Source organism: Punica granatum, chromosome 6 (genome assembly GCF_007655135.1).
Source record: "Punica granatum isolate Tunisia-2019 chromosome 6, ASM765513v2, whole genome shotgun sequence".
NCBI lineage: Eukaryota > Viridiplantae > Streptophyta > Magnoliopsida > Myrtales > Lythraceae > Punica > Punica granatum.
The window spans coordinates 20,721,073-20,841,136 of NC_045132.1; the positions used below are offsets into that span (position 1 = coordinate 20,721,073).

Consider the following 120,064-nt stretch of genomic DNA (forward strand, 5'->3'; position numbering starts at 1 on the left):
GATAGCACCCAACTGTAGAAAGCCATAAGCCCATCATGTGCATATTTCTCTATTGTCTACCATTTACACTAATAAGCGATTTAAACAAACACACGCGATCGACATCAAACATAGACAATCGGGAAAAGCTATCGTCCTCACACGACGAATGTCTGGTGTCTCATATAAAATAGTTTTTTCGGCCTTGCTCACTCTTCATGAGACGAGCAAATTTAGGTATTGCTATAGATATATCCGATGAACGATGGGTATATTATTGAATGTGACCAATGGGTATAGAGTGTTTGCCAAGAAGTGCAATATACCCACTCCATGTCAAGAGAATCATGGGATGATCCTTAAACCGTAGACCTTTTGCTACACGATCACCAATTTCGAAGAATTGAAATCGTGATTTTCTCACGTGTAACAAAAGGGTCCATACAATGTGAATCATGATAATATTTTGAGCCAAACTTTTTCTCGTGCATCGACGTTTGTCTTCAAGATACTCACTTCGCCCTTTTGTTTTGTTTTGTTTTTAAGGTACCTTGCTGAGAGGAAGGAGCAGAACCAAGATCAATTGCCGACACAAATCTTGGGCGAAAGAATTGCTCGGATGGAGCACACCATGTCTAAGGTGAAGGAAAGGATCGCCCGATTGGAGCATATCGAGGAGGAAGCAAAGATATATGTGAACCGGATTTTAACCCTACTAGAAGCAAAGGCCATTTCCCCGACTACACCACGCATGCGCCTCAATCAGTTCAGATTGTTCCAACAATACTCCCAAGAGGCTCTACGCCTGAGTCAGCCATCTCAGCGAAACCCCTGGTCATAACTGTCCCAGCTTCAACTCCTCCCATGGCGTCCTTGGGTTCTGCAGTGCTCCCCCAACCAATTCTCAATTCGGCTTGACTCAAATACCGAAGAAGCCCACTTCAAAATGGAGGAAGCCCCGAGAACCAATTACGCCGCTTCTCGTGTTAGTCTCTCGACTTTATCATATCCTCATCAAAAAGGACGAAAAAATTACTTACGCAAACAAAAGGATAGACCAGGTCAGGATATTAAGCGGAATTAGCTGAAAAACAAAGAAACGAACCCGGACTCGAAAGGAACTTCAGACACTAATAACAGAGATTATTTCCTGATCAACTCCTCAACACGAATGACAAACTCAACAATTCCGGCAAACATTCATATATAACAAAACCAAAGCCAAACCGAAATGCACCAACTCGATCGACCTTCAATCGCACCCGAAACTCAAAGTAACTCATGAGGATGATGATGACACGAAGCAGAGAAAACAGATTCGAACGAGTTCGATCAATCGAACGATGTATAGTTATCTCATTCCGAATCAAGATTATTCGGGGATTTCGAAGTCCTCATCATACTCCGAATTTTGACAGCACCATTCGAGGGTCGAGCATGAGATTATCTCAAAGGAATTCATTGAGCAAAAACTCAGCTCGGCATCTCTTTAATGTTGGAGACAATTTCTGATCAAACTCCGCAACGTTCGGCGAATTCAACTATTCCAGTAAACATTCATATATAACAATACAAAATTCAAACGGAAATGTGTCAAAAACTAGATTGAACTCAATCAACCTTAAATCATACCCGAAAATCAAAGTAACTCATCATTCAACTATTAACTTAAAAACAAAAAACACAAACAAACGAACGAACCCAAACCCGGACCCAAAAGGAACTTCAGACACTGACAACAGAGATTTCCCCTCTTATGTTTCCTAGATTTTTCAAAGAATCTAACACTAGACCTGCCCCCCATGCGCCTGCCCATTTCATGGCAAACTCCTTGACCGTTGAGCTACGATCATTTTGCCTGTCCATCGCTTTATTAATATCTAACCAAAGTTAATTTAAAAAAAAATTGGGATTTTATACAAAATTTAACTAATAAATTTCGAAAATACATAAATGTAAATAAAATATATAAATAAATAAAATACTCTCACGATATATACCTGAGCTGCTATCACCAAAGCTCGGAAGAAGGGCAGCTGCGGATCGAAGAGGGAGAGCTCGGGAGACGGAAGACAGAGGGCTCGGGCTAGCCAAGGGAGCTCAGCAGGGGACAGTCGTAGATCTTCATTCGGAACGGTGGAGATCGGAAAATAAGAGCTGTAGCATGTTTTGAGCCACGACAGTTTGCTCCTCTGTGTTTGGTGAAATCTCTTCAACTCAAGTTCTAGTGTTGTGATTTAGTTGTGGTTGCCAAGAAGTTGATACTTTATGAGATTTAAGCTGATTGAGTTGTATATGCCCCTAGTTGTTAATTGCTAGGGAAGAACTCCATGGATACTCCCGGTTATTGTTGATAGTGGAGTTTTGTGGGTGCCCTTGTCGGGCTGTGGTTTTACTCCTCACATCGAGGAGGTTTCCACGCTAAAATCTTGGTGTACATTTCTTATTTTGCTGCTGTTATTGGTTATATTTGTTTATTGCTCAACTTGGTTGAGTTCTCACAAGCAGGGATTTCGGGTGATTTTGGATTCCCCGCCCAACACCACCCATAGAGATGTAGAGATCATCAATATGATGATGGTGTATATATATGTCCCGAATGTACGTGTATGATGCACCTAATTAAACCCCCACTCCCTCGGGCGGTTATATATAGATGTTCATCTTGCCGCGATTGAAGAGTGTAATAGACACTTTTCTGATATTGATAGTGTCATGGCATTTATATTTTCGCCACCCCCAATTTCGCACATCGATACATACCGTGAGTCTTAGCAAGTCACATCATCGTATATGCTCAATTAATTGTGACACATCGTCACAAATATGGAACGAAAATGGTCAAGGATCAGTATATTCCAAGGGGATCCAACAAGGTGATAGCCCAGTGGAACGGATTTCGTCTTCCAAAGGGGAGGTTAAGGAGTCGAAACTCGACTTAAACACGAAAGCGTTTGTTAGGGTCATGGTGACTTAGGTGGTGTAATGTCTCACCGAGCCCTTTACCCATTCAGGCGAATGAAACATTCCATGACGTCCAATGAGCTCCTCTGGTCTCCAGAGAGGGGTTGCTACGCTAGTCTCCCCCTCCTAGCCTTTTACTTAGCAAAAAAGGTGGGATCCAACACTCGGGCCGTTTGCAGTGATAGTTGTGGATGGATTCCAGAACTTCGGTCTGTTGGTGCTCAGACGACTCGGCCTGGTGACATTTGACCAGCTAACACTCGACCTGGTGATAGTCGACGCGGTGACTGTTGTGGATGCATGCGACAATGGGCCGCTTGCGTTGACAGTCTTTGAATCGTATGTGAACTTAGTTGTCGAAGTTGGCGACGGTGCCATCAAGATTGTCCCATTGGGCGAGGTGTTCCCAGTCCAAGAACCATCGGTCGAGTTTGGCTTCCTGCTGCTCCGAGTTTCTTGTGACCGTTGTCTAGAACAAATGAATCATATATGCTCCATCTTTAGTGTCCTTGAAGGAAAAATTTTGAAGATGAAAAGCACAAGCTGGATCAAGCTCGACTTTAGTAAGCATTGCTCTATCCACACAATAATTATGCGACAAAGGAAGAAATGTATGTGTACCTACTGGAGGATCCTCATAGAGCAGTCGGGCTGCTAAAGACGGAGAGACTAACTGACAGTTCAATGCCAAGAAGACGGGTGATAGGGAGAGTGACAAGCTTAATGTTGAACATGGTTTGTGCTCTGGCTCCCTGATCTGTTTCTCGAGGTTATAGCATGTATATATCAAGACATAAAGAAGGCATATCTTTTTTGAATTCATCCCAAAGACTTCCACTTATTCTCCTTGTTAAATGTGTTGAGAGTAGCAGAAACCAAAGAGAGAGTGAAAGTACAAGGACATTAATTGATGATTTACAGGCAGCTCTACTCTCTTACCACATCTCAGGCCTTCTCGTTGCTGTGACCTCTGATTTATTCTGATTGCATTTCGTCACATTAATTGATGATCCAATCGCTGAATATAATCGCCATCCGAGTATAAGTCCCTTTCCCTTACATTAGTGACTAAGTCCACAAGTTTAAACATACCGAAGACGGAGCCCACCTAGCATGCATTCTGCTTGAGTTTAATAATATAAATTTTTGTCATTCGTCTACGTGAATGAAGAAGATCAAGTATACACCACCAAAGGGTTCAACCGAGGCATCTGAGGGGATTGATATCCTTGTAAGCAAAATAAATGTAAATAAAAAACAACAATGTAAGTACGTAATAAATGTGATACAACCTGTTTTCTGCTTGGTACGTTTTACCGGAGATTGCGCCACTACTAAAACCAAAACCAGTGAGATTCATGGAGGTTCTTCTCCTCGTCTCGCATCTCCATCTCCTCCTCCTCCAATTTCAGACACAATGCCCTACCGACCAAAGCAGCCTTCATACACAATTTGAAACCATTTCTAATGCTAAACATGTACAGCAGATGTGTAAATATCTTTATTCTATTATTGATAGATATTTTATTTTAATCGTATCTAATCAACAGTTATCTCAATCTGATAATTAGCAGTGCACTGTGTTTTCCATAGTAAGAAGGAAGAGTAAACTGACAATTTCATCCCTGACTTATGGACGCTACATCACTTGGGTCCCTGAGAAAAATGTTATACCAATTAGGTTCTTGGTCACATTAATTTTATCCATGCTCACATCAATTTAGTCTTGGGACGCATCAATTTCGTCCTCGGACACATCAATTTCATCATTGGTCACATCAATTTAGTCATTCGGCACATTAATTTTAGTCCTTAGTCACATCAATTTAGTCTATTTGCTTGGTCACATCAATTCAATTCTTCCTTGGTCACATCATTTTGGTCATTGTCAGCATCAATTCTTTACATAAAAAAAGGTTCATCTGGTCTCTCCATCATTTTTACTACTCTTATCTCCGAGCTGACTTTGGAACATTCGTTTCATTGCTCAGATCTCTTATTCTCGTGTTTTTAGTGGTTATAGAAAGCTTATACATAGCACCATTACTTAGGATCAAATTTCAAGCCAAAAAGCACACAAACAAGTTAGAAAAATGAGGTTGAACATCCTTTTTACTACTCTTGTCTCTGAGTCGACTTTGGAGCATTCGATTCATTGCTCGGATCTCTTATTCTCGTGTTCTTAGTGGTTATAGAAAGCTTATACATAACACTACTACTTAGGATCAAGTTTCAAGCCAAAAAGCACACAAACAAGTTAGAAAAATGAGGTTGAAATTCGGTTTTCATTCACAAAGCAGAAATTTGTGAGAGCAATATCTCTCAAACCATGCAATGAAATTATGATCCGTCAAGTGTTGTAGCTCCTTACGATATGAGGAAGCTGTCTATATAAATTTTTGGACCAATATTGACTGTATAAAAAATTTTCATTAATGACTCATAAAACTTTCTCTCTCTAAAACACGGGAATAAATTCTTATAGAATCAATATTGGTCCCAAAAATTTATATAGATGGATTCCTCATATTGTAAGGAAGCTATACCATTTGACAGATTGTAATTTCGTTGCACGGTTTAAGAGATATCGCTCTCCGAAATTTCTGCATTGTGAATGAAAACCAAATTTTAACTGCATTTCTCTAACTTGTTTCTTTGCTTTTGGCTCGAAACTTGATCCTACGTAGTAGTGCTATATATAAGCTTTCTATAGCCACTAAGAACACGAGAATAAAATATCTGAGCAATGAAATGAATGCTCCAAATTCGGCTCAGAGACAAGAGTAGTAAAAGAAGAGAGAGACTAGATGGATTTTTTGATGTAAAGAATTGATGTTAACAAGGACCAAAATGATGTGACCAAGGAAGGATTGAATTTATGTGACCAAGCAAATGGACTAAATTGATATGACTAAGGACCAAATTAATGTGCCCACGAACGAAATTGATGCTCAAGGATGAAATTGATGTAATATTCTTCTCAGGGACTCAAGTGATGCAACTTGCATAAGTTGGGATGAAATTGTCCATTTACTTTAAGAAGGAACATACATAATCACTGTTTTATGTAATTATTATATTCTTTTGTTGTAGATAATTAGGATCAAATTGCAGCTTTGGACCAGTTCTTGATGGCCTATCCTCTGTCAAAGATTCTGATCAATGTAAAATCTTAAACATATCCTTTATTGCCAATTGATCTAGGTACATAAAATTGGAACATGCTGAGGTTGTAGATGACTGACCACATGAAAAAGAAAATCATGCTAAAATCATTTTTTTTCTTCCTTCATATATGATAGGAGCTCTTCCGACACACAACAATCTTTGCCCAAGCTTCATGTAATATTACAAACATCCTGGGCATTTTATAGCCCTATTTCAACTGCCGCAGCTGCCAGTCCCGAACTCAACCTTGTTAGCCTGTATGTTGTATAGAATGTTGAGGTTCCTCTGCTGCGTGCTGCCAATTATGGTCAGGTCATCCTCCTTCTCCTTTGCTGCGAAAGCAAAGCAGACTTGAGAGTCGCTCTCCCTCCAAACAACTCCAGATGGGTCAACATTGACATCTGTACCATCAAAATTCAGAACCACCTTCGGTAAGGTCACGTTCTCATGACCCTCGAGGTTATAGCACGTGTCCAAGCCTAGAGAAGGCAGGTGCTGAGCAACAGGATACTCCGACATCTCTTTCTTGAATTCATCCCGAAGTGCTAAATAGACTGAGGAAGGAAGGCGACTGATAGTTGTCCCAGAATCTATTATCGTCCTAGAAGGAGAAGACAATGGTGCCAACTCTGAGAAATTTAGTGTTTGTTTCCCAGTGGTGATCCCAAGGAGTTTGATGAAGTACTGGAACGACCCAGTCTGGTCAGACAAGATACTAGTGTACTGATTGGTTTGACATTGTTGAAGAGCTCCGAAACCAAAGAGGAGGTAGCCCTGTCTATTGTACGTGGGAGGAATACAATAGCAGAAAATCTGTGCAAAAGTGTCTGTCGTTTGTGAAATCAAGGAATGATCACCCAGTGCAAGGCCTAAAATGCCGGTGCTGGTGCCGAAACCATCGCTATTGTTCTGTCCACAGCCAAAGATAAAGTTTGGAAATGTATAATCGGCGTTGAGCGTGAGGGTGTCCTGCACATAGAATCCATTGGAGAAGGACTTATCTGCATAGAAGACAGAGTAATTGCAATTCGGAGGGCATGGTGGGTTGGAGTAGGTGGAGGACTTGGAGGGTTCAAAACAGCGGTCATTCTGGGGACAGCAGCCCTGAGTAGGGCACGGCAGGCAGTGGGTCCACGTCAGGGGACTACCTGTGTCAAATATCACAGGAAGATCGCGTCTCGGAGTGCCGAGGCCAACTGTGACCACATACTCCCCTGCCCCTTCCAAGTGGCCAACGACCGGTATCCTGAGGCCAGTGCCAGGAAGGTCATTTCCAATACTGGAAGATGATGATGATGATGAAGCGAGAGAACGTCTGATGGAGTTAATTCGAGACTGGTCCCGCAGGTTTATCAAGGTTGAGTTGCAGCGTTGCAGCCTTTCCTTGAGGAGCGGTGAGCAGGGCCCCTGCCGGTGAACTAAAGGTAGCGATCCAACTCGTTCTGCAAGGTTTGCGATCCATTAGAAATATCCTGTTAACAGCCTTGTCATGTGTTCTTCTGCGATGCCTACTGGTCAGGTAGCATATAAATTCCTAATACCCAAATACTATGCGTTGCGACAATAGATGCCTGAAATACGAGATTAGTAAACCAAGAAAATCCTTGTTCTGGATCTTCGAGTTTCCAGAGCGTGATGCATCTCCACCATTATCCTGGATGTCTCATTGTTTGAAAAGGTTCTATAATGTAAACTACCATGTAATCTCAATTGTAATGCGGCCACCTAGTTCTAGACAAATGTATGAACTTTTTAACGGTAACAAAGATACTACTTATCCGAGTTTTCGCCAGGCTATTTCAAGAAACCTGATTATATTTGTGCATCGAATACCGGTAAAAAAGACTTGCGTAAGTACCTGTGGGAGGAGGGTTGCAGGTAGATGCTGGGACTAGGGACTTCATTTTGAGCACAGAGCGATGGCTGTTCAACCCCATGTCTGCCCCGTGAACACGTCTTTTCTCCAATTCGCGACCAGGAAAGAGCGGAGGAAGATGAAATAGAAGAACAAGAAGAAGAAGAAACAGAGCAGAGGTCCGGGAACGGAAAATGGCCATCAGAATGAGCTTTTCCCTTGAGACCAGAGGAGTACCGGTTGGAAAGATAGCTTACTACTGCCAGGGGAGATTGGGGAGTGGACTATATATTGAGCCGGGAACTGGAGAGTCATCCCACTGCCGTGAAGGTGAACGCTGACGGGTCAATGCTGCATGAGTTTTCTGGACGTAATCAGGAGGGGGGTGACACTTGTTTCTCTCGAGTAATATCTCATATTTGAGTCTTATGAACGAAAAAATTCATATTAGGAGAGCTTTACTTCTTAATGTGTCCACTCACTCGAACTGAAGTAGTCGAGACTCAGTACACTTTTGAATATTAAGGTGCACACTAAAAAAGGAAACATTAACTGGTTGTAAGTTATTATCCAAAGCTCTCATCATGCACGCCGAAACTCTCCTAAAGCAAAAAAGAGAAAATGCGGGCTCAAATATCATACATTAGCCTAATTTACATGATTGTATCATATTATTCAAAATATAATGTCATGCATTAATCCTTAAATTATCTAAATCTTCCTATAACACAGTCCAAGACTTGTAGGTGGAAAATGATAAAAGTGAGCTCTCGGTAATAGTTCGACTAACTGTCGCGCCAGTCAGTTTGCACAAATGTTCCCTTCCTAATAGGTTTGAATAACTTGTACATTCCAATCTCTCTCTCTCTCTCTCTCTCTCTCGCTTTTGGCTGAATAAGATGATGCATTCCAATCTCTCAACAACAACAACTCAAGTATTGAATCACCAACTCAAGTATTGAATCACCATTAATAGCAAAGCAGGTGCACAATGAGCACGATCAGTAATGAATCGCTAAACAATATCAGAGTCGACCAACAAAATAAGCCGTCTCAACATATACCAAAGTCCACCTGAACATGCCCGGTCTGTTTTTGTGTGAGAAAATATGAGGTGGCTGTCAACAATATCAATCAACCGCTGATAACAGATTATTTGCTTGTATGATCGAATGAATCACTCAGTTCTAATTTAATAACGGCACATTGATTTTTAATTTCTCATTTTCGCTATAAGATGATTTAGGTCAACATGTATATGTTCAGTACCATCTATCAATCTAAACTTTTATTAACATATAGTTATGAAAATTGAGAACATTTTTTCCTTTTCTGGTGAAATTGGAACTTTATTATTCACAAAAATCTTGAAAGCGATGGCACCGACTCTTTCAAAATTATCATTCTAGACGTTCGTGTGGTTGAAATTTTTTTGCCATCCCGGCCAGTAATGTGGTCATGATCAATATTTTCCTTTGCATGGTTTCAACGAGTCGAGAAAGTCTGAAAAGATTTTCCACATTATGTTCAATCAAAGAATCAGAATCCTCTCTCTCACTCACACGACACCACTCCGCAAAGCCAATCAAAACCCCTTCCCCTTCTCCATCCTCAATCCGCTATTCTCCATTTATTATTTAAATAAAATGTCATATCAACATTTTTAATTAAAAAACAATAATAGGATCGAAAGTGAATCAATTACGGAAAGCAGAGAAGAAAAATCACCCATGGCATTTTCCGGAGACCGAGACCCATGGAAAATTACCCTTGGCTTTCCCACGCTTCAGAGTTTTTGGGAATATTTTTCTACGCACTTTTCCCACGCTTAGGATAGGAAACTCAAAATACGTAGAAAAAAATATATATACATATGTGTGCGTGAATATATATATATATATATATATATATTATTTTACTGGCGGGTCCCACCACGGGTAAACCGTCCATAAGATTAAGGGGGGAAAAAAATTGACAGCACCGTGGGAAACTACTTACAGAAAAAGAAGATAAAAATTAAAAGTGATCATTTCAGTAAATGAAGAGCTTTTGCACTTGGAGCTCAATTGGTTGCTGAGGTTTCTCCAATTTTCTGCTCTCATATGTAAGTTGTGTTCATTTGATCGTTCTATATAAAAACATGGCAATTAGGTTTTATTTGTGAGTTTTTCTGGGCATATGTCCCTTTTCTTAGAGAAATAAACCCAAAACTTGTAGGACCTTTTCCGGCAAATGTAGGCCACATTTGTGGATGTTAGATGGAATTTTGGTGAATTAAACTGAAAAAAGGGTTAAATATGGAAATAAGAAATGAGGTTAGTCGAAGTTGGCTACGTTACTTTTTTCGGTAAGTCTAAAATTATGTAAAACATTGCTCAAGCAATTTTGAAAGATCAAACATCGTTAAAAGTTATTCTTCATCCCAAAATGTACACTTCTGAAACTCGAACTTGTGTTCATGGCCTTATGGGATTGAAGTTGCTTACCACTCAATCAACACTTTATTGATAATGAAATCTTAAACTTTAGCCTTGATGTTTTAAATCTTTCAATGACCTATGGGATAATCTATTTCACTTCCGAGATGCATCGATCTAGTTAGAAAGGAGAGACTACGCTTTTGTACTACTGTTACTGTTACTATTATTACTATTATTATAATCATCGTCGCCGTCATCCCCAGCATCACCACCACCATCACTGCCACTGTCATCATCATTCATCATTGGTCTCAATCTCCATGCCTTCTGTATTGGTAACGAACTAGAGGCGATCCCGCCCTCTGTCCCGATAGGAAAATTATTTATTTTTTTATTTTCTAATTCATCATAATAGTTTGTGTAATAATCAATATAGTATATAATTGAAACTAATAATAAATCTACTTATTTGTAAAAATTATGAACTCTCTATTAATATTAAATAATATAATATTTTTAAAAGATTTTATCATGTTATCATATATGATATCATTTCTTTTTTATTTCAAGGAGTGCATTTTGAATGTGTTAAATGGATTGATTCATGAATGTAAAGTTTATAGTTTTACTCTCAAAAAGATAAGTTCAAATAAGATTTGAAAATAATATTAAGTAAAGGAAGACATAATAGACTTTAAGAAAGTAAAAATGTTTGCATTTTGTAAATTTATGAAAATAAATTAATAACGAAATTAATTTTCGTCATTGGATCTTCTCATATGGATAAAGAGAGAAAAAGCATTAACTATAATTGAAAGTATGGTCTAATTAGTATAATTTATTAAGAAAGATGCAATATAGACGAAGAAAGTATGTGCTTGTGAATGAATATTTATAAAAAAAATTATAGGATATATGTCTAAGTCCTCATAAAAAGATAAAATAAATAGAAAGAATAGAGTAAAATGCATGGTGTCAAATCTTATAATGATCGAAAAAATGAGAAAAACTCATACACCATATTGATATAAAACATGACATTATTTTTTTTTTAGTAACTTGTCAGCCATAATGATGGGCCATTGGACCCAGTGAATCATTTAGGTTACACCACTACTTTGTTGGGTCAAAATTAAAAATATTGGACAAAAGAAGGAAAATAAAAAAAAAAGAGGGAAAAGATTTCGCACTCACAAACTAAAATTGGAAAAAGAATATTACATATATTGTAATTATATAATACCTCTAGTACGAAATTTCTTCTAATTATTCTAAATAAAAGTTGGGGTAAAACTATTTTTTGGAAATAGTTCGATTATAAAGATCAAATCATTTGACATAATGCGTCGTTGACCACATTACGTGGTATCTTATTTAGGTCAGATTTGAAAACACTAGAAAGGCTTAACTCTTTGACTTAACGATTGGATCATTTGGCGTAACATGTCGACCAAATTGCATGAAATATTATTGGGGTCGGATATTGAAATGCTAAAAAGGCATAAAGCGTCGATATTATGATCGAATCTTTTGGAATAAAGCGTTATCGAAATACATGGTACTTTATTCAAGTGGATTTGAAAATGCCAAAAGGGTGGAAATTTTAAAATAATGAAAAAAGGGGGTTTATGATTGATCATTCGGCATAATATGTCGATGGAATTACGTGGTACCTTATTTTGTTTAGATTTCAAAGCACTTAAAAGACGTAACGTTTCAACCTAACGATCGAATCATTTGGCATAACACAATGACTGAATTATGTAGAATTTTTTTATTGGTGTTGTATTGTATATGAAATCACTAAATGGGTATAATTTGTTGACCTTATAATAAGATCTTTTGGAATAGCGCATCAATAGAATTATGTGGCACATTTTTTGATCAAATTTAAAAATGCAAAAGAAAAGGGGGGAAATTTTAAAAAATAAAAATTACAAACAGAAAAAGGGACGGGGGCAGCTAATGCAGAAAACTCACCCACTCTCTCCCTCCAACAAGCGAACCTGTAATAGCATCCTTACTAGGGGAAACACGGCCGTGTCACATATCGAAATTATGCATTAGAAAGACTAAAAAAAATCATATAGGCAATAATAATGAAAAAAAATGCGTGCCTGATTTCCTTTTTTTTAACAATGTGAATCATGATACGCGAAATTAGTTAGACTCCGACTAATTCAGTTGAGTCAGGTCGGCCCGTTAAAGGGTAAACCTCTCTCATAGTAGATTTAGAAAGACTAAAGAAATTGATAGGTAATAATGAAAAAGAAAAATACGTGCCCCATTCCTTTTTACTCTTTGCTTTCACAGTTTCACTATCCTATTCTTTTCAAAATTATTACTCCTATTATTAGGGTGCTACAACTCTCTCTCTCTTTTTTTTTTTGGTATCTCATCTAGAAAAACGTGGGTAGTTGTAGGCTGTGGGGTTAGTTTTTTCCATGAGAATAGCTGGAGATTTTCCAAAACATTTTCCTTTTCAATATATATAGTGAAATGGCCCCGCACTTCATAGCGGGTCCATTTTGTGTATTTTATTTTTAAAAAATAAAATACAAATAATTGAATTATTAGTAAAATTGATAAATTAAAATTTATATATCATTATATATAAAAAATTGTACATTTTAGTTCTCCTAAATCATGAAAAGGAATTTTATCAAATTTTAAATGAACATCTAGTTTTTCATTTCCTAACATGATTGATATATACTTTTTAAATTGCATATAAATTTCTTTTCTAAAAAATTACTTACTTTTATGATAATGTAAGCCTTGTTGACTAATAGGTAAACTTAAGTTTTTTTCGCCTATCTTGTTTTCAATCAATCAATCGAATTACGTGGCACATTTTTTTAATCGAATTTAAAAACGTAAAAGAAAAGGGATAAAATTTTAAAAAATAAAAATTACAAAATGAAAAAGGGATGAGGGCAGCGAATGTAGAAAACTCGCCCACTCTCCCCCTCCAACAAGTGGACCTGTAATAGCTTCTTTACTAGAGGCAACACAGTCGTGCTAAATATCAAAATTACGCATTAGAAATTTTTTAAAAAAATCATACAGGCAATAATAATGAAAAAAATGCTTGTCTGATTTCTTTTTTTTTTTAATGTGAATCATGGTATTTGAAAATTTAATTGGACCCCGACTAATTCAGTTGAGTCAAGTCTGCTCGTTGAAAGGTAAACCTCTCCCAGAGTAAATTTAGAAAGACTAAAGAAATTGATAGGCAATAATGAGAAGAAAAAAAATGCGTGCTTGATTCCTTTTTACTCTTTACTTTCACTATCCTATTCTTTTCAAAATTATTACTCGTTCTATTAGGGTGCTACAACTCTTTTTTTCTTTTTTGGTATCTCATCTAGAAAAACGTGGGTCGTTGTAGGCTGTGGGGTTAATTTTTTCCATGAGAGTAGCTAGAGATTTTCCAAAAAAATTTCCTTTTCTTTATATACTAGTGAAATGGCCCCACACTTCGTTGCAGGTCCATTTTGTGTATTTTATTTTTGAAAAATAAAATACAAATAATTGAATTATTAGTAAAATTGATAAATTGAAATTTATATATCATTATATATAAAAATTGTACATTTTAGTTCTCCTAAATCATGAAAAGGAATTTTATCAAATTTTAAATGAATATCTAGTTTTTCATTTTCTAACATGATTGATATATACTTTTTAAATTGCATATAAATTTCCTTTTCAAAAAATGACTTGCTTTTATGATAATGTAAGACTTGTTGAGTATTAGGTAAACTTAAGTCGTTTCGCCTATCTTGTTTTCAACCATTAACAATACTATGGATGCTCATGCTCTATTAGATAATATGTTTTAACTGAACATCTAGTTTTTCATTGTTTAACATGATTGATATATACTTTTTAAAATTGCATATAAATTTCTTTTCTAAAAAAATTACTTGCTTTTATGGTAATGTAAGACTTGTCGAGTATTAGGTAAACTTAAGTTTTTTGGCCTATCTTGTTTTCAACCAATAACAACACTATCGATGTTCATGCTCTATTAGATAAATAAAATAAAATAAAATGCCAATAATTGAGTTATTAGAAATTTGATAAAAATTGAGATTTATATATCATTGTATAAGAAATTTTATATTTTTAGTTTTCCTAAATCATGAAAAGGAATTATATTAAATTTTAAACTGAACATCAAGTTTTTCATTATTTAACATGATTGATATACAATTTTTAAATTGCATATAAATTTATATAATTAATATAATAATTGAGGAAGTTTCTCTATGGTCTGGATGATGAGTTTAAGTTCCTTTTGCATTTTCTAGTGAATTCTTTGTTGTTGATTTTCCGTGGACTGTCCAATATTAGACTTTATTTGGTTGTTATATATAGCATCTAGCTGGCTTCTGTAGTACAATGTGGTGATCTTGTTTGAAGAATTGAATTTGGAATGAATAAGAGAAAATTGATTATGTTACTTGATTGAAAGCCCGATTTTGTTTATGTAATTGTTAATTAATTTCAATATGTCGCTCGAAACTAATTGTGTTACTCGAAAGTATACATACGTGTACTTAATTGTCAGATTTTATGAATGGTTAATTTCAATATAAAATGATAATATATGATTGACGTAATTTATCTCTTAATATTATAATTTGATTAATGCTAACAATATAAATTTCAAATAATAATAAGTATAATAATTGGATTAATCTGAGTAGTCATATTAATAAAATAGGTATGATTAATGGTATCCATTACTTCCGACGCCCTTATTTTCCACGCTTGGGAAATAGCGTGGGAAGTTGCCACGTCTCGAGCCAGTGGGAACATCCCACGCTCTCTGTTGAAAAACGCATGGTAAATTTCCCGCGAGTTTTCCCACGCATCGGAGGCGCGGTGAATGTTTTTCCATGGTCTTCGTTTGTTTTTCCACTCTGGGAAATCTCCCTCCCTTACGGTACGGGAACGATAAGACTATATGTCCTTTTTCAATATATGATTTCTTAATTAGTACGAGTTAATTCAAGTGGTTTCAATACTTATTTCTCTTTAATAAAGTTTCAAATTTAGGTTTTGTAATTAAAAAAATCATTATTGAAATAGTTTTATCTCCTTATTGGACCAACCCGATTGAATTGAGTTAGTCGGAGTCCATTAAACTTTTAAATATCTGGCGGCGTACCAAAAATAAAAATAAAAAGAATGTATAACTTCTTAGTTTTATACCGATAGCAAGTGCTACTAGTATTATGGTGAGGTTGGATGAAAAATAATTTATATATTTTTGCTGGAGAAAACTGGTTTTATATTATACAGTATGTTCGTATAAATTTACCAGCCGCGTGCATTTGGAAAGTATGGTTATTGCGAGAATCTTATATGAAATTATGTTATTGTTCTTTTTTTCGATGCGAATCCTGACATTCAAAAGTTCAATTGGGTCTCGACTAATTCAGTTTGATCAGGTCAACACATTAAGGCATAATGCACTCCCAGCGTGAATTTTTTACATTCACCAGAATTTGAACCCGATACATTATTTATGCAGAATGAGCGTCGAACCGCTTGAACCCTAATTCATGTCGGTAATAATTTACTTATTGTATGGTGCAATCCATAAAACTGACTCGAATTTAGTTAGTCTCGTAGGGTATTCAACTGGCTCTGGCAAGTTGAATAACGAGTTTTCCAATTAGTTTCCAAACATCGAGGTCGACTCGTGAGATATGGACTGTTCCGAGTCTTCCGACAGAAAGCAACCGGCTGGTCCTACTAAATTGACATTATTTTTTGGTCTATAATCAAGGAGCCAGAAAAGCCAAGACTTCGCTTGTATTCTCTGTTTGTCATTCTCCATTGAATGAGAAGGCTGACTAGTTCGATCAATTGTTAAGGTGATTGATCTGTCAGACCTGGTCGACTGCAATCCGGACGTCCCAAATTATCACTGAGAGTATGATCATTTATTTGCAAGAGATTCTATATGTCCATTACAAGAGAAACTCCAAATGAATGGTTCGGCGTGAATCCAGTCATTCGGTTTAATTCGAAACAATATATTTATGAAATCATATATAGGTCCAGTCAAAGCAAAATTATGTACACTATTTTCGAAAGTAAACTTGTCAAACTGTTGGTGACAGTTTTAGCTTAAATTCCTCACCAGCTGTGCAAATGTGAAGATCTGTAATTACGGGCAAGGTTCAAACGAACTCAGCTGGAAATAAATGACCTCAACCCATGATTTTCAAAAAAACATGTCATTGTTTTATTTTGTATAATTTATTTAATTAGAATTCATTTTGAATTGTTTTTATTTATAATTACTGTCGTTCAAATGTACATAATATTGATGCTTCATGTAAGTCAATTATTTGGCTAAGTAAATCAATGAATGTTCATTGATGGCCAAAATGAATACATGGTAAAATTTTCAAGAGAAGATTATAGGAACATAAAAATACACTAGATCCGTCGGGATTACTGCAAAGTAAAAAAATGCAATATAATAACACAGATACAATTAGAGAAATCTTTCTAGTTGTCGTATATATATTCACAACCTCTTACAACTAAACTCCATATAAATCCAGTCGATGTTCAGAAGCAGAACCAGATGCAATCCACATAAAAATACTGCTATGTGAAACAAAGAAGCAAAGGCAAAAGGGGTCTTGATTCGGTATTTGGTGCAGGAATCCTTCACAGATCACAATGAATAGCCCAATCCCTGGACAATCAAACCAAAGCGGCAAGGATTCCTAAATCTATTCAAACCAACGATAATTAAACCAATCAAATAAATTGTCAAATCAAAGAATCCAAAGCAAAGCATTAAGGATTCCTACATCGGTTCAAATCAGATACAATCAACCCAATCAGACAAACAGTCAAATCAAAGAATCGAAGCTTTTTTTATCAGTTCAAACCAGAGACTGGCATGGGGGAGCCGAAACCAACTGAAATGGCGATCATAATCGTGATGGGCCGGGATACTATTGTTGACACGCGGGGCGAAGATAGAGGCTGGGCTGGAGGGGCGTGGAGGAGAGCGCTTCCACTAAGTTGACACCATCAAGACAAGCATATATCTTCATAGCCGCTACACTGCCGCCGTCGAAGCATAATAAACCCGAGTACCATTCGAGCTGTCCGGAATCTGAGCTGCTAGAGAGGGATTGTGTGTGGTCCCGATAAATAGGGGAGGCCGCCACTACACACATCCTCCAAATACCAAGAGGAGGAGGGTGAAGGCCCTTATCACTATCGGGACACTGTAGTATAGCTCCAATATAAATAGACCTAGCTTCCTCTATCCCGATAGCCCGACACGACTCGAATGTCCCTCCTAACCCATACTCGCTGATCCGACCTGACTCTTTCCTACTAATCCAAACCGACCCAACTAACTGACAAGTCTAATCGGATTTGCCACGCTACTTTGGCTAGATCGTGTTCCATCTAGTCAGATCGAGCAAGAGCCGATTGTAAATGGTCATATCGTGCTCGATATGCTTAAATTTGGCTGATTTGAGCAAGATCCGACTATTTCTAGTCAGAATGAGTACTATCTAATTGGAGTCTTGCAGTGGAAAGGGGAGGAAGGAAGTCGCAGTAGCTTAGGACCATCGGTGGGAATGGCGGAATAGCAACAGATCACGGCAGGGAGGCATCGGGGGCTACAAACCGGAGCTTGCAGCGACATTAAGATGCTCGGTAGCATGGAAGTTCGACAGAGACAACAAGCGGAGACGGTTGGGGATGACCTACCAAGATGGAATCAGAGGTGGGAGGAGCACCGAAGTCACTCCTATCGGTCTTGGAGTAGGGGAGGAAGAAAGCTAACTACAAGGGAAGGGATGAGGAAAGGCCACCGAACGCTTCCAGTCGGGGCTGGATGGGTCATCGCAATGGCTTAAGCGAGGGTTTTTGTTTCTAGCGAAAGAGAAAATCCAAACCCTTGTCCAGCATGAGTTATACCAATATTATCATAACCGAATCAGACCAAACAGTTCGACCGGTCGGACCGAAAATCAAACCTATGTCCAATCCGGTTAACTAAAAAACCAAAAATGCACAAATAGACCGATAAATCCATAAAATCGGACGATTTTTAGATAAACCCATCGAACCCATTCTAACCGGTCAGTTTCATGGGTTCAAATTTTTAAAGGAAATCCCCCAACTCGAACCCGAAAATGAACTTCCCCTTCATCCAGATGAAACTCTAGTCAGATTGACGATTGACGATCGACGATTCTGAAGGTTGAAATGCTAAAATTGAAACCCTACTTCTTCATCTTTACTCTTCAGTTTTAGTCATCACTTATCAGTGACTTCTGCTGACTGGAGGCCGAGCTTCATCTTCTCCTTCGAGCATCGTAAAATTTTTTACGGATTGAGCTTCATCTTCTCCTTCTGTCTCTTCTCGGCTTCTCCTTGTCCAGACGCAGTACACCGATGACCCGGGAGCGAATTCCTCACTGGCAAGGGGACACCATCAGCAATTAGGGGGAAATGAGGTGCTGAACTAGAAACCATTCTCCTAACTAGTCAAATCTGAGCACCGAACAAACCTCCAAGAAGCAAAGTTTGCCAAAAAGGGTTGGCAATGACACGATCTAATTCCGGCACGCAAAGCTTCGAATTACAGTGGCGAGGGGAAGAATTACCTGAGAGGAGGTTGAAGAAGATGGAAGAAACAACTGTGAAAAAGAGGAAGGATTCCTCAAAATCCGACTTTGTTGGCTTCATCGCATATTCCATCGTTCTCCCAAGCTTGACAGCTCCGTTTCTCAAAGTCACAAGAAGGAGGTGACGAGTAAAAAGTAAGGCTAATATAAGATTTCATGTCACTACAGCCCCTAAACTTCTAGGGCAGCCACAAATTGCCCCTCTAGGCTCTTTCTCAAAAAGAAAAGGGGCAGAAAGTGGAAACATATTAATTATTATCTAATATTTATTACTTTTTTGTATTTTTATTTTATTTTCTTAAAATAATAAATATTTATTTATTTTATAATTAAACATGCGATCCGACCCATCGAACTCCCTGTTGAACCCCTAAACCCATGAACCCATACTTTGGCCGGATCGATGTCCGATCCGGTTCTGATAACACTGAGTTATACTCTTTATGTAAGTCAATTATGATCATAGTACTTTTCTTTATTAAAATATTGCATGAGTTATATTTAGAAAGAATGGTATCTCTGACCAAACTACTAGGCAACACCTCAAAACAAACTAATTTTGTACCGCTAACATAGGTTAGATCAAGCGGTTGAACGCAATTCCTCTTGAACAATATCTCGGGTTCGAGTCTTGTAATAAAGAAAATTTATGCTGAGAGAGCTTTACTCTTAGTATGCAACCTCTGCTCGAACTGAATTAGACGGGGTTCGATGGGCTTCCAAATACCATGATACACACCGAATAATTAATCTAGTACAGGTTTAATTAGGCCTTGTCGTACTTACTGAAAAAGCAAAATGATATTGTACTTATCTCGTTTACACCCGTTTTTCGCACCTACCGTAGGTTGCGGAGTCCGTGATCCACATGGTACTTTATTGATCTCAATTGATCAAATTTGTGCCTACTTATAGGTCCACGAGACATCATTTGCTGGACTTATGAAGGAGCTCAAGGGAGAAGCAGCCCATGATTGAATTCTGGAACTTGACCCGAGATACCACGGCATGATCCACTTGGACAGTTGTGGCGGGATGGCATTTCAAGAAGGAGATCAAAGAAATTTCTTAGCTAGGTTGATCATATGGCAATTACCTGAGGACACATGGTTGGCAGCTCTCACAAGGAAAGGATCTTGATCCTTTCGAAGACAAAACCAACACACGTACTTGGACCCATGTCCAACTCAAAAGTTTAAGTTAAACAGGTGGTGATATCCAATCCTCGCCCTTATGAATTCAGGGGTTATTAATGAGGCATTTGATTTCAGAGTTAAAGTAATTTTGATTTTGATTGTGGAAAAGGACAAATATTGTAAAGTTAAAATTGACTTGAGAAATGTGTATTTTTGTTGTGTAGTGGGTTGAGTTAAAGTTAAAGTTAAAGTTTTTGTGATTTTAACTCTGAAAACAAACGGGCTAAATAATTTTCTTCGTGGGATCCGTAACATTTTGCTAATTGTTGTAACAATTAATGAATGATATTATGTGAATCCATTTTAAGACGATGTTAAGTGTAATGCACGTGCATATTTACGAGTATAATTAATAACTTGAGGGTAGAATTAATATCGTATTCCCAGGCTGACATACATGAATGCATACAAATTTAAGAAAGCACTATTAGGTTGGAGGAGAGAGATCCCCCATATACATTCGATAATAAATCCAAACCAAATAACTACTTTTTCGACGTCCTTTCCTTGCTTGATAACAGATGACGAAGCCGGCCGTGGAGATGGCGAGGGATCAGTATATTCTAAGGGGATCCAGCACTCGGGCAGTTTACGGTTGCAGTTGAGCTTGTTGTGGCACTAGGCGGGCTGTTGACTTTCGACCTGGTGATAGTCGTCGCGGTAGAAGTCGCATGCGAGGATGGGCAGCTTGCAGTCGTGGAATTGTACGCGAACTTAGTCGTTGATGTTGGCGGCGGTGGCATTGTCCACCCAGAGGGCGAGGTGTTCCCTGTATGAGAACCGTCCTGTCGCGGTCTGCTTCCTACTGCTGGGACTTTGCTGTGACCGTCGTCTAGAACAACAGGAATCATTTATACACCATCTTTAGAGTCCATAAAGAGTTAAAGGAAAAATTTTGAAGATGAAAAGCACACGCTGGATTGAGCACGACTTTAGCAAGCATTTCTCTATCTGCACAATAATTATACGACAAAGGAAGAAATGTATGTGTACCCGCTGGAGGAACGGAATAGAGCAGTCGGGCCACTCGAAACGGTGAGACTAACTGATAGTTCGAAGCCAAGAAGAGACACACGATGGTGAGAGCGACAAGCTTGGTGTTGGACATTCTTTATGCTTTGGCTCTCTGATCTCTTTCTTGCTTGTTTATTCAACTGAAGCTCGAAGAGAAACCAAGGGATATATATATAGCAAAATTGAGACGTATATACGTTGCGAGGTCTTAGCCAAAGCCAAAGACTCGCCGTCACTAGACAACTGGCGCGTGTAGTTTTGCCGCCCTTAGACACGTCAATCACCGAATACGGAAAAATAATTATCCACATGAAAAAGATAAAAACACGAGAAGTTGAGGAAGAAATTCTAGTATAATGGTATAAAATGCTGACTCGAAATTCAAAGATCATATGTTTAATTTTTATTAGTGGGATTTATGCGCTCTTTATTTCATTTTATTTATTGTCTTTATATTGGGTAATACCTTCTCTTACGCCCAGGAAAATACTGACACGAGAAGGCGAGAACAATATTGGAAATTTTTTTTAAAAAAAAATTAAATAACGGCGACAAAGAAAGCCAAAAAGTTAAGGATTAAAACCCCTTTTTTTTTAAAAGTTTTTCGAGAAGAATATGGTTGAACTAAGTGAATTCTGGAGGCCGTGATGATCCCGCTGGTAGTTCAATTATGGATTAATTGCAAAGTTCCGCCTCAAGTTTTGGTTAAGGAGCAATGTCCCCCCCAAAATTTAATCCTTGTGGCAATTAAACTCGTAACTACATGGCCAATGTAATTATGTAAATACAAGCTGAAAATTCGAGGGGCAAATTGCAATTCAACCCAAACTTTTGGGGATACTCTGCCAACTTCGATGAAATTGCTTCTTCTGCTTCCTGGATAAGTTATGCTAATGTTTGATGTCCTCTTCGTGTACATATCACTTGATTTTACGTGTACCTTTTTCACTAATGTAGACACTTATAGGTAAATGGTACGTACCAAATTAAGAGACAAATTCCGATAAGACCGCGACAACTTACTATATTGCCTAGTAGGATTTTCAGGCAACCGATAAGAACTCCTGACTCCGCATGCGAGCATATGTATAGACCAAATGATGACGCACATATATGGTCCAACGAGTCCATGGAACAGTCTTGTTGTCTACCCTTATGCTAGAATCACCAATTTTAGGCCTTATAATCTAATTATACAGTGTTGTCATATAAAATATAATTTTTTTTGTTACAAAAAAAGAGGGCTATAAATTTAGTAAAATTTAGTAGAAATTTAATTACTAATAAAAAGGGCATAGATAGTCTCGCAACGAAAATTGAACTTATAATCTTTTGATTAGCAAGTAAGGGTATGCGCTACCACACTACATTCTCTTTCTTATAAATTGATTTTATTTATTATTAGATGGATATTATTTCCACGCTCTTAATGATTAATTCATTCCATTTACAACTTTTTCGATAAAAATATCCTCCACTGCAAAGCTATTAATTTATTAATTTGCTTCTCTTCCCAATTTTCATGTCTATTCCTACTTTCTTTCTAAAATTGGCGCGCATTACCCTCCTGGTAATTGTCATATTCCGGAAAAGAAAAAGAACCGCGGATACATATAAAGTTATCACATTTTCCACATATAGAAGTCGGTTTCAAGACTTTTCCACGGGATTGCTCTAGAGAACTAGAACAAATAAAAAATTGGACAAAGAAAAATCAATCATTCACAACCACTGGTGGAGGACTATTTCCACGAATTTTAAGGTCTAGAAATCTTTTTCAAAGATCGAATTAATATTATAATTATATATGCATGAGAAAGTAATGAAAACTGAGCGGTTAATGTTGAACAAAATAAAAGGTATTACTCATTTTCCACGGATCAGTGTCTTTTCAAAACAATATTTCATCTTTTCTAGTAATAGAGAAATCGTTGAACAAACGCCATGGATATCTTTTGAAAACATATTGTATATGTACGTGTACCATATATGTGACAAGAAATATAATATTATACATATTCCTTTTCAAGGAATTCCTTTTTTTTAGAAAAATCATCGTGCAAGATTGGGGGGCCTAAGGACGCCAATTGGGGAAAGTAGGAAATGGAAATGGAGATATGGCAAGATAGAAGGATAGAAAATTAAAGCCTTATTATTCTCCAGAAACATTTGAAGCCTTATTAATTTAAGGGTATTACTGCCGAATCACCTAAAATTGGAGTATATTAGTCATTGAGATTGTGGAAATAGTCTCATCCTTATTATTAATCTTTTTCGATAGTAAAGACGGACCGAAGTCATAAACAGAATATATATATATATATATATATATTATAGAAGACACTACTCTCCCAGCAAATGTGCTCTCTGACTGATCCAATTTTTTTTTTTCTAATTTCACCACGAAAAGCTAGTTGTCTGTGTGAGGTACATAAACGCCACTACTCATCATGGGATCCACCGCGCTCCCCGCTAGACTCTTTATGGCGGACGGCCCCCACATGGACTTTATGGGTTTCGAACTAGTGACCTCCGAGACTTTTCTAGGCTCTAAAACCATTTCGACACGAAAAGTTAGCTATCCGTGTGAGGCAGAGAAACACCTTTACTCATCTCGCGATCGGGGGTGGTTAGGATCACTAAAAAGTAAAACTCTCTCAATGTATAATTTTTTCATGCACAACTCGAATCCGAAATTTTGATTAAAAGAAATAAATACTGAACCATTTAAATCAATCCATGTTAATTATTATTATTGTTTTTTTTATCTGTAAACTATTGCTGGATGGAATTAATGCAACAAGGCCACACTACAGCTGGGCTTCTTATAGGCATCGGGCCTTCACGTAGCTGGGCTCCGTAGTGTCCCTGGGCCTCGCAAAAAAATGGGTTCAGGCAATGATCATTGTACGGAATATGCGCGTCTTTGGCGGTCGAGGGCTGTCACTTGATACCTATCCATATGTGCATTATAGTAACGTGCTCATATATCCCCTAATCTATAATCAAAAGCGGCTCCTGATTTTACATTTAACAGATACTTTCCAATGTTTTAAATCACTGATCTCTCCCGAACACCTTTTTGGAAGGTGGTGGGACGCATATAATCTCAATTTATCTTTATGTACGATCATTCGTACTCTAAGAGCACCCAATAATTTTTTCGCTTCACTTGGCTCTTCACTTGGCTCTTCACTTTACTCAGACTTACTTTCTTGATTCCGCATCCTAAGTCTACCAGTTCAGTCTCTCAGGTTTCAATATCCGACACTTTCAGGGCCCACTAGCTTCGTGATTACAACATATATTTCACTTGTTTATGTATATATCTACCGCTTGTTTCATCATTGCAGGGTACTTGGATCTTGGACCAAAAACAATTAACATTAGTTAATCAGAACCAGATAACAAGCTTCCTGAGCATTGACTATAATGAGTGGGATTGAAACCTTTCTCTTCCAAGATTGATTGACAATCCTCTTTTCCTTTTTGGCCCAAATTCTATCACTTAAACGGGCATGCGTCACATGTCAAATAGGCCTAAATTTGCTAAGAAACAATCACATGTCAAGTAAAGTCCGTGTAGAGCTCGCCTTTGAGCTGTGCATGCACCACGCTTCTCGAAGTTAGGCTAGACCATATCCACCACCTGCTGGTGCTGAGTCAAATATCCAACCCAATCTTGGCCTCTTCGACTGGTCGGGTTTAGATCAGTCACGATACACTGCTGTATATGCAGATGCCGTGCCAACCGCTTGAGAAACCGATGTAGACCACTTTCAGGTTGGACGATTTTGACAAAAACCCAACTTTTGTTTACTAGCCGTACGTGTCGAGTAAGAATTAATCAGTCTGAATTTCACCCGTGTGATACAGAATCAACCTAAACCAGCAAAGGAGCAGTGATTCTCTATCAAATAATCAGCAGAGATTTCAAATACACTCGATCCACATTTTTCAAAGTCTAGAATTGTTCACTCTGAAACCTTAATCAATGATCCAGAGTTAAGTTTACCTATGCATAGGCCGTCTTAGATTCATAATGCGTAAGTACGGCTTTGGCGAACATCAAAGATATTTTGGAAGAGGCATGTAAACTAGAAACGCTCTTTTAAAGTCCTAGATCCTCTTGTTCTTTGATGTCAAGGATAGAAAATTGGGAATAATGAATGAAACATGTTGCCAACATCCACCCAACTACAACAAAATTTTATTGACAATTGATCGGTCGACAGCTGTTTACATTGGGTTGCTGCACTAGAAGCTGTACAGCGGTGCCCTCTTTCGGGAATTCCGTGTTCCTTTCCCTATTCGCTTACGCACCGAATCGAGTTCTGCTCACAAGGTGATGCAAACTGGGGGAGAGAAAAATTTATAGGCATCAGTCCTCTTCATCCACTTCATGAAAGGGAAGTGGCACCGTCTTGACTGCCCTGAACTTGCCTGCATTATTTAGATGCTCATTCTCCAACCTGGGACCATTCCAAATAGAACATATCCTCATCAGGACACCAATCAGATAATCATCATTAATCGGGTTGTTTAAAACATTTGACTCTCGTAGGATTTTATCTTTTTTACCTGTAAAAATTCCAGAGCCCTCTTCGTATAACTTCTAGGGCCGCCATAAATAGGCCCGTGACTCTGTAATCAATGCTCCCAAAGCTGTAGTGCAGGACAGACTGTAGCCACGCAAGCCTCAAAATGAGGTTCAACGCCTGCAGGAGACAATATATAGCATTATATTTGCAACTGGCTTTGGGCTGGGAGCATTTGAATCCTATGTTCCATATTCTTGTTCCTCATCTAGCAAGCAGATTGAGCATCATAATGTCTCGAAATTTGGAAGAATATATCCACTCTGTATGTCTATACTGTACCATGGATAAGTAGTAAATGAACTTGCGACGGAGCATGAGTTCGTTCCTGAGCCACGGGTTCTTGGAGTTGGGTTGTAGCAATCCCCAGTCCTTGACAAAGTCCCAGTACAACTGGTAAACAGTCGCACAGCTCGAGACTATTACAACAAGACAGAGCCACCCGACAGTCCGCTCCTTCTCGTATGCCACTTTGGCTCCTGCTGCTAACATTGCAGACACGTACTTTCCAAGATTTACTAGATGGCTCGTTTGTCCTTCATCGAACCATCTCCTCGCACACTGCAAATTAATCACATAATCATTAAAAGTCTATACTATTGCACTATCGGTCATAGAATTCGAATCAAATGACCTGAAGAGAAATCATGAAACTAGTCTTAGTCGAGTACCTGCATTGCTCTCCAGTAATAAGGAAGGAAAGAGACTGCGTAGGCGAGGTCCTGGTAATGTTTTGTTCTCATGCAGTATCCATAGTCCTGAGTTTTATAGCTTCCGGTTATAAAGTAACACGCTACGTACTCCAAGTTTCTGAGCATTGGCACCTATTCGAAGAATAACAAAATGCAAACTACAAGTAAATATACTGTTTCGGTCCAACAACGGAAATGGCCAGTCTGCTTCTCTTGTAGACATGAACTGTTAGTAGAAGATACCTGACTGCATAGTTGATCAGCCATGAAAAAATCCAGCATTAGAACCTGAGACAGAGTAGAACCACCTCGGATTTAAGATGTGTCCAAATGAATCTCTGCTCGTTTAGATGTCACAAAATAATTGTAAAATCCGTACCTTGTAAAAAGGGGACAAGATAATGTTCCTTATCACCTTAAGCAGCCTATAACGGCTCGACTGATAGAAAATATTCAGAGGGCATACGAGCACTAGTAAGAAGCCCTGCATGTACAGATAAAAGAAGTGAGAGAGGAATAAGATAAGTTCTGGAAATTGCAATCGACTTAACTAGGAGAGTAATATAATAGCCTGAGCCAACGAGATGAACAGAAATTACCAGCAAGAGGAGGCCGGGGATGGCTTGGACTTCCGTAAAGGAGTAGCCTTTGGTGAGGAGGGAAAGGTGAGCAAACATGACACCTACCACGACAGTCATCGATGTGGTACAGATTAAGAACACATCTCTGTACTTGAGCTCCTTTGTAGGGCAGAGTTCTAATATGAAGTTATAGTTTATACGTGCCTTTCTCCAAGAGAATATGTTGCATCCGTACAGAAATAAGTGCAAGAACATTAAGCTGAACATACTGCAAAACAGAAACAAAACAGAGGATCGTGTTCCTTCATTTTTCTGGGACATCGTCGGGGAAAATTTAACAACTAAAGAAGAAATTCAGTGTTTACTTGCCTGAGGACGGGGTATACAGTTTCCATGTAAATGCTGTCTCCTTGCCTTTGGTACATTCCGGTTATGTGAGCCATAATCACATACCCGGTGAAGAGTGCGACGAAACAGCCAGTAAACAACCCTGAACAACAAGACGAGTCATTAGCTATTAGTGGCAAATCTTAATTATCATCGTCGAATTGCTACTAATTTCTGGATTTGCTTCTTATGGCTATGCTCGATATGGGGGTAGTTCGCTTCTATCCTGATGGTTTAGAACATCTCACGTGATGTTGGCTTCTTTTAAACTCTGATTAGTACTCGATTAGGCTTGGAATTATAAGAATAACTCGTGCATAATCTTTTCGACACCTCAAATTAATTAGTGAACCAATCGATCACGAAATCGCTGTCCTAATTCAATAGACAATAGTTGTTTATTATTGTTATCTAACAATTAATCCCAAGGAAAATTCTATGATACATAATTTAAACAGCTTGTGGGCCCCACCGCCATCAGATCAACATATGGTCCACCCCTAATGTGTTGGTCATATGATGGTGGGGTTCACGCTCCATTTCTCGTAGTTCCTATGGCTCATCATGAGTAGCCTTAGCAAATGTTTGGGTAATATAGGAAGGGAGCCTTTTAAGTGTTTTGAGCCCTTGTACGGTCGAATTTGGGTCCAAGATTGTTTTGTCGAAACATTGGGACCTATTCCTCCACCCAAAAAAAGGTGCACCAACATGCCCCTCTCAAGTTATAAAGGCCACTGCGCCCCTAATGGGTGGGTCCATCATATGCTTTTCCTCTTCCCAAAAATATAACCTTCCCAACGAAAAATAAAGAAAAACATGAAAGGAGATCGATCGAAAAGGGTCTCGTTTAAAAATATTATCTCGGGAAAAGACTAATTTACGATTCTGTAATATAATCTGCCACGCACTAACTAGCACAGACAAGACATATATAAATGGGCAGCTGGCCGACGACGCGATTAGAAACTGACCAATAAAGAACGTCTTGCCGTGCGAGTCTTTCCGGTGCTGCGGCCTGAGGTATTTGAGGGCCTTTCTCCTGTCTTGTCCAACAAAGTGCTTGGTGAACAGCTCCTCAACCTCGTCAGCCAAGCTCATTACCTGTCATGTACGGCACTCAAAAGATCAGCAAAAAGATTCCTACACGAGTTGTGATCTGAGTCAGACTCAGACAAAGAAAATGTCTCACAGCCATGAAAAGAGATAAAACAAAATCTTAGGATCACTGGCCACTTGAAACTGTCGAGCGAATATTCAGATAGAATTGGATAGATGGTGGGATTTTCATGGGGATTTGTTCTGTTGGATGACATGGAGGAAGAAGAAAGAACATGGAATATTTACTGACGGTTTGTGTTGTTCTTTTACCTTGTCTGAACTGCTGAAGTAAGAACTCTCCACGACTTTCAGGTAGATTGGAAGAACTTCCTTTCCAGTCACCTGATTCCCACAGAAAAGTAAATATTTCAATAAAATCGAAAAATCTCGACTTGTCCACACATACGTAATCAACAATTGCTCGCATAGACATGCTCGTATGCCCTGCTTCATGTCACTTACTTTATCAAACTTCTTCAAAATCTTCACGAAAGCAAGCATGTTCAAGTTCCTGAAGCATCACAATCCGTTGTTATTAATTATCACTCAATAAACAAACTAAATCCATTCAATAAAAAGCCGAGTTTTAGAAAAGAAAATTCATTTTGAATATTTAGGTACCTGTAAGTGTTGAGATAGCCCAGCCCTTTGTACAGCTCAACTAAAGCTCCTCTAATCATCTTCTCTGCGTGGTGCAGCCTAGTCCTGTTAATATGTACCTTCCTGCCATCGGGCCCGCATTTCTTTGACGAAGGGCTGATCAGATCTTCAAAGACCAAGTCGCTTATCGCCGACAGAGTCCGTGACGGCGTGGTTAAAGGGATATTGATTTTTAAATTCTTCCCCTGACAGCTAAATGAACGACTCGAGAGAGACCTCAGTTTACTGTCCTCCCTCTTCATTGTTCTCATCATGGACTTGCACGTCTCTTCTGGTCTCGGGGATTCCACAGACGGCGGAATCTCACTCCTGTCTGAGTACTTGTCCGTACTGCTATCTTGCAGAAGATCGTCTTGTTCTGCTTTGTCCTTAGTTGACTCCTCCTCTGCATCCACAAACATGGTCGGTAAGCATCAAGTGTGAATCATACACTCATAACCGTGAGCCTTACATTATACTTGAATTAAACATACCGAAAAAAATATTTGCTGAATTTCGTAAAATCTAATTGGAAGAGAAATTTGATGATGTCATATTCACATACCACATGATAAGGTGCAAGTAATGGAAGGATCCTCTTTATCGTCCTGGGCACTGCCGGAACCTTTGTGCTGCTGTTCCTTGATAGCTGACCTAAGCTCGACTAGGATCTCGATCTGCTTCTTCAGCGACTCCCCTCGGTCGAGAAACTCCTTCTCCTTGGACTTGTAGAACTGGTTCACCTTATTCAGCTGAAGGTCCAAGCACGAGAAGAAATCCTTGGCCGCCTCAGAATCGATCAGCTGATCCAGCAGCTCTGTCTCGTACAAGTCCCCTCTACTCATCGAAGAAGCAAGTTTCATGTGCACCTAATAAAACCACAAAACATTACCTTAAAGAAACAAGAACATTGCCAATCATATTGGACGCCAAGTAAGATTCAAGACAAGGGTTCGCATATATGTACTTGGATGACTCCACGGTGGTCTCTGCGATGATTGCTGACGGTGAAGTTCCTCAAAAAGGAGAAGAAGGTTTCGGTTTTGTTTGGTGGGTTGTGGGATGGAATGCTGAGGAGATTAATTTTTTTGAGGTCCTTCTTGAGCTGCCAATAATCAACAAAGGCCTCTTTCCATTCAGGAACAAGCTGCCCATCAAACTGCTTAGAGAAGTTCACCATTTTCGCTTTTTTTTCTTCTTAATTTTTAGAAATATTCACCGAAAATAGCGAAATTAATTAACGAGGGAGGGAGAGATCGAGATCGAGATCGAGATCAAGAGAGTTCTTCCTATGCAAGGAGCAGTGAATTCGATTGAAGGCCATGGAGCTGTAATTTATGGAGTTGATAAAGAAAGGGGGGAGGGAGGGAACTGATTGATGTGCCTTCTCACAGGCACATTCCAAAATATCCCCTCCTTTTTTGAACCAATTCGATCCCTTTCGCTCTCTCTATGCAAATATATGCTCCCTCCACTTGGGGGCTGGGCTGAGGTTCGACGGAGAGCTACCAAGCAGCCTCCATTGCCACCGCCGCCGCTCGGGGCGAATTTCCGGGCGGCGGAGGAATTTCCATTGTGGGTCTTCTTAATTTGAAGTGAATGATTCTCTAGGAACTCATAGGAGGGCGATTTAAGGTGTTTTGCTCATTTGGCTTGTGGGACCCAAGAAGCCACTAATGGGGCAAAAGGGCCATTAGGATGGTGAATCGATTTGTCATCTATAGTATATAACTTGCAAGCTTTCGCTTTCTCCCTTAATTTTTCTTATTTTCAATTCCTAAGTTTGCTACCAAATCATTTGCTTCATGGGACTGAGTTTCATGCATTACAAGTATATCTAATATAGGTTTTTATTTTTTTTACATCGGTTGCTCTTTTGGAATTCTGAACTCTACAATCGGCTCATAAAATCGTGTCATGCGTCTAATCCATTTAATCATAAACACTACCGTCTATAAAGTCTCTTCTTATCTCTTTTTTAATATGAAACGTGATGATTTTGTTAGTTATGTCTTCACCGAGTTTCATTTCTTTAGCAATGGAAAAAAGTGCTACTTCTAACTTGCAATAACCATAGGCAACTTTTCTGGAAGATCCTGAAAAATATAGAATTGCAAATTTATCATTAGATACGATTCTCTTTTTCTTCGTCTAACGACAATTTAACCGTAGAAGCTGAGACCCGTGCTCGCTCATATATGAATTAAATCAATTCTATTTGCAAGATATTACAATATGAGTTATTTATTCAATTAATTAATGGACAGGAGGGATCTCTTGAAACAATCTCTCAGTAATCAGAGGGATTTGATATTGCACAGTAAAAGCCATATCTTAGCTTCCACCGAAAAAAAGCCATATCTTAGCAGTTCTAATATATGGAAACCAGTCAGATTTTGTAACAGGTTGGGAAAATTGCCTGATTTCAAATTGACATTTATTATTACACCCAAAAGATACTAAGATTACTAGAAAAGGCCATAGATATTTATGGTTTAGAGTTATGGACGGACGCATGTCATGAGTTTACGCGTCGTATCTGGAGCTTAGAGATTTGCACGGGGGGTGTGAGGAATAAGAATACTTGAATACAAGCCTCATGGAGTACTACTTTATGAAACATTAGTGATCATTGGCTATAAATAATTGGACTGGGCACACGAATGTGGCCTCTAATTCGACCAGCCCCATCCCCACTTATGATTGTTTGATTAAATAAAAACCACAATTAAAACTTTTCTTTTCTTTTCCTTTGCCACTTCCATTGAGCAAAAGCTCTTTGTCTTTGTGTTTCATTTACATGCACAAAGCATATCTTCTATGTATATATAAAAGCGATAAAATTTTAAGGGGTCGCTGCATGGACGAAATTTGAGGCGGATCTAATTATTGGGTAAAAGACTCAAAAAGTTTATTCAAATTATTTATTATCTAATTAGTTCTTCCGTAGGTCATACGTTTTGATCCCTTTTTTTTTATTAGGGAACACTGACGGAGTAAGGTTAATAACAAAACATTGTAAGATTTACTGGGTTGACAAAAAATTGTAAAATTCACACGGAGGCTATAAACCATTTGGCCCAATCCATCTCAAAAATTCGAATTGATAGGAAGTCGTACTCAAATTCCTTAAAAATTCGTGATACTGGACTTAGTTTTTTCGTGTGAGATTCTAACTCTCAATAAAGATAAAGGTTAATCAAATGCAAAAGGTTTATCGGTGACTAAAAGTCAGAATTCAATTTAGAATTATATATTTGCTTAGAAGCCCTCAACAAGGAGAACATTTTTCCGGTAAAATGTTTTTGAATATACTATATTTCTAGTAATTATGGTGTGGGGAAGACAAATCGAAACTGAACGAAAACGGGTGAGTCCAAACTAATCAAAATCAAATAGATAGAACTTATATTTCCATAGTTGGTTAGTTGATATTGTATCCAAACAAAGCATGGGACGTTCTTCCAAGAACCGGTAATATCAAGTTTTAATCAACGTGTACTTGTTGCACTGATAGAATATGTATGAAACGTCAATTTATCCTTTCTTTTTTTTTTTATGAAGAGCTTTCTTCTACCAAGAAATTGCCTTTTTTAATTAAGTCTTCCTATTTAGTTGTATTAATTATATGATGACTTGTGAATGTCCAAATTCAAGCCAAAGATGTACTTTTCTCGTGGATTAATTACGGACATTCTGGAATTCTTTTGCTTCCTATATGCCTCAAGTGTTCGTTAATTACATCATGACCCCTTGATGAATCCGACAGTTGAATATTCTACAGCAAATTAATAAATTAATTTTTGATAGTGTGTATACTTGGGGATAAGTACAAAGAAGTACCCAAATTCCTGTAATCGAGAAAAACCTAAAAATGTCAACTTATTTGGACCTCTGATCAATTAATCGTAATCTATATAATAAGAATGTTGAGCATGCATATGTGCGCGCGCGTATATATATATATATATATATATATATATATATATATATATATACTAGTGAATTTACACATGTTGCACCTAATCTTCTTTAATAATGTTAAAATACATAGCACTCAAATAACAGAATATACGCTTGTAAAAAAATGCAAGAACTAATGGGCCACAAGATATTTATGAGTTCAAAATCAAGATAACTCTTTTAGAAAAGAAATATATAAATTATAAGTAAATTAATAATATCTCCTTTTGAAAGGATTTGTGACAATTTCTAGGCAGAAATCTTTTCTTACTTTAATTTATAAATAAGTACAATGAAAAATAGTTAATAATATCTATGAGAGTTGATAACAAAAAAAATAAAAAATGTCCTTTTTATTATTTCTAGCATGAATATTTTCAATTACATGAAAAATTACAAATTATGAGTCTCGAATCATGCCTAGCATGCCATCGCTTTCCTATTAATTTTAACGGATTTTTCTGACATGGCACTAATGTTGCAGACATGGCACATGAAAATCTACCAAGAGGACTCCATGAGTATTTAAATAATATTAAATTTAAAATAAAAATTATTAAAACTAACTAATAATATTCACAAAAATATTTCATTTATTTTAATAAAATAAATAAATAATATTAATTTCAATGGAAACATATATTTGTATATATAATGATAATAGTATTTACGTCATAAAAACGTATATATGAAATCAGCATACTAATGACAAATCACTATATCTGAGTATATGTATAAGTTTTTATACAATTTTACGAAATTATCTCAATTATTTTTTACTCTACTGAAGAAAAATAAAACTGAAGGCAATAATTAAACTATAAAACTACTCAAATTTTAATCATATATATCTTATCTCGCTCCTCCATCAATTCACCCATGATCATCTTTCACTATACTTTTTACTTATTTCTCTTCAACCCCCACTCTATGCCGATCTCAACCTAAGTAAATTCTCTTTTATTTCACTAAAAAATTCAATTTTCATCACAAGCTTTTTAATTTTTTATTAATAGCATAACCATCTAGAATTACAAATGGTATATAATGATGTAAATACAAAGGTAACTTTTGAACTATGTCTTTTTTCACATTGCCCGTAGCACTGGTGCAGAATCTTGTATATGAATAATAAAAATTGATAAGTACAATTAAATAGTAGAAATAACTTCTTAAAAAAATGAAACTATAGCAATTAAAAATAATTTATTTCAAGAAACTATTTCCAGTTGATATATTTTTATGACTCAATTTTTCATTTCAATAGAATATCCTAAAGAAGAAATAGAGAAATGAATTTAAATTTTCAATAAAAGCTTACAAAATAATTAATAGAAATGGAAAATTGCACCAAAAATCACGAGCTATGCATGAAGTTTCAAATCTACCATGAACTTTACTTTTCTGCACAAAAAATCGCCAACTATTACTTAAGTTTCAAATCCACCATCGGTTAAGTTTTCCGTCCATTTTGCTGACATGGCGTTAGCCACATTGGCGTGCCACGTTGGAGCCGTTAGCCACGTAGGCATGTCGCGTTAGCAAAATGGACGGAAAATTTAACCGATTGTAGATTTGAAACTTAAGTAATAGTCAGTGAGTTTGGGTGCTAAAAAGTGAAGTTCGTGGTAGATTTGAGAATTCATGCTATGTTCACGATTTTTGGTGCAATTTACCCTAATAGAAATATTATTTTCACAAATAATCATGAAATGATACCCACAACTTGAAAATTCAGAAAAACTCGACCCAATTTGATGAACAAAATCTGAAAATTAAAGACCTTAAGGGTCTGTTTTAAGTTTAAAGAAGGAAAATGGGAATGAAGTTGATCGGAACCAATTTTATTTATATACAAAATTTGTTTTAGTAATTCATATTATATATTATAATTTATACTTAATAAATAGAATAAAAAACAAACAATACATTTTAGATCTCACATGAGGTAAAATAGTAAATTTAATTTTCAAACTTATAAGTTGTATCTATAATCGATATTACATTTACATTCGAAGCAATTTCTCTCTCCCTTTTTACAATTGTACCCTTGAGGAGCAAAAGAAAATGCACTTAGAACTTGTGAAGGGAGGATACTGACATCATGAGGACCATTAGCAGGTGGTGGTGGCAGGCGCTATAGTGGCAATGGATAGAACGGTAGCCAATATTTGTGGACAGAAGAAAAAGAAAAGAATAAGAATAGAAGAGAATAAGAAACTCCAGATAAGAGAAAACAAAATAAAATAAAAAAGATAGTAATGATATGATATCTCTTTTTTTTAACTCTTCTTCTCTTTCTTTCTTTTTTATTCTCCAAAATGCATACTTTTGTATCCATGAAATCTCATAAAAAATTTGATTGAGACTTTGAAAACAAATTACTAATGGCATAATGTCTTATATAAATTTTTAAATAAAATAATATAAATTTTAAAAAATTCATCGAAAAATTGTTTGAATTTCTTCTATATTTTTAAAAAAGAATTGATCACATTATATATATATATATATATATATAAGTAACTCATCACAAAATATTCATCTATAAAATAAGTTTTAAAATTTGTTAATATAAATTTTGAAAATCCATTGATACAAATGTAAATAGGAAAGTGGAGGAAGCCACTGTGACGTTGAATGGAGAAGTTATTTCATATTTGATACATTTTTCAAAGATGAATAATTATAGAAAAAAAACATGTTAGGTAGTTTTTATAGTAAAAAAGTATTGAATGATGCCTTGAAATGGAGATGTCATGAGAAAGAATATGTATAAGTTGATTTTTCAAACATGAAAAAAATAAAAGGATTATGGTAGAAGAAAGAGAATGCGGGAATTTTTTTCCAACAATTAGCAAAGTCAAAGAATAAGAATAATTAAAAGGAGAAGTAATTAAAAATCGAAAAAACATTAGAAGAGATACGAATGTAAATAGAAAATGGGAGAGAGGAACGGACAACGTTGAATAGAGAAGTTACTTCATGTTTAATGCATTCATCAAAGTGAATAATTAAAAACATGCTTGGTAGTTTTTATAGTGAAAAAGTATGAAATGGTGTCTTGAAGTGGAAAGGTCATGAGAAAGAATATGTAGAAGTTGATTTTTGAAACATGAAAAAAATAAGGATTATGGTAGAAGAAAGAGAATGCGTGAATATTTTTCCAACGATTAGCAAAGTCAAAGAATAAAAATAATTAAAAGGAGAAGTAATTAAAAACCGAAAAAAAAAAAGATACGAATGTAAATAGGATAAAGGAGAGAGGAACCGCAAGCGTTGTATAGAGAAGTTACTTCATGTTTGATGCGTTTGTCAAAATAAGATAATTATGAGAAAAAACATGTTTGGTAGTTTTTATAGTGAATAAGTATGAAATTGTGCCTAGAAATCGAAAGGTAATGAGAAAGAACACATATAAGCTAGTTTCCATATTAAAAAGAATGAAAGGATACCATACTATTGAAAAGATATGATGTCTAGTAGAATTCATATTATTTGGATAAAGGTTAAAATAATAATATTATTAATTTACCAAGGGCAAAAAGAAAAAAAAAGAGTTGGAGACACACTTTGGGAAATGTCGTACTTTAGAAGTGATGTACAAAGTTTAACTCGACTGAGAAAATATATGATAGAACATGTGAGATAACGAATTTTGAGAATGAGAGATAATTAGAGAGTCGAAAGTGTAAGAAAAAATTATACTAACCGAACATACTAAAAGTGTGCGAGTGAAAGGTACGAAAAGAAAGGTAGAAAACCACAAAGGATACGAGTATATTTTGCAAAAAAAATGAAGAAATGGGAAGTTCTGAAAATAACCACGCGATTCATAGAGACGAGACAAATAATGTATGAACCTGTTGAGAAAACAAACGTTAAAAAATGAACATATGGTGCAACGAAATTTTGAAACTATAAATCATTACGAAATAATAATAGAATAAATATACATGTGATGAAAGACTAACTCAATTGAGAGCGATGTGAGGCATAAAAACGTCGAAAACGTGTAATGGATAGAAAGAACAGTATATATATATATATAGTGAAAATATGCGACAAAAAGTCACAAGCCGAAAAGGTACGATGAAAAGTCATGAGGGTATAGAAGCATTTTTGAAATATTGAAAATTGAAAAAACTTATCACACTTTTATATGAATGAGCTAGGATTACTAATCGAAATCATTTCCTCAACCCAACTTGATTGAATTGGTTCAAGTGGTTGTCACTTATTTCTCTTAAATAAGTTTTTAAGTTTGAGTTTTATAGTAGAAAATTCACGATTAGAAGAGTATTTTACCATTTAATGAACGGACTTTATATGGAACTTTGATTAATTGGGATTCATTAAATTTACAAACACTTGTGGTGCACCTCAAGAAAATGAAAATCAATGGCGGGAGCCTCTCGGGGAGTTGAACTTGAACATTCAATAAAAATCATGGTTATGTATCTTCAGAGAACAATTTGTTTACATGATCTTACTTAGGCAGCAGCGCACGTGAAGAAGCGGCCATAAAATTGCAAGAAGCTATGAGCTGATAAACTCATACATGTAGTGAGTTATCTTACCGGTTATTTCTCATCAGATTATTCGTAAATCAGGATCATTTAATACTTTTCTCAGCTCAATGTGGCAAAGCAGTATCACAGGAGAAATCATGTCTATGAATTTCTTACTTCATTAAACGTTAAATTGATATCTTTTTTATTTTCTTCTCACTATTATACCAAGATATAAGGCATATTTCTCCTCGTCCATGCTCCCCCCCCCCCCCCCCCCCCCCCCCCCCCCCCCAAATTCAAGTACCAAAGTTCAATCAAAATTTTCCAAATTATCTTTTCCCTAACAGAGAATAATTAAGCACGTGATATGCTGCTCGATCCATACCCGCGGTTTTGCCATAGTGGATGACAATAGTAGTTGTTTTTATTCCTTCAAAAGTTCCCCAAAAAAAGAGTGCTCTATCATCTCCGAAATTATTACTGCTATTATTATTTGTTCACTTTCAGATAAGTTATTTAATCTTATATTAGTAATCATCATGTAAAGGCTGCTATATTATGAACAACTAGCACTTAGATAGATAGATAGATATCAGTATATATATTGGATATATCATGAGAGTTAATCATACACGGAAAAATAGAATAGAAAAGTATGAGTTTATAAGAGATTGCGTTTCACAACCTACTAATTCAAGCTTTTGAATTGAAGATAGATTTAATCGCTTATAGGTCCAATGGATATTTAACATGGTATTAGAGTCCGAAGTTCAGTCCCGACTCGTAGTCAGTTTTTAAAGACGGGTTATTCAGGTTTATGTGTAGGTGAAATGTCAAAACTATTGTGTTTCACACAACCTACCAGCTCGAGTTTTTAGGTTGAAAATGGACTCAATCACTCATAGGGCAAGTTGATATTTTACAATATCTATATATATATATATATATATAGGTCCCCGAATTCTATTCCAATTAACACATCCTTCTTCAACTTGTCAACATGAAAAATCTTCCAACCCATTTTTACACAAAATTGTCCAATCAATAGTCTTCTTCCCCTTTATTTCTCTTCACTCTTTGTCTTCATTGTGGATTGAAGACATGGGCTGTGCCTGTGCAGCATCTCCATTATAATTGTGGAAACTTGACGTCGTCTTCCCTTGCCTATGGTGGCTGACTCAAAGATACGCCATTCTTCTCTCTTGTGTTCGTACAAGGGCCGCATATTGCCCCCCACCCCTCTATCTCTCAGGTGCGTGCGCGGACAAAATATTCGTTCGACAATCTCAAAAGCGAAAGAGCGCAAGGAAACACGACTGTCATATCTGAATCAAAAAAGAAAACAAATATATGTGAAGCTCTCGCCACCTTTTTAAATATATGGCCCCCGGCATGGATTTTTTCTAGGAAATATTATCGTTACCATGATAATGTAAATTGACACATGCGTGCGTGTATGTATCATATATACTTTTGACAAGAACAACATGAGATGCGACAAACTCATAAATAGACCTGCAAGAGGGCCTCTCATGTCATAGTATAGAAAGTTTTACGACCATTGTTTCACTTCTAGTTTGTTTCCATGGAATTAGGAAATTGGCCCTTCTATGTTTCACCAGTGTTAGCTAGGCATCCGGTAAGCAAGGCAATGTTATTGCCAATCAGTTAGTATAGGAAAGAAACCATGGCTATTGTGTAAATTTTTTTTCTTTTTTCTTTTTTCGGTTACAATGTTGTGTGAATTGTTGTGATAGGAACATCCCGACATATGCTTTTCTAATATTTTTACATGATTGTGACTTGAATTAGCCAGACATAAAAAAAGAAAAAATTGGCTCCTCTCGACTTCGAGCTAAATAAAGAAATATAGATAAATAAAGAGAAATGAAAAAAAGATGGCCAATGGAATGAAATCAATCAAAAGCCTTTGGGTCCATTAACCAATCAGAAACCATGAAAATGATGGTCTGATTCAGATTGCAATTCCCAAAAGCTTCGGCGCATGGGCCCCAACCACCCCCCCGGGCAAAAAAAAAAAAAAAACGATCTATGCCCCTCCGCTTCCCCTCCTTAAATATACTACATTATCTTGGACTCGGAACATCCCGATATCCGGTTCTTCGTCGTGTCACTGGAAAGCACAAACCGCTTCCGCATCCACGTAATTTTTTTGTGAAAATAATAGGTATTGTAACATTTACTAAGTACGCTCTTGAGATAACTAATTTACACTTGACATGGATTGAACTTAAACTCTCGGGCTGCCCAATTTGCTGCTATGCAATAAGACTGCGTAAGTCAGATTGTCATGAGTGATGTTCTATGTTGTGCTCCATCCATATATGATTCGGCCCCATTTGTAAAATCAAAAAGATACCAAAGTATATATTGACCTATTTTGAGAGCACTGACATGCCAAACATGAACCCCTAATAAGCAGTCAGTCAAAATCTAAATTGATGGTTTTACTTATCCAAAAAAGAAAAAAATCTATGGTTGTTCTTTAAATCTTTGCATGCTTCGCTGGTTCTCCCTTTCCAGCCAATCAGCGTAGTTCCACCATCAGAAGCATGATCACTAAATATATACTATACCTTTGTTTCTCTTAAAAAATATAAAATTATTATAAACAGTTCAAATTTTACGATATATAATTAATTTCGTTTTATTCATCTCCAGATCTCCATTTTATCCTTTCGCTGCACGATATATACCCTGATCATCATGGTCCAAGTTATACAAACGTCAGTGCTCCATTAATTTTACTTCACAAATCTCTTCGATATCCAAAAGATGAAAGCCTTGATGAATTAACACATGCATATATCTCACATTATATATATATATATAATTGCTCCTCTCCTTGATTAATTATTCGTCCGTTCCATTCCAACAAGAAAAAAATTAAGATGGAGCTTCTCTAATTTTACTCATAAATTAATGGTATTGAAGAAAGTTGACTTAACTCATGAATCAATTACAATTTGGGAGAATAGGATTTCCATGCTTCACACTCAAAGCCCCTTGTTCCTTAAGTGGAGCAGTCTTGCCCGGACTTAGTGACATAAAAATTGAGAATATTGAACGACAACGAGAGTAATTTGAATATATTGCATGTATGATTAAGTTGTTTGTGAAATTCTAATCATCATTACAGTCTTTGTTAGGGGGATCTCAGATCAGTAGAGGATATAATTGAAGAGAAGACTATTTCTTTTCGATAGATAAGAGAAGACTATTTAAATATGAAAAATTTAAAGTTATAAATGTTTTAAGATATGTTGACATCCATCTTAAATAGTAAACAGAGCCTTTTCTTTTAAATAAAGGATATATAAAGTTTGAGTATTCTTCATATATGTAAATGAAATTCCAAGTCTACTATTCTATATTAAAATTATTAATTAGTGAATATTTAACAAAAGAAGAGGAAATGCGAAGAGGGTGATTTTGTAAAGGATCATGGTCCATTTTTATATGGCTCTTTCCCTCTTGCACTCTACGTCATTTTTTCTTCTCTCTTCTTATATTATTAGATTTCATAGTAACGGAAAAGCAATCAAATTATCATCATTCATTTGTTGGTGTTGTAAGAGCCATTTGGATTATAATTTATTCATATTACCAAGTTTAGCAATGACATGTTTTGGAATTATAGAAAAAAGAAATATAAGGTAGAGGAACTTGAATAAGGGCTTATGATTAAAGAGCGATATGGGGAAGGAGTTTTAGTACAATGACATAAGATATTGACTCAAAACCAAAAGATCCCGAGTTCAATCTGATCGAAGAGATTTGGGTGTGTTTGTTTTTTGAAAAATTTTTAACTCAACTCAACTCAACTCAACTTCATTTATCTTTAATTCAACATTACAATCATTACTTTTTTTCATTTTTAAAATTTTTTTAACCATTTAATTCAATTTTTAATATTAAATTCTCTCAACTATTCATTACTTTTTCACAATTCAACAACATAATCATTATTTAATCATTACTTTCTCTCAATTATTTATTATTTTTTCACATTTTTTCTCATAATTCAACAATACAATCATTACAAACCAATTAAAACCAAAACTCAACTTAACTCAACTCTAAATCCAAACGCACTCTTATATGTCCATTTTTTTGTCTTATTTTCATTTTATACTGGACTCGTGAACCTCCTTATGACCAAAAAAAAATACAGGCAATGTGACTTACATATCACACACCACCACCTTTGTCTCAGGTATTCTATCTAATTATAAAAAAAGAGAGTAAAGGACAAAAATACATGCACGAATATCGAAAAGTTTCATACTCTCCCCAATATACTCTAAAAACAGTCAAGTTTCATATATATATATATATATATATATATATATGTGTGTGTGTATGATTAAGCTTTGTACTCTTTCCCTTGGATCATATATTAAGGCAGGTATTTGTTTTTAATTGTTTTTAATTATTTTTAATTATATTATTATATATTATATATTATATATTAATAATATTATTGTTTAAAAATAATAAATTTAATTAATTGATTTTTTAATTCTGTAAAGGGCCATTAAATATAACAATGAAAATAATTTTTCCAAGATATATTCCAGATTTGTCAGCTTTGGGTTTTGATATATTTTGGAGAAGTGTAATGCTCACAAACAGGGACATGGGCATACAAATGGAGGGAAATAGCTAGGATTTAGGAACATATATATTGACTGTCGTTCTCATATGAATAAAAAAAATGTCATTAGAGAAAGGGGGTGTAATGCAGTGGCTAATACCTTCACCTGGTAACCTAGAGGTTCCAAGTTCAATTCTCATTAGTGGACTACCCGTGCCACTTTATTTAGATTTCCTTTTTATTTTCTTGTACTGTATCATAAGCCTTCTATTGTAATCGGAAAAAAAAATATCAATAGTTTTTTTTTCCCAATAATGTCAGTAGTTCAAAATGGAAAATTGTGAAACGTCCTTTACATCAATATCTTCCAATCATCAATGGTCGTTGGTCTCACATTCATTGTGGCAAGATTACGATCCCAATCAAATATCGTAATTGACTCTATAAAGTAGCTAGTATATTTTAACACCTGATCATTTAGGTAATTAAGGACTTTCCGATTTTAAGAAAATATGACAAATCGTATGTAGGAGTTACTATCGTGGCAATCTGACTTGAAGAGTGCTATATATTATTTTCTTAAAAAAAAAAAAAAAAAACTCATGAGCCTCCCTTGTAACCGAAAAAAATAAATAAATAAATAAATAAGCACAATTGTATTAGTATTCCTCTCGCTTATAATTTAGAAATGGATTTTCTTTATATATTTTGGTCTTCCAACAAAAATTTTATTCCTCATCACAGTATATCATGATACGGGGGATTTATTCCTTTTTTTTTCTTTTTTTCAATTGTAGATGAGATCATAAGGCACCGTCAGTACCTTAACTAAGACTAGCCAACTCTCACTCCATCACTCGACTTCAACTTGCCCAAACCACGAAGAGTTTATATAGAATTCTGAATCCTTCCACTATGAATAAATTATATCCTCTAATAATGTATTTGCGAATTACACCACACTCATGATTATATTTCAATTTCAAATTATTTTGTATCATAAAATATGCACACGTGCACTTATTTTCGCTCTTTCATGACATTATTGCTGAGATATAGCAGAAAAATAGAATAATTTCTCATGGCTCAACTAGGAAGATGACAAATTATGCTTTTGTGATCTTGAAGATTGCACAAACATGATGCCAATGTCATGTACCAGAGAATCCTAGCTAAGCAATTGCCTAATATTTCAAATTCATCACCCACAATTCCAATAAATGGGTAGGCCAAACTTCCAAAGGACATTCAAATGTGGAAAATAATATATATTAATTGATTCCTGTGGAGCATCGGATTCCAGATTATATGGTTCTGGGCAAAAGTTCTCCAAATTAGATGGCAAATGCACCTGCTGAAGAAGAGAATATCCCACCTAAGTGCGGGAAATTACCACCCGTGTCTCCTTGAAATGGATAGAAATGCTCATCTCCTCGTTACGGGGTTGTGGATGATGATTCAGCTATACGATATAGAGCATATACTTGTCTGAGTATTTTTCCCTTCTATGGTTCTAAACGCTTCAAGAATAGAACTTCGATCATATTTCGTACGAGATTGGACGTGGAGAAAGGCTAATTATTTATATGTATCTAGGGCGTCCTGCAACTATTCATGTCGCTTCTTTGCATCTTTTCTTCCATGCATGACAAATGACAATCCCTTAATCTGAGATATGTTCGGCGTAAGATTCGATTCTTTGTGAAATGGGGTAAGAGCCACAATCTTCTTCGGAGAGTTGGGGGATGGATTTTTGTTGTGTGAGAAAAGCGTGATACATAACATATATACACACATATTCAGATATAAATTATTTTGATGTTTAACTAAATGAACTTATACCGTTTGTCTGCCTTTTATTTTTATTTTTTATTTTTTATTTTGTTCACATACCTGTCCGGATTACAAATCGTTTTCACTTCGTAGAAAGTTAATTATCAACATTGTATGTTCGTTTCTTGTTATATTTATATAAACATCATCAGGTTGATTCCTTATGCTTTTGCAGACAAATACATAAAGACGTATATACACTACATATATGTATGCTTTCTTTCCTGCATAGGAGGCATATGCGATATCTATACATGTAGAATACCAATATAAAACTTCTACGAAGAGTAGAGAGTATTCTTTACTAACGGAATTGTGTTTTTCTTTTTCTAAATATTGTTCTTCATTTTTTATTAAAAAATGCAACCTAGGTCGTGGAGTTTTAATAATTTAATGCAAAATATGTATACCACATCGAACTGCTACAAATTGATGTCAGAAACCCGCTCTTGACGGAATAGATTCCCGTGGCAGTATATCGGAACCTGCCTCTGTTTAGAACAAAACCATCAATTATCAACCAAGAGATTGTAGAATCGATTCTTGTTTCCGTGCCCTTTATTAGCTTTTAGAATTTATATTGTATTGTACTATGCCTATCAGCCTCTCTAACCCGGGGAAAAAAAATCATGGAAGATCCAAACCGGTTTAGCATAAAACAACACACGTGGCCCAAATCCTCCGAACTTGGGCTTTCAGAATCAAAACCTGACGAAATCCACACCCATGTGGCCCAAATTCTCCAAGGTCTCGTACGATTCCTGTGTCATTTTACGTTGCTTTTCCCACGCGGCATATCCTGCCACGCTCTGAACGCAAGATTTGGATAATTTTAGTCCAGTGGATTTGAAATTTTATTCAATATCATCCTATCCGTGCGACTAAACTCACCCTCTAAAGTTACATTTCGTGTACTTTAAAACCATTCTTGCGTATTTGATCGCAATGCTTGTTCGATTTCTCTTTATTAACTTGCATTTGTCATTTATGTACACATCTTTCACCGCACGAAATTAGACTCTTCATTTGGGGTTGAAAACCATAAAGAATATAATTAAGGCTTTGATGAGTTGTGGGGAAGTCCACTAGGTCTGGCCCTGCAAAGTCCAGAGTACTAATTAAGTCATTGAATTCCGCAGTTCTAATGAAAACTATTTTCCCCTTTTCTCACCTAATTTTGGTTTTAAAATTGTAAATTGGAGGCTACTGATGATAAACGGCGAAATCCAATAGCTCTTTTCTTTCTTTCTTTCTTTCTTTCTTTCTTTTTTCTTCGGTGTGCACCATCTGGTGTCTGAAAACCTAACAGACTCCGACTAATCAAGTTCGAGACAAATAGGTTCACTAAGAGTACAGTTGTTCTAATCGTGAATTTTTTCCATTCACAAGTCTCGAACTCGAAACCTTACTCAAGAGAAAGAGATGGTAAACCACCTAAACCAACTCACATGGGTAAATTCAATAGTTTTCATATGATGAATTTTGGCACTCCATTAGCTTCCCTTAAAAACTAATCCATATACGAAAATAAACAGCTAATCCATGTAGTTGACATATGACAATTACAAAATATAAGCAACCGCAAGAACTCAATGCAGATCCCACTAAACCATTAAATATTGCTCTTATTACAGTTTAATGCAATCAGTGGGCTTAAATGATGCAACGCCAGCTTGGACATCAAACCCAATCAAGAAGTTAGGGTTACCGTATATGGGAATGTCCCTATAGGGAATAAAAGCAAAACACATGATATCGCTAGCAACCCTCAAGAAGGTATTAGAAGGACCTAACTTAACATCTGCTCCCTTGAAGTGCATTGTAAGAATCGGTGCATCGACTTGAGTTGTAGTGTTGTAGCAAAGACCGAAGATATGATGAGGATCGGGCACTCTTTGTAATTTGATTCGTGCAGCTATTGCAGACACCAACTTCGAGTAAAGCTTCGGTGGCACATATGCAGCCGTCCCAGTAGAATCGATGATTCTATTTGGGCCGCCATTAGGAGGAAAAGGCAATTGGTCTCCAAACTCATATTTGTTGTGATCTATACCGATAGATTCAAGAGTTAAGAAGTAAAGATCGGCATCGTATGATAGTAGAGCTCAGACTCCAGGACCCCCGACAGCCGCATTGCTACCTAAAGTCAGCTTACTTGACCTAGTGCTGAAGTGATGAGCCATACAGTATGAGAATCTTTCGTTTGTTACTTGCCCCATTTGAGAAAGAAAGGAAATGGAGCTAGATCAAAAGCCGACCATACCAGAAGTTGAGTGCTTGGAAGGACTTCCATTTTCATGGCCAAATCCAATTAATACTTGGGGGATTGAAATAAGCTGGCCAGATGTTGAGCCCAAACTAACAGTTTCCGTTGCATTATTACCTTTTGTGAATGACTTATCCCCATAACCGTACGAGTATTGACATATCTTTCCTTGGATGGGATCACATTTAGTACTATAAGGTAGTGACAAGCACTTCCTCGAGTAGCAATAAAGGTCTTGATATGTTGAGGAACTCGAAGGGCCGAATAGCCGACCTACCATCCCAAAACAATGATATCATGGCTTACATTGTGTCCACGTAATACTGATTGAAATGTCAAAAGTCCTAAAGATTTGGAACGGTGGGGATCCAATTGAGATATTCATGAGATACCGCCCACCATCAAGAAAGATCGGAGACACAGGCTCAATTCCAGCATTAGCCCTCAAGGAGAGATGCTTAGCTCGTGCCAGGGAACTGTGTAATTCTACGCATATCTTCTCACTTAGAGTTTCAACTAGGTTGTAATATGCAGATTTTGGCAAATCCCGATGAATTAGTTCTGTTGTGAAGCCTCTCTCTGATCCTGGACTAGAAGTTGAAGCACATATGCCATGTACGGACAAAGCCATTGCTAAAGAAATTGATAGAAAGAAGTGATATGGGATTGAAGGTGCCATAGATATTATGTCTGGCCACTTGAAAGATATACTCGATGTCTACAAAGCTTATCAAGGGGTATATATATTATATATAAAGTACAGACGAAGTATCATTTAATGCACTAGCAAAATAAAAGGAAGAGTAAAAATGGGGAAATGTTTATATTTAATCAATTGAAAATATAAGCAAATAACCATCGTAAGTTGGTTCAAGTGGTTCGGGACTTATTTTTCTTGAGTAAGGTATTGGGTTCGAGTCTTGTGAATAGAAAAAATTCACGCTAGCAAGCTTTACCCTATTAATGAGCTGACCCGGCTCGACTAAATTAGTCGGAGGCCCATTAGACTTCCATATGCCAGATACATACTAAAAAAGAAAAATAAAATATAAACAAATAAAAAAATAGGGAAATGTTTACTTAATACAAGTAGTAAAAACGATACTCTTTGTTCGAAAAACTTTCAAATGCAGGGAAAAGCTAGGACCTTGTGTTTTATTACTTTGTATCTTATGTGAAAAATTATAATATTTGTGTGTAAGTATATTATTTGATAAATACATCAATATCCCTATATTTAAATTAAGTAGCAGGTTAAATGTAGAAAGTAGAGAAAATTATGAAATTGTTTATTTAAAGCACAGAAAAAACAAAGAGAAGGGGGAAATGAGGAAATATTATTTGATGAACTGGAAAGAAAGAGAGTCAAATATAAAAATAATGTTTTATTTAATGCACGCAATAATAAGGGGTTTTAAGAACAATGGAAAATTTGAATGATAAAATAAAGTTTATTTAATGGACTGAAAAAATAACGAGAAGAAAAAATTTAACTAAATTGTCTATTTAATCAATTGAAAAGAAAGATAGAGAACCAACATGATGGTTCAGCACCTCTTTCGCTTAAATAATGTATCAGATTCGAGTCTTGTAAATGAAAAAAAGTTCACGATTGGGAGAGTTCTGCTCCTTAACAGACAAACAAGCACTACAAGAATTGTCTTAATTACAAGTTTCTACCTGAAAAGGTCCATCAATAGTCTTTGAAATAATAAATCCGTAAGTTTTTGCAAAATTTCCAATGGAATTCCATTATAATTTCAAATTTCATTGGAAAGTTCTAGAAAAAAATTAAAAAATGACTAAGTTGGAAAACAGTTTTTTTAATGAAATAATTAAAAATAAATATTAATTCAAAAACATACTATTTTTAAAATTTAAAAAACTAAAAGAAATTTTTTAAAAAGAATAAAAACAATCCAAAATAATATATATATATATATATATATTAACTTTAAAAATTAAAAAGTCATTAATATTTTGAATATTTACTGTTGTGAATATTCATTAAATGTTTTAAAAAACATTCATTAGGGTTGGCTTTTACTCTCGCCAGAAGAAAAGTATTATCATGTGCGAAGTCTAGCTCGGAAATTATATTATTACTATTATTGTTGTAATAGAAAATGCCAACCAAAAGTGCATCAAAGATACCGTCACAAATGAGTTACAAAATATAAATTGGATTTTGGATGAAATTTCCGATGGAAAATTTTCCAATGTGATTTTACCGATACATTTTTTTTTTGTCGGTATTCCGTCGGAAAACTTGGTTTTTCGACGGATTTTCAGCTTTTATAGACGAAAAAAAGCTGTATTCTTATTTTGCGAGCTCACAAACTGGGTTCTCTGAGACTTCCTGATGCCAAGAGGAACACACCAAGTAAAGAAAGGGGGAAATTCACTTTTACAACTAATTTAATAAAATACTTTTTTTTGGTAAGAAATTTATTGAAATACTTTTTAAAAAAAAAAGATCTGGGAATCTTCATTGATTAATAAAGGTAATAAGCGCTACACATTTTGTTCAAAATTTATTCAATGCAAGAAACAGAAGCTTAGTTTTATATTTAATTAACCCTGTAATAGTAATACAATGGAAAAAGATGACCAAAGCTTATTTAATTGCCTGGAAAAATAAAGAGGAGGTGGAAATGACTGCTAAATAAGTATTTAATCAACGAGAAAGAAAGAGAACAAGAAAATGCAACGATATTTTTTTCAATGCAGGAAATAAATGCAGCAATACTTCTCAGTTTAAAATTTATTTGGCAAATTTCGAAAAAAAAAAAACACGTACTATGCTTACTTTTTTTGTTTATAGCAAAAATCTAATGATGTTAGAAAAGTAGGCATGAACTATCAAAATTGAATTGTTTGTGTCCAAAAGTACCGCGTCAACTTTAACATTATATATACTAACTTTCATGCACGCACTAAATGCGTGCGCGATTCTTTTTATTTTGTTTTTCTTTTTTGAAAACAATTACCTGCCCTTAGTTTATCTTCAAATTCTAATTAGTTCCTTCTAGTCTGCCCTAAATCTGTGGTAAAAAAAAAAATGGTCTGCTCTAAATCCACCCCCGAATGGAATTTAATCCAGAGATGAACATTCAGGACCATTAAACAAAAAGGCCAAGATTTTCATGGGCCCGGACATTCCCTTTAGATCGCCGCCCAGCCCAATTCGGTTCAGGCCCGGCCCAATCAACTGCTCCGGAAAAGACATCCGACCCGAGGATGAGCCGAGCACGGAGCGTCTTTCCGTTCCGGCTCTGCTCTGCGCCAGTCGAGAGCGTCTCCGAAGAACTCTGCTGTTCTGTTCGTCAATGGCGGCAACGGCCGCTAACAGTTCATCTCCCTCTGTTCGTTGCTCGCTACTCCCCCACAGACCCATCCCATCTCGACCTTCCTTCTTCAAGCCCATTTCTTCCGTCAACACGAACCGTAGCATCGGCTTCTCCGGGTTGAGCTCGTCACCTAGTCCTACAGCTATCCCGCTGCAGAGGTCTCGCATCACTTTCTCTGTTCCTTAAGATCATTCCCTCGATTCGGTTCCCGATTTGAATGAAGCTTTATGAATTCTTTGTTCATTTCGCAGGTGGGGTTGCTTTCCAACTTTAGCTAGAGAGGGGAAGCTGAGACTTCGGATGCCGGCAGTTTCTGGGTCGTTGGGGGGCAATGAGGATGAGACCGACCAGGAAGCGGCAGTGACAGATACCGAGTCGGTATTCATCGAACCTGTCAAAAACTCTGCTTGGTTACTCAATTAGTCATTCGGCTTTAGTTTGGAACTAGCAATGAACTACTTATTCAATTAGGCAAGATCAGGTTTCTGTTTGTTCACATGTTTTCTTTTCACAAAGACAGCTCTGTGTTGAACCTACCTCTTTCTGCTAATCGAAACATTAGCATTCGCCTATAGTTATCCTCTCTTGTCTGAAGTTTCTATGCCATTACGATCCAATCTGGATAAGTTTGTCAAGAATCATTGTGGCTTGTTGTTCGGAACATCCGGTTTTAGTGTAGTCCTGTTATATTCAGCATATGAAACCGATAGCTCAAAGTCTGCGTGGCTGCACAACTATTAAAAACAAAAAGAAAAATTCTGCGTGCTGCACAATAATGCATGTCTTATTTGCAGGGTGCAACTATTGACTTGAAGCTGCCGAGAAGAAGATTGCTGGTGCAGTTCACATGTAATGAATGTGGTGAAAGAACGAACAGGCTCGTGAACCGATTAGCCTATGAACGAGGTCTCGTCTTTGTACAAGTAAATTTTTTACCTTTTACCTGATGTATGGGCTCTGGTCCTTATATTTGGGTTATCAATAAGAGCAGTGCTGGACTTGATCCAAAAAAATATATATATGTATATTTTACCTTTTGCAGATCTGGTTGTGTTTTTATGGGTGAGCAATGTTCTTTTCTTTTATGTTATTTCCCAGAAAATAGGTGTCTTTTGTGGAATATGATCGGGCATCTAATTTCCTCTTGGTTCCATTCGACTTTATCTTGCGCATAACTTTGAGTCGCAGAATATCTCAAATGCCGGAAAATAATGGTGTTGTTCCTCATCAGTGCGCAGGTTGTCTTCGGCATCATAAGTTAGTCGACAATCTTGGGCTGATTGTGGAGTACGACTTGCGAGAAGAAACTAACGTGAAGTTCGATAAGGATGAAGATACAGTTTCCTGAGATGTATGTAGCTCGCATTAAAAAGAAAAATGAAATGGAACTTTCCTGTTCTTTCAAGAATTTCCGAAGCCTGGAGGATTACCTTTTTCGTTTTATTCTATTCCATATATGTGATTCGTTGGCAACATCTTATATTTGCAATAGATTACCCTCTGTGCGAAGTATGGAAGTGGCTCTTGCCTCTTGGTAAGATGTTCGATTACTTCTCGAGCTTATTATAAGATGCTTTCAACAAGGAGTATAGGAGAATGGACCCTTATCATATAAGTCGATGTAATTCTCAGGAATTCCATATACAGAATCGAGATCGTTAATTAGAGAGGAACAAAACAACCTCAGAAAGGAGAAATTGTATGGCAATAGGCTGCCAGGGTTACCAAAACATACATACAGAGCCCTTACACAACTCAGGATTACAGGCTGATCGTTTCAAAACTTACAACTCATCAACAGGATTCTTCACAACTGTTGAACAATTAGGAAAAATCGACGATGGGATTATAGAATCTGAGACGCCCCTGTTATTTTCCGGCAGGTGGTATGTACTTATTTGGTCCACAGCCCAGATTACCACTTTACAAGCAGAAGGTTATGTGGAATATGTCGTGCATCTTGTGGAGAAGCTTCGAAGGGTGGGGAGCTACGGGAAGGCAGGACGGAGGGGTTTCTGGTTCTTCCGGTTTCTTCTCTTTCTTCTTCCTTCTCAGCTGAAAGAACTGCTGCATCGTGTCTGCGCACTCTGAGGCCAGTACCCCTCGCCTTATTGTCATGTTCGGGTGGAACGGATGTGCGGGAGGAGCTGGCTTCTCCGCGGTTTCTGAACCGCTAGATCCTTCCCCAATAGGGAAAAGCCTGCAGTTGACAGAGAACATCAATAATCATCGGACCTTTGCCTCGGAAAAAGTTTCTCAACACGTATGACAGTGATTGTGATAGCAACAATATGGCCTATGATCTTCCTTGAGCCAAAACGAAAGATCCACTCGTCTACACTAAAATGAGCTGGCTTGAAAACATTAAGAACACATCAAACGCTAAGGGGAAGAAAAATCGTTCTAGTTTCCCGAATTTCCAAGCAAATCATTATGTAAATATTTGTTCAATCTCATGGTTTGATAAATTTCTCACAGATTTACCCCGAAAGTCCACATATTCTCTTTTCTTGGGTGCATCTGAGCAAAGGCGATCCCACACATCCAAGGACAAAAGAGAGTCTGCCTGTATTCATCCAACTCCAAGTACTCTCCTGATTACTAATTCCCGAATCGTCCCCACAGAGGAGTAACTTCTTCTTAAAACACACTTTACATTATGCCATTCATATTGTTCCTCCTTTCTGACTGATTATTAAATCAATTTGACAGAAAACTTCCGTTAATTTTCCATCCGTCTAATCTACACTATACTAACAAGAACAGGTTTCAAAGGACTATCATTCACATGCAACAAATATGATGAGAACTTATTACTGGTAGAAATATATTACAAAACTGATCACATACCTAATCCAACTGCCATCAGCTCCAAGAAGCTTATTAGGAGCTCCCCATACAAGAGTGTCCACCCGTGCTTGAAGAATAGCTCCAGCGCACATGGGACATGGTTCAAGAGTCACGTAGAGTGTTGAATCCTGCAGTGATAAGATGAATTATTAGGCTCCTGCTAAATCATATTTAATAGCTCTTCATCTGAATTTAAAAAAGGAAAAAAGAGAAGGTACTTCTCACCATCCAATATCTCAGCATTAAGTAACTCATCCACAATTTCTCTAAGGTATATATTCAAGTATATTTCCAGGTTTTTCAAGTCAATATCACAGGTAAATGTTATATATAGTCATCAAAGACATTACCGCAAGCCTCCATGACCGAAGTACATTAGAGGCCTCTCTTATGCATATCATTTCAGCATGGGCAGTGGAATCCCGCAATTCTTCCACCCTGAAATGAAACACACCATACAGCCTTATCAATAAGAAACCATAATCAGTACAGAGCGTATTTAAACAAAAGTACAAGTCAAAGAATCTTACAAATTGTATCCACGAGCAATTATCTTCCCATGCTGCACCAGTACAGCGCCTACAGGAACTTCCCAGTTATCAGCGGCTTTCTTTGCTTCTATCAGTGCTTCCCTCATAAACATCTCATCAATCCTACACTGCTCGCTTTCGAGTTTATAGGCCTCTTCCCATTCATCAAACCTATCTTTTGGGACCTGCCTGGCTCTCTGGAATTCTCTCTGCTTCAGCGCTCCACTTTTTCCTTCCATTCCCGACACCATTGTCAACTTCGCAGCTGGTGGCTCCATCTTCTCCATTGAACCGCCCAGGGATAAATCAGCTCCACCTGCACCAACTGTAGCTTCTACTTCCACCGCAGAAGCTGACGGCTCAACTAGTTCAATTGAGAAAGGAGTACCACTACTTTCCAACTGTTTCATATATTCATGGGTACCATAATCTTCCTGTATGTTAGTAGAAGAGGTGACCTGTGATGCTGAACTAGTTCCCGAAGTAAGAGGAGATGAAACCTGCTCCTCGAAAAGTCTGTTCTTGTCACTTGATGAAGACTCTGCTTGACTCTTAACAGAAGCACTCGTCGATTGGATCCTATGCAATGGTGTTATTGCTTCAGCTGGTGTGCTTCCCTGCTCACGACCAGAAAACCATGCCTCACTACTTGCAGATTCATTTGACGAACTCTTTTTTCCTCTTCGAGAAGTTGAATGTGGAGTCTCAGCATGTGAGCCCCATCGCAAACGAACTATATCAGCGATTATATTCCACAGAGACCGGCCTGTCCTCTTCACAATAGCTTGTCCACTTCCCACAATGTTCTCAGGTGGTTCTGCCTCTGCCTTTGGAGGTTCTTGGGCAGAGATCTTAGTCTCAAGCCATATTTCATCAGAAGGCCCCTTTGTTCCAGAACCCCTCAACGAGCTCCTTGAGTGACCACCCTTAATTTTAACTTCAGAACCAAATCGACTGGAACTCGTTTGTGTTTGATCTTGTCTTCTATCTGTCAACTCTGTCTCAGATGTCTTTAATTGGAGTTCTGAACTCAAAACTTCATGCCGAGCCTTTTCTATGAACTCTCCAACTACCTGATTAGACAACTGATCAAAACGCTGTGCCGATTCAAGAGCATCCTCAGGAGCCACCAGGTTAAGGGGTGTCCCATATGCACCATCTCCTCTATGTTCACTTTCAACCTCAGGCTTCAGTTCAGGGGTCCACAGTCCTGTAAATTTGCTTTCTGAAGCTTCCACCCTACCGGTCTGCCTAATATAAGCAGGGACACGACCCTGAGGAGGCTGAGTGGTCGATATCAATGTTGAGCTATCTTTGTCATCACCAATTTGAGGCTCTGCTTGACGATTCATTCTAGGAACATTCACTGGAGAACTAAATACTTTAGTGAGCCTTGTACCCTCATTTTGAGATTCAGTTTGCATGACTCTTTCACTACTTCCCCCACGACTTTTACTCACACCATCACCTACATTCACAACAACTGTAATATTGCTTCTCCTATCAGCCATTTTCTGTTCAGAAGTTCTTTGGGAGCTCAAAGCAGTCTCCCCCTCATTCACACGGTGCGATGATTTGCTGGTGAGATCTGTAGATTCATCTCTTGAACGTTTGCTACAATATGCTTCCTCTTGTGTGGTCTGGGAATATTGTTCTCTATGATTAGATACTGAGCTTGAAACCAAATTTGTGTTTTCTTCCCGGCGCTGTCTATTTGAAATATATGTTCTTTCAATATTTTGGTGACATTCTGACAACTCAGTGTGCTGTTGAGATCTCCTCATGTCACTTTGTTTAATAATCTGCTCATCTTTCTGGACTTTCTTTTGCTGCTCTCTCTTCTGAGCTGAACCCGAGGTAAGGCTCTTGCTTTCTTGCCTATTACTGACCCTGGTGTCAGACTCCCTCTGCAGCTTGGATGCTGCCTCAGAATCAATTTCTTGGACTCTCACCCCTGCAGAAAGTTGTTGGGGAGACCTCCTCACTGCTTTTAGGGAATCATCTCTAGCCTGCCCAACAGAATCAGTGGAGACAGCCACATTCTCTTCCCTCATACCAAGCTGTTCACGAGATTGGGAAGACAACGTCACGTCACTGCCACAGACTTTACAAACGTCAGCAGATTTTTCTGTTTTCTTTCTCAACTCTGATAGAGCGACAGCATCATTTTCTGTTCGACTATAAATGCTTCTTCTGCCTCTTGAGTCTAAATTAACTGACACATCCAACTTCTCATCTACACCAGTGAATTGCCGGCGAGAAGTGGACGCTTTTTGATAATCATCTTCTCCATGGGTCCTCAATATGCTAGGTGGCACCAGCGATGATTCCTTTGTTGATTGTGTCTCTTCCATTGAAACTTCATCAAGCTTTTTCTCTGACTTCTTTCTCGAATCCCACTCAGCATTACTCCTCAAAGTGGACCCTTTGCGTTGCAAAACTGCATCTTTCTCCCCAACCTCCTCATTCCTCTTTAATTCTTCCGATGGTTCCTTCCGCATCCGACTCCTTTCTTTCGCTGAAGAGTCTTCATCATTCGAAGCTGACGAGTTTTGCTGAAACTTAGCATCTCTAATCTCTTCTGAACCGCTCTCGAAATCACCCGAAGATGAAACAGAGTAATAAGAAGAGCAATCAGATGCGTCTTTCCTCATCTTACCACCCTCCTGTCTCGACTCCCTTTCCCTCTTCATTTTACACGAATGACACTCCTCCCTAGACTCAATTGCTACCGATTCAAGCCTGTGCTTCGAATCTCTCTCGGCTAAATCCGACCTCACATTCCTCTTCCTGCCCTTTGAACATTCACTCCCATAAATCTTCTTCTTCTCCATTTCCACCCTCTTGGAGGTGGAAGCCCCCTTCCTCTCTCCGCCACCAAATGACCCCACATCCACTTCCTCAATCAACAAACTAAGCACAGCCTCAGCTTCCTCGAACTGGCTTAACCGCCGAATCTCACTGTTCTCTTCCGAGACCATACACTGAATAACTTTCCTCCTCCTCCCTCTGCCTCCTCCCTCACCGCCCCTCTCCTTAAAAACGCAGGATGACTCATAATGATCCCGCCCAACTCCATACCCCGGGACCTGGTAATACTGCCGATCTCCGCCACCGCCCAAAATCAGCCTTCTGGAAGCTGACCGCTGGAGCAAAGACGACTGCCTCAGCCCATACAAAAAGGTAGCGCTTACGGGCACCCCGTGGGCAGCAGCACGGCCATGTCCACAGCAAGCACAAGCACAACAACAACAGCTATAGCAACACGACGACGAGGACGACAAAGAGAAATGTACACCGCACCTATCTACTCTATCAGCCAATGGGGAGTGAGAATGGTCGGTGAAGGGGAAAGAAGCAGATCCTTTGGCCCTGAGAGACAGAACTGTCGAGCTGTACATGGATTCTTGCTGCTTCGCGCTTCTAGGAGGGCATCAGGAGATGCGGGGGATCTTCCCAGCTCTGACCCTCAATTCAAGAACTGAGCTTTATGAGGATCTTGGAGCTGAAAGGAACAAGTGAAGCTCCGGTGGCCGTGGATAGATCAGGGGGAGCTGCAGCAGATTCTCTTGAAAAAGATGGGACCAGATCAGCGCCAGCCATTGGAGACAGACAACAACCCAGGACAGTGAACCGAGTCGACTCACTGGGTGGACTCGCACGGGCACAGCTTTTCGTTTTGGGCCAAATGGGCTTTGACGATATTGGACCCAGATCAGGCCTTTTGGCAGTTGGGTTTTGATATTCGTACTCTCACCCCGACGTTCGGCACGGAAGAAAGGAAACGGAATGGGAAGAAGTTCGACGTGGCATGTCACGGTCGTTCGCCCCCGACACATTCTTAATTTACGATGAGGCTACGTACCCGACGCTGTAAAATCGAATTAATAATAATAATAATAATGATGGTTAATTACCTTGATGGTTCAAAAAATTTTAATAATGTATCGGGTTGGTCCAAAAAGTTTTTTTTGCTACTTGATAGTATAAAATGTTTCAAAGTTGTAACATGATAGTACAAACTGTCATCTCGCCATCGACGCCGTCAAGCCGTTCTTTACAAGACTGTAAATTTTGCACCATTATGTAACTTACATAAAACATTTTGTATTATTAAGTTATAATTTTAAAACATTTTTCACCATCATGTAACGTCCCACAAAAATCGATTTTGCACCATCAGCGTTGGCTTGACGGCGTCAATAGCGAGATGACGATTTGTACTATCATGTTACAATTTTAAAACATTTTGTACCATCAAATAGCAAAAAAACATTTTGAACCAATCTGATACTTTATTAAAACTTTTTAAACCATCAGTGTAATTTATCCTAATAAGAAAGATAACGCGGTCAAATTGTGATTTGGTGGTGGTATATTGGATTCGGTATGGAATGCTATCCTTTGTTCATAAAGGAGATCCTTTTTCCTTTGGAAAGAGCGACGAGCCAGATAAATTCATCAGTGTTCTTAGCTGTTCATTCTTGGGAGACACGATAGAGACCTTAAGAGGTAAAAATAAGATGAGGAGCGCGGTTTTTTATTTTTAATTTTTTTGGGGGGGAATAAGGAGTGCGGTTACTATTACGTCCAACAACTTGCATTTATTTATTGAATTTGGTCCTTCGACTTAGACGATCAGCTATCCATATTCTATAGTTCATGAACTTGATAATTAACAGCGAGTTGGTCATTTCATATCGAAGGGTTTTGTGTTCATACTTGGAAGGATATTATATTTTGTCCAATATTCAAACAAGCTATTAGAGATGTCTCGCACTAAGCTCGAAAGACCCGAAGTATCGAAGACTCGGTAGGCGGCGATAAGATCTGTCGAAAAGAGGAAATAGCGATATATCTCCTATTTTATGGAGATTTTATTAAATCTTTTGAAAATTTGAAGAATGAAATATTCCTATGATATTATGGATATTTTTAGGATATCTTAAAGATAAAATATCTATATCTCAAATGGAAGATTATTTTAAAAGGATTTAGGATATCTTTGACATATGAATAATCTTGTATCTATACATAGAAAGTGAGTCTTGTTCTCAAAAGCACAACGTTGCGAGGGACAGCGAGTGTTGGGTGCGATCTTTCGAGAATTCTCTCGGGTTTTATTTTCTCTGTAATTATGGAGTTTAGAGTGAGAAAGCTGAGAGAATTGATAAGTCGATAAGACTCTTATCGGTGGCGTCTTAATAATATATATATATCGATTTCCAATAAAACAAACATAGGAAAACATATTTTGGTACGACAAGATTCCTATATAGACCTTCTACCTAAGATTCAGATTTAATGTTTTGTGTAGGGCTTGACGGATTCACCAGCTTTCCTCCAAGACTTTGAGGTCCTATCTAGCAGCGCTCTTTGTTGGGTTTTTAACATTGCTTAGAAATTGTACCATCTTGATCTAAACCGGCCAACTAATCCATCCTTTGGTCCCATGACCAATCCCAAGAGCGAAGGGCATACTCTTATGCAACCGATATATATCACTTGATAGATGTCCAAAGCAGAAACACCTGATAATATATCAGTTTATGTTTACAGATTTATGTAACGAATAATCACACTGAGAGTGAAATGATGAATTATATTTTATATTAAATGTGACATCAGTGCATGTATGTAAAAGAATACTTTAAAGATTTTTATGATTTGGACCTTTAATGGAGCGTTTATTTCCCCTTTTGTTTGTGCCTGCTTATCCAACAGTCGTCATTACTAACCTACTCTCCTTTAGTTTAATTCCATTCCATTAAAAGAAGCATTTCAATTTTAATTACGCATAGGCCGCAATAATACTTACCAAACTCAGCTTGTCGTGGTAGGGACAAAACATACACATGTTACGCTCAATCCAAAACCTAAACACTTTAAAAATCATAGAGGATATAATCAAGTGGCGGACGCTCATGCATATCAATTAAAGAATTACAAGTTCTATTTTTATGATGAGATTATTTGTGTCCTTTTATTAGCTATTATAATTTTTATTTTATTGTAATAAATCGATGATTTGCTCTTATAATCGAAAAAAATTATATAATTAATGATATCTTACGTAATTCAATGAAACCTTAATTACTTTATTGGGTTTATTAGAAAACCTGTTCCACAACTAGGAATTAATATATTTATATATATATATATATATATATATATATCCACAAATATTTAATTATATATTTTGATCTGCTCACGCATATGAGGGATTAACATGGACTATAATTTATAATTTATGAAATGTGACGGCTAACAAGGAATTAGACATCCTTTTGTTCAGTCAAAAACTATACTAAGGACGACAGTAGCGATGTGATGGCTTAACTCCATTACGTGCGATAGACAATATTGATCAAGTTCTCGAAGATTATAAAAATACACAGATGCGAGAATAACATCGTATGTAGATGTATATATATATATATACATATATTTTTATGTTCATAAGTATCAATCTTATATATACATATGTTTTTGTGTTTATATATGTGCATATGTATCAGTCTTATGACTGATCAACTCGTATAGTTCCATACTATGATATACATAATGTATTAGTTTGATCGACTCAACGTATTGAATATATTTCGACCCTCTTTCATTGTGTATATATATATATATATATATATATATGACGACTCAACGTATCAATGAGTTTTAGTTGGTCACCAACCTTTTTACGTGGATTAATTTCATTCCTAATGTTACAAAGCTTTTACTTAGCAAGAAAAAAAAAATGTTACAAAGCTTTTTCTGCACAGCCCATTCATTTTATTTTTGTTTAAAAGATTTTATTGAAATGATTATTTTTACACTAAAATAATTAAAAATAAAAATTCCAGCACCTTGTGGCCCCATTAAAATTTAAAACCTTCATTTATTGAATATGTTTCGAATTTATCTAATTCCAAAGTGCCCCAATCTACTAAAGTAATAGTCATGGATGGACTAAAGAGGGCTGGGAGTGACAGTCGCCCTTCTTAGAATTTTCACGATTTAAAGAAATTTACGTATAATCCTTCAAATTTTAATGAAATTTCTTATATTTATCCCCCTAACTCTAGAAAACTATCTTATAGATTGCTCCCTCAATAATCTCGGCCCCCAAGTTCCAACCCTGGGTCCATCCCTGGTAATAGCCTCCCGTTCATCTTCTACCTTCTTTCTCGAATGTCAAGAGATGTTAGTTTGTGTAGCAAGCCCGAGTCCTAAGGAACTTCTTCCTATCTAGCAAGTGGTCGCATATTGTCCCATGTGCAATTCGTTTGTCTGCATGGGTATGGACTCCTTTTTCGGTGTGAATTCTGATTTTCGAAAGTCCAATTAAGCTCCTACTAATCCAGTAAAGTCGGATCGGGATATGAACTCCTTAATTCAACGCAACCTAACTGAGATATGTGCTCATATGAAGTTAATGTGATTATCGACTGATCCAATCCAAAAACTGGTCCATGACGGACACGCAGCAATTGAATTGCGTCTTAAATGGTTGGGGGGAGACAAATATATCTTTTCCTCTAATTTTTTATTTTGTGAATATTTTTCCCATTTATTTGTTCTTCCATTTATTTTTTTTCTGCACTAGAATTATATATGGGGTGTCGTATACGAAATTTTGAAGATCCAAACAGAATAATCAGAACATATTCAATTTTCCCGTTATAAGATATAATAATAATTTATTTAGGCTATTGTTTAAATCGCGGGAACATTTTAAAGTCCAATTAATTAACATACGGTTATCAATTGTAGAGCTTTATAAATTTATTTATTTAGTTATTTATATAAAGGATAAGGCAGCGGGCTTGATGCCCCCCACATAAGCAGGGAATGATATTTTGCATGAAATTGACAAGCCAAACATGTTTTTATCATATATAATATTTTTTTGTCCTTTACCGTCGGCTGGTACGTTTCGCCTCCATGGCTTGTCCTCCCGGTCCCTTGTTACCGTGAGCCAATAGAAGTCTGCCACGTATTATCTAAACTGTGTGTGTGTATATATATATATATAAAGTGAATTTCCCCGACGCTTCTAAATTTTCATTAAAAGACGCGACACTTTCTCCGTTTAAATTATGACCCATACCGTCAAAGTTATCGTTGGGATGGCAAATTACTTGGTGCCACATGTGTCCATTTGCTAACATTATTATTTTGTTGAAATTTTTTCTTTTAAAAATATACAATTGGAAAAAAAAAAAAGTATCGGCAACTTGCTTACTGTATCAGCGGCTCCCTCACTATGTGGGGGTGGAGGCTAGTGAGTTTGCCCCCCTTCGCCACACAGTGAGGGAGCCGCAGATTTATTTTTCTTCAATTTTTCATTTTTAAAATAAAAAATACAATATGGTTAAACTGATTAAAATATGATTAATTGCGTCAAAAATCATGAAAGTTGTCTGCTTATCTAGCACGAACTATTTTTTCTCACAAAAATACATAAACTTTTATTTCATTTCTAAATTAGCATCAGTCATTGCTAATGTGGCAAATGAAATGTTGACATGACATTGAAAATTCGAGAATAGTAAATGTTTAGAAGATTCAGAAAAATAATAAAATTTATATATATCACAAAATTTTATGAAATTTCAAAAAAATTTGGATCATATATAACAACAAAAATTAAAACATTAGAAAATGAGTTATAAAAAAAGAAAAAAATAGCAGAAAGATAGCAGAAAGATAGACAGTTTTAGAAAAGTTCAAACAAAAATAATAAATAAATAAAGTAGGAAAAATTCAGGAAAAAATAAAAAAAATAGAAAAGTTGAAAAAAGTTAAAAATAAGAAATTAAATGAAACAAATAAATAACATAATTAATATAGAGTAAGTGACCCAACACACAAAGAGGGTTATATATTCATAAGGTAATTATCCTCGTGACAAAAAAATTACTTAAATGTATATATTAAATGTTTAAGTTAAAATTTTCCTTCAGATTTTAGGGAAAGCTTTCGAACTTTAACTTTTTATATGTACATTTAATTAATTTTTTGAAATTTCATGAGAGTAATAGACCCCTCCAACATCAACATCCCTTCTTCATTGCGTACTGCATTCACTTAGATTTTACTTTGATTACTCTTTATTCGTCTCCTTGGTCGAACCCATCATAGCTCATTTTTGAGCTTTGACCTGAACTAGCACTTGTTTGGTCTCCATCAAATCCCACAAACTCACAAGTACTAGGCTATGATACTGAAAAGTTCAGGGATGTTTTTGTTTCCTTTATTGTGCTTTCAATATTAGATTATTTTCATTAGATTTGGGAATATCTAATTAATTCCTATTCTACTTTGAGAATCTTATTGTTAGGAAATTTCCTATTAAATAAGAAATTTTATAGATTTAAGAAGATTGCTAATTTTCTAAAATATTACGGTCTTGAGTCTATTAGCTGGATTCATTCTCATTAAAAGAGAAATATTGGTTGATTTGCAGTTTGCTTTTTGCACTTATTACGTTCTGTATTTCTCCTCTATATCCTTGAATTAGCCTCCCAAGGTGGTGATGCGACTACAAAATCTTAAAGTGGTGACATCTGTATTTTTACCCCAACTTTCTCTCTTTAAGGTGATGATATTTATATTCTTAGAGTTTGAAGTCTCGAACCCCTTCCATATCGATCATCCCAGTATCATAACCAAGCCTCAAAAACTCCTAACTACTGGCAAATTTAGTTGAACTTTATTAAGACTATTAGGATAGACGTGGATTTCACAACAGTTGTTTCCCCCAAAATTGATGGTAAAGCTACTACTTGAGGGGGAAACAACTGCTAAGAAAGTCACGGCTCTACTAGTCTAAATGAAGTCCAGCAGTTGTACTGGCAGCTGGGAGTTTTAGAGTCGAGGTTAGCCTAGCCATTGTGAACTTTTTGTATTTGATAGAGACCGAACAAGAAATGAGTTATGACCTAAGGGACGAATAAAGCGTAACCAAAGTAGAGCAGAGCGGTGCGGTAAATATTGAAATAGGCATGCTAATCTTGGAAGGGTCAATTGCTCTCATAAAATTCCAAAATTAATTTAATGTAGTTGTAAAAAGTTAAACTTTTCTCAAAATTTAAAGCAAAATTCTAACTTAAACATGTATTATGTACATTTAATTAATCATTGGAAATCTCATAAGGATAATTTCCAAATAAAAAACCCATTTTCCGTCTAAAAACCTAATTCTTTACAATAATTATAATTCTAAAAGTTTTTTAAAGCAAAAAAATAAAAATAAAAAAGAAATTAAGAGTTCCTAGAGGCAAATTGGCAGCAGGGGCTCCTATCTGGTTACTGCCCTCCAAGGGGAGGTCGTCGAAGGCTTTCAATACCTTCGGCAATCCCTTCTAATGAGGCAGTAGCCAATGGGGCAGCCCCCACCGCGGGGACTGCACTCTCTCTCTTTCTTCAAAATTTGGGAAACCTCCCTTGGTGAGGCAATGATCATCCATCCCTAGGACTTCGAAGAGAGAGAGGGGGGAATTGCAATGGTGGGGGTTCCATGTCGGTCACTACCTCGCTAAAAGGGAAATTCGGAGGCCTCCTGGGGAGTAGGGAATCGGCGGGAGAACGAGGAAAGAGAAAGGTTGAGAATGAGGATGGCAAAAAAACATTTAAGACAAAAATGGGAAAACATTATAGGTTAAGGATTAAAAGTGTATTTTTTTTTTTTAGTTTTTGCTAAAATAGTTTACACAGGGACTGAAGGAGGCAATCGAGCTATATTAACTTTTTATTAGTTTTATGTAGATTTAGCAATTTTGACAAATTCTAGTAATTTTCTTTTTCTAATTAAATCCCCAAACAAAACACGCTCCAAATTAGGGGTGTGCACGAGTACCGGATATAGCTGGAAATGGTCGAAATCTACCCGTTATGGTAGGGTTCGGGTAGCTCATATTGAAAATAGGGTAGGTTCCATATATTAAAATTAGGAACTGGTGAAAATTGGTTCCGGTTCCGATTCCTGCCTATAGAGTACCCGGATCCGATTATTTATAATAAAAAAGAGAGTAAAGAGTAAAGTTACTGTCTCCTATAATGAATTAGAACATAGGTACTTTGTTGTGTGAGATCATATTATGGATGTTTAATTTTATCGATGGATTGATGAGACATATTATTTTTTTGTTGTTGTAGATTAATCTAAATCTTTATTGATATTCTATTTGGCGTGATTACTGATTTTGTATGTAACATTTTCGGTTTTATTTAGCAAGACAAAAAAATTTACAGGTTCTAACAGGGTACTGGAACTTGTGGTATAATACAGGTTCCGAGTAGGTTCCGGTTCTAGAATTCAACATGGTAGGGTCTGGTTCCAAAATCTTAAAACCTGTACCTTATAGGGTAGAGTCCGAATATCGTGAAAAATACATGGTACTCGGAACCAATCACCTCTACTCCAAATGAAAGCATTCATCGAAAACAAGAAAAAGAATGAGGGAGACAGTCATAGGAGAAATCATTTAGTAACTCTAATTCGTCATATAACATGAGAAAATATAAATACGAGGATAAATTTTGTATCATAATATAAGAGATATCACATATAAAAGGGATTTTTAAGCCAAATGGCCCATGGTTTACACTTTTGTCAAATCTATCATATGTTTTTTTGTCAAATATATCTCATGGTTTACATTTTACTCGAAATCTATCATGCCGTTTTCGTTGTCCGTTAATGAAACGTTAGTAGGTTCCAAATATATTCCATGGTTTCAATTTTGTCCCAAATCTGTCATGTGATTTTAATTATTTCTTCAAAATTATCCCATGATTTTAATTTTTTCTCAAATCTATCCCGGATAAAAGGGGTTACTATAACAAAATCGTTAGAAGTTGACGGAAATATAACGGCGGGATAGATTTGAAGCAAAATGTAAACTATGAGATATAGCTGGCAAAAAAAAGTATGGAATAGATTTGACAAAACACGTAAATCATGGGTCATTTGGGATAAAAATCCCATATAAAATGCAAACTTTGCAATTGTAACAAAAAGCCAACTATTAGTCTATTTTAGCTGTTGCCACCGATGACCGTAAGATTTTTTCAAAAATATATGATCCATTTATTTTCATTTTTTGGCATAGAAAAGTATGAAACAAAAGCATAGAAAAATCATTTTTTGGCTCCAGCCCCCCTTTTCTTCTCATGTCCACGGTATGCCATATATACTTTTCTATTCACTTAAGAGTTCACCATAACAAGAACGCTTATCAATTCAGCAAGAATAGACAAAGAGACAACTGTAATAGTTGATATCAACCGCAACCATGCAATAGATCTTTTCTACTGAAAATTCGATTAATCTATTTTTGGAATGTATATAAAATAGAACAGAATGATATGGAAATCATTAAATGATTACTTGTATTAAGTTCTCCAACCAAGCCGCCCCTATAATATACCTGCCCGGCAAAATAAATAAAAGGAAAAATGTGTGTGTGTGTGTTTCTTTTTACATAATGACAGAGACGGCAATTCGGCTATCGGCGTTGGACAAATTTGCCGCAGGTCTCTTTCTTCGTCAGGTTCAGCTTTTGTTCTATGCATTTGCCAAAAGGAGAATTTCTCGCATGGAATCGATACTAAGATAATATATAATTAAGTTTTTCTATATACTTTTGGAAAATAAATATGGGCTGAAATTCTTGTGTGAACGAAAGGATGGGTTGGAAATGTTGATATCAAATTAGTAGAACGTATAAGAAATTTAACAATTGAAACAAAATTAATATGTATTTCCGAATAATACCAAGAAATTAATCTCATACAATAAATCAAAAAATTTGTAGAGCAAAAGATATATTCTATCAACTTTAAGTCATCTTCGATCAATATATTCATGAGCGAGAATTTTGGTGCAATGCTTATTGTAGCTAAATTTACGCGTTATAAATTAGGCGTTATACCATTCTCTTCCGTCGTAGAATTCTGATTAATTATTTTCTTTTCTGTCTGAATGGGCATACCAAATAAGAAGGGAGGCGAAAGTCTCTATACGCAAAGAAGGAAGCATTAGACGGTCTCAAGGAGCAGCTTCCTCGTAAATATCTTCACTAGTTCTAGAAGAAAATTAAGTTCACCTAATGTCCTGAAATTTTAATGCTCATTATGGAATATATATAGAAAAAGCTCCCAATTAATTCAACCATAAAAAATAAACTTCAAGCAAAGTGACGATTTAATAATGTTAAATTTATGCTCGGCTTATAAGGGTTGGAGATCATTCCCAATCCAAATGTTTAAGTCGTTAGATGACAGTATATCCAAGCCTTATACATACTCGTGGATTTTCTTCTCAATGGCTAGTGTAGGACATTACTTTTTTTACCATCTGAACATTTGCTCTCGCGTGATATTTCATTTTCACACTTTGTCTACACATGCCACGTGTTCTTATAAATAGATGCATAAACCCAACAGTATCTAACTAGTTAACTTTTTAAATTAAGTGATAATGATCATCTCAAAATCTTATATAGTATAGTTCAATCTGTCGAGCACAGGTTTGTTCTCCATTTAACTAATTTCATGCGAATGACTTTCAAAACTAATAATTCAATCCATGCGTGATGAGTAGTATCAAATAGTAAATATAGATTACATCGTATCTATATTAACGTTTTACAACTACATTGTATCTAACATATTAACGTTTTACACCAAATCAAATGGTAATGATAATTTCAAAATCTCATACATAATAATCATATATACGTATATTACAAATTAAAAGAGACATGTGATGAAATCGAGGAAAAATCAAGGGCGGGAGAACGAAGACAAGAGTGGGTTGTGTTGTGTTTGTTTTAGGGATAAAATGACTGACCTGTCCCAAGAATAGCAACTCCCGCTGCCCCGATTTCGCATTCCTCTTCTTACTTTATTATTATCTCCTTTGTCCCTCTCCCTCCTTTCCATTTGTCCCCCGAATCTTTTTATATTTTCATTTCCTATTTCACCAATTCCATATTTAAATCATCGTCATATGATACAAAAAAGACAAATTGCTCATTGTCAACATGACCTTTCTCATTTCACGTCAAATTGTAACATGTAGTGAGTTGCTTAAACAATCCCATGTGATGATCAATTGGTACCTCGATTCGTAATCAGAAATATCTCTCCGACTTACGTGCTCGAGATAGAGATATGAATGAACTCTAGCTTAATGTTGAAACATTTACTGGGTAACGTTTTCTGCTTCAGGATGAGGTACAATTACATCACTTTTATTTGAGCAATTAATTAATATGAATTTATCAATTTAATATTTTTCTTTGTTGTTAGTTAATACATATAAATAATTAGAGTAATTATGAAGAAAATTAATATTGTCTTAACTTTTTCGTCCATTATATTTTCTATTTTTTTAATTTTTTAACATTAAAATTAATATAGAAAATTAGATCAATTTATATATTGTAGAGCACAATTTTATTCTCTTTTTTTATTTGAGTATACAAGGAACTTTCATCCTAACATGTTTATTTTTCCCCTCAAATTAGTGGCAATAATGATAAATATGCAAATCTATTTGTATTGTCAAAAATTAGTTCAACAGTGGCAATTGATTTTTTTTTATATCCTTGGCTAACTATGTCCAATGTTAATCATTACAACTTTCCTTTTATATCTCCCAAAATAAAAGAGAAAAAAACAAAAACTAGCCTTCTAGATTCCGCGTCCCTCCTCAGTCCATTGAGGAAATCTATTTATGAAATTTCAACATGTCATATTTTTCCTGGCAAAAAAAAAAGCTGTCATATTTTTCCTTTTTCATACCAAAGAAGGAATTTGCCATTTATAAGAAGAATAAGAATAATAACCTCCCCTTCTCCACTTAGCCGACTTTTATTATTGTAATAAGTAGGAATGATTATTTCGAGCCAGCCTTAATCCAGGAGACACCTCCAAGTATATTTCGATAAGTTTGGACAGTACATTCCTTGGCAAATTACACGGTTTAACTCGTATTTTTCATCCGATTGTAAATGATAATTTGCAATTCTTCTTTATTACCAGAGAGAATTATGAATCAAACAATGATTAAAAAAAAAGGAAAATGTAGGGGTACGAGAGAAATCCAACACAATTTACTATTCCTCCATTTGAATAAAAATAATTTTGAAAGAATTTTCGCTTTTTTGCTAAAAACACGAGAAGATGAAAAATTCATGAAAACACAACACACCCAAAAAGAACAAGAACGAGGAGGAGATAAAGAAAACATTCGGAAGTCAAAACGTTCAGATCCGGAGAGCCAAGTCTACGTTCAATGCGGCATTTTTTAGAGAGAGAAACAGAGAAACAGAGAAACAGAGGGGAGAGAGAGAGAGAGATGCAAATTAAAGAGGCGAATGTTCACAGACTCCCACGTCGTCTTCTTCCTCTCCTCCCTCGCTCGGGGCGGGCTGGAGTAGTAGCTATTTATATGTCTCGGCCCTTGTTTCCCGGTACTCTGTTCTGTTCCTTCCTCTAAGCTTCAGCTCCTCCTCCTCTGTTCTTGTTCTTATTCTTCTTCTTCTTCTTCTTCTTCTTCTCTGGGCCTGCTGTGACATTTCTTGCCGACGGAGATTACATCGCAGACAGAGACCCTCTTCCCGCTACATCAGTTTTCGGAGAACCCACAGTTGGGTTCTTGTTGGGCCGCCCCTTGCGTGCCCCTCTGTCGCTTCTCTTGCCTCCTTGTCCACTCTGTTCTCGTTCTGCCTTAAGAAGAAGACTTCGAGCCAGTTCCCTCTCTTCATCGCAGTAATCATTCATTCATTATTATTTGGAGCTTTTGTTGGGGTCTTAGCTCGAGGCCTGCTTTGGGCGTTGGTGGTGTCTTGTCTCTGTCCCAGAGACCAGAGCCACTGACAGGCTCAATTGACTGGAATCCTTGTTTCTCTGTGGGGTCTTTGCTGTGATGAGGCTCTCCTCCACTGCGCTCACAGCTGCATTTTTTCAGTGAACAATCATCTGGGCAGGAACAAGAATTTGATCTTTTTCTCGTCGACTGTCTCTTTCTTGGAAAAGAGTCTGCTCAGCTGTCTGCAGCTAACTCAAGATTCGAGAATGCCAGGGGGCAGAAGGAGAAAGCTGCGTCTTAGCAAGATCTACTCATTCAGGTGTGGGAGATCGTCCTTCAAGGAGGACCATTCGCAGATTGGTGGACCCGGGTTCTCACGGGTCGTCTATTGCAACGAACCCGATTGCTTCGAGTCCGGCGTTAGGAACTATAGGACTAACTACGTTCGGACGACAAAGTACACCGTTGCTACTTTCTTGCCGAAGTCACTGTTTGAGCAGTTCAGGAGGGTGGCCAATTTCTACTTTCTCGTCACTGGTGTTCTCGCCTTCACTCCTCTAGCTCCTTACACTGCTGTCAGTGCAATCGTCCCTCTCATCATTATCGTCGGAGCGACCATGGTTAAAGAAGGCATTGAGGATTGGCGGCGGAAACAGCAGGTAATTAAGTCTGGACTGTACTATACATGTGTTTGTTTGCCAAGAAAGCGAAGGGTATTGATTGACAGCTAATTTGATAACTCGGTTTTGGAAGGATTTCACATTCAATTGTAGGTAGACTGGTTTACAATTTTATTTTAAGGAACATGTTTTTATTTTGGTTTAAGAAACAGAAGAATATGCTTTTGTAGGCTTCTGCGTCTAGTATTTGCTTCGTATAAGAACTAAGAAGCCTCACTTGAATGGTAGGTTAGCAAGTGGTACCAATGGAGCTCAGTGGAATCTGCTGATAAAAGAAGTTGCTTTAGCTGTTTAAATATCGGAAGTCACAGTAGCTTTGTGAGATGATTACTGAACGTGTTACAACCATTGCAGTTAGTTATATTTGCTGCTGTTCATGTCAGAGTCAGACTTATGCCTGGTTCGTGTAGAAGTTAATATACTGCTGCAGGTAGTTATTTCTACTTGCTGAAGTGCTTTGGGAACTTTAGTTTTGTCTGCAATGTTACTTGACAGGATATTGAGGTTAACAGAAGAAAGGTCAAATTTCACAAAAGTGGCGGGGTTTTCGACTGTACGGAGTGGAAGAATTTGAAAGTTGGAGAGATAGTGAAGGTAAACAAGGACGAATTCTTCCCTGCAGACCTTCTCTTGCTCTCATCCAGTTATGACGATGCGATTTGCTATGTGGAGACCATGAACCTCGATGGTGAAACCAACTTAAAAGTGAAACAAGGACTGGAGGCAACATCGAGTTTGCATACTGATTCGAGCTTTCAAGACTTCAAGGCACTCGTTAAATGTGAAGACCCGAATGCCAACTTGTATTCTTTTGTTGGGAGCATGGAGTTTCAAGATAATCAATACCCGCTCTCACCTCAGCAGCTCCTCCTTCGAGACTCAAAACTTCGAAACACAGACTACATATTTGGGGCGGTTATCTTTACTGGTCATGACACGAAGGTAATGCAGAACTCAACTGACCCGCCCTCAAAGAGGAGTAAGATTGAGAAGAAGATGGACCTCATTATCTACGTCTTGTTCCTGATCTTGTTCTCAATGTCTTTTATTGGATCCATTCTCTTTGGCATTTGGACTAAAGAAGATTACCACAATGGCAAAATGAAGAGATGGTATCTTAGGCCCGACAGTTCAACAGTTTTCTTTGATCCTGGAAGAGCTCCGATGGCAGCAGTATATCACTTCCTCACTGGGCTGATGCTTTTTAATTACTTCATCCCAATCTCATTATATGTATCAATAGAGGTTGTAAAAGTTCTTCAGACCATCTTCATCAATCAAGACATTCTCATGTACTATGAAGAAACTGATCGTCCTGCTCATGCTCGAACCTCGAATTTGAATGAGGAACTTGGTCAGGTTGATACGATACTTTCTGATAAGACGGGAACTTTAACATGCAATTCTATGGAGTTTGTTAAGTGTTCTATCGGGGGGACCGCCTATGGGTGTGCAGTCACAGAGGTTGAGAGGACTCTGGAGCGAAGGAAATCTTATGGATACAATCACACTGAGCATTCAAATGAGACTAAATCGTCGCCCATTAAGGGCTACAATTTTAATGATGAGAGGATCGAGAATGCCAATTGGGTGAAAGAGGAACACTCGGACGTGATTCAGAAATTCTTCCGTTTACTGGCACTTTGTCACACAGCCATTCCCGAAGTGGATGATGAAACTGGGAAAATCTTATATGAAGCTGAGTCACCAGACGAGGCTTCTTTCGTGATTGCAGCAAGAAAGCTCGGGTTCGAGTTTTATAAGAGGACCCAGACGAGCATCTCATTGCATGAGCTAGATCCTGCCTCTGGTCAGAAAGTAGAAAGGCAAGTCTTTCAACGACTTCTTAATATTTACTTTAACTATTTTAGACTGCTGTAAATATCTTGTCAACTTTACTCGACTACTATTAAACTTGAGCTTTAAGGGACACAATCACAGTGGTATTAGAATCCAGTTCTCATTTATTTATTCTGTCTATTTCCTCTTTGTTTTATTGATCATTTGCATTATTGCTACATCTTTTTACAAGATGTGCTGTTTAGAGAAACCGGTCATTCAAGAGGTTGCTATTGTTCAAAACGAACTCTCAACTTCTGAAAAGTTGTCTCGTGGTGATGTAAAAAAATTTTCTTTGCAGGGTCTATCAGCTATTAGATGTCCTAGAATTCAACAGTTCAAGAAAGAGGATGTCTGTGATAGTGAGGGACGAGGAAGGAAAGCTACTTATATTTAGCAAAGGAGCCGACAGGTTCCCCCAACACTGTACTACTTGCTATCGTTTCTTTGACTTCTTGCTGAACCATTTATTACCTTCCTTGCAGTGTAATGTTTGAAAGGCTTGCTAAAAGCGGTAGGGAGTTTGAAGAGGATACACGGGTACATGTGCATGGATATGCAGATGCAGGTCTGAGGACCCTCATACTTGCTTGTCGAGAACTCGATGAGGAAGAATACAGAAATTTCAGCAAGAAACTGAACGAGGCCAAGAACTCGGTATCTGCTGATCGCGACACACTTGTCGATGGGGTGACAGAGGAAATTGAGAAGGATCTGATTCTTCTTGGCGCCACTGCTGTTGAGGATAAACTGCAGAATGGGGTTGGTTGCTTAAATCAAAATGAAAATTCTTTTTATGTGACCAAGCCAGCCGATCGTCACAGCGAAAATTAACTATCTGTTCTCTCTTTTAGGTTTCCGATTGCATTGACAAGCTTGCACAAGCTGGAATCAAAATATGGGTTTTGACCGGAGACAAGATGGAGACTGCAATCAATATTGGGTTCGTATTTTCGCATCAACCTTGTCCAGTTGAGTTGAGCTAACTTGTAAACTTTTATTAACTTCTGAATCTGCAGGTTTGCTTGTAGCCTTCTTAGGCAAGGGATGAAGCAGATTATAATCACTTTAGAGACTCCAGAAATAAAAGCACTGGAGAAGGCAGGAGACAAGTCTGCAATAACAAAGGTAAAATATTCTGACACGAGTCGCATTTGAAGTTTCATCTTACAATGGTCCCAGCATGTAATGGATTGTGTCTGTTTCTGCTATTCCTCTTCGTTTTCACTTTTTCTAGAATTGAATTTTTGGGCAATTGTTATAGGCTTTCAAGGAAAGTGTTCATCAGCAGATAACAAAAGGGAAGGCCCTCATTGGTGGAAGCTCGGAGGCATTTGCTCTGATCATCGATGGGAAATCGCTCACTTATGCTCTAGAAGATGATATAAAGGACAGATTTCTGCAGCTTGCAGTTGGGTGTTCATCTGTCATATGCTGTCGTTCATCTCCAAAACAGAAGGCATTGGTAAGTTCGTAAATGCATTCTTACACATATACATATAGGAATACTTTGAGAGGGCATGCTGGGAATTTCCCACTTCTTTCGTCTTTTGTTCTACTTTAACCACTCAAACTGATGATATAGGTTACTAGACTAGTCAAATCTGGGACGGGGAGAACGACATTAGCAATAGGTGATGGAGCCAATGATGTAGGAATGCTTCAAGAAGCAGATATTGGGGTCGGAATAAGCGGTGTTGAAGGAATGCAGGTATTTAGAAACTTCTTTTTTGTGTTTCCTTAACATTGATGGTTTATATTCATGTGGGCGCACAGGAGTGATTTATACATATACGTAAATATATATAATTTATGCTCTTGTATGAAATTGCAGGCGGTCATGTCCAGCGATGTAGCAATAGCTCAGTTCCGGTACTTGGAGAGGTTGCTCCTCGTGCATGGGCATTGGTGTTACCGGAGGATCTCATCAATGGTCAGAAACTATATTAAATTGAGATATTATTCATCATCAATTTGATTTTAGTGCAATAAGCAGAGGCTTCATTTCATTTTTCTGTTCATATTTTGTGCTTTCAGATATGCTACTTCTTCTACAAGAACATCGTATTTGGCTTCTCCCTCTTTTTGTACGAGGCATATGCTTCGTTTTCAGGACAGCCCGCCTACAATGACTGGTACCTGTCACTCTACAATGTCTTCTTTACCTCACTTCCAGTTCTTGCATTGGGAATTTTCGATCAGGATGTATCTGCAAGGTTCTGCCTCAAGGTATGTCTGTTTCTTTTGATCATCTTCAATCTTATTTTAAAGTTAAGAGAAATAATAAATGTATTACCTCCTCCTCGTATGAAAAGCTTAAATATAGACATCGGCGAGTAACCTTCAAAAGTTTAACTGTTATGGCAGTTCCCAAAGTTATATCAACAAGGAGTTCAGAACATCCTCTTCAGCTGGTCCCGAATCCTCAGTTGGATGTTCAACGGATTCTTTAGTGCAGCAAGTGTATTCTTCCTCTGCACGACAGCGCTGGAGCCCCAGGCCTTCAACCAAGATGGTCTAGTCGCAGACCGAGGGATCCTCGGACCCATAATGTATACTTGCATTGTATGGATTGTGAACCTGCAGATAGCCACGGCCATCAGCTACTTAACGATGATGCATCACTTGTTCATATGGGGCTCGATCGTCCTCTGGTACCTCTTCCTGTTGGCTTATGGGGCCATCTCCCCGACTTCCTCAACCACTGCCTACAAGGTCTTCGTCGAAGCTCTAGCCCCGACTCCTATCTTCTGGGTTGTCATCCCTTTCGTGGTCATCACGACCTTGATCCCATACTTCGCTTACTCGGCCATTCAGATGCGGTTCTTCCCGATGTATCATGAGATCATACAGTGGATACGGCATGAGGAAAAATCGCACAATCCTCAGTCGGGTGACATGGTCAGGCCCACAGACTGTCTACCTTCAAGGTCCCACCGCGTAACATAAGTACCGCAGTCTCAGATGAACTCGTCTTTCTCCTGTCTTTCCAACTCCGAAATTCGGGATTCTGGCCGTGCAGGTGCAGTCATAGTAGGATAGAATGTAAAGTAACGTAGAAAAATGGCAATTTTTTTAGCTCCCCCTTAATGATGAAAAAAAATAACGGTGTAGGGTACATCTGATATTTAGCATATACTGTGTAGTTTCAAGTTTTAGGTATCATAGGCTTCACTTGTAAAGTATTACGGCTACAGGTTTTTGTGTCATTTCCAAGTTTTTGAAGAAAATTAAAGGGGGGAGATTTAGGAAGATCTTCATTGTTGATTGTATTCAAAAAATTGCTGTATGTCTTGATAATTTAAGAGGAGGACATCTCGTCGTCTGGATTTAGATTCCCGACTTCCCAATTCAAACTTTTTCAATACATGTGTAGTTGTTTCGCTTGACTCCGGTTTTTTCCTGGGCTGAGAACCAAAGGGTCCTTTGGAATTCGGGTAAGTGTTAGGGAATTGATCCTGAGCTCGGTTCACATTAACCATCCTCTGCCTACATTCATTGGTAGATCGTAATATTGAGTTTGATTAAACTCGAGGGTATTCCAGAAGCAGACTTTTCCTTTGTTTCCAACCTCCATTCGACCCGGGCTGTGGCAAAACAATAGCTTGACCTAGGTCAAGATCGGCCGCCTATGCCAAAATTGGCATATTCAGGTAGCACCTTGGGTTGGTGAACCTTGGCCATGATGGCTCAGTCTACCCGGAGATCGATCCACCAAAGCTGGGATCAGCTTGGCCAAGGACCAGGCTGGAGAAACGCTTGGTGGTTTGACCTTGTCCATGGTTTCACCTATTCAGTAGGTGACCAGCCACTCAAGCACGATAGCCAACTGCATTGTTAAGCACTGGTAATCCTCGTGGCCTCCCAGTGATGGCAGAAGATCCTCTCGCCGTTTATGTAGTCTGCCCGTTCGAATACGAGATAGTCTCCATCCACCTCACAGATTATTCTAATCAAACCTTAGCAAATGAACTACTTTCCTAGAAAAGTACATTTTCCTTGGACGACTTTCGCTTATAAAAAAAAAAGTCTATCCTTGATTCAATTTATTGGACATACAACAGCGAGTTAGTTAACTATTGTAATGAATCTGTGCGTGAGATATTCAACATCTGGCATTCGGATAAATTTTGCTTGAACCGATTTTTTTCCTGCCACCGAGAAGGTCCTTTCGAATTCAAGTGGTACAGGATCGATCTTGAATTCTGCTCATAGCGACCATCTTATGTCTACACTCATTGGAAAACTGTAATACTGAGTTCGAGTAATCCTACAGCAAAAATTTCCTTTGATTCCAATGTAAGTTCAACCTGTGCTGTCGTACTTCAATAGCTTGACCTAGGCCAAGATCAACTGCCTAAACCAAAAGTGGTTTAGCTGAGGTAGCACCTTGGGTTGGTGAACCTGAGCCGTGGTGCCCCAGTCTACTCTGAGATCAATCCACCAAAGCAGGAATTGGCTTGGGCAAGGACCGGGCTTAAGAGACGCTTGCCGCTTGGTGGCCCTACTAACCGTTTCACCTCTTGAGTGGTGACCGGCCATTTGAGCACGGTAGCCATGCCAATAGCCAACCGCATTGTTCAATCCTAAGCAGACAAACTACTTTCCTAGAAATATACATTTTCCTTGGAAGAATCATTCGTGGAAAAAATGTAATCCTTGATCCGATTTGTTCTATATACAACAATGCGTCAACTATTTCAATGAGTCTGCAGATAAGATATGCAACGCATGATATTTGGACAACAGTTGTCCATGACTCTTTCGCAGGCTCCATAGCAAGAATGAAATGTCATGTTAACGGCATCTTGTCGATCAATCGTTTGCCCTCGAGGATCCGATGCTAAGGATCACGAGGAAGCAAATACGGCATGTCACGTGGCTCGGATGCAAAAGCAAGACAGGCCTGAGGCATTAGGAGAACACAAACTATTTCAATCAATAACATTAACCGAAAGGCCACATCATGAAACTCTTCTCTTACACAATCCCCCTCTCCTCCTAACATGTACATGAACAAATTTAGGCGAACGAATACATAGAACTTCGAGTGCACAGGACCGATAATCATTTCCAATTTGCCACGGCCGCGATCCATCTCTACAATTGCCCGATAGCAAGCACGTAAATTTTGCGGCCACCTAGTAATCAATCCTGCTGCACTGGAGCATTAAGAATATATAGTCCGACCAGATTGTATCGGTCTCGACCATCGGCGCTACGTCAGATCCAATGGTTGAGATTCACTTATTTGGTTATATGGCTGGCTGGATCTAGGCTAACGACATCTGTGACTTTACCACGGAGGAGAACGACAGCCGTAGGATCATGGCACCTGCACACGTATTAACAGATCGGACGGTTGTGGTTTCCTGGGACCGGGGAGATGAACCGAGTCAAACAGAAATGGGAAAAGAAAAGTCAACAGGGCGATGGATCCCCGGCCACTACGATGAGGGGAATCCGAGGAAATCTACGGCGGAGCGGGCCATGATGGTGGCGAACTCGCTGAAGCTGATGACGCCGTCACCGTTGGTGTCGGCCTCCCGCATCATCTCGGAGAGCTCCCGGTAGGTGAGGGGGTGGCCCATCTTGGCCATGGAGCCGGCGAGCTCGGCCGCGGTGATGAAGCCATTGCCGTCGCGGTCGAAGGAGCGGAAGACCTCGAGGAGCTGCTCCTGTTTGATGAAGAGGTCGTCAGGGGCGGCGGAGAGGTCGTCGGGGATGAGGACGGAGACGAGCTCGTCGAACTCGACCTTGCCGTTGGAGTTGGCGTCGACGGCGGAGAGGAGGGAGTGGAGCTGGTCACCGGTGGGCTTCAGCCCGAGCGACCGGAGGAGGGCGGCGAGCTCAAGCTGGGTCAGGCTGCCGTCGGAGTCCATGTCGAATCGCCTGAAAATGTCCTTCAGCTGCTCCGATTGGAGGGCCGCCGTCGCCATTTGCAAGACCGCCCCTGGGAGAGAGAGAGAGAGACAGGGAGGGGGAAGAGGCCGACGACGGAGGAGTGTCGATGGACGGAGGCTTCTGCGCGGGGGACGGGGAGTGGTTTGTTAAAGACGAGGGCCTACTCTTTTGTCTTCCTCTACTTAGAATTTGCCAATTTGGAAATTTTCTTTCTTTCTTTTTACCAAAATTCAATTTTCCAATAAAAATGGGACAAAAAAAAGTAATTATTGATGGAATAATTCAATCCAGAAAGCGCGTAACCCCGAATTTCAATTTTTCCACCTCAATAATAAAATTCGAAAAGGCTAATAAAATATACGAAACTAATGGACTGTCTATCGAGAATATAAAACTAATTGTATCGACGGTCAAGTTGGAGGGTAGCTGCGGAAGAGCGTATGAGGTTTCGAGGAAGGTCAAGGATGAGGATTGTTTATGCAAGTGTCCGTCTCGTCCCTCTGTGAGCGCGCGCGCGTGTGTTAATGAATAATGGTCTTAGCTATTATTAGGTAAGCATTGAGATTGGGACGTTGATTAGTACAATTTTTAAATCTTGATGATTAGGTTATCGAGAAATATCCAAAATAGGGCTATCTTTAGTGTCGAAAAGGGCAAAAAAGTGAAGACAATAAAATGTTGAAAGTTCCATGTGTGAGGTCCCTCATTTCGTTGGACTATTTTTAAGCAAGTCATGGGGTTGCACGTAGAATTGGTCAAGGTCAACTTGTTCCTAATCTTGTTTATAGTCTAGAAACGCCTATCCATACCCAATTGCACGCTGGTCTGATGTTTCGTAGATCAAACTGATAATGAGTATCACGGTAGAGAGCTTTGCGTCGTACTTGCAAACAACCGATAATCTTATATCGCGATGAAATATAGAAACGAAAAGATAATGGACAAATGCATATTTGTGCCTATTGAGGCACCACATTATTACTTTCAAAGATACCAAGGCTGTTTCAATCTTTCATTTTTAAGTCACAGTTGAGTTACCATATCGTCGATTTATCTTGTATAGATCGTACTTTTTCTATTATTGGATGAAGTGCCTGCTAAATTTTAAATATATTTTTTCAATAATAGTACTTACGGCAATCACTTGAGCAATTATTTTTTTCTTTTTTAATTTGTTGCAATCTAATTAATACTTCATCGTATCAGTTGACGATGTAGAGTTATCGAAGAATTTCTCATGAAGATGTGCATGTCGTTCATTGCCATACGGCATCCAAACCTTTCTTTGTGAACAAGCCATTATCACTTGTGCATTAGTGTTTGTTTATTGCAAGATCCAACCAACAATAATTAAGATTCTTGGCTTGTATTATTCTTCCTATTATTGTCATTAATATTAACTTTTTGGTCAAGATAGATAATAATTGATCCGTTTGGCTAAGGAGAAAAAAGATGAAGATCTATGTTTTGCAAATACGAGGACCGACAACTTCAATTAAATGGAAATGTACAACATTTGTAAAATCAAATCCTTGACTTTGGGAGCTCCCAATTTGTTGTCGACAACTTCCCCTGCCCCAGAAGCTCCCAAATGCAAACTCCCCCCTCTCCACCAATTCCCCCAACACTTTCTCTACTTCCTTCATACATTCATCCCCATCATCAACTTCGATCGACAAACCATCAAGGATCATCCACCCGTGGTCCTCTCCGCATCGGCACTTCATAGACTCGACCATACCTTTTGCTTTGGACCTCGGTTTCCTTCGTCTCCCGAGCCTTCTCTTTGCGAGTTCCCTAGTTTTTCGGATCAACTTATATGGGAGCCTGAGGAGGACGAAGACGACGATCTGAAGGATCAGGCACTGGCAACAACACGAGATGACCACGCAGTCGGCAGCAAGAGCGTTCCAGTCTTCTTCCATTGCCGTAGGAGGCTTCTGAATGAATATCGGGAGGCTACAGAAGGAGCATGGAGGGGATTAATGGAGGCCATGAGGGCTTGTTAAAGGGGAATATGTTCTTTCCTCAGTTGAGGAGGTTTTTAGAAGGGTGAAGCAAGCAGAAAGTCCATCCATGACATGATATCCCCCTTTCCCTTCCATTGCTTTTGCTTGGAGTGCAACTTTTGCTTTCAATTTCCAACACCACCTGTCTTCTGTAATTAAATAATGTTTGGACTTTAAGGAATTACTTGCCTTCCATGATCTGATTCAATTCATCAGGCTCTTACTTGTGACTCAAGCCATAAGAGAAACAAGTTTTAAATTCTTCGGGATCAGAACTCCGGGGATCAGAAGATCTTGCATTGGATTCTGGACTCGTGATAGATACAAAACTTAGAAGTTGTACTTCCTGGGTGTGGCGGAGACGTTCGATAAGTTTTTCCTTGCAGAATTGTAATTGCAGAAGCTTAGAAGGCATAGTTTTGCAGGGACATAACGCAGACCGATAAATGCTTTATCTATGCACACCATATATAATTGGTGGCGGAGGAAAATTGCATTTACATTGTTTATTGAAATCCTAAGTTATAAAGTATGGTCTATCTACTAAAAAGCAAAAAAATTATACATATTGCAAATATTTACAGAATCGATGTTCAGATAGTCCGGATAGTTTGGGTATAGTACTCTGTGCTGGAGCCTTGACTCCCAAATTGCTTCTTCTGAAACGCCCGAATTTCTAACGATTGCTGAGCCGAGTTAAATACCTTGCTTTCCCCAAGTCTCATTCCGTTTGTTAGATCAGATGCCGCAAAATTATCGAACGCTCTCAGGATCTGCAAATTGTTATGAGAAAAATGATACTAGAAGGTGGTAAATTGTTATAGAACTTAACCGCCGGAAGAATAATTATGCGATCAACTTACCTGTCCCATTCTTGGCCTCTTTGCGGCTGAATGCCTCACACAAGCTGCAGCAGCTTCGATCATTCTAAACATTTCGCTCTCAACATAGTTACCGCTAAGCTTTGGATCCGCCAAACCTTCAAACTCTTCATGATCGAGCGCCTGGCTCAGCAAAGGTCGAGCCTGAAGAAAGAAAATCCATTTAGTCAGGCCATGAATCTGAAATTTACGTATATGATGGGAAAGAAAACTTTAGGAATTTGATGAATATACCCATTCAACTAGGCCTTCATCTCCAAGGGGCTGAGACGTATCCACAGGCTTCCGACCTGTGATTAGCTCCAGAAGCACAACTCCAAATGAGTATACATCAGACTTCTCGGTTAATTTTCCACTTAATGCATACTCAGGAGCCATATACCTGAAATTAAAATGCAATATTCAATGGAATCACAAATAGTAAAATCCGGTCCAGTATCGAGGAAAAAGAGCCTGCACATGAATTTATACCCGAATGTTCCCATAACACGAGTTGTAATATGTGTATGAGCATCGAGAGCTAATTTGGCAAGTCCAAAGTCTGATACCTGAAGAGCAAACAGGATTAAAGCTTTAAACCAGACCTAAAACCAACACTGCAAAACGACATTGAGGAATTTGGTAAAGGAGAGCTTACCCGTGCTTCAAAGTTGTTATCTAGAAGAATGTTCGATGACTTGATGTCACGGTGGATAACTCGAGGATGACCTGTCATATAAAGCAAACAAGGTGTACGAATTTCAGTAACACAACAAGGTGAAGTTTGTGACGGATTTAGTGCCTATGATCAAGCCAGATCAGGTCCTCTGCTTCAGCCGATACCGAAATAGAATGCATTTTACTAAGAAATCAAGTTTTGAGAAGTCATATTCATTTTGTGCTGGAAACCATGAGAAAGGAGTGAGGAAGAGCAGAAGAATGCTTCTGTTCTATGTTTTCTTTAGGCTATCTAATGAGGGTGGGACAAATAACTAATAAGAGCATCAGATTGGAGGCATTAAGATCAGCAACTTACAGTCTTCATGGAGATAAACGAGGCCACGAGCTGCGCCAGCAGCAATCTTCACGCGGGTAGCCCAGTCAAGTGCAGGCCGGCCTTTTCCTACGAATCGGAAGGGGGAAACATGTCGAATAAAAACGAATAAAACCATGGAAGCTTGGTCAAGAAACTCTTGACAATCGCGGGAATTTCCTTACCATGCAGGTGGAAATAAAGGGTGTTGTTAGGCACATAGTCATACACCAGCAGCTTCCGATCATCAGCAATGCAGTAGCCAACGAGGGAAACCAAGTGGCGGTGGTGGATACGACTAATAATATCGACTTCGGCCATAAATTCTCGTTCCCCTTGCTTGGCCCCGACTTTGAGCTGCTTCACAGCCACTTCTCGCCCATCCTGTAGGCGTCCCTTATAGACCGAGCCAAACCCACCTTCGCCCAAGAAATTGTCTGCTGAAAATCCATCCGTGGCCTTCGCCAGATCATCGTAAGTAAACCATAATCTGGAGTTCCCGAACCCACCAGGAGGCTCATTGGGAAAGTATAAGATCTCGCTCCTGGAACTGCTCCCCATGAGAGGTGCCGAAGAAGGGATCTTCACGCTGGAGGCATCTGTGATTCACAAATCAGGAGCCTCACATCAGCAATATGGATTTCCTAAAATAAGAAAGACATTACAATAAGGTGCAGTCTATGTATTTAGATGATCACCTGATGCCAGGGAAGTGCTGATGGAAGTCGAAATAATGTGACCGCTGCTGAATCTAGATCCCTTTCTCCTTCGACATTTTGCACACCAAATCGCGAGCCCAATGAAGCTTAGGATAAATACTCCGATTCCTATACTGATGCCCACTATACTGCCGGTACCTATACTGGAGTTCTCCTTGACAAGAGAACTCGTTTCACTGGAGTTGCGACTAATTGGAGTCGGAGAATCAGCACTGGGGGGTGAAGTGCGGGTTGGAAACAGTGGAGAGACGGTAGAGGGTGAGGGCGGACCCGCTTGTTCGGAATGCGGTGGAGGCAGGGAAGTTGAAGGGGAATGTGAGGACGATGCAGACGGTGGAGGTGTACCGGTTGGAGGACCTGAAGGTGGAGGCGGAGATGAAGCTTTAGGGCGGTTCCACCTCGGTGGTGGTGGTGAAAGTTTAGATGCTGGCGGAGCCGGGGAACTTTCAGGGGCCTTCGCTGGTCGTGGTGGCGGTGGGGACCTTTTGGAGGACTTTGCCGACGGTGGTGGCGGCAGTGGGGAACTTTCAGGGCCCTTTCCCGATGTTGGAGGCGGTGGTAGCAGTGGCGGTGGCGGTGGAGGTGAAACTACAGCCCGATCAGATGGTGGTGGTTGGCCAGGCAGAGGAGGAGGTGGAGGCGAGCGTTCAGGGGAAGTTGTGGGTGGTGGTGGAGGGAAAAGACGAGTTATCGGGGACACAGATGGCGGTGGCGGTGGCGGAGGCGGCTTTGACGGAGGAACTGCCTCAAGGGGTGGAAGCGGTGGCGATGAAGAGCCACCTGAAGGCGATGGGGGAGGTGGAGAAGGCAATGAATTAGAGCCACTTGGTCGCGGGGCCGGCGGAGGAGGTGAAATACTCGGGCTCGGAGGGACAGAAGGCAAAACAGGGACCATCGCCGGCTCAGGAGTGGGGGGAGGAGGAGAAGCCCGTGGCGGCAGCATGGAGGGGCGCGGCGGGGAGGCAGATGGTGATTCACTAGCCATCTAGCTCTATGATTTAACAACGATCAACCACGACCAGTGAAAGCTTTAACGGAAAAAAATCTACAGCAAAATGCTCTTCAAAGCTTCACTCTGTTCCACATTCTCCATTGCTTCATCAAAACATTATTCACTACCCGAAAAACCCGACGCTGCAAGATCAAAACGGACCAAAAGACCCAGAAATCAAAATCAAAGCTTCGAGGTCGATAATCACTATACTCGTTCAAATGAAGATATTGAGGAGCTACAATGTTCGATTGGTTCAGCTTCAAACTCAATAACTCACAGCAGCTTCATAGGAAGGAAGCCAGAAGCCTACGCCAACACGGATTGTGGGGTCCCCATAATCCAAGAGATGGGGACTGTGACAGCGACTGAGTCCAATTTTTGAGGCTTTTCTCGTTTCTCATCGGTCCATATAACGCATACGTGCCTATCATCGCCTTCGCATCAAAGTCAAAGTCTTCCGACAATAAATATATTAGCCTAGTCAGTCAACCATCGATGGCTCCTTGCTGTTGTTGTCATTAAAACGTTCACCTGCTTGCTGCTAATTAACCTACGTAACCCCCCCCCCCCCCCCCCCCCCCCCCCCCCCCCCCCCCCCCCCCCACTTTGCTTTTCATGTACAATAATAAGTTTCTCATGTGTCAACACCGTAAGTGCATTTTTTTTTTAATAATTATGATAGCTACTATCGGCTCGAAACGTAAATCTAACTGCGATATTCATTGGATGCCCGGTAGTAGTACTTGCTCGGAGGTCGGGTCCTTTCCTATATTGCTCTTTCTTGTATGGTTGCTATACGTCTTTACGAGGAAAAAGATCCAAAGAATATTAGAGAGCAACGGTCACTATCATATCATGTATTCACAGAAGAACGTACTAACCCGTATTTTGCACGGTTGGGTAAGAACATTAATATTCAAACAATTATCTAATTTTTAGAGAAAACTAATTTTTTAAAGAAATTAATATTCATTCGTGGATTGAATTTTTTTCCCATTTTTTGGATAATTTTAATTGTTCATTTGAATTTCTTTCATAAAATAATTATGTATTATAATTAGAGATAGGACCACATGTTCTGCAGATTACACACATATTGTCTAATTTATGGGGAAAAAATTATTTTTCAAGGAAATATTAATGTTTATTCATAAAACAATAAACTTTTTATTTTATAAGAAATATTTTAAGTTTTATTCTTAATTTTTCTAATAATTAAAATTTTCTTGCAGTGAAAATGATAATCAATCACCAACAAATGTTCAAAAAAAAAAAAAACGAGTCGTGACGGATTCTCGAATAACTCTCCTACTTTTGTATATCATATATCAAATGATTGATTCGTCAACCCCAGTTTTTTACCATTTTTTTAATTTAAAAATATTGCACGAGAGCTAGATTTGACTGTTCTTTTTCTAATTGCACATTACAGCTTGCATTTTAATGTGTTCTGATTGTGAATTATTCGCCATACTTTATATGGTTCAATTGAATAATATAATAATATAGCTGTGTCAATAGTGTGTAATTTTTAAATATGAAGCCGAGTCCAACCTCGTGGCTCCCAGCCCACAGTATAGGCGTATCAATTGCTTATTATGTTCATGAGATTTGATCATAATTGTCATATTATGTTAGACGAAAATTGTTTCCAGCTCATGCAATTTCATTAATATCTAAACAGAAAAAACAAACAGTGAACATCTTATTTTGTTTTCGCCCGAGTGCACGTACTCCGATCCAGTTTATCAGATTGTCCATTCGATGTCGAATACACTTGAGAGCTAACATCGACTAGTTAAAAAGATGCAAGTCCTAGAAAAGTTGTACAAGAGAGCTCAGGGCCGAACCCTTTTAAAATTCTCATGATCAATCGTTATTATAGTAAAATACTTAATGAAAGGAGAAGACACTTAAAAAAAATAGTGAAGTGAAGTATGCTCTCAAGTGAAAGTTAAGAGATTTCAAATTCGATTCTTATTTATCATTACATGCGTCTCATTATTTAGATTGTTATTTTTTTTTATACTAAATTCATGAACATTCCTTTTTTCAGTGTGAGCCCTAGTTTTCGGAAATCCAATGAGTCCCGACTAATTCAGTCGAGCCGGATTGTCCCACTAAAGGATAAAATTCTTCTAGCGTGGATTTTCTCCATTCAAAATGCTCGAATTTTATACTTTAATTAAAGAAAATAAGTATCGAATCACTTGAACTAATTTATCTTGGTACGAGCATCCTTTTCTTGTGTAAAAAAAGGAGCAAGAGTTGAGGTAGGACGAAAGCAAAAATAAAAAGAAAGGGTAAAACGAAAGTGTAACCTGATAAATTTGTAATGCCATTAAAAGAATTATGAGACAAGATATTGTATTTAATATTAAAAGGATTAGAAAAAATAAACTTTCCATCATATAATATAATTTGGCATTCCATCTTAGAATTTATCTTCTTGTCCTTACTCCCGTTCACTTTTTCTATTATTTCGTTACTTCCGAAATTCAAATTTCCATTTAGGTGATTAATATCAGTTACATCCTTAATTTTGAGGACGATCCCAAAATGTTCCCCTTGATTTGTTCCAAATTGCTCCTCAAACTTATCTGATCAATTCAGTTTGTCCTAGAACTATCAAAGTTAGTGAGATATCAAAAATGATATAATGCAATGACTCACGCTCTCGCCTAGCAATCAATAGATCATAGGTTCAATACTTAGGTGGAATTGTTTGTAACCTTATCAGATATTGAAGATTTCTATTTTCATTGTATTAGGCCCATTGACCTTTCTTGTTACCGAAAAAAAAATAGTGGGACGAAATTCCAATTTGGGTTGTCCATGGACTTTGGAAGCACGAGCAATAACGGAATTCGCTCATATGTTTATAGTATGGCCCTATATGTTGAATTCATCAAAAAAAATGGTCTATATGTTGAATTCCAAGAAGCAGCATTATCTGCATGTCACATCCTACAATAAAGTTTTCAACTAAAAAAAAGTTTAATAAGAAAATTTTCTTCTTTTATTTTTAGTCCAATAGTGATACTTATCTTTCTAAATATGGACATGAATTCCCCAATATCTCTTTATGGGCCCACAATAGTATCAAAACTTCAAAAGTAGCATTTTGCAACGTATCAAGGGCCATTATCATTTATTAGGGATTTAGGGAGCAACTTGAATCTACTTGAGAAAATTTCAAGGGGCATTTTGCAACATATCAAAGTATTGGGCGCATCTCAAGACTACAGTCAGACTACGAGGGGGGCAAAATGAAATTAGATCATATCCCAACCCCGCCCCCTCTCTTCCCCCACTCGATGCCAAAAATACAAAAAGTGGTTTTCTCTTACCGTGTGAATGAGATAACTTCAGAGGGCTTATTATTTCTTTCTGACTTCTATATGTATCTCCTATTAATTGTTCAATTCGATCAATAATATTTGCGGACTTTGTCTTGACGTGTCGGGGGAATATGCATATACCCGGCAAATTTTTTTGGTTATTAGACGTCGCAAATCAAATTGTAACAAATAGTGAAAGAAGCATTAATTACTTCCACTTGCAATTAGGGATTCTCCCGATTTCGACTGGTGGGGCCTCGACTCCCAACCCCCTCCCCCTCGATCCGGATCGAAGGGGGGACGGTGGCATTTTTCTCTAATCAAAGCATTTTTCTTTTTCTTTTTTTAATTTTTTTTATTATTTTCGCTAACGTGGTGAACATCATTCGCCAGCAAGCATCGTTTTCTGTCACATCAGAAAATGGATGTAAAATGACAAAGATACATAACGTGACAAAAAAATCAAAGTTCGCGTATTTTTTTATCGAAAGATAAAGTTTGTGCCAAAGTTGAAAAATGGACACAAAGTTCATGTTTTTTTTATTATTATTAACCATTGTTTATATTTAATTGTTCAATTCAAAGGAGGCTCATGTGCCTAATACAATGAAATAGAAATTTAATATCTTAATAAAGGGGCACAAGTAGTTTTATAACAACTATCGAATTTGGGACCTTTTGATCCTCAGACGAAGGCGTGTGCCGATATACCCTTTTGATCCTCAGATAGTTTTCTCCATTCAGTTTGCACTCGATGAGTCGCAAAACTGATCTATCAATGAAAGGTGACGCCAATTAAGCTGCAGTCGCTACTGGAAGAGGGGCAGCCACACCCTAGGTATTTCCTGCAGGAGAGAGGGCAGCTGGGATTGCATTTCCTCCGGACATGATTGAATAGAGAGTCGGCTAATTGATTTGCCGAGAAAGAGAATGTGATTGTGATTTAATCATGCGATCCTCAGACCTTCCGCTCTGATACCATGAAAAATTTCAACTTGGGCTGGACCCAAACCTCATATAAGTTTATAATTTCTTTCTCAAATTTTCCATTTGGAACATCATATCTCAACAAGATATGTGTGTGATATACATAATACATACATGAATGGACGAATCTATGAAGCCATTCACGGCCAAGAGAGAAAATTAGGGGGGAAAGTGCATGGTTTAAAAAGGATAGCCCGTGTCCATCTCCTGCTCATGGTCGAATGAAAGAAATTGTTTTTTCTTTGGTCATCCATTACACATGGAGTTCACCGCCCGTTCTACCTTTACTTGAGAGCATAGTCCAATAGTGTAGGCGACCTGTGGAGACTAGTTCGAGTCGAGGAGAAACAATCCCTTGGCGAAGACACGTTCATGTGGACGAGTTAGAGGCTGAATACTTGGGCGGCTTTAAGCGATTATTCAAGAAGGTGATTACTTGGCAGCCTTGCGGAGATTTTGAAAACGAGATATTTTTCCATAAACCCCAATAGGATTATCAAGTTAGCATTATTTAATCGTGGCAAAGTGATACCACGCACTCAGAATAAGATTCTGGATGTCGATTCTATATGTATGAATGAATGAAATTTTAATATATCGTTTATTTTGCTTTCGCTATGTTTTCGGCATCGTTTTCTTTCCGTTTCCTACATCTATGGTGCTCTCATTGGACTGACTTTACTGACATACATTTCTATTCATGAACCAGAGAAATGTAAGAGTCATTGACGGAACAGTCGAACAGATTTAGATGTCGATGACGTTATTAGATCAACAAAATCCAGTTCGACTCTTCAAGAGCTCAAAATCTCCTTTTGTATTCAAAGAAACCTTTACTCAACTTTCCCTTTTCTTGTGGCGCAAGGGAAGATGAAGCACCCGTAGGGGTGGGAATCCCACATACATGATGCAATACATTATTTACGCATTTACGATTAGTCAGAGTCAACTCAACAAGTACTCCTCGTAGACCCCATTATTAATTTATAAACGTATGATGAGTAAACGGGTCAAGTGATCTCCTTTTCACCTTTCCTAGAAATTGGCATCCTAAGGGACTAATAATAAGTCAATTCCTATAGTTAGAAAGAGCGGGAAATTAATCCAGTCTTATTATCTACTCAAGATTATGTATGGCCTTGTGAAAGTGGATCTTGCTAAGGCCGTTAAACTGAGGAATCCCAGCAATCCCAGCGTCATGCCAGTAACTATGAAATTGCGTACGACGATTGATCTTGATATAGTATCATTCGGCTTATACTATGCCCCCTAGAATAGTGCATCATAGAATGGTTCTGTGTCATTGAGAGACTTGGAAATAACCACTTCACACGGGAGAGGGAATATATATATATATATATATATATATGTTCCTATAAACTTGTAATTCATCTGAAGATTAATTGGCAGCAGTTATATACGTAGAAATATATAATTCGTAGGAAAAGGTCGACGAAAGAGATTGGCTTCGATTTCTAGCAGGTAGCCTGCTGCATGGGTTATACTGTTGCAATACATATTATTTAATAGCTAGAAGGTAGGCTGTTGGCTTCCCTGGCGGTGTGGAAATAAAGAGATTTCCGTTCCCCACTTCACTCGGTCAGGTTGATGCTCCTGCAGATATTATCAGAGTTGCGGAGGATCAGAAGTCCTTGGAATTCTACTGTAAGGTACACCATAAACCGAATAGGGAGTGGCTTAGATCAAATGGACTCGGCAACCTGACTAGGAGTTGGGTCAAGTTAAACACAGACAGGGCTTCTTGAGGCAACCCAGGTGTTGCAGGTTCAGGGGGCTTGATCAGGGATTCCTATAGTCATTAGCTACAAGGTTTTGCTCAAAATACTTCGTCGGCATTGCAATTGCTGTACGTATTGGCTGAGGTTTGGGGCATTAAGACCAGTCCAGAGCTTTCCTGTACACTTGGGCATAGATTTATCATTGCCAAAGTCGATTTTGAGGTTGTCTGCAGATTAATCTAGGGCCGCAACAGCTGCATTTGCCGCATTCAAGGCTTGGTCAGTCTAGTTTGTGAGGTACTTTTAGCACGGGTGGCAAGTCCAGGTCTCCCACACGTTTTAGCTAGGGAATCAATTCAGGAGCCGATTATACGGCTCTCCAAATCTTTGGAACTTCCTCTTGGAGCATTCATTTTTATCCATTCTTTGCTAAAAAAGCATTAATAACTTCGTTTTCGGTGATATTATCGGGACCTTCATATCCCGCTTTTGTATAGTTTAAGCTCTTGCTTAGACATTGGTCCCCTATTTTACCCAAAAAAAAATGCCAGTGTAGTACGTAAATCCAAATAGAATGAATGGTGCTATACGTGAAAAACAAATGATGTACGTGTATATATATGTGACATCAACTATTAATTTCAAAAGATCTATCCCCGGTCGGACAATAGGAGTAATATGTTACAGGATAGATTCAGGATTTGGATTTAGGTGAGACGAGATCTTGAGGGGTGAAAGTACGATATAAATTTTTTTATCAAAATTTTAAAAATTACATGCAAATTTTCTTAAAGTGTAATTATTTTAGGGAGACGACTACTACCCTAATCTTCCTCGGTCCAAAACTGTCAGTTGTTACATAAGAATCAATCATTGTTTCTTTTTATTGCTCTTTTTTTTTGTCCCCTATCTATACTCATTTGCTCTTTATTGCGCTTCAAAATCGGATCGAATAGTAGATTCGGCACAAAAAAAAAAAGTAGCACGCAGGCCCAAAAATTATAGGCAGACAGGCCCAAAGACAAATAGCATCATTGTTTCTTTTTTGGGCGAATAAATCATTATTTCTTATATAAGCCATTTTCCCCCCTTTCCCCCCTTTTGCGGTTAAGAAGCCCACATCTTGTAATTCTTCATTTTGTAATTCTTGATTAATCAAGATGTTAATGCTGCGTTTGGTTTCAAAGTAGAATTTTAAAATCAGATTTTGATTTTGAAAATGAATAGTATAAATGGTTATGTATGTGGCCTATCATTTGACTTTGTATGAGTTATTTTGTTTTCTTGTGGGAAAAAAAAGTGGTATAAATGAGACTCGCCATTTGATTTTGTATGAATTATTTTATTTTGTTGTAAGTAGAATTAAGTTAAAGTTTGATTTTAAAATCACACTTTGAAACCAAACAAGCCTATCCTGAAGTTCGAAAGGCAAGACAGAGCAAAACCTAAATGAATTACTGTATTTGGCATGCATCAATAACTTTTGTTATATGACCTTTTTTTTTCCGATGTACAATATATGTTATTCAAAATTCTAATGGACTCCATTAATTGAATCGGATTATGAAAAATTATACATTTGGTCCTCTAGGTTTGGATTTTTTTATTTTAGTCCATTTTCTAATTTTTTCATCATTTAAATCTCATACCTTTGAATACTTTCTGTTTCAGTCCCTTTTCTTTTTCTTAGTTCGTTTTCATCCAATACATTTAATTACTTTTCCATTTTCATCATTTTATTATATTTTTTATTAGAGAATATTTTAAATTTAGTTATTGACCTTTTAACGTTATTCTTTTATTCTAATTCTTTTTTGGTTCATTTTTTTAATTAAACGTTTTGTTTCTGATACTTTTACTCCTCAATTTCCCATAAAATGCCACAAGATATTTTTGAAATTTATAAAAAAAATTGTTATTTTAATTCCAAAAATAAAACAAAATCTATTAGAATATATTTTGAGAAGTTGTATGGTAAATTGAGAGGGAGAGAGGCAGTGCTAGTTAGTAAGGGATAAAGTCAGGCACCACCACCCTAGGGGAGATCATCTTAGGCCTATACCTCCATCCACGATTACACTTTACAACATCATTCCCTATATTAAGGTGTATCATGTCCTTGCTTAGTGTGTCACTATAAACCTCATAGTTATAGGTATGGTTCGTAGTTATCGAACCACAATCGCCTTTATTTTTCTAGTATTTTTCTATTTATTTACTCGCAAATTTGAGTACCGATTCTCCTAACACAAACCGCCACTACCCCTAGCAAGATTGCACTCGACTTAAAACACTCGCCCATGCTCATTCTCTTCAGTAGGTTCACAATTTTTTTTAATTATTTTGACATTTTGTTTTATTTTTGAAATTAAAATAATAATCTTTTTAAATTTAAAATGTTGTGTGGGCATTTATGGGAATTCAAGGGGTAGAGTATAAGAAACAAAACGTTTAATATTAAGTAAAATTGAACAAAATAAAAGAATTAGGATAAAAAAATAACTTTAAAAGGTTGAGAATCAAAGTTAAAATATATAATAAAAATTTGATAAAAAGACGAAAATAGAAAAGTAATCAAAGGTGTTAGCCGAAAATAAATCAAGAAAAAGGAAAAAATTGAAACAAAAAATATTCAAAAGTATATGATCTAAACGATAAATTTTTTTTTAAAAAAGTACGAAAATAGAAAAAATACCTAGAGGACCAAATGTATAATTTTTTCAATCGGATTAATTTATTAAGAGATAAAACTCTTTTAACGTGAAATTTTTTTCAACCCAAATGAACCAAACCATATTGATACTTTGTTATACGGATTAATTCAAGAATTGGAAATACTCAAAAGGGGCAAAAAAAAAAACTTCGATTTGTCTCAATGCTTAAGCTTTTACTAATCTTGAACAATTCTTTCAATTTTTACACATTAATACGTGCGACTATTTAAGCAAAGTGAGCTGCACGAAGACCATAAAATTTCAAGATTAATTAAACCTACCATATCACTGTGAGACAATGGAGATTCATAGAAATGAGATTAAGAAAGAGGCATCGATATAAAATCATGAATTGAGCTCACAAAAATAAATAAATAAATAAGTAAAATCATAAATCGTCTGTTTAGGTGGAAGAGAAAAATGGAAATGAAGAGGAATAGGGGCCTGTTTGGTTTCGCAATTGTATTTTAGAATCACAATTCTAACTTAATTCTACCCACTACAAAACAAAATAACTCATACAAAGTCAAAGAGTGGGTCCCATTTTTATCACTTTTTCCCACAACAAAACAACATAACTCATACAAAGTCAAAGGGTGGGTCCCATTTATACCCCTCAAAATCAAAATCAAAATCTGATTTTAAAATCTTACTATGAAACCAAACACCACCTAATTCTTCCTCTGTCACCATTTCTCTTCCATCCTAACACGACATAAAAGAAGATAGAGATGAGATCGAACAACATAGTATTCGGAATTTCAAACGGTAAATTTGTTGAAATTTTCTTTGTTCCTAGAGGCTAGAATAATAATAATAACTTTATAAATGACTTAGACATAAATCAATTTCTTTTACCGGATTAAGAATTATGAATTTCTATTTACAGCATCACAGAGAAATCATATTTCTTCCAAAAAAATTTTAAAAAAAAAGAAAACCAAAAATAGAAACTGCGCCGTACACCTGGTGGGCCCCACCTCCCTTCTAATAGCAAATTTTGCAAGGAGCAGTGCACCTCACGTCTTCCTCCTGATGGTGGCCATTTCTCTTCTCTTCCTGTGGTTTTTCATCTTCCTTTTCCACTGCTCTGCTTTTCCTCCGTCTGGAGATTGCGGCTCCGGTGACCCCCTCTGCAGCTCTAGTTCAAGCTCAAGGTACTCTCTTCCACCTCTCTCTCTCTCTCTCTCTCTCTCGCCCTCTCTTCCCCCTTAGAAGAACAGGGACATTTGAACGACTAATGTTTTATGCAGCTCATTCATGATGAGCTCAAGAATGGCTCTTGAAATGCATTTGTTGTCGGGGTTCATGCATTTTCTTCTTGGTGACGGCATTTTGGTAGGGATTAGCTCTTGGTCTCCTAAAAGTGAAATCTTGCACAAATTGCCCTGAGTAGACTGCCCTTTGTAGAGAATGTTTGGAACCTGCACGATTTGTGGAAGTTTAATGATCCCCTGAAACCCCATTAGCTTCATTTGTTTTCTCCTATTGCTGTTCTATTTGTTATCGTCTAGAAGGTGAAATCTTGTGGAAGAATCAATATGATAATCTTTATATGAACCCGTAGAATTGCAGAGTATCATCTTGTCATAGTGTGTGTGAAGAGAGCCGCTTTTAGTTCATGTTGGGTTCACTGATGAGATTTTGCTTGTTTTAACCCTTAGTAGTTTGTGTGAGCAAGCAACAGAGCAGTGTAGTGGAATGAGTTATTTGTTGATTCGATTATCTTGCTGGGTTATCCTGTCTTCATTTGCAGCTCAAATGGGCGATGAAGACTTCGCAAAGAAAGGGAAGGCCCCAGATTTGTCCTCTGAAGTTCTGCCCCTTGAGATGTTTTACGAGATTCTGCCAAGACTCCCTCTCCGGACTCTCATGAAATTCAAGTCTGTTTGCAGACAATGGAACTCCACCATCCGAGAACAGCTGCTCGCTCATGAATTCTTGGCCCACCATGCCCGTGATCAACGCAGCCCCACAGCTCTCATCTCCTTCACCGAGAGAAACTTCAATGGATGTTTATTCTTCAGCTTGGACCTCGAGACGGGAGATGTAAGGCCTATTCACAATCTAAATGAGCCTCCTTTCACGAGAGCAACCATCTCCGAGACGCTCAATGGCTTGATCTGCTTTGAGCTCGATGATCTCACGTATCTTTGCAACCTCAGCACTGGAGAGTTGGCCTCCCTCCCAGCAGCCCGTCCCTGCTTCTCCGTGTGCTCAAGCACTTGTATGCCCAGTTTCAGCTCCTTGGGATTCGATCCTGAGAAAAGAGAATACAAAATCATGAGAACCTGGGCATCAATGATAATGGATGAGTTTGGCAAAATCAAGACCTGCCACAAGATTTTGAAGCTGGGAACCGGAATTTGGAACAACATGGAGTCAGGTCTCATCGACTTTCAGCTGGGCGGAAGCGTTTTCCTGAATGGTGCCATACACTATTTAACATTGGACTTGTTTGGCAAAAAGATTGTCATAGCTTTCGATGTCGGGCAGGAGAAGTTCCGTGAGATGTCCCTTCCTAATGCAGCTGCCTCCTCGGGGGACAGATCGAAGCTTGTCATATTTAAAGGCCATTTGGCTCTGCTAGGCTCCGAGCATCTCGAAGATGAGGACTCAATCATCGTCTACAAGCTCAACGACTACGAGAATCAGCTGTGGGAGGAGCAACGGATAGTGCTGCCACCGAACTGGAGAGAAGCTCGAGAGAACTATCAAACCTTCCACGTGACAACCGTCAGTACAGGGGAGCTCCTGCTGATGCCCAAGGTTATGTGGGAGCAGCTGTTCGTCCTTCTTTACAATCCGGAAACTAGTAGCTTGAAGAGGCTCGAGATCCTTGGGCTTCCAGAGTCGCAGCTGAGCAGGCCCTTCGTCATCGAACGTGCTCCGATAGAGTATATAGAGAGCATCTTATCCATTTCAGGAACTAACGAGCAGTGAAGCAGAGTTGCTTGTTCATATGCATTTTCTCACATATGAAAAACAAATTAATGACTTATAAAAAAAAAGAAATAACAAATACTACAAAACAATCTTTTGTTTGTACACTCAATATTAAACAAGAACCAAATTCCCCAAATTGAAAGAAAAACTCAATCTCGTTGAAGCCTAGCACCGCCCTCGATCGCCCACCAACCTGGGAAAAGATGTGAAGGGACTCGCTAGCATCAGTTCTTTCTAACCCATATATTGTCGGGTTCCATGTTATCAAATCTTTCTCACCCATATCATGGAAGCAATTGCTGGCCTCGGCAAGAACACGTGCAATACTTAATTTCTAGCTGATTGTAATGCAATTGATATGTTTTGAAGCATATTATTCCGATGTGGTTATGGTTCTAGCTTTACCATGTACTTTCAGATTTTCTAATCACACGTCATTGAAATATTATTCAAATGCAAATTATTTCCACGCCGTGGCAAACAGCTCTAGGCAGACTACGATGGTAAAAGCATCGATGAGATTGAATTTTTCTTTTAATTTTAGAGATTTGATGAGTTGAGTTTTATTTTTTTTTCAATTTGGGAGATTTGTTTCATGTTCAATGGGAGAGTATAAAAAAATAACATTTAGTGTTTGTTTATTATTATTTTTAAATAAATAAATTATTTTTTATTTGATTGAGCGGTGCATTTCGATTCAATTTAATATCAAACCGGATCCGGATCATTCACGGACGAGACCAAAGGTCGATGAAAAGATGTGTGGTTGAAAATATCGATAGTAAAACTATAAGAAGTGAATCTTAAGGTAATAAAATCTAGATATGTGCATAGCTAGGATTTTATGCAAGGGAATCTGACGGATAAGAATAAAATAATCATGATGGTTATTTTTGCTAGCTAACTGCTGTAGAATCTATATATATATATATATATATACACACATTATTATGGTTTCTCTATTCTATGCCCTAAGGGCAAAGGATGAGCAAACCAAAATTACCAATTTAAAAATCCAAATCATTAATGTGAATATTGTTTATTTTTTATGCCTAATTTACCCTTATTCTATCTTACCTAATTAATTCTACTTTCCTTTTACCATATGATCTCCAGCATTATTAGGGTTTCGGGATTTTTGGGGTTTTAGAGTTTCAAGATTTCAGGATTTTAGGGTTTTAAGTAATATAGTATAGGGTAAATTAGGCACAAAAATAAAGAATCTTGACATTAATGATTTGGAGTTTAAAATTAGTAATTTGAGTTTGCATATCCTATGCCCTTATGGCATAGAATAGAAAAACCCTTAATATTAATATTAATATTATTAATATTATTAATATTATCATTATTATTTAATTTGAATTAATCATGGAAATAAAATGTCAAACTCCACCACCACATCTATAAACAGATGGGCTTTTGTCGAGAGGGTATGTCGATGCACGCTACTACAATAATTATTTTTAATTGTAGTAATCTTATTAGTCATTCTTCTCATCACATTATTGTGACATAGAATCATTAATTTTTCTCATTGTAATTCTTAATTGTAGATCTTATGAGATGAGTTTTAGCATCTGTACCAATGTATAAATGTGAATTCTAAGTGCCTGCCCTTTGATCGAATCCCTTCAATACACACTCTTAAAAACTGACTATGGATGGAAAATTTTGCCTTTAATAATGAAGGATATCCGAAATTCGCCCAAACTAGTCCCAAACCAATATGATTAACTTCAGATATTGTCATAGAAATTTTGTGGAGCTGTGAGGTTGATACGATACCAAGTATGCAAAGTTTGCACTTCGGGAAGTTTAATCTATTTTGATCGATTTGCAACTCCGCACATATTTAGTAGTTGAGAATCATATCGAACCAGCATGTATTGGTCGATGGTAAGAAACACTTGTGCAAGCCGAGAATGTTCAACCTAAACAGAAGACCTTGAAGGAGATGTTTTGTCGAGCATTGGTTAAGGACAGTGATTCATGCGTTTATATGATTTTGAAAGGAAGAATGACACTATTGGTCCTATTTGTTTGTCATTTTTTGACTTTGAGTCCTAAAAGTTTTAAAAATGCTAACCAAGTCCTATAAGTTTTTAAAAAGTGTCAGTATTGGTCCTAAATTTAATTGACTTTGACCGTTGATGACGTGGCACGTTTCTATTGGTCCGATTTGAAATCCTTACTCTGGTAAAACCGTTTCAACAACCCGACTTGACTTCCATCCTTTCAACCCGAGTATCAAACCGACTGGGCAACCCATGCCTCTCTCTTTCTTTCTTCTTCTTCTTCCTCTTCTGCTGCTTCCTCTTCTGCTGCTGCTTTCTTCTTCTTCTTCTTCCTCTTTCTTTCTTTCTTCTTTCTTTAATGGACCATTGTTTCTGTTTTTTACAGCACACGAAACTCTCTTTTATTCCTAAAGATTGCTTGCTTTAATGGACCATCACGAATTCAAATATTTACTGCATATTGTTCGTGAAACGTCACTTTCATGCTCCATGAAATCTGAAATCTGACATCCTTTTCATCTCCTCCAACAAATCAAAACTGAATTCTTTGCTTGAAAGGTCCCATTATCATGTTCAGAAAATCCAGAAAAGAATCTTTTTGAGTTCAGAGTGAGAAAGAAGCTGATTGAAAGAAAAAAATAAGTAAATTGTTAAGCTTCTTCTAAAATTGATACACACATTTGCCTCAGTGTCTCTCTCTCTTTTTTCTTCTTCTTCTTCTTCTTCTTCTTCTTCTTCTTCCTCTTCTGCTGCTGCTTTCTTCTTCTTCTTCTTCTTCCTCTTTCTTTCTTTCCCAATTGTAATGATCTCCCTCCCTCATGCTCTGTTGTCCTCCTCGCGTTTTCTGAGGTTTTGAAGAAATATTTTAAATTGTTAAAAATTACTTTTTAGTAACCAAAGTTGATTGAGTGATTGCCCTCTCTTTCCCCATTCTTTTTTCGATTATCCTTTTTCAATTTCAACTACTCTATTTTATTTAAATCATAGGACAGAGAGCGGGCAAAGGACCGAAGTAGAGGGGAGAGAGAGATTTATCTTAATTTCATTTATTTTTATTCTATTTATTTAATTTTAATTAAAAATTTTATAACACCACGATGGGCGAAGATCTAAGGAGCAGATCTGAGAAGCAGCAGAAGAAAGAAAGAAAGAGGAAGAAGAAGAAAAAGAAGAAGAAGAAGAAAGCAGCAACAGCAGAAGAGGAAGAAGAAGAAGAAAGAAAGAGAGAGGCTCGAGTTCCCCAATCGGTTTGATACTCGGATTGAAAGGATGGAAGCAAGTCGGGTTGTTGAAACGGTTTTACCGGAGCAAGGGTTTCAAATCGGACCAATAGAAACGTGCCACGTCATCAACGGTCAAAGTCAGTTAAATTTAAGACCAATACTGACACTTTTTAAAAACTTATAGGACTTAATTAGTCCTTTTAAAATTTTTAAAACTCAAAATCAAAAAATACCAAACAAATAGGATGAATAGTATCATTCTCCCAATTTTGAAATAAAGAAGATGAAGCAAAGTTAAAGTCCAATTATACTTATCCAAAAAAAAAAAAAAGTCTCATTAGGGCCCCACATTGAGGTGTGCAGTGCATCTGTATGTCTTCTTTCCCCTTCCTCATAGTTAATTATCACATTTATCTCATTGTCGGAACCTGATCAAGTCATGTCTGAGATTTAACATCATTTAGATGAAAACCGGAAAATATTGCATTCCGTTTAATTTTACAACCATATTTTTAAAATTTTAGCTATAACTTTAACTCTACTCACTGTATCATAAAAATTAACGACACAATTATTACTTTTCACATTTTCTTCAATTTTTTAACCATTCAATTCAATTTTTAATATTAAATTCTCTCAACTATCCATTACTTTTTTCACGATTCATCAGCACAATCATTACTTTTTCTCAACTATTCATTACTTTTTCATACTTTTTTCTCATAATTCAACAATACAATCATTACAACCCAATTAAAATCAAAACTCAACTCTACTTAACTCTAAAACCAAACACACCACAATGGTGAACCAAGTTTCTATAATTGGAAACGCGTCAGTATGATTTGACGTTTTACAAGTATATCTGGCGATTCCTTAAAGAGATGCAATAATTTTTCGCGACTCCTTGCCACAAAGAAACGTCTTTCCGAGAGCGTATGAGTGAAAAATTAAAGCTACCGAAACAAAGACAGAGTATTTGGATTGAATTTACTTCTCACAAGTTAGATGAGCGTGAGATTTTGCATCATGATTAAACAAAGAAAATGAAAATGTAACCAGAGATAGGAAGCATATTAAAGAAGAATCGATCTAAGCAAGAGTTGGTATTTGTTTCCCTTAAGTAAGATCTCAGGTTCGAGTCTTGTGGATGGAGAAAATCCTTGATTAGAAGAGTTTTACCTCTTAGTGAGCCAACCCGGCTCAAACTGGATTAGTTGAAGCCTATTGAATTTTTGGATATAAGGGTAAACACCTATATATATATATGTGAGATTTTACTGTTGCATAGAAATTCTTGATGGAGATACTATTCTATCTCAAATGATGATTAATTACAACCATCAAAGATCCTCGCATGGTGAGTAAAGGGATTTAGTGTAGTAACAACATCCTTCAAATAAAGAGATCTTATACTAATATATATATATATTATATATAAAGTTGTATCACATGCAATAAATAGTGGTGGAATGATAAAATTAAACTATCTAAAATTTAAATTTAATTTTTGAAATAATTTTAATTAAATTAAATGCAATTTAATATCACATATATTTTCCAAATTCTTCACAATACATTTACTCTACGTGATATAACATGGAGTTACACATTAAAATAAGAATCATAGTTTTGATAATGACTCCTCGATAAAAAAAATAATTTTGAAGTGATAGATGACTTTAGACTATAATTAAACTAAAATTCAGAAGTAACACGGATTACATATTAAAGAATGATATATTTTTATAATGAATCCTCAATTACAAATAAATTTTGAAGTGATAGAACACTTTGAAATCTATGATAGAACTAAAATTCATAAATAAAAAATATTAATATATAATTAGACTTTATATTAAATCTCCCTTCTAAATTTATGTAAAAAAAACTTAGAATGAAAAGTAATGTACATATTAAATAAAATAAATAATTCTTCAAGCGTATAAAATTAATTATAACATACTCATTTATACTTTGGATCACAATTTACATAAATTTATTAGATTTGAAACGTAAAGAATATAATTACATTTGAAAACATTAAGGATTGCAGTCTTACTCTCAAATGCAAAATTTTCAATGAAATTTCACAAAATATTACCTATGTGTAAATATTAATATATAATAGACCTTGATGTTATGAATCTCCGTTCTAAGTTTAAATTAAAAAAACTTACTATGAAAAATAATGTTCATATTATATGAAACAAATAATTCTTCAAAAGCATAAAATCAATTATAACGTATTTATTTATACTTTGGACCATGATTTATATAACTTTACCTTATTTTGAAATCCAAAAGGTATAATTACATTTGAAAACATTAAGGCGTGTAATCATACTTTTGAAAGCAAAGTATTCAATGAAATTTCATAAAAATTACCCGAGCAACACACAGGTTAAAAAGACTAGTATTAACATTAACATATATTTAAAATTAGTTTGTAATAAGTGAAACTCGTGTACACTTTATTTTCCCATTTTCTTTCTCCTTCAGGCTGATCTCATGTAATCTGGATCCCTGCAAGATTATTAGCCACATAATTCACTTTCCTATTATTGCAAACAAGAATTTGCTTGGAAGTATGCGAGCCCGCCTGACGTTTGTCTTTTCAATTCAAGTATTTCCAATGTCATGTTTAACATGAGTTATCACCAAAAAAATTGTCGTGTTTAACATGAAGATATACTGCGGTTAATTACATGGATGATACGTGAAGCCACGTGCCTTTTTTTTTCCATGACTCGTGGTGTTTGGGTTTCGCCTGGCTAATTCCTGGAGCACCATGAATCTACGATAGCACATGGATCGGATAATCATGCAAAAGACGCTTCAGTGGCTCTAATGGGTTTCAAGTCTGGAATCGAGTGAATACATAAGCTCCTCTTTAATTATTAGACAAAACCTCTCGGAGTTGAAGTCATGTAACCGTTAAGTCAGGTACGAGCACATCCCAAATTACTAATCCATGAGAACCAACGCCCTACGAACCAATTTCATGGCACGGATGATAGCATTTATTCGTTTTTACCACCACCAGTTGAGAGCATAGGGAGAATTAAGTTAATGCAGAGGAGAAACAAAGAAAAGTTATAGGAAAGAAGACAAAACGTTCGAGAAAAATAAAATGAAATTAAGAACCTTAGTTCTTTAAGGAAAAATCGTTTATGAATATTTGTCGATGTCTCTCGGTTGCGAATTTATATTTGGATTAATATCACTATATAATGTCAAGAATCAGAATTGGAGCAGAAAAGATGATTTGTGTCATTCATTCAATCAGTATGTATACACGTAGATCCGTTAAATAAAAGAAAGCAATATCTATGGCTAAATTAGAGGGTCCTAAGTACGGCATATAAAGATATATACATAAGTTACAATAGAAAATAAATCTTTCCGTAATATTCCCCCTCAAGTTGGAGAATGAGAAGTCCAAATTCCCAACTTGCCGCGAAGAAATTGAAATTGATCTCGCCCAAGTGCCTTAGTAAAAATGTCTGCTAGTTGGAAGCGCGTAGACACGTGGGAAGTTTCTATAGTTCCAGAACGCAGATGTTGCCTAATGAAGTGGCAATCTATTTCAATATGCTTTGTGCGCTCATGGAAAATTGGATTAGAAGCGATGTGAAGAGCCGCTTGATTATCATAGAAAAGACACATTGGACCTGCATGATAAACACCGAGGGAGCTAAGGAGAGAACGGAGCCATAAAAGCTCACTAACAGTCGCAATCATGGCTCGATATTCGGCTTCGACGGAGGACTTGGAGACTGTAGTTTGCTTTTTGGTCTTCCAAGAAATGGGGCTGCCACCTAAAGTGATGAAGAATCCAGTCAAAGACCATCGAGTCATTGGGCAGCTAGCCCAATCCGCGTCACAATAAGTCGTCAAAGACAGAGAGGTAGGCCGGAGAAAAATTCATTGTCCAGGAGAGTGCTTGAGATAGCGAAGCACTCGCAGAGCAGCATTCCAGTGTCCCTAGCGGGGATCTTGTAAGAACTGTGGGAGGATATGAATAGGATAGCTGAGCTCCGGTCTAGTGATGATGAGATACAAGAGGCGACCAATGAGACGACGATACTATCCAGGGCCATGATGATTACTCAGGAAAGAGGTGGAAGAATGAGGGATTTGCAAGACAGGAAAACGGAAGAATGAAGGGTGACGCTCAGTAGGATCACTAGCAGAAGAAGCTCGGCAAAACTGGTCGGCGATGATATGAGATGGCCGGTCCTCAAGACCACTGCTCTGATACCATGTCAAGAATCAGAATTGGAGCAGAAAAGATGATTTGTGTCATTCATTCAATCGGTATGTATACACGTAGATCCGTTAAATAAAAGGAAAGCGATATCTATGACTAAATTAGAGGGTCCTAAGTACGGCATATAAAGATATATATACATAAGTTACAATGGAAAATAAATCTTTCCATAATATACAACACGATATTTTGAAAATTTTCACCACATAGCACATATCGTATTAATTTCACCATTCAGCACGATATTTTAACATTTTCTCATGACATAGAATAACAAGTAATAATTTCACCAAATAACACAAAATTGTGAAATTTTTTCACCAATAGCACAAAAAATTGACGAAAAATAGCGTCACGCAACGTTGTGAGTTTTATGCTATTTTTTGTTGAATGATGAAATTAATTCAATATGTATTATGCAATGAAAATTTTCAAAATATCGTGTTATATAGTGATATTAACCGTTTATAACTTTATATGTTTATGAGCAAGCCGCTCTTCTTCTGTAACTTTCCTCTCAGGTATGTTACCAATTTGGCTTCATGTAGAAATTAATTGACCCGACACCAATAATTCAATAGACAGCCTAAGCAAGTTTCAGTAGATAAAGTTCTTTGCGATCCGAGCATTCGATTCTTTCCTTTCAAGATTTACAGCTCAATTAGTCTATAAGAATTTCCTTGTTTCTCTTTTTTCAGTTATCGACAAATTAAAGGGGCCTATGGCTCTATTGATTCGGTAAAAGATAATAAAAAGTTAACAATACGGTAAATTTCACAGGCAAAAACACGACCACTGTACTGCACCTCATTTTTCGACTTGGAAATGTCCTGAGTACAGAAATGATGCTGATTGGGATTTCTCACTGAAAGGCAGAAGTACCTCGGAGCGTTGGCAATGGTGACGTGTAGTCCGGTCGGTGCGATATCCACCAGCAACTGTTGCTTTCATTTCCTGTTGGACTATTAGGGTAGGGTTCTGAATTTTTCTTCCGAACTTGTTCACACTACACAACGTGTTTATCATTTTAGGAAGCTGGGAGAACTTTGATAGCCACAGGTTTAGATTTTAGCCGGGATGATGAGATGCATGATGATTTTATCCGTCAGAAATTCCATAGCCACAGATTTGTTTGACCGAACCACGCTGGAAAGTCGTTCAGAAGGTAGGATGGTTAATTTATGGTACATGGACGGACCGAGAAAAAATTCGAGGTTGTTTGCATAGTGTGTCTTTTAGTAGAACTTTAGTGCAGTTGCATTGGATGGATTTAGAGACGTAAATTCCGCAGCTACAATGGTTTTCGGGCAAGCCAACTAAGTTAATGCAGCATTTCCTAGATCCTAAGCTTGCACTGGCACTCGAGGTAATTCCATTTCGATGCGTGGTAGATTTTATGGCTACGTACGTCATATTATTGATTACCAGATTCAAAGTAATTTATTGAGTCTCAGACTTTTAAGAAACTCGTCACGCTCTATTCTTTGATTAACTATCGGCCAGAGATGCATGCCCAGTCCCTTTCACAAAGAAATAATTCGTTGAATTCTAATGATTGATTGGACTCAGACTTATATAGGGAAATGAAAGAGACGTGTCCACTGAAATGGTGAGGCAAAAATATGAGTCACGCGACTCAGCTTTGCGCCAAAGTAGAAGGTCGACCACCCGGTGGATGGGACCCCGACACCATGATCATTGTTTCATGACCCTCAGGGCCTTCAAATGCTAAGCCTTTTTTGACAGAGTACGAACGTGGAAAATATGCCAAAATGAGTCGATCTGGCGTCTGAGACTTCAATTTTTTGGCGTGTATCATTTTATTTGGAAACTGAATAGATCTCGATTAATTCAGTTTTAATCGAATCGACATACTAAAAGATAAAATTTTCACAGCTTAAATTTTCTTCATTTATAGAGACTCATACCCAATATTTTATTTAACAAGAATGAGCAAAAAACCGAGTGAACTAATCCGCATTAGTATCCAATACTTCATTGAAGTTCCACAAGTTTCGCTCATTGCTACAATGTCTTTTTTTTTATTTCTAAACTACTCTTGCGGTCTGTCAAAATCCGTTGACACATTTGGTATTTCAGATAAAGTGTTTATTAGTTTTTCACTTAAAATATTTAGGGTTTGTTCGGTTTCGGATTTTTTTTTAATTCTACTTCATTTAACTCCACTTATTTTTAATTAAACAATATAATTATTATTTTTCCTTTTCTTCAATTTTTTTAACCATTCAATTCAATTTTTAACAATAAATTCTTTCAATTATTCATTACTTTTTTCATAATTCAACAACACAATTATTATTTTATCTCAACTATTCATTATTTTTCCCACTTTTTTCCTAATTCAATAATATAATCATTACTTTTTTTATTTTCTTCATTTACCTTATTATTACAACTCAATTAAATATGTATGTATATATATATATATATATATATATATATATACATAGTTGGAATGGAGTTGAGTTATTCCCAAACAACTCCTGTATTTTGTACCGTTAACATGAATAATAAAAATACAATATACTTAAATTGAAGTGCTACACACTTAAAAAAAAAAGTACCAAATGATGATAGTGACACTATCATGTTAAAATTTTCACTACTCTTTATAGGGTAAATTGCACTGGTGGTCCAAAATGTTTTACAAATGTTTCATTATGGTTCAAAAAGTTTTTTTCGCTACATGATGGTACAAAATGTTTCAAAATTGTTTCATGATGATACAAATCGTCAATTGGCCTTGATGCCGTTAACATTTTGCTGACGTGGCGCGTCCTATGTGTCACTTTTGTTATATGGAACCAATCATAGTGCGCCATGTCATTTAAGAGAAAATAAAATTTTAAAAAGTCCAAAAAAATACAAAAAAAATACAAAAAAAGAGTAAAAATTTTCAAAAAAATAAAAAATATATTTTAAAATTTTGAAAATTATTTTTTAAAAATATAATAAAAATACAAAAAAAGAGTAAAAATTTAGATAAAAAATAAAAAATTATTTTAAAATTTTGAAAATTTAAAATTATTTTAAAAAATTTAAATTATTTTAAAAAAATTTAAATTATTTTTAAAAAATTTAAATTTTTTAAAATAATTTTTTTAAAATTTTTTAAAATAATTTTAAATAATTTTATAAAAAATTTAATATTTAATATTAAAATTATTTTTAAAAGTTTTTAAATTTTAAAATTATTTTTAAAATTTTAAAATTTTAAAAATTTTCGGCCACGTCAGCAAGGAGGTGACACATAGTAACCACGTCAGCGTTGGCTTGACGGCATCAAGCTCGAGTTGACGGTTTGTACCATCATGAAACAATTTTGAAACATTTTGTACCATCATGTAGCGAAAAAAACTTTTTGAATCATAATGAAATATTTGTAAAATATTTTGGATCACTAGTACAATTTATCCCTTTTTATATCCACAAACTTCTTGGAAAAGGTCGGTCAAGGTGGCCCCGCTGCAGCCACTTACTGCCTAGAGGCAGCCTAGTTTGCAAAAGGTACAAATGATTTGTAATTAAGTTCCTCCTTAATTATTAAATCAAACTCCTTGGAGTTGAAGTTCAGTGACCATTGTATCATGTACGAGCACATCCCAAATTACTAATCCATGAAAACCAATGCCTTGGGAACCAATTTCGTGGCATGGATGATAGCATTTATTCGTTTTTACCACCTCCAGTTGAGAGCATAGCGAGAATTAAGTTAATGCAAAGGAGGGAAAAAAAAGTTATAGGAAAGAAGACAAGAAGTTCGAGGAAGAAATATCAAATTAAGAACCTTAGTTCTTTATGGTGAAAATTTTTTTTTGTGCATTAGTTTTTTGTCAATTTTTTGTGCTATATGGTGAAAAAATTTCACAATTTCACATTATTTAGTGAAAAAAATTCATAATTTTGTACTATTTGGTGAAATTATTACTTGTTGTGCTATGTCATGAAAATTTTTCAAAATATCATGATAAATGGTGAAATTATACGATATGTATTATGCGGTGAAAATTCTCAAAATATCGTGTTACATGATGATATTAACCCTTTATATTTTTATGTAGCAAGGCGTTCTTCTCCTGTAACTTTTCCTCCCAGGTATGTGACCAATTTGGCTTCATGGTAGAAATTAATTGACCCGACACCAATAATTCAATAGACAGCCTAAGCAAGTTTCAGTAGATAAAGTTCTTTGCAGTCCGAGCATTCAATTCTTTCCTTTCAAGATTTACCGCTTAATTAGTCTATAAGGATTTCCTTGTTTCTCTTTTTTCTCAGTGATCGACAAGTCTTGCCTATGGCTCTATTGATTCTGTAAAAGAGAATAAAAAATTAACAGTACGGTAAATTTCACGAGCGAGAACATGACCACATTACTGCACCCTATTTTTCGACTTGGAAATGTCCTGAGTACAGAAATGATGCTGATCGGGATTTCTCACTGATAGGCAGAAGTGCCTCGGACCGTTGGCTGTGGTGACGTGTAGTCGGTCGGCGCAATATTCAACAGCAACTGTTGCTTTCATTTCCTGTTGGACCATTAGGGTAGGGTTCTGAATTTTTCTACAGAACTTGATCACACTATACAACGTGCTTATCATTTTAGGAAGCTACGAGCACTTTCATAGCCACAGGTTTAGATTTTAGCCGGGTTAATTTGTGCTACATGTACGTACTGAGAAAAGATTCGAGGTTGTTCGCATAGTGTCTCTTTTAGGAGAACTTTAGTGCAGTTGCATTGGATGAGTTTAAAGACGTAAATTCCACAACTACGATGGTTTTCGGGTAAGCCAACTAAGTTGAGGGAGCATTTCCTAGATCCAAAAGGCGCACCAGCACTCAAGGTAATTCCATTTCGATGCATGGCTCATTTTATGGCTACGTACGCCATGTTCTTGATCACCAGATTCAACGTATCTCAGCCTTTTAAGAAACTCTTCACATCTGTACTTCGATTAACTATCGACTAGAGATGCATAGAGAGTCCTTTTCGGTTTTCACTGTGAAATAATTCAATGAATTCTAATGATCGATTAGTCTCATACTATGAAAGAGACGTGTCCACTAAAATGGTGAGGCATGTTTAAAATATGAGTCACGCGACTCAGCTATGCGCCAAAGAAGATGGTCGACGACCCAGTGGATGGGACACCGACACCATTTTCATTGTTCCATGACCCTCAGGGCCTTCACGTCCGGGGAAAAAGCCATACAAAATTGAAGGAAAAAGACGAAGCACAAACATAAATTTCTATTTGGGATATGGGAAGGTCGTTCATCGCATGGAAGGCCGGGACCAATTGGACCCTTGCACGTATTGACACTTCAACCGACTAATTCAATTCGAATCGAGTCGATTTAATAAGGGGTAAAATTATCTCAACTTGAATTTTCTTCATCTATAAAGACTCGTACTCAAGACTTTGTTTAAAGAGAACATGCATCAAACCAAGTGAACCAAAATACTTTTCTTCATTGAAGTTCCACAAGTTTAGCTCATCGCCACAATGTCATTTTTATTTCTAAACTACTCTTTCGATTTGTCAAAGTCCCGATGACACACTTGGTATTTTTAGATCAAATTTTTATTCGTATTTCAATTTAAATATTTAGTATTTTGTACTCTTATCACAAATAATAAAAATATAAAATACTTAAATTGAAGTGATATACACTTAAAATGAAAATATCAAATGATGATAGACACTGTCAGGTTAAAATTTTCACTACTCTATATATCCACAAACCTCTTGGAAATGGTCGATTTAGGGGGCCCCGCTTCGGCCACTTACTGCCTAGAGGCAGCCTAGATTATGAGAGAAATAAATGATTTCTAATTAAGCTCCTCCTTAATTATTAGATCAAATTTCTTGGAGTTGAAATCATATGATCGTTGTGTCAGGTACGAGCAAATGCCAAATTACTAATCCATGAAAACCAAAGCCTTGTGAACCAATTTCATGGCATGGATGATAGCATTTATTCGTTTTTACCACCTCCAGTTGAGAGCATAACGAGAATTAAGTTAATGCAAAGGAGAGACAAAGAAAAGTTATAAGAAAGAAGACAAAAAGTTCGAGAAAAAAAAAATCAAATTAAGAACCTTAGTTCTTTAAGGAAAAATCGTTTATGAATATTTGTCGCTCTCTCTCGGTTGCTGCATTTATATTATGATTAATATAACCGTATACCACGATATTTTAAAGCACTGTAAAGCACTATATTTTTTGGAATTTTTTCATATAGCACAACGAATAATAATTTCATCAAATAGCACAAAATTGTGAAAAATTTTCACCATAAGCACAAATATTGACAAAAAAACTAATGTCATATCACGTAGTGAAAAAATTTCAAAATTTTGTGCTATGTGGTGAAATTACTGCTTATTGTGCTATGTCATGAAAAAATTCCAAAATATCGTGTTGAATGATAAAATTAATACGACATTTGCTATGTGATGAAAAATTTCAAAATATCGTGCTATATGATAATATTAAAACCCTTTATATTTTTATGTAGTAAGGCGTCCTTCTCCTGTAACTTTCATCTCAGGTATGTGACAAATTTCAAATTTTGCTTCATGGTAGAAATTAATTGACCCGACACCAATAATTCAATAGAAGCCCGAGCAAGTTTCAGTAGATAAAGTTCTTTGCAGTCCGAGCATTCGATTCTTTCCTTTCAAGATTTACAGCTTAATTAATCTATAAGGATTTCCTTGTTTCTCTTTTTTCAGTGATCGACAAATTAAAGGGGCCTATGGCTCTATTGATTCTGTAAAGGAGAATAAAAAGTTAAGAATACGGTAAATTTCACGAGCGAGAACACGACCTCTGTACTGCACCCCATTTTTCGACTTGGAAATGTCCTGAGTACAGAAATGATGCTGATTGGGATTTCTCACTGAAAGGCAGAATTACCTCGGAGCGTTGGCGATGGGGACAAGTAGTCGGTCGGCGCGATATTCAACAGCAACTGTTGCTTTCATTTCCTGTTGGACTATTAGGGTAGGGTACTGAATTTTTCTTCTGAACTTGGTCACGATACACAACGTGCTTATCATTTTAGGATGCTGGGAGAACTTTGATAGCCACAGGTTTAGATTTTAGCCGGGATGATGAGATGTATGATGATTTTATCCGTGAGAAATTCCATAGCCACAGATTTGTTTGACCGAAGCACGTTGGAAAGTCGTTCAGAAGGTAGGATGGTTAATTTTATGGTACATGTACGTACCGAGAAAAAAATTCGAGGTTGTTCGCATGACCCTCAGGGCCTTCGCATCCGAGGAAAAAGCCATACAAACTAGAAGGAGAAAGACGAAGCATAAACACAAATTTCTATTTGGGATATGGGAAGATCGTTCATCGCCTGGAAGGCCGGGACCAATTGAACCCTTACACGTATTGACACTCAACCTCGGACTTCCTCGGAGATGAAACTAGTGGCCTGCAAAAGCTAAGCCATTTTGACAGAGCACGAACGTGGAAAATATGCCAAAATGAGTCGATCTGGCGTCCAAGACTTCATTTTTTGGCATGTATCATTATATTCGAAAGTTCAACGGATCTCGATTAATTCAATTCGAACCGAATCAACTCGCTAAGAGATAAAACTTTTTCAGTTAAAATTTTCTCCATCTATAAACACTCGAACTCAAGACCTTACTTAAACAGGACAAACATCAAATCGAGTAAATCAATCCACGTTAATATCCAATACTTCATTGAAGTTCCACAAGTTTAGCTCATTATCACAATGGACTTTTTATTTCTAAACTACTTTTTCTGTCTTTCAAAGTCCCGATGACACACTTGGGACTTTCAGATCAAGTGTTTATTCGTATTTCAGTTTAAATATTTAGTATATTGTACTCTTATCACGAATAATAAAAATACAAAATACTTAAACTGAAATGTTAGATGATAGTGACACTGTCATGTTGAAATTTTCCCTACTCTATATCCACGAACTTCTTGGAAAAGGTCGGTTGAGGTGGCCCCGTTACGGCCACTTACTGCCTAGAGGCAGCCTAGTTTGCGTGAGGTACAAATGATTTCTAGGATGCAGCATAGTCTGGCCGAGATAAACGATCAACGTTAAACTGAATATAAGCGGAGCGGTTGCTGGAGAGGGGTAAAGGTGACTCGAACTTGGCTAAAATTCCTCTTGCCTGGACCATGTCAGGCCGCCTTGGTCTATCGCCTTCAGTGTCCTGTGGTCTCTAGGGTTGTAACTACTTTAAAGCTGAACCATTATGTTCAAAGTGGAACGAAGAAATCCAACTTGAAGAACAACGAAAGTGCAAAGGAATGAAAAATCAGTGTAACGATTTACGTCGTAAAACTCTCTCCTTATGAAGAGTGAAACACTGGAGGGTAAAATATGTTTTAAATCCTCATTAATATAACCAGGGAACCGAGAGACTACAAGTGGAGAATCAAAGCAATGTGAAAATTTAACCCCACATGAACGACCTCTCAATTCCCAAATCGATTTTCTAAAATTTTCTCACGTTAAACTATCTCAATTTCGATTATAAGAGAGGTCTATAGGGTTAGTACAATGAAATATAAATTTTAATAGCAAATAAAGAGATACGGGTGATGGTCTCACAGCGAGTATCAAATTTAGAATATTTTGATTACCAGGTGAAAACATGTAACAGTGCACTGCATTCTCTTTGAGATAGTTTGTCTCAAAGTTTTCGCCTTCTTCCCTACCCTTGCAATTAGGGGAGTTCATTGGAGATGCAATCCAAGAGAATAATGAGCTTGGACCGGGGAGAGACACGAGTTTGGCAGTCGGAAAATTAGAGGCAATTTCAAGCTCGATCGGCGAGCATCTGGTCCAAAAATTGTAACATCAGGGCTGCAAGGGAAAAAGTTTGTTTTTGTTCTTCTTAATAATCTACTTTATGATTTGTACAAAGGAGATTTATCCATACGCAATCGAAGTCACAGCAATAAATGGCTCCTTCTGGTTGAAGGAATGAGCCATCCTTTTTTACTTTTACCAGAGATTATTCGATAATCCTATTTTATTACGTGAAATGATGAAAAATTAATTAAATTATAATAAATTAAATAATAAGTGTTAATTATTTAATTAATTATAATAAATTTTCTTAAGAAGTAATCTTATTAGTTCTTTCTCATCAAATCATTAGTAGGATTATTTACAATTTTCTCAACTTTTACAGTACAACGAAGTCCCAATGGCGTCAGTCTAAGTAGGGAAAGGGCTTTTCGGCGGCCACAATGAAGAACTTCAATTGAAAAATCTCTATATTTGTTATGATTTCCGAAATATAAACGTTTTAAATAAACAGCAAGCGAAAAATTCATTCACTCATTGGAAAATTGAGGTAAAAATATATCTATTTCTCATTAACGTGCTCAAAAATTCTAATGTTATATACTTTTGATCCTTTATCTTTACTTACTTTTTTATTTTCATTCTTTTCCTAACTTTTTTTCTATTTTCGTCCTATACCGTATGTTACTTTTTTATTTTCATTTTACCGTTAACATTTCCATTGAGTGTGCTGAATTGAATCCCCATAGTTAGGAAAAATTACCACGTTTACATATTTCTTTTCGTTGGATTTGCTACAATTCTTCAAAGGAAAATTACTGATTTTATTTATTAATTCAAAAACTTTTCTCCGTGACCCCCATTCTTGCTTGATTTCCAAACACAAGCGAGCGTCCCACCTTGTCCTGATTAATGTTCCCCAATCCGAGTTGAAATGGCACTTGATCAAGGTTTCGGTGTTGTTGACTCGAACAAGGGGAACCTTTATGTTACTACAATTCAAAATTTTTAATTTTTTGACATTTATGGATTGAAAACCTATTTTGGAATTCACAATCGAGATTTGCTCATGTCGAATGATTTCTGTTTAGCTGCGGTCTTTCCACTATCAGAGAACTCTCTTGTTATTTAGATGATTTTTCATGATAATGGCTTAGTGAAATTTTTTTATCGATATACATTTTTTATGTAATTGATCCTGGTTATATGACATGGAAATTTTAATTGGTGGTAGAAAAACAAAAAGATTGTTAACCGACTTCTTTCATAAGTCAGGTATTCTGTTTGTTTGGATTAGTTTTGCTTAGATCTTTTTTTGAATTTGACAAATTGGTTCTGCATCTCTTTATGGGAGAAGAGAAGGAAGCACTTCGCATTTATGTACTCGCTATTGTTCAATGTTCATTGTCTTCTTTTGTCTCCATTGTCTTCTCATCTGTTTTCATTGATTCTTTTCATTCTTTTTATTTTTTCTCTAACAAATTAATTAAGCTAATGGGAGAAAGATGAAGATTTACGTTGATGAGAGAAATGTTGAAAAGAAAAAAGAAACATAGAGGATTTTGAATAAAATCAATAAAAGGGCCAACTAGTACTGTTCAATAGGAAAAAATTAAACCAGGTGGATCTTTTTTTATAACATGGGTTGTCTACGGAGATCCAACTCAGGACACTTAACGGAAAAGTTAATAGTAGCACGAAAATAGAAAAGTAACATATGGTATAGAACGAAAATAGAAAAAAAATTAGAAGAATGATGAAAATAGAAAAATAGACAAAGCTAAAGCATCAAAAGTATAATTTTCCCTAATTTTCAGCACGGGTCCTCTCTAAATGTTGCCAAATTCGCGGCAAAATTTTCCCATTCCTACTCCAACTTGACCAACTCACACTCAAATTTATGATGGAAGCCTATTCTCCCACCTCTTTTATTAACTCATCTAGCAGCGTAGGAAGAGGCTAAGATTTCATATACTGGAAAGAAATAGGGAATGAAAAATTACGTTATTTCTGAGAATTAACTTCAACTAATTTTAGTAAACTAAATCTATAAATTTATCCTATTTTGTTTCCTTTAATCTCAATTAATTATTCTCGGGCTCCATGTGTATGAAAAATGCTGGAAAGGACGTGCCATGGGAGCATTTAAATACTAAAGTCACAAATCAGCTTTGATTTAAAAAAAAAAATTAAATGACTTGATTCTATTTTATAAATTTAGAACTTTTAATTGTGTTTAGAAGAAATGAGTAAATTACTTGATTTTATTTGCAATTTACCTTTTCAAGTTAATCTTCAATCGAACCCCTAGATCTACAGCCGTCTATTGAGATGGGATAAATTTTTCACATGAAAAATGGTTTCTTTTTCTTCTTTATTCGTGGTATGGTTACCATAATTCCTGCTTGGGGACTAACTAATGGCATTTGAGTAACCGACAGGTATCATCACCTCTTTTGTGTGAGCACTATCCAGAGTTCCTGCTTGTGGACAAACTAATGGCATATGAGTAACGGACAGGTATCATCACCTCTTTTGTAGGCAAATTTTAGAATTTTGTGAATGGGAGATAATATTTAAAGAGAACTTAAAAAGACAGAACAAATATAAAACTGTGAAGCTTACAAAGACGAAATAAATTCACTCGATGCGTCTTGTAATAATGCTCGAGTCGATGCTCAAATGAGAATAGTCTCAGTCAACTAATTGATTTGAATACTCGTGATTTCACCGGATAAAACGAAATAAATAAAAACTTTATATTAAAAAAAAGGCTAAACTCAATGTGATATAAATAGGATCACTGCTAAGAAATTGTTAGGCGATTTTAGACTAGGCACGTAATATAAAATAAGTCAATGGAGTGATTATATTCCACCAAAAATTCATAGGGTCCGTTTGGTTCTCTGAATTTTAAATTACACTGAATGTTAGATTGTTGGTAACGTAAGCACAGTAATTTCATACTATTGGTAAATATATTATATAAATCGAGGAGAATTTATATTAATTTTACAAAACTACCCCTAATTCATATGGTTAGTATGCCAAACTGTTAAGTTTTTAATTTTAAATATAGTTGCTCTATATGATACACATAATATATTATAGAATTATTTAAGCAAATTATTCATGTTGTAACTGTCACATGAGTTTCTTATACTCAACCTTATTGCAATAATAACAATAATAATAATAATAATAATAATAAGCTCCCCAAAAAGTGTGGCCAATTTTATAAAAATTAAAAGAAAAAAAAAACCTCCCACTCTCGTCACAAATGGTTACCCATGATTTAATGGACGATTATAAAAAATAAATTATCAAATTAACTTCTAAATTTTAAACAATAAAATATCATATCAAATTTAACTTCTAAATTCCACCCAAATGCTGATGAGACTAATACTAATTTTCACTATAATTGGAAATAATCTCGCGTGCACCAAGTGCATGCAAAAGAGTTAGTATATATATTTAAATATATATATATATATATATATATATACTAGTGAATTTACAAATGCGTTGCACATAAAACATTCTTTAATAAAGTTAAAATATATTATACTCGAACGACATAATATATGCTTGTAAAAGAATACAAGAATTAATGGGACACAAGATGTTCATGAGTTTATAATCAAGAAAATTCTATTAAAAAAGAAATATATAAATTATAAGTAAATTAATAGTATCTCGTTTTGAATAGATTTATGATCATTTTTAGTCAGAAATTTATTCTTACTTTAAATTATAAATTAAAAAAATAAAAAAAATAATTAATAATATCTATGAGGGTCGGTGACCCAAAAAAAGTAAAAATTTACCCTTCTTATTATTTCTATCGCGAATTTTTTTAATTGCAATAAAAATTACAAATTATAAGTTTCGTATTACGTCTAACATGTTATCACTTTCCTATCAATTTTAAGGGATATTTCTAACATGACACTAACATTGTAGACATGGCACGTGAAAATCTACCAAGTGGACCCCATGAGTATTTAAATAAAAATTATTAAAAGTAACTAATAATATTCTCAAAAAATATTTCATGTAATTTAGTAAAATAAATAAATAATAATAATTTCAATGCAACCATATATGTATATATATTGATAATTATATTTACATATGTGTAACATAAAAAAGTATATACAAAATTAGCATACTAATGATAGATCACTATATCTAAGTATATGTATCAGTTTTTGTACAATTTTAGAAAGTTATCCCCATTATTTTTTACTCTATTGAAGAAAAAAGTAAAACTGCATGTAAGAATAAAATTATAAAACTGCTCAAATTTTAAACTCATTCTCTTATGTCTCTCATTCATCAATTCACACGTGGTCATCTTCTACTCTACTTTTTACTTATTTCTCTTGAACCCCACTCTCTCTCTATTTCAACCTAAGTTATTTTTTGTTTTCTTTAACTAAAAAACTTATCTTTTTTTTAATTTTATCACAATTTTTTAAAATTTATTTAATAATGGCACAACTATGTAGAATTACAAATGTTATAAAGTGATGAAAATATAGAGGGAATACTTTAAACCCCTTTTTTCATATTGTGCGTAGCACTGGTGTAGAATCTAGTAAATGAATAATAAAAATTTGATAAGTACGATTAAAATAATATAAATGATTTTTAAAATATGAAATTAATGCAATCAAAAATAATTTATTTCAAGAAAATATTTCCAGTTGATATAATTTTCTTACTTGATCTTTCATTTCAATAGAATATTCTAAAGAAAAAAAAGAAAAGTGAATTCAAATTTTCAATAAAAGTTTATAAAATGTAAATAGGAACAAGGAAAGTGGAACTGTGAGCGTTAAATAGAAAAGTTATTTCATGTTTGATGCGTTCTTCAGAGTGAACAATTATGAGAAAGAACACTCTAAGTAGTTTTATAGTGAAGAAGTGTGAAAATATTCCCTAAAATCGAAAGGTTATGAGAAAAAATACGTATAAGTTAGTTTTTTCTATTAAAATGAATGAAAGGATGCTATGCTATTAAAAAGATGTAATATTTAGTAGTATTCGTATTATTTGAGTAAAAGGTAAAATAATAAAATTATTAATTTACCAAGGGCAAAAAGGAAAAAAAGTTGGAGAAACATTTTGGGAATGGTCATACATTAAAAGAGATGTACAAAGTTTAACTCAGTTATGGCAATATATAATAGAATATGTGAGGCAACGAAAGGATTATGTATTTCTCATTAGGATTATATAATGGACAAAACAAATACGCAACTAAAAGGTTATGTAGCTATTTAGCAAAAAAAGGACGATATAGTTCTTCTTAGTGGACAAAGCAAATAAGCTCTGCTTAAGATTCTGTAGCTACTACATCACGCATAGAGAGTTACATAAATATAAAATAATTTTTTTTAAAAAAAATATATAGGTCCCGAGTACCGGTTCCGTAGATACCCTGTATATTGGAACCGGAATCGGAACCTATTTTCACCGGTTCCTTAAATTACTATTCGGAACCAACCCTATTTTCAATTTGAGTTACATGAACCCTACCTTAACGAGTAGGTTCCAACCGATTCCAGGTATACCCAGTATCCATGTAGACCCCTGAGAGTTATCACATTAACATTTTTTTTTCTTATAGATAGAAAAGACATAGAATAACCAATATGATTAAGTTGTTGTGGCGATCTCCCCCTCTTCCTTTCCATCTTCGCCAGGTTCATGTGTTGGCGGTCTCCCGCTCCCCTTCAGCGATCAAGCCTTCTCCCTCTTCGATTAGATCTAGGACGGTGAGTGGCGACGCACATGTTGGTAACGGTGAGACAGTGACGGTGGCGGTTGCTTTGCACCCCTACTAGCCACGATCAGCCCAGACTGGCGGCCCCAATCTGCTTTATCCTATCCCGTTTATGTGACGACAATAAAGGCCTAGTGGCCGCGCCCTCATCCAACTCGACCTCTCCAATTGATCGGCTTCTCCTCCTTTCCCTCCAATGAGGGATTCTACACTCGAGTTCCCCATCTCCTCCCAGCAGATAGTATCCTCCCCTATCACGACACACAATCGCGCCATCACTCTGATTGTCCTACCTCTCCCCTACAAAAACTAATATTTTGCGGCTATTGCTCCTTTTTGTTGGTTTTTGCATATCTCAACTCCACTGCTATGGTCGTTGGTCTGAACTAATCAAGGAAGCCCTGGGCTGCCTTGGTTTGATTGCTTAGGGATTGGATTGTTAAGGATTAGGTATATTGATTCTATATATTGGTTGTGATTGTTGATGGAATCTTGCACTCGTTTACCGACCCGAGACACCCTAACTACCTTACTTCATTATGGAGTAGAATTTTATCATGGATTTAGGATGTTTTCCTTCTTGATTACTATTTGAGTCCACTATGGAATCTTGCGCTCGTTTACCGACCCGAGACACCCTAACTACCTTACTTCATTACGGAGTAGAATTTTATCATGGATTTAGGATGTTTTCCTTCTTAATTACTATTTGAGTCCGCTATGGAATCTTGCGCTCGTTTACCGACCTGAGACACCCTAACTACCTTACTAGGTAGTGATCGGTGCTTACAGTTATAAGATAGCAAACTACAATTATACCAATTGTACTTGTTCTTCCCTGATTATCCTTTGTAGTGTGCTCAAGGGATCAACTGTTTGTTTCCGCTCTTGTAATTTCCGTTCGGGCATTTTCCTCTGGTATTCGTTTTTGTTGTGGATTAATAAAGAGTCCACTTAATCATTTCAGGAAAAACAAAAGTGGTGAAGTGTGACTATTACCGATTACAATAATAAGTTTTCACAACCGAGATGACAAGTTGAGACCAAATCAAGTTGATTTCTGTTTGGAATCCTTCACAATGCAATAATTCAATTTATTTCACAAAAATTCAATTGAATTCTGCTGTTTGGAATCCAAATGACACAATATTTGTTTTAAAAATGCAAGACTTACATTGGAATTCAAATCGAACCAAAATCAACAAGATTTAGCCAGAATTCAATTCATTTAGGAACTAACAACTGTAATTTTAAATTTTGAAAATATTTACTGATGAATTCCTCTATTTTAATTTTTAAATACAGATATTTCAATTTTTACTTCAATTTTTTAATTTTTCAAACAACTTAATTCATTTATAATCGAATTGAATTGAATTAAAACGAATTGAAATCAATTGAATTAAAATGATTTCTTACGGGGATTGATTTCAAACTGGGTGTAAAGTCACGGGTTATTCCTAGTAATTGATTGGTTCCCCCGGAGATATAATCAATGATGACGATCGTCAGGTCCTAAGTCTAATCAAGGGCAAACCATAAATTTGATTTTGTTTGGCTGTTTATACAGACGAGCTGATTAAGCACATTTATCTCACATTTATTGTTCTAAATCGGGCATACCAGACAATTTCAACCTCAGTGATGCCACATCGTTTTTCTGGAGCACGTGTCTCTATGCTACCGGCCTTAGTTGTCTCCATGATTCGTGGATCCCTTATTCTTTTCTATCTCAATCTCGATCCCTTTGATAAATATATCTTCCTATTACATCGTCCATTGAACATCGACCTCTGGTCCTTCGTCGACGTCAGGTTGTCCATCGACCTCGAGTACTTTACCTCATGTCCTCGACCTCGGACCCTCAACCTTAAGTCCTCGACCTTGGGTCCTCAGGTCCTCAACCTCAGGCCCTTGACCTCACGCTGTCCTTCAACCTCACGTCGTCCGTCGAACTCGGGTCCTCGAACTCACGTCATCCTCGATCTCACGTTATCCGTCGACCTTGAGTCCTCAACCTAGGGTTCTCGACCTCATGTCGTCCTCGATCTCATGTCGTCGGTCAACTTTGGGTCCTCGATCTCACGTTGTCCCTCAACCTCACGTCGTCCTCGACCTTGAGTCCCTTAAGATAAATCGTAGAGGTGGGATAATAATGTTATTTTAGACTTATCCGTGTTTGTCGTATCACTCAGTGGTCCTTATTAGCAACAAAAATTTAAAAAGAAACAAAAGTAAAGTCAACGTGTCATTAAAAAAAGAAGGAGAGAGAAAAGAAACAGAAACACGTTGCTCCAGGGTCCACCAAAATCTTCCTCCTCGAGAAGAGCTGGAAAAAAGAAAAACAAAAAAACAACCTGCGGGAGCATTTGGTTCAATGAAATGTAGAGATTTTACATTATAAAATTCAAACTTTGTATTGTACTCTTACAGCGTTTGATTTTAAAATTAACCATTGTAATTATGTGTCGGAGTTAAACCATGCCTGTGAAGTCTTTTTTTTTCCCCCCTTACCCTCACCACCGGTGCGTCCATCTCCAAATTCTTTTTTCTTTTTGCTTTCTAGCTTTTTCTCTTATTTTCAAAAAAATAAATTTTTATTTTTAAAATTCTAAACTCATTTTACTTGTGACACGCGGCGTCCTCTCATTGGCTTTCACATCCACAGCAGCATCGGTTAACATAAAAATGATAGGAGGACCAACGTGACAAAAACGGGGAAGATTGAGGACAAGAATGACAAGAAAAAAAGGTTTAGGACCAAAGGGAAAAAAAAGGTAAAAATTGAAAACTAGACTTTTCCAACCAAAAGAACAACATGAGACACGTTTGATTGGATGCTAAGTGGATATTTCACATTATAAAATTCAAACTTTACATTGTCGATTTGGGATGTTTGATTGTAAAACTAATCATTATAATCATGTGTTTGAGTTAAACCTTGTAATTGTGGTCGATTAAAATTTTGAACTTAAAACACATAGATTATCATACTATAAAGAGATTACAGTCCTGGAACCCACATTTTATATCTGTAAAAATAAATAATACATTATTTCATATTCACCCATATTTTTAGTAATTAAATATATTTCCCAAAAACGGCATACTCACGTTTCGAACTTCAATCC

General features: G+C 36.9%; 10 protein-coding genes and 1 long non-coding RNA gene across 14 annotated transcripts; 3 read left to right on the forward strand and 8 right to left on the reverse strand.

Annotated features, from left to right (window-relative positions):
- Positions 1 to 6,108: 6,108 nt before the first annotated feature.
- Positions 6,109 to 8,302, reverse strand: LOC116210435 (aspartyl protease AED1-like). Its single transcript, XM_031544302.1, has 2 exons — positions 7,970 to 8,302; positions 6,109 to 7,553 (listed from the first exon to the last, which is right to left on the reverse strand). The coding sequence occupies exons 1-2, from the start codon at positions 8,166 to 8,168 to the stop codon at positions 6,325 to 6,327; spliced, it is 1,428 nt and encodes a 475-aa protein (XP_031400162.1). The 5' UTR covers positions 8,169 to 8,302; the 3' UTR covers positions 6,109 to 6,324.
- An 8,604-nt stretch (positions 8,303 to 16,906) lies between these two features.
- On the reverse strand, positions 16,907 to 19,213 carry LOC116210028. Its single transcript, XR_004157397.1, has 2 exons — positions 19,056 to 19,213; positions 16,907 to 18,866 (listed from the first exon to the last, which is right to left on the reverse strand). It is a non-coding gene; the product is annotated as an uncharacterized LOC116210028 (long non-coding RNA).
- A 1,384-nt stretch (positions 19,214 to 20,597) lies between these two features.
- LOC116211778 lies at positions 20,598 to 21,432 on the reverse strand. Its single transcript, XM_031546290.1, has 2 exons — positions 21,266 to 21,432; positions 20,598 to 21,104 (listed from the first exon to the last, which is right to left on the reverse strand). Exons 1-2 carry the CDS (start codon positions 21,378 to 21,380, stop codon positions 20,836 to 20,838), a joined length of 384 nt encoding a protein of 127 aa, XP_031402150.1. The 5' UTR covers positions 21,381 to 21,432; the 3' UTR covers positions 20,598 to 20,835.
- Positions 21,433 to 25,379: 3,947 nt separating this feature from the next.
- LOC116212400 (phosphate transporter PHO1 homolog 1-like) lies at positions 25,380 to 30,889 on the reverse strand. The gene is made up of 14 exons (XM_031546994.1): positions 30,249 to 30,889; positions 29,847 to 30,150; positions 29,264 to 29,687; positions 29,105 to 29,153; positions 28,913 to 28,984; positions 28,516 to 28,645; positions 27,527 to 27,647; positions 27,176 to 27,425; positions 26,956 to 27,060; positions 26,820 to 26,864; positions 26,556 to 26,708; positions 26,167 to 26,445; positions 25,868 to 26,004; positions 25,380 to 25,758 (listed from the first exon to the last, which is right to left on the reverse strand). The coding sequence occupies exons 1-14, from the start codon at positions 30,459 to 30,461 to the stop codon at positions 25,668 to 25,670; spliced, it is 2,373 nt and encodes a 790-aa protein (XP_031402854.1). The 5' UTR covers positions 30,462 to 30,889; the 3' UTR covers positions 25,380 to 25,667.
- An 18,831-nt stretch (positions 30,890 to 49,720) lies between these two features.
- LOC116210355 lies at positions 49,721 to 51,314 on the forward strand. 3 transcript variants are annotated; one of them, XM_031544222.1, is made up of 4 exons: positions 49,721 to 49,983; positions 50,077 to 50,203; positions 50,620 to 50,731; positions 51,064 to 51,314. In XM_031544222.1, exons 1-4 carry the CDS (start codon positions 49,805 to 49,807, stop codon positions 51,171 to 51,173), a joined length of 528 nt encoding a protein of 175 aa, XP_031400082.1. In that variant the 5' UTR covers positions 49,721 to 49,804; the 3' UTR covers positions 51,174 to 51,314. The 3 variants fall into 3 exon arrangements, with proteins under 3 accessions (XP_031400082.1, XP_031400081.1, XP_031400083.1); XM_031544221.1 differs by having other exon boundaries at positions 49,722 to 49,983; positions 50,620 to 50,748; positions 51,057 to 51,314; XM_031544223.1 differs by having other exon boundaries at positions 49,722 to 49,983; positions 50,620 to 50,748.
- Positions 51,315 to 51,437: 123 nt separating this feature from the next.
- On the reverse strand, positions 51,438 to 56,799 carry LOC116210354 (tRNA(adenine(34)) deaminase, chloroplastic). Its single transcript, XM_031544220.1, has 4 exons — positions 53,206 to 56,799; positions 53,026 to 53,113; positions 52,676 to 52,803; positions 51,438 to 52,025 (listed from the first exon to the last, which is right to left on the reverse strand). Exons 1-4 carry the CDS (start codon positions 56,604 to 56,606, stop codon positions 51,749 to 51,751), a joined length of 3,894 nt encoding a protein of 1,297 aa, XP_031400080.1. The 5' UTR covers positions 56,607 to 56,799; the 3' UTR covers positions 51,438 to 51,748.
- Positions 56,800 to 68,471: 11,672 nt separating this feature from the next.
- LOC116210904 (putative phospholipid-transporting ATPase 9) lies at positions 68,472 to 74,878 on the forward strand. Of its 2 annotated transcripts, XM_031545036.1 has the most exons (12): positions 68,472 to 68,684; positions 68,817 to 69,681; positions 70,198 to 71,528; positions 71,843 to 71,953; positions 72,027 to 72,303; positions 72,396 to 72,484; positions 72,561 to 72,669; positions 72,806 to 73,006; positions 73,127 to 73,252; positions 73,376 to 73,474; positions 73,579 to 73,770; positions 73,909 to 74,878. In XM_031545036.1, exons 2-12 carry the CDS (start codon positions 69,289 to 69,291, stop codon positions 74,488 to 74,490), a joined length of 3,510 nt encoding a protein of 1,169 aa, XP_031400896.1. In that variant the 5' UTR covers positions 68,472 to 68,684; positions 68,817 to 69,288; the 3' UTR covers positions 74,491 to 74,878. The 2 variants fall into 2 exon arrangements, with proteins under 2 accessions (XP_031400896.1, XP_031400895.1); XM_031545035.1 differs by having other exon boundaries at positions 68,472 to 69,681.
- Positions 74,879 to 76,451: 1,573 nt separating this feature from the next.
- Positions 76,452 to 77,638, reverse strand: LOC116210906 (probable calcium-binding protein CML15). Its single transcript, XM_031545038.1, has one exon. It carries the CDS (start codon positions 77,478 to 77,480, stop codon positions 76,989 to 76,991), a length of 492 nt encoding a protein of 163 aa, XP_031400898.1. The 5' UTR covers positions 77,481 to 77,638; the 3' UTR covers positions 76,452 to 76,988.
- A 1,245-nt stretch (positions 77,639 to 78,883) lies between these two features.
- LOC116210907 lies at positions 78,884 to 79,645 on the reverse strand. Its single transcript, XM_031545040.1, has one exon. The coding sequence runs from the start codon at positions 79,368 to 79,370 to the stop codon at positions 78,906 to 78,908; it is 465 nt and encodes a 154-aa protein (XP_031400900.1). The 5' UTR covers positions 79,371 to 79,645; the 3' UTR covers positions 78,884 to 78,905.
- A 230-nt stretch (positions 79,646 to 79,875) lies between these two features.
- On the reverse strand, positions 79,876 to 83,371 carry LOC116210905 (proline-rich receptor-like protein kinase PERK9). The gene is made up of 8 exons (XM_031545037.1): positions 82,046 to 83,371; positions 81,533 to 81,946; positions 81,351 to 81,437; positions 80,973 to 81,043; positions 80,807 to 80,883; positions 80,570 to 80,717; positions 80,318 to 80,479; positions 79,876 to 80,227 (listed from the first exon to the last, which is right to left on the reverse strand). The coding sequence occupies exons 1-8, from the start codon at positions 83,049 to 83,051 to the stop codon at positions 80,048 to 80,050; spliced, it is 2,145 nt and encodes a 714-aa protein (XP_031400897.1). The 5' UTR covers positions 83,052 to 83,371; the 3' UTR covers positions 79,876 to 80,047.
- A 9,469-nt stretch (positions 83,372 to 92,840) lies between these two features.
- Positions 92,841 to 94,876, forward strand: LOC116210055 (putative F-box protein At1g20657). Its single transcript, XM_031543856.1, has 2 exons — positions 92,841 to 92,998; positions 93,598 to 94,876. Exon 2 carries the CDS (start codon positions 93,603 to 93,605, stop codon positions 94,782 to 94,784), a length of 1,182 nt encoding a protein of 393 aa, XP_031399716.1. The 5' UTR covers positions 92,841 to 92,998; positions 93,598 to 93,602; the 3' UTR covers positions 94,785 to 94,876.
- The last annotated feature ends 25,188 nt before the right edge of the window (positions 94,877 to 120,064 follow it).

What these genes read in the sequence shown, in the direction of transcription:
- LOC116212400 (XM_031546994.1), bottom strand. Translation starts at nt 30,461, where the DNA reads ATGGTGAACTTCTCTAAGCAGTTTGATGGGCAGCTTGTTCCTGAATGG. An exon ending in GGCTATCTCAACACTTACAG is followed by an intron (nt 29,154 to 29,263) that starts GTACCTAAATAT and finishes GTGATGCTTCAG; the next exon opens with GAACTTGAACATGCTTGCTT. An exon ending in ATTACTGGAGAGCAATGCAG is followed by an intron (nt 26,446 to 26,555) that starts GTACTCGACTAA and finishes ATTAATTTGCAG; the next exon opens with TGTGCGAGGAGATGGTTCGA.
- LOC116211778 (XM_031546290.1), bottom strand. Translation starts at nt 21,380, where the DNA reads ATGTCCAACACCAAGCTTGTCGCTCTCACCATCGTGTGTCTCTTCTTG. An exon ending in CTATTCCGTTCCTCCAGCGG is followed by an intron (nt 21,105 to 21,265) that starts GTACACATACAT and finishes CTGTTGTTCTAG; the next exon opens with ACGACGGTCACAGCAAAGTC.
- LOC116210354 (XM_031544220.1), bottom strand. Translation starts at nt 56,606, where the DNA reads ATGTACAGCTCGACAGTTCTGTCTCTCAGGGCCAAAGGATCTGCTTCT. An exon ending in TTCGGTCATGGAGGCTTGCG is followed by an intron (nt 52,804 to 53,025) that starts GTAATGTCTTTG and finishes TTATCACTGCAG; the next exon opens with GATTCAACACTCTACGTGAC. An exon ending in GCTGATGGCAGTTGGATTAG is followed by an intron (nt 52,026 to 52,675) that starts GTATGTGATCAG and finishes TGTCAACTGCAG; the next exon opens with GCTTTTCCCTATTGGGGAAG.
- LOC116210905 (XM_031545037.1), bottom strand. Translation starts at nt 83,051, where the DNA reads ATGGCTAGTGAATCACCATCTGCCTCCCCGCCGCGCCCCTCCATGCTG. An exon ending in ATGAAGGCCTAGTTGAATGG is followed by an intron (nt 80,480 to 80,569) that starts GTATATTCATCA and finishes TTCTTTCTTCAG; the next exon opens with GCTCGACCTTTGCTGAGCCA. An exon ending in AGAGGCCAAGAATGGGACAG is followed by an intron (nt 80,228 to 80,317) that starts GTAAGTTGATCG and finishes AACAATTTGCAG; the next exon opens with ATCCTGAGAGCGTTCGATAA.
- LOC116210907 (XM_031545040.1), bottom strand. Translation starts at nt 79,370, where the DNA reads ATGGAAGAAGACTGGAACGCTCTTGCTGCCGACTGCGTGGTCATCTCG.
- LOC116210906 (XM_031545038.1), bottom strand. Translation starts at nt 77,480, where the DNA reads ATGGCGACGGCGGCCCTCCAATCGGAGCAGCTGAAGGACATTTTCAGG.
- LOC116210904 (XM_031545035.1), top strand. Translation starts at nt 69,289, where the DNA reads ATGCCAGGGGGCAGAAGGAGAAAGCTGCGTCTTAGCAAGATCTACTCA. An exon ending in TTTAGCAAAGGAGCCGACAG is followed by an intron (nt 71,954 to 72,026) that starts GTTCCCCCAACA and finishes CCTTCCTTGCAG; the next exon opens with TGTAATGTTTGAAAGGCTTG. An exon ending in ACAAGTCTGCAATAACAAAG is followed by an intron (nt 72,670 to 72,805) that starts GTAAAATATTCT and finishes CAATTGTTATAG; the next exon opens with GCTTTCAAGGAAAGTGTTCA.
- LOC116210055 (XM_031543856.1), top strand. Translation starts at nt 93,603, where the DNA reads ATGGGCGATGAAGACTTCGCAAAGAAAGGGAAGGCCCCAGATTTGTCC.
- LOC116210355 (XM_031544221.1), top strand. Translation starts at nt 49,805, where the DNA reads ATGGCGGCAACGGCCGCTAACAGTTCATCTCCCTCTGTTCGTTGCTCG. An exon ending in ACAGCTATCCCGCTGCAGAG is followed by an intron (nt 49,984 to 50,076) that starts GTCTCGCATCAC and finishes TTCATTTCGCAG; the next exon opens with GTGGGGTTGCTTTCCAACTT. An exon ending in CAGTGACAGATACCGAGTCG is followed by an intron (nt 50,204 to 50,619) that starts GTATTCATCGAA and finishes TCTTATTTGCAG; the next exon opens with GGTGCAACTATTGACTTGAA.
- LOC116210435 (XM_031544302.1), bottom strand. Translation starts at nt 8,168, where the DNA reads ATGGCCATTTTCCGTTCCCGGACCTCTGCTCTGTTTCTTCTTCTTCTT. An exon ending in CTGCAACCCTCCTCCCACAG is followed by an intron (nt 7,554 to 7,969) that starts GTACTTACGCAA and finishes CAAACCTTGCAG; the next exon opens with AACGAGTTGGATCGCTACCT.